The sequence below is a fragment of the Talpa europaea genome, assembly GCF_964194135.1.
Source record: "Talpa europaea genome assembly, chromosome: X".
Classification (NCBI taxonomy): domain Eukaryota; kingdom Metazoa; phylum Chordata; class Mammalia; order Eulipotyphla; family Talpidae; genus Talpa; species Talpa europaea.
Window position 1 is genome coordinate 7,038,208 of NC_140081.1, and position 144,179 is coordinate 7,182,386.

The 144,179-nt window shown below is 44.8% G+C and overlaps 3 protein-coding genes across 3 annotated transcripts; 2 read left to right on the top strand and 1 right to left on the bottom strand.

Moving 5' to 3' along the window:
- Positions 1-50,931: 50,931 nt before the first annotated feature.
- Positions 50,932-77,973, top strand: GRPR (gastrin releasing peptide receptor; the record flags this gene model as incomplete). Its single annotated transcript, XM_084258188.1, has 3 exons — positions 50,932-51,341; positions 75,708-76,059; positions 77,584-77,973. 3 exons carry the CDS (start codon positions 50,932-50,934, stop codon positions 77,971-77,973), a joined length of 1,152 nt encoding a protein of 383 aa, XP_084114314.1.
- A 6,132-nt stretch (positions 77,974-84,105) lies between these two features.
- LOC311187099 (eukaryotic translation initiation factor 1-like) lies at positions 84,106-84,447 on the bottom strand (the record flags this gene model as incomplete). The annotated part of the gene is made up of 1 exon (XM_084258349.1): positions 84,106-84,447. One exon carries the CDS (start codon positions 84,445-84,447, stop codon positions 84,106-84,108), a length of 342 nt encoding a protein of 113 aa, XP_084114475.1.
- A 5,846-nt stretch (positions 84,448-90,293) lies between these two features.
- MAGEB17 (MAGE family member B17) lies at positions 90,294-91,271 on the top strand (the record flags this gene model as incomplete). The annotated part of the gene is made up of 1 exon (XM_084258189.1): positions 90,294-91,271. The coding sequence occupies one exon, from the start codon at positions 90,294-90,296 to the stop codon at positions 91,269-91,271; it is 978 nt and encodes a 325-aa protein (XP_084114315.1).
- Between the last annotated feature and the right edge of the window lie 52,908 nt (positions 91,272-144,179).

Consider the following 144,179-nt stretch of genomic DNA (forward strand, 5'->3'; position numbering starts at 1 on the left):
CACAAGCTTTGGGTGGAAGGCAGAATTCTAAGATGATTCCCATGATTCCTACCCTCTGGAATCCACACTTTGTTGCAATCTTCCCCAGTTGAGTGTGGATCAAATTTGTGACTCTCTTCTAACCAATCAAATATGGCAAAAGTGAAGGGATTTTGCTGATGTAATGAAGGTCTTTAAGCAGTTGTATTTTAGTTAATCCAAAGGGAGACCATCCAGGGCGGGTTTGACCAAAGCGAGGGAGCCCTGTAGAAGGAGATCCAGACCTTCCTTGAAAGAAGGGACTAGAAGCAGCCCTACTGTGAACCACCAATGGAAAAGGGGGAATGGCTCTGGGTATCAAGCACCTCAGTTCTCCAACAGCAAGGATTTGAATTCTGCCAATAACCTAAATGAATTTGCAAGTTCTTGAGTCTTAAATGAGACCACTGTGCTTACCAACACCTTGATTGAGAAAGATCCAGTTAAGGACCCATGGAAACTGGAATATAATAAGTGTATATATTACACTTATTAGCAGCTACACTAAGCTGTTAAGTTTGTGGTCATTTGCATGCATCACAGAAAGCAAATGCATTACCATCCTTTTCTTGGATAAGAAAATAGACCTGCACAGGGATAGAGCCTCATCCATCAGGTCTCCTTCCTCATTCCTCACCTGTGGCTTCCATAGCATCCCTGATGCTTCTTGTCCACCCAGTTTAATGAGGTTTGCTTGGTGAAAACCGGGGACACACCGAAAACCAGTGCTTTCGCATTGTGTGCTGTTGCGGTGCTTGTTAATGACCGCTGACTCATTCTGTGACAAAGCATCTGAATCCGGCATTAGTGGATCATCTCTGTTGTGGGGAGAAAGCCATTCGCCTCAGGATAAAGAATGTGTGTAATATTCTGAGCACGTTTGAGACTCTTGACTAAGAGGCCAACCCTGCCCGCTCATTAGTACTTTGTGGGTGTCGGGACCTTCATTAAAATTCCACCTCCTTTAATACGATCACCTTGGCATGTTTTCTGAATGACCTTAGTGGCTTAGGGAGGATTGGTTTTTCCAAATAATAGGGAAGAATACAGAAAGTAATTGAATTTGGCATACTTTGTAGCATCTCATTGGATTGCTTATAGAAGAACTCTTAAAGAAAGGCTCTTTAAATCAGAAAACGAGGAAGATTTGGCTGGGGGTGCTGACGAGCTTCTATGAGAGTCAGGGACCAAGCTGCATGTCAACACCAGCTTCTGTGTAGACAGATATTATGATATCAATATGTATAGACTCCTTAATGCTGAAGGGGGAGGTGGAGGCAAAGCTACTCCCACCCCTTCCAGAAAGCTAGCCGGAATACAGTGAGAATCCAGGAGGCCGAATGGATTCTCTGGATGATGGGCGAGTGAGCAGAAAACTTCAATTTCTGGGCATTCTGGAACTCAGACGTGCCTTCAGGCAATGGGTGTGGACCATCAGAACTAAAGCAGGCTTTCTGAACCTTGGCACTATTGATAATTAGGCAGAACGATTCTTTGTTGTGTATGGGGAGGAGCAGGGGGTACTGTCCTGTGCATTGTAAGATATTTAGCAGCATCCCTGGCCTCTACCCACTGGCTGCCCAGAAGCACCATCCCAGCCCCCCGAAGTTTTCATCACCCAGTGTCTAAAAATTACTTGGCACGTAACAGGTGCTTTAAAAATATTTGTTTGAAGAATAATGAATGAATATTCTATATGAATTCACTATAAATGAGCCAACAATTTCTACTGCTGCACATTTTCATTGTTTTCACTTTTTCCCTTTGAAGACTATACGTTTACAGAACTCTTTTGATCTGAGATTACTTTGCTTAGTATATGTTTCTAGAAGTTGAATTAATTACTCCATCAAAAGACGTGTACAATTTTGAGGCTTCTCATTTGTATTGCCCTTCCACCCCTCAGAAAAAGTTGAATCACTATTCACTCCAGCAGCATAGAAGAGTACGTGATGTCTACTGACACTGCGTTTTTACAAAGAAATCAGGTATGTGTTTTATAAATTATCACTCTTTATAATCTATTCCATTTTTTCCTGTATCCTTATTTGAATATGGGCTTGTCTAATGACCTGGGAATTCACATTCACTGCTCCACCGAGAGAGTCACATCTCGAATGCAGACGGAAGTAGGCACCTTCGGTTTCCTGTTCTGATTTTTTGCTGTCTCTTTTCTAAAATTCACTTTCTTACTGGACCCGTACCCACAGTTTCCAACCTAATTCCAACCTTCTAGGAGAGATGTGATCAAGAGCGAGGTTACTCAAAGGTGGCTACCACACAAAAAACAGGGGATTGAATTATTATTGAACCAACTCATTTCTGCTAATAATTGGGAAGAGTCTCTGTTATCAACAAATCAGATACTTAGAGAGAAGGCTGTTAAAAATAAAAAGTGGGAAGCAAGGTCTAAAATTTCATCAATTTGCCCATGGATGTTCAGTTAATTATTTGCTATGAAAGGTAATTTTAAATTCTTCAAAGCATGGCCTACGTTCAAAAGGAAGAGGATGAAGTGCCACGTTCTAACTGAGGAAACCAGCCTGGCTAAGCGAGCAAAAGGGAAGGAAGAGGTCAAATCCATTTACAGAACTCGGCTTCCTGCTGTTCAGTCCGTGTTCTCCAAGCTTCCTGATAGTAATGAAATTATCTTCAAGTGAAAGACCAAGACTTGGGAGAGAAATTGAGCACGGAAAATCAATACTAAGTTTTAGTGGTTCCTGATCAGAACACTAAGCTCCTTTTTACAGCACAGAGTCGAATGCAAGTGACTCAGTCCTCCCTCCCTGGTCGGTGGGCAGCATCACAAACAGTAGATTGTGGTGTCCTCACGGGACAGTTGGTAGAGGGGGGGAACATAAGGAGGGGTGAAGTTGGACTCCAAAATTATTTAGCTATGGAAACTAGTGGCAAATCGATAAAACTTGGGAGGGGGGAGAGACAAATTCTCTATAACAATAATCGCTGTAATCTCTGGCTCACAGACCACTGCTGTTAGTAAATAAATTTCATTGGAACATACACACACAAATCATAAAATCTTCCAAGTCTGAGAAGTTGTCTATTTTTTCCAATGGTGTCAATACTGACTTGAAATTTTCCCCTTTGGTTGAGTTGGCATTTTGATTAGATAGTATTAACTTTCTCTGTGAAAATGAAGATGAAAGGAATTATTTGGGCTGTAGTCTTTTGAAAGGAGAACACGTGTCAATAACATCAGAGAAAGCTGGCGGTGGGGAAGGCCAGAAATGAGCCCCTGATCTTTTCTCACGGGCGTGCTTTGAATCTGATGTCAAATATGAAAGAGAAATGAATGTAGTTAGTTTGGAAAATGTTTTATTTCAGTCAATCTTGTGAGAATATAGTCCTTTTTCTTTCTCAAAATTTCTGAAGATTGATTTCATAACATTCATTGATTTATATATTCTTTATATGTATAAACTTGTATATATTTATTTTGTATTTATATGGCTATAGCAGAAGTTGGCAAAACTGTGGCCTGAGGGCCAAATATAGAGTACTGCCTGTTTTAGTAAATAAAGTTTTATTGGAATATAGTCATATATTTATATATCTTTATGTAATGTCTATGGCTGCTTTATACTACAAAAATAGAATTGAGTAGTTTTGACAGAGACTGTGTGGCCCTTTATAGCAAAGCATTTATTGACTCTTATTCTAGAAGCTGATCTTTGTATGACGCACATGCTTGAATCAGAAGAGAAAAAAAATATTCTTATAAAAATAACTATTGATGGGGGCCTCCCTGGTGGCACAAGGGGTTGAGCGTCAGCAATATGAAGCTATCCGCAGCCACTGCAGCATGAGTTCGATCCCTGGCCAGGGAGCTGACCCACATGGCGCAGCAGAGGCACAGCAGACCTCTCCTGTCCCCCCGCTGCTCCCCTCAGCAGTGTATTTCAGTAGATCTGCCTGTTCTGCCCCCACTCTGTCTCTGGTGAATCCTTTTACCCCCACACATCTCTAGCCTACACCCCAGCTATTGTATGCATAAACAAATAAATCTTTAAAAAAAATACTATTGATGGAACATATGCTATGTGAGGAAGGCTCTTGTTGGTGTGGAGGTAAAATATGTAGAACAATGTGTAGAAATTCAAGAGAAACTCAGAATGTTACTAGGGACCTTTAAAGAGATGGAGAGAAAAGCAATGAGTAGTCAACCTGGCATTAGTGAAAACTACCAAAAATATCCATGAAAGCCCTCTTATATCAAAGGATTCAGTGTGATTCAATGAAGGAAACTGAAGGATTATGGTGTGGTCGGTATTGTGGCAAGCCGTGGAGGTGATGGGAGGGCACGCAGGCGCCTTCCATGAAGAACCGAAGGGCTTTTGTTGGGTTCCAGTCTCTACAGCTGCTGCGGCCAGAGCGCTGATCTGTTTATTCCGCCAAGGCAGGAAAATGATCAGAACTGAACTCTTCATCATTCCCTTCAAATCTGTTTCTTTTCATCCTCTTGCTTTTGGCAGAGATGTCACCCCCGATCGTACCAACTTTATTGTCAGCTTATCTGCTTTCTCTCTCAGATGCTCGAATTTGCTTCCCATTGTGCTCAGGGACTCTCTCCTCTCAGGAGATTCCTTTCTATGCCAGCACCAGTCCGGGTCACGTGTCTGCCACGTATGCTCCCGTAGACCCCAGGACACACCTCTCACATCAGGGCCCTTGCCACTGTCTCTAATGGTTCCTTTACTTGCAGGGAGTCCGTTGTCACATTGCTAGGACGTGATGATCTTTGGATGGAACATGGGTCAATGGATGTGGCCGGAGGGAGTGAGCCTGGGTTTTCCAACTGCCCCGGGGTCAGTGCATATTTGAGTATATACACGGCCAGGTATTCAGTCATTAATTCTGCTGATATTTACTAAGCATTCTTCTCATGCTGGACACTACCACTGCCATTTTGGACATAAAAGGAAACTGAGCACTGGTACCTATTTTAAACACTTACTGGAACCACTGACCTTTGATTCATGTTAGAAGACATTGTAAATAAGGAAACTTTCCTAAGCGGTTCCACAATGAATACACATGACAGTAAAGAATATAGCAATGTTCGACATTCATGAGAGGGAAAACACCTGAATATATAAGGTGAAGTGGTGACGAGTGTTATGGGAAAAAAGGAGAGGAAGCGATGGCGCTGAGTAGCCATCAGTGGGTGACCGGTGGCTGGTCTGGCAAGTGACCAGGGACAACATCTCCGAAGGCACAATGCTTGGGACTTGCAGAGACCAGGATAAAGCAGGGGTGGGGTGGGGGGGGGGCGGCCAGAACAGGATGAGAGTCCGTCAGCAAGACATGGGCCCAATTTGGTGAAACTACCCAGCTGTGGGAAGGAGATTGATTCTATTCTGCGTGTGACTTTCAGGGAAAGCCCTTCGAGGTTTATGAACAAGAGAGTGACACAGTTTGATTTGGTGTAACCAAGTTCTCTAAGATTGTACTGTGGAGAGCAGACCAGGGGGCTTCGGCAGAAAAAGTGGAAAACCAGTTGGTTAAGGGCTCTGACAGTTGGGGGACAGTTAATGGACTTGGCCAGTGGATTTGGCAGCGGCCACAGTGGGAAGTGGGCGGGTTGGGATCGGTTTGGAAGGTAGATCGTCCGTGACTGCTTGGAGAACTGATTGTGGGAGGCAGGAAAACTGAGGGTCACTCGTCGCCGACGCCAAGATTTTGGTCCAAACAACTGGGTGTGGGAAGTGGTTATGACACACACACACATATGCACATGTGTGCAAGCACACACACCCACACACGCCCTACGTGCCATTGAGCCCGCTGACTTAAATAAGACTGTCAGAGAATGTAAGTATTACCATACATAAATTCTGCAGGAAAACTATTTCCTCAAGCCACTTGGCTTTAATTTTAGGAAATAAAAGCGTCTAAAGAAAAAGTTGGTCCATAGACCTTTCTTAAGTTTACTTTAAGCTCCTCCAGTCGTAGATGAAGGACAGAGACAAAAAGACTTGGTCTCATCCCAGGTCACAGCATCAATGGTGCCAGAACAGGCAGTAGAATCCTCCTGTTTCTTTTAAAAGTTCAGGCATAAATCACCTTGTCTTTTATAAAAGCACTTTTTTCTTTTTCTTTTTTTTCCTGATAATCTCTGGCTTTTATTTTTTTAATATTTTATTTTATATAATTCTTACATCATTTTTCATCTTTGCACAGTGTATGCATTTTCATTATGGTTATATTCCCCATATAATTGCAAAGCACTTTTTTCTTTCTTTTTTTTTTTTTTTAGAGTTTTTGTTTTGTTTTTTAGATTTATTTATTTATTTATACAAGCACTGGGTACAGTCAGAAGCGCGGGAGGGTGAGAGAATTCACCAGAGCCAGAGCAGGGAACAGAACAGGCAGACTGACGAAATACACTGCTGAGGGGAGCAGCGGGCGGCAGTAGAGGTCTGTGCGCCATGTGGGACCCTCGCCCAGCGGCCAGGGATCGAACCGGTGCTGCGGAGGCTGCGGACAGCTTCGCAACCCAGCGCTCAACAGCTAGCTGTGCCACCAGGGAGGCCCAGCACTTTTTTTCTTTTTATGTCTATTTAAAATGAAGTTTGAAGTTCGGCATGAGAAATTGACTCTTGGAAATGATTTTAGTGACTTAATAGTTTAAAAGTTTTTTCAACCCATATATACTTATTTTCTAAGTTGCCCATAAGCTCCAGGATTGCTGAGGTTACACATTCAATTTCACTCTTTCCCCTTAAAAGAAGTAAAATCTGATCAGTCCTCCTTTATTCAAATTCCATGTTCCTTTCTACTTTTAGTTATTCTATATGGAAATTATCTACCACGTTACTTTAAAATTGCATATATAAACTTTTCCTTCTTAGAAGAACATTAGCCTTAAGTTTATAATCCTCAACACACAGATGGAACAAAATGTACCTGAATCTATTACACTTTCTTTCCTCAGAGATAAAAGGAAGTTTAAACTATGATGGTTTTGTGTGTGTGTGCTAAAGTGAACATAATGTAGTCTTATTAATAATTCTCTTCCTTGTCACTCGGAACATTGTGTGATACTGAACAGTCTTTTATGGAATTTTTCTTCTCATGAATTTCTAATATTAGTGTATTCTTTAATACAGAGTTTATTAATTGTGTTACAGCTTAGAAAAACCTACCTCTTCATAATGTTTCCTATCGTGAATAAAAGTTTTGTGATTCAAATACATTGTAAAATGGGGGCTTTCCTGGTGGCACTAGGGGTTAAGGCTCAGCACTATCACTCTATCAGCAGCCACTGTGGCCTGAGTTCTATCCCCGGCCAGGGAGATACCCCACATGGCTCAGCAGACCTCTCCTGTCTCCCAGCTGCTCCCCTCAGCAGTGTATTTCAATCAATCTGCCTGTTCTGCTCCCCACTCTGTCTCTGGTGAATCCTCTCACCCCTGTACCTCTGGCCTGTACCGCAGTTCTTGTATGCATAAATAAATAAAAATAAATCTTAAAAAAAAATCCGTTGTAAAATGGCAACGGCAGAGATCAGGTTGACTAGAAAAACCTTGAATTCTTTTGCACTTGAAGAAACTATGACTCTGCTCCCTATGTCATTTGGGTTATCCCTCTAGACTGGACTGAGTATATTATTAGACACTAAAATTTAAAGAGTCATGTCCTTACCTAAGGCCCTTTATCTTGACTTGTAGTTTTTAGGGAGAAGCCCCTCAATTCATGAGAAGAAAAAATCACCATAAATATATAGGGTGAGGTTGTGACCAGTGTTATGGGGAAAAAAAGGCAGGAAGAGGCAGACACTGCAGTCGCTAGTTTCTCCCAAATGAATACAGTTTGTGTTACACGGAACTGAAGTATAGTAGTCAATTCTCATTTCTCCAGGATTAAGGGGAGCTCTTGTGGCTAGAGAAGGCCCCAAAGCAGAGAGTCCAAGTACTTGCACCCAGAGGCCATCTGCACAGGATGATGCCCAACAGCACAGTGGGTGGGCAGTGGGTGGGGGGGGGTGTGCTGTGCCGTCAGCTTCAGGAATTCCTGTTTGGGACTCGCTCCTCTCAAACCCTATGCAGCTCCCCCTGACACAGAGGCTGAGTTAAGGCCCCATCCTCTTAAGTGCATTTCACTAAATTTCTGTTCCTTTGTCTGCCCCCTTGTGCTTGACTTACCAGTTCCTTGATAGCAGCGATGGGGTTCAGACACATTACCACAGAGCTCCGTGTCTCGGCCTGTTGTTTATTCTCAGCTGAAGGAATCTGAAGGACCCTCTGACCTCTCCTCCTGTTAGGGGGAACAGGATGTTCAATATTGTGGCTGCTCTATAACACTCCTACTTTGAGGCAGGTCATGAGACCCTCAGGTGAGAGGTGCTCTCTCTATAGCCAAGGAAAGGAGTGTCGTGACCACCGAAGATAAGGGGCACCAAGGGGAATCCCAAGGAACAGACCTTGCTGAATTTCTCCCATCTCCTGCCCTTACCTCATATGCTTTTTCCTCTCATATTTCCATCATGGCTTCCCACTCTTCATTGGACCGAGTCTGAAAACACCAGGTTTAACCATTTCTTCTGGTCTTCATTTCCTTGTGAAGGTCCTCATGGCATGTACAACTTACACTAAATAAAGTAGTAAGCTCTTCTCTCGTTAATCTGTCTTCTGTTGGTCCAGTTGACAGGGTCCTAGCCAGAAAACCTAGGTGGGTAGGGAGGAAGAAGAATTTCCCCTGCGGCGGGTAACACAGACTCACTCGCCCTCTATTCTCTCAATGCTGGATCCAGAGATGACAATGGCCGTGGATGGGATGCAGGCGTGGGGCCTCCTCTCTTTATCCCTTAAAAGACATCACACATAGAGGCAGCTCAAAAAGATATTTATTGAATTGAATTGAAAAGGCCTGATTGATATTAATATAAATTGGACCTTATTAACTTCAAACTAATTCCACAATATCAAAAATAATGCATAAAATATTTTTATATCCCCCTTAAAAAAATAGCTTCATCTAGAACAATTACATCAAACAAATAGACCTAAGATGACTCTTGAGTTTTCAGGAAAACCAATATTTTGCCTTTCGTATTCTGTTCTTGTCACAGAAGAGCACTATTTTCTTAGATTTCCTTTGTACAATGGTGTATGAAAGGAAACTGCTAAGTAAAAGAAACCTTTCCCTGTTAAAGAGTCATAGACCTGGAAATGTCAAGTAAATAATAAGTTTGCTTCCTTAATAAGCATATCTAAACAAGGTCTGGCAGCCTGCTAGGCTGATTGATCTCTCAGGCCATCCTGGAAGATCTGTATCCTTCCCCTTTTCCTGTGTCAAGAATTTGCATGCTAACTAACCACCTTCATCAATGTAAAGTGGCTGTGTATAAAAGAAACCCTTTGTCTCTAGACCAGTGCTCACACCTTATGGGACTACCCAGGTCTGAGACCTCATGCATGAGTAATAAAGCTTTCCTGACCTCACCATTCCTGAAGTACCGCTTGTTCTCCCCTGCCTGGGTAAGAGGCTAGAATTTATTTCTGCAACATGTAGACTTAGTTGTGTGATTTAAATGGGTTACGTTTTTGCCTTACAAAAAAAATCATGAGAATGTTTAAATATAAATAAATAATATTTGGGGGCTTTTGGAGATCTTCTAATTCAAGCTAATTTAAAATCATTTGAACCTCCATTTATTGTGCCTAATTTTTTGTTTCAACATATTTTGGGTCATCTTTGACAGGAATATTTAAAAGTTTAGTTCCCTTATTTTTAATGAGACCCACTTTGATGGTTGAAAGGAACGCCACTTGTGTATTGAATTTGGAAAGGATATGTAATCACTGTCACGCTGAGGGAGTTATGTCAGGAAGCAAATGCAAGATCCGCAGATGTTGTTCATGAATAAAGGTAACATTCTGCAGTTTTCCATTTGAAAAGTGGAAACACGATGTGTTTACATTCAAGGCACCGCTTCCTTCTCCAAAGGAAAAGATGGTGGTCTGGGTGGCAGAAGATCCGTGCTCTGACCTGGGCCTTTTTCTTGCAAGCCCAGGGAGTGTCTGGACTCCCCAGAGCTCTGGTGGCCTCTCCTGTAGTAATATTACAGGGCAGGGAGAGGAGCACCCCAGAACCCCCAAACCTGCCCTCTCTAAATAGTTTCTGCCATCCGCCGCATAAAAATAAAACACATAAGACCTTTAACGGAAAGGAAATTTAATACAATTAGTATGCAATACAGAAAAGAAAAAGAATATAGTTTCCAAATCTAGCACCCAAAGTTACCCACCCATCCCCTCGTGGGTAAATGTCCAAGCCAAACAGGGTTAGCCCAAAGCAAGGCCCGAAAGCCTGCCACAAGTCCAAAGCACCTTCTGGTGGGGACCTGTAGAAAAGGGTCAGAAACAGTCAGGCAAGTCTGGGAGGAAAAGAGCAAAATCAAGATCAAGACAAAAGCTACCACTGTCACCTCCCCACAGGTCTCTCACCCACGTCTATTTCACGCAGTCCAGGACCAAGAAGCAAGAGCAGCTTTGCTGCAGAAATAAATTCTAGCTTTTACCCAGGCAGAGGAAGAACCAGCGGTACTTCAGGTATGGTGAGGTCAGGAAAGCTTTATTACTCAGGCATGAGGTCTCAGACCTGGGTAGTCTCATAAGGTGTGAGCACTGGTCTAGAGACAAAAGGGTTTCTTTTATACACACCCACTTTACATTGATGAAGGTGGTTAGTTAGCATGCAGATTCTTGACACAGGAAAAGGGGAAGGATACAGATCTTCCAGGAGGGCCTGGGAGATCAATCAGCCTAGCAGATATGCTTATTAAGGAAGCAAACTTATTATTTACTTGACATTTCCAGGTCTATGACTCTTTAACAGGGAAAGATTTCTTTTTCTTAGCAGTTCCCTTTCAGCTTCTTTGCATGTCTCTGCTCCACGGGCCTCCTCCAGGTCTCCTTATGGCTGTCCATCCTACTTCCTCCCTTTCTCAGTCCCTCTCCAGCTTTCTCTCTTCCCTGCTCAGCTCCACCCTGCCTTGGGTGGGGCAGGGAGCCTGGAACCTTTCCTGGGGATCCCCCCTTGTTACAAACCTTCTCGACTTTATCGCTGATAACCTCTGCTTTCAGCTTTGAAAAGTTAGAGTTTGGTTGTTTGTAAATAAATGGCATCACTAGATAAATGGTTTCATCACATTGCTGACAATAGTTAAATATGACTTGCCCTCAGGAACAATCACTTTATGTTGAGATGATAATGAGGAGGATGGAAGAGGCATAAGGTAGCTGGAACTCTCTGGCTGGGATCCTCCATTTCCGCTCTGGCTCGGCATTCTCTTCCTCACCCTCTGGCTCAGCATTCTCTTCCGTCCCTTTGAGGAGTTTCTCTGCCACCCCAATTCCCTGCATTCTGGTAGGATTCTTCTTTTTTTTTAAATCACAGTATCTATCTTGATTATGGGATTCTTAATTATGGAGCCTTTTTTCCCCACTGTGGAAACATATTTGAGGGAGCTGTAAAAACAGAATCAAAGATCTCACACACATTCAGCAGAGTAGAAAGATCACAAATTGGTTTTTCAGTCTTCTCTGAGGTTAAAACAAAATAAAACGAACCCCAAAAAACTTATTAGTTACAGAACTATGTGAAAGGGGGTGGCTTGCAAACGTTCTTTTCCTATCCCAAATAAGTTCAAATGCTAATCCTGTAATCCATTTGGTTTTTTTAAAACGCCCTTTTTACTTTCAAAATGGAGAGTGTTGGTCATTTGAGATGGTTGCCTTTCAAATGCCCCCAAGGCTCTTTTCTTCCTTTTTCTAAATGAGCCAGAACAATACCCACCTGGTGGCTGTGAGTAATTAAGTTTCTGGAAACCTGTTAGGCCACCCACATTCCTAAACCTTTCTCAAGTTTAAGGGTATTGCTGAATAGCAACAACAACAAAAAATAAATAAAAATAAAAATTTCTTAAACATTGGCTCCATTCCCAGCCACTAATATATAGAACCCTGAAGGAGTCCCTCAGGATCATCAGTGGCAAATTAAAAAGATTTCAAAATGAAGTTCCAAAAAATCCGTGTTGGCAAATAACATGAATCTTTGAGTGTGGAGAATTCACAGACAAATGGTGGTAATCTGAGGAACAAACTTTATGAGTCTTCTGAAACGTACAGAACACGTCACTCGCAGACTTGTCTTTCCACTCATCATTCCGCGGTATAATGATTTGAGAAAACAGCTAGATGTCCCCCCTGGCTCCAGCAGTTGTTTCAGGGAACAACTTTTGACTTTCCATCTGGATGATATGATGAGGGAAAGAAACTTTACCTCTCCTTGCCACTTCAGAGAGCATTTCTGCTCTGATAACACATTTTTTTTTTATCATTTTATTTTCCAAAAAAGAATTTTGAGGTTTTTTAATTAAAAATAATATATTAAGGTAAATGTTATTGGAAAAAAAAAAAAAAACAACTCCACAAATCGCCATAATACCAAAACAATCAGGTTCACCTTCGTGAATTTTTTTTTGTTTGTTTTGTTTTGTTAAAAGATTTATTTATTTATTTATACATGCACTGGGTACAGTCAGAAGCGCGGGAGGGTGAGAGAATTCACCAGAGCCAGAGCGGGGAGCAGAGCAGGCAGAAGGACCTAAGTACACTGCTGAGGGGAGCAGCGGGTGTGGCAGGAGAGGTCTGCGCGCCATGTAGGAACCTCGCCCGGTGGCCGGGGACCGAACCGGTGCTGCAGAGGCTGCGGGCAGCTTTGCAACCCAGCGCTCAACCGCTGCGCCACCGGGGAGGCCCCCATTTGTGAATTTTGTTTGTCTTTGTTCGTATTTATACACACACATTTTACACAGTCCTTCAACATGCACATGAGATTTGTATATCTGCCCTTTTCACAAAGCTTCTATTGTACATTGTAGAAATAATATATAGTTAGGACCTCCCTGGTGGCGCAGGGATCAAAGTCTCAGCACTATCAAGAGGCCTGAGTTCAATCCCCGGCCAGGGAGGTGACCCTCATATGGCACAGCAGACCTCTCCTATCTCCCTGCTGCTCCCCTTGTAACAGGGTGGTCCCCAGGAAAAGGGGAGGTTCCCTGCCCCACCCAAGGGAGAGGGTGGAGCTGAGCAGGAAGAGGAGAAGCTGAAGAAGAGACTGAGGAAGGAAGCAGGATGGAGCCAGAAGGAGACCTGGAGGAGGCGCATGGAGCCTAGAGACACGTGAAGAAACTGCGCTTGTCTTTTGGTCGTGGACTGGGTGACACAGATGTGGGTGAGACCCGTGGGGAGGTGACAGTGGCAGCTTTTATCTTGATGTTGATTTTGCTCTTTTCCTTCCGGGCTTGTCTGGTTGTTTCTGACCCTTTTCTGTGGGTCCCCACTGGAAGATGCTTTAGACTTGGGGCAGGCTTTGGGGCCTTGCTCTGGGCCAATCCCATATGGATGGACTTTTACCCACGAGGGGACGGGTCACTTTGGGTTCTTGATTTAGAAATTAGACTCTTTGCCTTACCTGTATTGTTTCCTAGTTTTATTAAAGTTCCTTCCCATTAAAGTCTCCTATGTTTTGTGTTGATGCGGCGGATGGAAGAACCCATTTAGAATAGGCAGGTCTGCGGGGTTTGGTCTTCCCCTCTCCCTGTCCTATAACACCCTCAGCAGTGTATTTCAGTCCATCTGCCTGTTCTGCTCCCCACTCTGTCTCTGGCGAATCCTCTCACCCCCTGCATCGCTGGCTACAACTCGGTTGTTGTATGCATAAATAAATTAATCTTAAAAAAATAAAAATAATATATACTTAATATATGCTGATCTATAGCTAATATTTTAAAATCTTTTTTGTTAGACATTTTGGATACCTGTAAAATTTGCTGTTTTGGGTATGTTTATTAGGATACTCTTAAAGATTTGCATCCAGCCCAGATGAAGACAGTATTGGGGTTCAGTATCCTTGGACGTTCTGCTGAACTAACCTTACTCCTCACCTGCGTCTTTGCTCTAAATATTTTAGACGGGCCTCCCTGGTGGCGCAGCGGGTTGAGCACAGAGCTGTGAAGCTGTCTGCAGCCTCTGCAGCGCAGGTTCAATTCCCAGCCAGCCAGGGAGATTCCCACATGGCGTGGCAGACCTCTCCTGTCTTGCCCGCTGCTCCCCTCAGCAGTGCTTTCAGTCCATCTGCCTGTTCTGCTCCCCACTCTGTCTCTGGTGAATCCTCTCACCCTCCCATGCCTCTGGCCTGTAGCCCAGCTCTTGTATAAATAAAAAAATAAATAAATCTTTTTTTTTTTACTAAATATTTTAGACAATGTGTTCTGCCTGTTTTCAGTCATCCACTGCTATGATGGTGGCCGTGGTAACTATAAAATATTCACTGTGTTGTAGTGGTTTTCAAACTAGTCCTAGGAGAACTTCCCAAAGGCTTCCTCGGTGGAGTGTTGGTGTTCTCAATGCCTACCCAATCAGAGCTCCAGTCAGAGTGTTTGTGTTTTACAAATGTTTCAATATACCTGAACTAGATGAATGGGGTGCCCAGTGGTGACCAGTGCACCCCAGTGGGCGTCACTGAAGTGATGGCAGATGCAGAGACTTCAGTGGTGAATTGGGGTGCTCTTCACAGAGACAGACAATTTATAGGACTGTACTTTTCAGTTTTAGTGACACTTGAAAAAAGTCCCCGTCCTACACTAGTTTTTTTGGAAACAGAATTTGAGATGGGAATTCTTGTGCAAGGGATTTCCTGAGACAGTGCTCTGAGGAGAAGGTGAGTGAGGAGAACAGGCGAAAGCTAAATGTGGTCTCTGTCAAGGACCAGCATAGCCTGATCCACTGGGGAGCTGAAACATGAATGACACCCCCAGAGTGGTTCTACCCAGAATTGGCTTTTTTAAAGATAAACTTCCAAAATCGATTTTATTGGGTCAATGTCAAAAAAAAAATTCATTATTAGTGAATAGACATCATTGGCTTTGAGATGAGCTGCCTCCCCTCTGGGTGCACTTACATGCGTGTATGTGTGTGTAAAACCTTCTGGATAAGTCAACTTGCTTTTGGCCAAAACCAATTCTAGAAGGGGGCAGCTGTGACCTATTGGCAGCTGATAATCACAGCAAGTAGGGGCCTGCTGTCCCAGCCATCGTCGAGGACCTGGGCCAGGCAGCCACAGTATCCTTCATGCCCCATTATTACCGTCTTGGTCCTCTGCAACTTGTCCTTTTGTCTGGGTTGTCACTTCAGTACACAGTTGATGGGCAATTTGACTGATCCGTGTTTGCCCCTTCGAGAACTCTGGGCTTCGTGTGGGGTCTATTATCTGCCTGTGCTGTGTCAAAGAATGTATTAGATAAACTCCAGCCTTCAATGAAAATGAATAGCACAGGCCCATTTAGCATCAACACAGATTTCGGACATTAATTCTCCCAAAAAACCAAGAGAGCCATAAAAACAGGGAGTATGACGATGGGAAAGAAAAAAAGATTCTCGTAGACGAACCATTGCAATCCTGACAAGCAGTCTCCAGCTTCCCTCAGCACTGTCCCCCATGACATTATTTCTTCAGTAGCCCGATGCTCACCAGGAATCTTGGGGTTGTGATAAGCCTAGAGGGGTTCTGATGCTGAACTGGCCAGTATTCCCAAGCTCACGAAGAAGCCCTGAGAGAGGACTCCCCTGGGAAAGTTGAAAGAAAAAAATGATTTTTAAGCCTAAGAAGAAAACCAAGGTTAGAATGTGTTCCTTTTCTATGGCTGCATAACAAAAAGACGACAAACACAGTGGCTTACCACAATCCGTGTTTATTATCTGACAGTTTCCGTGGGGCAGAAGCCCAGGCCCTGCCTAGCTGGTGATGCGCTCACAGACACATTAGGCCGCCATCTCACCTGGAGTCTGGGGTCACTGCGGTAGTGGCCTGAAGCCTCAACTTCTCACTTGCCGTGCGCAGAAGCTTGCCTTCAGGTCCCAGAGACCTCCCATGGTTCCCCCGCGTGACGCTTTCCACAGGCAGTTCACAACATGACTGCACCTGCAAGGCCAGCACCAGCACCTTTCTCTGCAATCTGCAACCGAATCCTGTGTGGCATAAGATAGTTAAGCAAGGGACATCCTTGCATGTTTTCCATATTCAGTTGGTTAGAAGCAAGTAACAGTCCCCACCCATAGTCACTGGCGGACAGGGATTACACAGGATGTGGCTCTTTGGAGGTCAGTTTGAATGGAAAGCACTGGAAGTTTCTCCGGTTCATTAAAAAATTTCTTCAGGGCCTCCCTGGTGGCACAGGCAGTTGAGTGCTGCACTGTGAAGTGTCTGCAGTGTCTGCGGCACAGGTTCGATTCCCGGCGGGCCAGGGAGATTCCCACATGGCACGGCAGGCCTCTCCTGCCTCGCCTGCTGCTCCCCTCAGCAGTGTATTTTGTCAGTCTGCCTGTTCTGTCCTTCGCTCTGTCTCTGGTGAATCCTCTCACCCTCCCGCACATCAGACCTGTACCCAGTTCTTGTATAAATAAATAAATATTAAAAAAAAAATTCTTCAAAGATCTATTTTCTTGAAAGTGATTTAATCTTGTTATGGTTTGCTTTTAAAATAAAATATGATTGAATATGTCTTCTCTGTCTCTCTGAAGGCCCATGAGCTAGAGGGAGACTCTACATGCTTTGGCTTCCCTCAGCATGCATGGTTCCAGGCTCACGTAGCATGTGCTCGGGACTATTGACGAAATGAACAAATGCGTGAAAAGGCCTATTTCCCATGCATACAGAAGACACCTGTCTTTGCTTCTTTAATACCAAAGAACAATATCCCAGATGTGTGATCTCAATCCATCTTCCCTCCATCCAACTGATGGAGGACCCAGGAGGACACCATGAGCCTCGCGAGTGCTACAGTGATGATAGCATCAAAAGTTACATCTCAGTTGTAGTTTGTGACATGTACAGTGTGATTCAAGGTCACTCTTCTCCAAAAATTAAACAACATTTGGTTTACAAAAGCATAAGCAATGCGAGTGCCCAGAGTGTTATCCCTCTGAGTCACCACTTCCTAGATGAAGAGCCCTGTGTGGTTTATATTGGGTTGATCGCTGATGGAACATAATGTGCATGTATGAGCACAGCCCTCCTGGGGCCAACCCAATGCATAGATGAGCTTCTTAGGCCAGCGAGCACATTTCCAAGTTATTACTCAAAGCAAAATATATTTGAAGTCAATTAATTTTCAGCTTTTATGGAAAGGATGGCCAGCATGAGTGAAGGAAAAAAAATGTATTTCATCTTAAAGCATTTTCTCACTCCTCCAGTGACAGTCCCCAAGGGTTTTATTATTCCTGGTATCTCACTATGAGTGAAACAAAGTGATGTGTATTCAGTTGTTTTTTCTGATGGGTTGTTCCTGGGTAAGAAATACGTTATGTCCATAATTGGAATGGTTAATCGTATATAGATTCTGGTATGTCATACATGGAGTAGTACTTTTCAAAACCTGGAACTTAATAAGGTACTAAATTCTAAAATAAATAAAATAACATTTATTATTTTTTGAATTTCAGAAGTTGTATGCTCTTCTAATAAGCACGATATACTACAGATGTTAATGGAAAGTTTAGATGAGAACATGTCACATAAAAGTGACTTTGCAGAAAGCAGGGCCTCCCCACAAAGACTCAAATGAAAGCTGCTCATTTTTACCAGCTTCTTTCCTGAAAGATGAAAGTTCTATTGTCAGATTCCAGGAGATACAAGGACACATGGGCTTCTAAAATAAATGATGGGCTGAGTCCATCACCAGTTCAAAATAGTCCAGTATTTTCCAAAGTCTTAAATATTCAAAATGGACTGATTCAAGTCCATTTACTGGGACTCCTTCCTCCATATTCCATGCGGTACAAAAGGAATTTCTAGACAAATTACCCTGTGTGAGCTAAAGGCTTTTAACCAGTTAAGTGAAGTTTATTTGTGATTTCATGAAGAGTTAACATCTTTGAGATAAAAGGCAAAAATTCTGAAGTAGGAAAAAGGGAAATACTTGAACTTTGGAAATGCTACTTGGATGTGCATGTGGTGAGCAGTGAGAATATTATAAATTATGAAGAAAATGGCTATGCCTGAGTATGCTTTGTATGTAACATGGTCAGGAAAAATTAAAATATTCATGGTTACTGCGTGTATTTTATGTATGTGTGTATATATGCATATGTATACATGCATCCATGCACATACAATGTCTATAATCAGGTTAGACTTTTCTCTTCTTTGGGACATAAGTAGGCAGAGGTGGATCGTTGGTGTAACATTTCTGGGGTGACATCACTAGCAGACATTGGCCTACCTGGCTATAGAAATTTCACTTTTAACAACTTTCATTACTGAGTAAAACACTATTGAAGTCCTATTGTTTTGTTTTCTCTTCACTTGTAAGTTACTTACTTACAAAAAAAGTGGATTTATTCATTGTATCTAAATATGCTTTCTTCAAAACTAGAGTGCTTTATCCTTATCCCTATCTCTTATTTTTTTAAAAGATTTATTTATTTATGCATACAAGAACTGGGGTACAGGCCAGAGGCGGGAAGGGGGTGTGAGAGGATTCACCAGAGACAGAGCAGGGAACAGAACAGGCAGATTGATTGAAATACACTGCTGAGGGGAGCAGCGGGGGAGCCAGGAGAGGTCTGCTGCACCATGTGGGTTGCTCCCTGGGCGGGGATCAAACTCGTGCTGCAGTGGCTGCGGACAGCTTCATAGATTGCGTCCCACCCCCCTGCGCCACCAGGGAGGCCCCCCTATCCCTAGCTCTTAAACACATAGTAGCAGTTGTCTGCTTCCCTTTCAATACCTGAAACTGAAAGTGCTGGAAATGGGGCCGCATGACTCGCTGCTGCCCTTAGGAAGGCCTAGGTACCACCAACAGCTTCCCCTCTTCTCAGAGAAAGCCAACCACTGTTGACACTTGCTTTCTGGGTGTGCCAGGCAGTATCAGTAGAGAGCTCTGAAGTATTTGAACCAGCATACTCTTGCCTTGGATATGAAGAGCAGTTTGAATTTAGTACTTTGGAAGTATGTGCTTTTATTTTGACCCCAAATGAGTTACTTATAACTATACAGATAGTATTTGATTATGAATTAGTTTTAAAGTTTCAATACTATCATGGCACTAAAATTATTAAGATTACCTTTATAGGTGATACACCTATCCTTTAAATATACCTTTTTAGGTAATATACTTTCATAGGCGATCTGGTGTCATGAATGATATGACAGAGGTAAGAAATGGGGTTTGGGGATGAGATCACACTTGTATCAAGAAAAGAAAAGCTAAAAAACCTAAACCAAAAAAAAAAATTGATTACCTTTATTTTAATGTTCCCAGAGGAGGACAAAAATAACCTTTAAATACATTTGAACGCCTGTGACTCTGTTGTTTTATTTCCGCCAATTTGGAAGAGGGGTCCATGAACCTAATATAATTTATTTATTTTTTTAAGATTTATTTATTTATATAAGCACTGGGTACCATCAGAAGCGCAGGAGGGTGAGAGAATTCACCAGAGCCAGAGCGGAGAGCAGAACAGGCAGACTGACGAAGTACACTGCTGAGGGGAGCAGCGGGCGGCAGGAGAGGTCTGCGCGCCATGTGGGACCCTTGCCCGGTGGGGAGGCTGCGGGCAGCTTTGCAACACAGCAACCAACCGCTGTGCCACCGGGGAGGCCCGAACCTAATATAATTTAAAAGGCTTTCCTCCTTTTAACTTTCTTCAGGCAAGCTAGACTCAAGAGGCAAAAGAATTTAGTAATATTTCTGTATAGCTATACATAGGAATAAAGGTCATTGACTTTTTTTATTGTCACATATGTCATGTGGCTTAAAGGTGTTATAAATGTAAAATGGAAAGGTAATTTTTCTGACTGACATATAAGAACAGGACTGGCTACTTAATTTGTGAACATTCACATACAGTAACCATTAATATATTTTTTAAAAGGAGTAACAGTGATTTTCAGGCTTCCCTTGAAGTACAGATATGAGTTCCTAATAGTTAATGAGTTTAAATGATATTTGAATTAAGAACATTTATTATATCTTTTTAAATGTTCTGCTTCGTTTCTTCAATTATGTTTGCTATACAAAAATATAAACCATGGATATTTTAATTTTTCTTGATAATGTTACATAAACTCAAAAATGAAGAATTTCAAGGAAGCAACAACAGAACATTAACGAAATATGCAGTCCTTCTAAGCCTGGAATCTGTGTGGCTACACAGCTCTATAAATGATGGAAATGGTAATAATCCAGGAATGATCCTAAAGGGAGGACATTTAATAGACCTTGATAAAGCTCATGGTTACAAGACTGTGAATAAGGTCTTTCATTGGGTAGAAAGACTTGTGACTATTTAACAAGCATGTCAAATACTTATCTTTGGAGAAAGGTCACAAAGCTAGGGTGAAATAGATAACAAAAATAGAAATACTTAAAAAATGGAAAAACAGGCTATATTTTATATCACTTAGAAATTGATTTGTACTCTCATATGCTATTTAATTTTCACAACAGTGAGGTGAAATAGGATTAAAAAAATAAATTGTCCAAGAGCACATAACTAACTGCAGAACCAGGACTTTATAAAGATGTCCTTATTTCTGCAGGGCAAGGGTTGGCAAACTGCAGCCATGGCCAGATCTAGCCTGCTGACAGTTTTTGTAAATAAAGTTTTATTACAACACTGTGTGCCCACTTATTTATATATTGTCTGTGGCTGCTTCACATTGCAATGACAGAGTTGGGTAGTTGTGATGGAGACCATATGCCAGTGAAGCCTAAAATAAGCACTTTCTGTCCATTTATAGAAAAAAGTTTACCCGCTGCTGCCGTTGAGAGCTATAGTATTACTGCAATATAAGAATCTGAGTTGATGAAATGGGTTTTAGATCAGTTGCAAGTTGTGCTTTTGAATCATGCTGGATGTTCTTTTTTTTTATAGGTATGAGGACTTTATAATTAACAGGTGCCTCCTATTGATGGACATTTACGTTTTTACTAGTTTTTTTATTACAAATGATGCCATAATGAGTATTCTTAAAAAGCATTTTTAACACTTGCAAGGTTCTTCATCCCTCCACAGGATTATTCCTGAGGAGGAATATGCAGGGTGAGAGTAGATGCTATATCAATGTTGAATAGTCTTGAATAAGGTGACGAGGTTGTACAATTCGGCAAAATTCTGTTGGATGACTTTAAGGAATAGGTTTCTTCCTTCCTTTCTCTTCTCTTCTCCCTCCTTCCTTCCGTGTTTTAATTGGATAAATTGTTTCATCCAATTTATGTATGATTGTTTTTTCTTTTTTATTATAGCAAGTTTAAAGCATATATACACAAAAGAAGATGATATATGTAATTAACCCTCATGGACCCATTACTCCAGCTTCAACAATGATCAACTCATAGCCAAACTTGTCTTCTATGTCCATTAATTTCCCCTATCTCTTGTCTTATTTTGAAGCAGATTGCAGACATTGTATCATTTCATCCATAAATATTTCCGTTTATCAGAACGTATCTCAAATAAGCCACAACCAAGGGTTGTTTTTCCAGAATGCAATTTTCCTGCTGTTATTCTTCTTCTTAAAAGACTTAATGTCTCTTCCAGTATAAAAACACTTTCACTGGTTTGACATTCCAGGAGCTGTGGCTTTTGTTTTTTCGTCTGAAATGGCCCAGTTTCTCTCTCCAACCTCATCCAACACTCTTCTTGTTCACATTATGTCCACACTATGTGCATCTAAAGAGATGTACCAAACAAACTATTTAGGTGAAACTATAAGAGATCACCATATTTCTAAATCAAAATTACTCAAACATTGGTGATTTTGTATCATTCAACCTAGTAATGGAGCCCCCAAGCTCTTTTGTTCTTCAATCTTGCTTCATTAAGTACACACTTTGGTTTTTGGATTTATCGCATCGTGGTGTAATTCCTTGAAGGCAGGGATGGGGGCTTGCTTTTTGTGTATCTCCAGATTTCTGGCACAAGCTCAATATTAAAAAAATATCGTCAAGCACCTCAGTGACCCTGTGTCCTCTGGCCTCCCACAGGTAGTCTCTGAGGCTGCACAGTTCTGACACTTCTGGTTTTTTTTTTTTAATTAATTAATTTATTTATACAAGCACTGGGTACAGTCAGAAGCGTGGGAGGGTGAGAGAATTCACCAGAGCCAGAGCGGGGAGCAGAGCAGGCAGAAGGACCGAAGTACACTGCTGAGGGGAGCAGCGGGCGGCAGGAGAGGTCTGCGCACCATGTGGGACCCTCCTCTGGTGGCCGGGGAGCAGCCGGGGATCGAACCGGCGCTGCAGAGGCTGCGGGCAGCTTCGCAACCCCGCGCTCAACTGCTGCGCCACCGGGGAGGCCCACAGTTCTGACACTTCTACATGCCCTCGTCTTTCTGTTATTACTAAAAGCGTAAGACATCATGTTATATATATATATATATATATTTTTTTTTTTTTTTCAAAACAAAACCTCCTGATAAGGACTCTAGTGATACTGCTTTTCTTTGCAGTGCTGCTGTCAACCACCCTGCAGCACAGAAGCAACAATATGTCCTGTGCTAAGGGCTAAAATCTAGTGTCTTCATTTGCTAGATTGCACTAGAGAAGGAAAAGTGAAGTCAAATTTGCTTAAAAAGGCAATAATTCTCCTGGTATTCATTTACTTGGCTACAGGGGGGGAAATCTAATTTGTACTTAATTTCCTCTTGCTTTCAAAGTTATTTTACAACTGAACTTTCAATAATGCAAAAATGAGTCATCTCTTAGTTTATCAACCCTAAAACTTAGAGGTTTAAGACAGCTATTTTATTTTCATGATGATTTGATGGGTCAGGAATTCAGAAAGAGCTTTACTAGCCAGCTCCTGAGGTCTTGGGTTGGAGCAGGAAAGCGTGGAGGCTGAGGGTGGGGTTGGATAAGAGTAGGGAAAGTCTTACATGGTCACTGGCTTCCAAGAGAGACAGCCAAAGCTGCCAGGACGCTCAAAAGCTCAAGTCTGGAATGGACACAGCACCGTTTTTGCTGTATTCTGCTCTTCTGTTGGTAAAACAGTTCCAACCCAGTCCAGATGCAGGGGGTGGCAAAATAGACTCTGCTTCTGCACGGGGGCAGTGGATAGAATATGTTTCCATTCGTAACTTGACACATCATGGCGGTTATTGTTAGCACTTAGGAGGCCTGAGCCACTTTTCTGGAGCCGTCATGAGTACTGATGAGACCCTGCTGAGCTCATATCTGCTGGCTGTGTAATGATCTCTGTCTGCCTTAAGATCCTCACTGACTTCACACAAATTTTGAACATTTGGAAAATAATAACTAATGAAAATGATATCATCTATTATTTGGTTGAAAATGACAGTGTTGTTATCTTAGAGAACTATTTTTTCCTTCCCCAGTACACCAAACTATTCACTGGAAGAGGCTAGAAAATAACTATCCAAGTAGAAGTATTAGCTTAAGAATTAGTATGATGAAATCTTGCAAAAGCCAAATTCAGCAGAAACCAGAGTCTTTTGGGGCCATATGTCATCATCATCATCCTCTCTCTCTCTCTCTCTCTCTCTCTCTCTCTCTCTGGGTAGATAGATAGATAGATAGATAGACAGATAAACAGACTTGTGATAGTATCCCATGGTACTCCTGGGTTAGGAAAAAAAAATGCCATATATGGCATATGTTGAGTTGCCTCAATGTATATTGTATGTAAGCTTTATGCATGTTTCCTACCATATACAATAAAGATAAAAGAAATTATTTCATTTTGGCATTTTTATACTTCTGGGTAAAAGCAAAGATCACTTGAAGCTAAGCAACTCTTGTTTATCTCAAATCCTGGGAGGCAGAGGGAGACTCACCATGCCTGCCTATTGTTCTGATATTTAACATTTAATATTAAAAAATCCTTTTCTATGCTTATGTTTTGACAACTGCAATCTCATCACAGGCTTATTTCCTCCCTTTAGTCAACGTGATTCCAACAGCATAGCTCAGTTTATAGCCCACGAGGATAGAACAGGGTTAAAACTTCCAACACCCAATTATGGATCTATCAAGTTTGTTGTTTTTGCTTTGGTTTACTTTTCCAGTCTGCTAAATCTTTAATAAGTCGGTATCTATTTCCATTGCTGACGAAAATAAATATTTTTTCTTTTCATTGTTCCATCCTATTTTTATTTAATTTAATGGATGGACTACCTTCCAAGTGAATGCTTCCAACCAAATTCAGTTGAAATAAAGTTAACTTCATTTGCTAATTTCTTGAAAGTTTTCATGACACACCTTCAGCAGTTGGAGAAACTTTAGAAAATCTAGGACTAAGAATCATTGAGTTATGTTTATTTATGAGATAAAGCAAAGTTCTAGGTCAGAAAGATTTATAGACCGTTTGGCTTTTCTTGAAGACAGCATGTGGATACAGGCTGCTCCACTGATGGCAGCCAGCTAACAGGCACACCCGCATGTCTTTATCACAAATAAGACCAAGCAACTGTTTGACAAGACGAGACAATACATGTATTGATGGTGAGTCATCAGCATAATAGTCTGAACGACAAATCTCATCTTTTTGTAAGGGCTATAGTTAGCTGCCTTGGATATTTGTGGCATAATATTAAGTGGGGACTTAGCAACTAAACAACCTCACATACGGTAATTTTGGTAAAACCTGAGATACAAATAATCCTTTACAAAACTCAAGCAACACCTGGTGTTTATCAGTAGTAAGATATGAAATTATACATAATCACCTGTTGGGCTTCTTTGCTTATTGTCAAATTAAAATGCTCTCTTTATAGAACCTTTGTGGTTTATGTGTTTGAGGGGAAATGAGGGTCGTTGGCAGGAGGGAGGGAAGGTTTTCTATGGAAATCCCCCAATTATACAGGGAAATAGGTGGCAGAGCTAGAGAAACACAGACCCTAGGCAAGAAGTAGATGCATTTCTAATAGATAACCAGTCTGAAAAATGAATCTGACTTCACTTGCCAATGGATGCATTTTATTTCATTTCAGTCACATAAATTACCCATTTGTTGTAGGCTGGCAGCATTTCAAATGCTTTTCATCCCTCCAGTCTCCTCACAGCAGCCTTCTGTGCGACAGCCCAGGAGGGCTGCCGGTCATGTCGACCGTTTTCATGCAGGGACCTCATCCAAGATCTATCTTCTCATTCTCCTCAGTTAGCCACAGAAGGAGCAGGGCACTTGGTGTCTTGGCTAATTTCAGTTTTCTCCACCATTTTCCTGAGGGAGGCACCATAGCTGGTCCCATGTTTACCGACAGTTCTGACCTTCGTGGTGCATTTGACCACGTCGATGCACACGCGGTCCAAACCCAGAGGGAAGGAGCAATGCATTTTGAAATTAAGATATCTGAAGAAGATTTTGGCCCGGAGCTATAAGAATATTATATTGAAAGAAATCGAAAACATTTTTAGCAATAAAATCTGTGCCTTAGGAAAACGAATAGCTTGATAAAATACTGCTCTTATTTCTACAAACTTCAAATTTTGCTATAATAGTTTGCTTGTTTGGCACAACAATTGAATGTCACATTGACTCTAGACCAACTTCGTGGAATTAAAAATTAATTTGTTTGCTGTCATCGTACTTTTCCCAAATTCTACAACGTCAGTCTCCTAGAACCGCCATCGCTGGGTGAGGTGGACACCTTGACTTTTAGCAGTGACCTGAGAGGAAAGGAATCGATGAAGAAAAGCAGTGTAAGCAGCCACTGGCAAGGAAGTGAAAGATCACTGACGGTAGCAGGGCAACCGAGCATCTCTGAGGGATGTGTGAGGCCACGCGCCTTTCCAGCACGCCGCAGAAGGGCTGGCGTGTGCACGCCGCCAGGCGAGTTATTAGGTCATTCACTCTGTTCCTCGATAAAACGAGGCCACCGTGACGCTCATGAAAATACGGGCCCTGGAAGGGGAAGAGCAGGATCTGGCTGGGATAGAAGGCAGAATCACCACAGGGGGAGGATCTGCCGAAGCTGACAGGACTCTGCCCACAAATCTTAGCCCTGTCCACTGACTTGACGAGACACACACCATCCTGCGATGGATGGCTTCCGCTACACAGTTTTGGTGGGATGTTATCCAAATAGGGATGATTGTCATTCCCGGGAAAGAGAATCTTAACGGGGCTGAGTGGCCATTTGCAGTCAGCACAGTGAATGGACGACACACTAGGAAAATTGAATTACTCTGGGGAGATAGTCAGCTCTCTTTATTGAACACTTGTACTCAGAAGCTTTTCGTTATTGAACTTTAAAGACACACACCGCGATACGTGTCAATGCTGCTGTGCTAGAGCCAAAGCGAGTTAATGGTGTCTACCTCCAGCCCGGCCCGCGGCTGCCCTCGGCGTAGCTTGGTTTAGATTTGGGAACAAAGCATTTGAAACCCTATCTGCATTCCTGCAGAGGAGCTGCTAGGCTCGGCTTGCATTTGCTTCTCGATTTTATATTCTGTTTTTCAGTATCTCAGTGTAATTCTCGCCATGAACAAGGACTGTGGTTAGCTCCCCTGCAATTTCCTTGATTCCGTATATTTGTGTATCAGACACACTATGCGCTGGGCGCTGCTCTGCATGCATGACAGGTATTTAAATTACGAGGACCCTCCGGTGGGGCCTGTCGGTTATCCCCACTTGATGGGGAAGCTAAAAGAGAGGGAGTTGAAATAACTTATCTAGGTCACAAACGAGTGAATCATGATTTAACTAGCCAGCGTTTGAACTCAGATAAAGTCTAGTTCCAGAATCTGAGCTTAAGCACTGAGCCTGCTGCCTTTTTCCTGTCTCTTCCTGGCCGTCACCACCACACGACATTGAGACTTCTGCTTTTGTTATTTCAGCGAGAGCAATTTCACCAGTGTGTCAATTCTTGGCTTCTGCTCAGATAGGGTGTGGGCGGAGGTCAGGTGTGGGGGAGCTTGCAGAGAGACATGTAGTCATCACAGCCGATTTTCTTCCGTAGATTTCTCTTCCATATGGAGTCCAAGGCCTGCATTCAGATCCTGGTGACCTCATCTTCTTTGCTTATCTCTTCATTTCACAGACTCTCTTTCTATATAATCGAAATGAATTGTAGGTCTAACTACATAGGGCTGTTGGGGGGGGATTAAAGGGGGCAATACAGATAAACTGCTTAGAATATGCCCAATACGTAATAATTGCTCAGTACCCATGAGATAGGACTGTCATTATTGTCATATTCAACATGATCTGTCATGTAAGACCCAAGCATCAGAGAATAGGATGTATTTCCTTTTCAGCTGAGGTTACTCTCAGGCCAGATTTTCTAGAAAAGGTTAGCATCTGATGGTGGTTTATTGACAAGGGAAATGAAAGGCATATAATCTTAGGAAAAGGAATACTTTGTTTTGTATTTTGTGAAAGGCTGCCAACAATTTGATTTGGGGAATAAGGAATACTATTTGAAAGTGGCATTGTAAAATGAATCTCAAGAGTTATGGCCATGTATGGAGGTGCCTGAAAAAACAGTTGCGACTAGAAATACCATCTGATCTAGGCATCCCCCTTCTGGATATTTATCTGAAGAAAACAAAAGCACTAATTTGGAGAGATATATGCACCGCTGGGCTCATCGCGCCATCACTCACAACAGCCAAGAGTTGGAAACGACCTACATGTCTATCGCAGGATGAGTCGATAAAGAAGATTTGGCATCTGCACACGATGGAGACCGTTCAGCTATAAAAGAAGAGGAAATCCGGCCACTGGCAACAACACGGCTGGACCTAGAGGGTGTGATGCAGAGTGAAATAAGACAGATGGCGACAGACAGATACCGATGATTTCACAAATGTGTGGTAGATTAAAAAAACAAAACCCAACAAATGAACAAACAAAACAAAAACGAACTCAGTCTCTAAGAACAAAATATGTAGTGGTTACCTGAAGGGAAGGGGGAGGATAAATCGGGTAAAGGGGACCAGTTGTAGGGTGAACCGTGGAAATTGGACTTTGGGTGGTGAGCAAAATAGAGTTGGGCTGTCGGAAAAGTCATGACACATTTTTGCAACCAAAACCAGAAAAAAATGCATTGTGACTTTTCTGACAAAGCAATAGGTAGGTGCTGGTTGATAAGGTGCACCTGAAACCTATCTAATGTCCTAAACCGGTGTTAGTTCCGTTTAGCAGATGTGCCTGACACATGGTAGGTACTCGGCAAACGTTACCTTCTTAACATTATGGAACCCACACCTCTTGCTTATCTCTTTTTATTTCTCACCTCCCCAAACCTTGGTTCTAGTTAAGCCACAATCACTGCATTCTTATTCTCACGCCGTGCCTTTGCTTGCTTTATTATTCCTGCGTGGAATGCCCTCAACTCTTCTTTCCATGCTTTGAAATTCTCCACATACTCCAAGGGCAGGTTCAAGTACAGCATCCTCCATGAAGCATTCCTGAGCCACCCAGGCCTGCTGAGGGGCAAAGGCAAACTGAGAAAAGGCTGTGTGAGCAGAAACTGAATGCACCACCTTCGAGAGCCCCTAAGGCCAGTAGTCTTTCCAGAAAGAACATACAACATCAGCAGTGAGCACAGAGGAACTTAAGACAGGGCATGCAAGAGTGGATTGCTGCCTCCCCCTGAAGACACTGGCTGTGTTTTTCACAGCGTCCTTCAGGCTTTTGGAATCAGTGCCCAAAGAAGGGGAGTGAGCTGATAAGAAGACTAGAATCCGGTTAAGAATACTGAACTTGAGGATGGAGTCACTGGGTTGGAGTGAACTTGCCTGATGCCATCTAGAGTAAGTTGACTGCCAGGGATCAGACTAGAATTCCAGAGTCAAGAATCAAAATAGGCAACAATTATTTTCCCAATATTACAGAAAAGGAAAGTGAAGTTCCTAGAGGTTAAATACCTTACCCAAAGACACAACTATTACACAGTAGGGCTGGGATTTTACCCCAGCTTTTGGTAGGTAAGAAAGTTGAGCTGGATGGTAATATGGAAAGTGTGTGTGTGTGTGTGTGTGTGTGTGTGTGTGAGTGTGTGTGTGTTATAGGATGACCATTGTCTTTCAAACATAAAAATAAATTACATTAAGATAAAATTCTTTGGGGGAACTGGATTGGAAAGATAAGCTTAAGGGGGAAAAGAAATGCTATAAAATTTCTCTGTATTTAAAGAAATGAAGAATAGGTATCAAGTGATATTTAGATTCTATTGGATACATTTAAGTCACCAAAGTATCTGTTTTATTTTACAATCCATATTTATGATAAGTCAGGAGGAGAAAGACAAATACCAGATGGTATCACTTATCAGTGGACTAGAAAGAAACTAAACAAAGGAACAGATAAAGCCAAGGTTAAAAACTAACCCTTGAAGACTTATCACAGAACTGAAGAAGCTGGAAGTGGAAGGGCGGGGAAGGGGGAGAACGAAGTGAGGGGGCGCACAGGACTAGGGTGGTGGACTACAGGTGATTTGGTGGTGGGTGCACTGTGGTGATGACACTGGCTGGCGGGGGAGGGCTCGTGTACTCCCAAAATACAAACAGCGACGTCAATCAGTGTTACCGCGATAAAAATAAAAGTGAATGGAGAGGCTTTCGAATTGAAAATAACTCATTAAATGTCCATATTATAATACATTGGGAATCATAAACCTTAGAAATTTTAAATTTATCACGAAAAACTTGCGATGTCAACTTAAAAATGGGCGGGGAAGGTCCTTGGCTTTTCACCTTTCCGTAAGTGACATGGTAGTTCAATTTTGAATTCCATGATTTGTGAAGGGAGCCCAGAGCGCCTAGGCAGAGTGGTAACATGGCTTCTTTGGCCTCATCTTCCCCAGTCTCCCCTGGTTTTGCCTTTTTCCACGCTTGTTTTGTTCCCCATTTCACTTCATGCAACCAATATTCGCATGCTCCTTGACTCCCCTCCATCAAACATGGCCTTCAGGGAAGACCTTGACCTCCTACGTTAGCATGGCGTTAGGGCAACATCTTACCTTTTTCAGGGCAGCTGGTCTAGGAAGTAGCCCTGCTTGCAGAAGGGGATGCAATGTCCTTCTCAACGTTTTAGGACTGAGTTAGGCATCTTCACTGCACTGGACCTCTTTATGAGGAGCTGCACCCATGTCGAGGGGTCTCGGCCACAGTATGTACATACGCACAGACACTAAGCAATCAAACATACACTCCAGCACTAAGCAAACAAGCAACCAAGAGGATGATTGTTAAGGCACCTTCAAGCCCCAATCTTTTGTGATGATTACTGCAAATCTAGGATCTGGGTAAACCTTGCTGAAGTGTTGGGGTGTCCTCTCTTGTTTAGGTACTAAGACACTTAGAAGACCCCACTGACATTTTCTTCATACCTGTCTGTTGCCAAAACAAATATCCATACTCCTCCTTATTGGGATTATGAAAATTAATCTAAGCATGAAAATAACTGCAGAATGAAAAGTTCTAAATGACACTTTTGACTTGAGGTGTGCTATTAAATTTAAACCCTCTCACATTTAAAGTAATCACTAGGTATTTACGATAGGGAGAAATACTTCCTTTTTACAGTTTTGATGGTTGCTTTCTCTTCACCTCCAAATTACAGGAGTTAAATTTTGATAGATAAAGGAAGAGAACCTATGATTACGTCTATGTGGGAAATTAAGGGAAATTCAACGTGAACACTCAACCTACCAAAGAGTTTGTGCGCAGGTCATGCAGCTATTCATCTGGGTTAATGTCATGTGTAATTAATGACTGAATAGTCTAATTGATTCTTGATCTGGTTAACTTTTTAGCTGAGTGATTGGACTTGAACCTCAATTAGAGCAATGAGTGGAAAATAATGTATGTGTAAGTAACCAGTGAATTTGAGGAATAAGGAGGAAACAAAAAAGCTAACGCTTTATTTCTAGAAAAGGTGGCACAGGTAGAAACTGTCTGGCTTACTCCTAATATTCCACCTCTGCCCTTAAGAGGACAGGAAGGGACGAAAGAAGACAATATCTGCCTGGCCTTGAGCTTATATTTCAGGCAGGATATTTTTATATTCCTATGCATTTACTCTTCATATTTTAAAAAGTCTCACCCGTCCACCCAGGACATTTGGCAATGTCTAGACATATTTTTGGTTGTCGAAAAAGTTCGACTTGTTTGAGAGCTTGGAGAAAGGGGCTGAGATAATAAATGCATGGCACAGGGGCTGGTTCTGTATAAGACCCATCGCCTCCTTGCACAGAAGTGCTCGGAAGCCTAGGAGGAGCGATTACTGAGCAGATGGCCAGATTTGGGGACAGCCTCTGGACGCCCTGTGCTCGCCAACAATTAAGAAGGTAAAGAAGATCAGCCTGAACTCTAATCTTTCTTGAACAAAAACTGCAGAATTGACGGAGCTTCTGGGCAATGTTAACAGCCACTGGGACAATGGGAACAGGCCCAGTTGCACCAGATCCCACAAGTCTCTAGGCTGGCGCGTGGGCAAAATCTATATGCCTGTATTTTAAAATTCATTTTTGAAATACAACTAATAAACACAGTAGAATAATGTACTTATTTTCCATAACAACATATTATTCTATGTATTATAAATATAATAACTTTCTCTTTTCCATATGGGAAGCCTTGTGAAGGGTTGGTTAGGGAGGTATAAAATAATTTCTGGAGATTGGGGAAACCGTTACCTCATTTTCCTGTAATTTGGCATCTGCTTGTGCAGCAGAGAGGAGAGGGCAAGGGAGGGGGGGAGGCAAGGGAGACGCCGTCTTCTATGGAAATAGGATCTTTGCATCAGCCATCGTGCTAAGGATCTTGAGTCTCACTCGCTGGACTCATGGTGTCAGCAGGGCTGGGCTCCTGCAGGAGGCTCTAGGGATGGTTTGTTCTTCGTTTCTTCCAGCTTCTGCAGCTGCTGCCTGCCTTGGCTGCTGCCTGCCTTGGCTTATGACATTATGACTTTAATCTCTGCCTCTCTGGTCACATTGCCTTCTTCTCTTTCATCTGGCCCATCACCTTCCCCTCCCTTTTATAGGGATACTATGATTGTATTTCGTGCCAGTGCTGGTAATTCTGGATAATCTCTCTCTAAAAGCCTTACTTTAATCACCTTCATTTCCATTTTAAGGTCATATTTATAGGTTCCGGAGATTAGGACTTGATATATTAGGGAGTGCATTTTTCAGCCTACCATACCCTATATGTTGCTCTACCCCCAATCCTTCTAGAGTTGACACACATACACACACACACACACACACACACACACACACATACACCTCCTTCCCTTTTTCTCCCTATCTCCTCTCTCCTTTTATTTCTCAATATTGCTTGATGACCCAAATCTCCAGCCAACTCTGGAGGGCACAGCTCTATGTTTGTATTCCACCTGTAGTGGCAATGCTGCTGGTAGGCTTTTGTAGATCCTTCTAACAGAGCAAAGAGAAAGAAGAAGAGGAGAAGGAAGAGGAGGAGGTAAAAGAAGGAAGAAGAAGAAAGAAGAAGAAAGAAGAAGAAGAAAGGGGGCAGTTAACTTTCCTTAGTGAAAGAGTTTGTTATTTCGTTATTCTGTCAAGTGAAAAAGTCAGAGGGTCTAGTGAAAATGTTGTTATAAAGACATGAGTACAGAGACCTAGTACCAGAGTTGGCTAATGATTGCTGGACCCCAAAGCAAACCTTGATTGAACACTTTTGGCTGGAATTCTGCAAGCCCAAAGTTGAAATGTTCCCAGGAGTTTAAGAGATACTGACCCTTCTTCCCCTCATACCTCTCAGTACAGAAGACATACCTGTTTTCAGTCAATAAAGAAATAAGGAGCTCTTTCTGAAACTTTCACTTTGAAGGTTAGAAGTTAATGCTACTATTTATCTGAGGCTCCATCTCTGTACATTTCATGTGACTCTTTAGCTTTGATTGAAAGACTTTCTTCTACCCATTGAGTGTCGTTCAATACAGAACAAACATATCTACGGCAGGAGTAGCACTTCCTGAAATTGGTGTACTTTAGAAGCACAAAGAAAATATCCAGCTACATAGAAATGAAGAGCTTATTTAGGGAAAAAAAGGTTAAAGCTACAAGAGATCTGATTCAGTTTGCAAATAAGGAAACTGAGGATCACAAAGATAACAAGATGTATCAATCAGCAAATGCTGCATAACAAACAGCCACAGTATCTCAGTACTTTATAAGAAGCATGTATGTAGCTAATGCATCTCTGGGCATTTGCTGATTTGGAGTTTGGCTGACCTAGGTTTTCATGGGCAGGGCAGTTCTGTTTCACATTTTAGATCCTCAGGTTTGCTCTACATGACTCTCATGTTCTTGAACCAGTAGGTCAGTTGGAGTGGGTTTTACTTAAGATGATGGTGGAGGCACAAGAGAGCAAGTGGATATGCCTTGTATGGCCCAGACTTGACAATGAGAAGTCACATGGCCAAGTCCAAATTCAAGGGGCAAGGACTTTTCTGCTCACACTGAGTCCCTGCCAAGGGTATGAATTGAAAATGGCATGAAGAATCAGGACCAATCATTCAATCAGCCTTGCAAAACTTGCCTGAGTCCTAAAAGGTACTTAGTGGCTCAATTGAGACAGTAGGATTCAGGTCCCCTCATCCCCACACCCACCCACCACCCTTGCCCCTTCTCAAGGCCTTTCCCATTAACCAGAGAGGCACTCAGTGGAGTATATGATAGACATAAATTTAAAATATCTCTCTGGCAAATGTAAATTTTCAAGATGCCATAACACCGCACAACTAGTTACATGTATTTTATCTAGATTTACTATTTCCCAGACACATAATTAAAAGCCACACACAGATTCCTGGAATTATTATCTGCAAAGTCATATGACACATCAGTGCCTAGTCCACTGGGTTCTGCTATCACTCAGTGTCAACCCAAGTTTCTTCTGTGGGTACAGATGTGGTCAGGTTAAAAAAGAAAAGTTCAGATGTCACCGGTTTTGCAAAAGCCCTCTGATGGCTGAAGAGAAATCTTCTCATCTTCTCCCTCTTGAACACCTCAGGAATATTTGCTACTTGGTATTGTTCAGAACCGCAAACTCTCGAGGTGCCAAGGTGACTATGGCCCCTGCAGCCTTTATTCACTGTTCTCAGCAGGGCTAAGTCACGAACTCAATGTTTAGTAAAAAGAAATTTATTAAAGAGGTTATTTACACCTATACTGAGGACCCTGACCTGGAAGACCAGTATCAGATTTCCGGGTGTGACTCACCCCTGCCCTCAGAGTTTGGGGCCTTGATTTGTATAGATAAGTTACATACACAGAAAGAATATGTAATTGTAGTTAATTTCTAACATTTTCAGTGAAATAAAGGAGGTTGGTGTCTAACAAACTTAGGTCATTGATAAAGGAGAACCTCTGTCCATAACTTCAAATCCATCCCTTGATCTTACACAGCTAATTCGTCAGAGCTGTCTTTATTTGGGAAGATGAAAGACTAAATGTTAGTTGACTCTCTTATCCTAAAAGTGCCCCTATAGACAGAGGGTGCGGTCAGGCTGTTATCTCATCCCCCTTACTTCCTGCAACTCGAAAACGTGACAGGGCTTGTCAGACATCTTTGTTTCTTGACTCAGAGTTCTTCATGTTGAACAAGATTCATTGCTCCAATAATTCCTTCCTCTCGAGGTGGCCCTAGCATGGTGGAGGTAGGCATTTTTCAACAAAGCAAAAAATGTAGAATTTTCTTTGCTTGGTCCACAGGTCCAATGTGGTCTGGACCTGCACACTCAGAATTTCTCGCGAAAATGGGTTCCTGAGTTTTTCTTGTTATCCTATTTCTCCAGAATTCAGACCTGAATACATAAGGCCAGCCCAGGGGCCTCTACTCAAAGACCATTTTTGACTCTTCCCTAAGTGATAGAGCAATTTCCTCTTTTTCCAACCAAGGGTGTTTATGCAAATCAATTAATAGATACAAATTCACTAGAGATCTTTAAAATAGAATTTAGGCTTAAACTAAGATTGTCTCCATATATTTTGTTTGAGGGATTAAACTCTCAGATTAACATAAAAAATATTATTGCCCAAAATAGTGTGCTACAAAGGTGTGAGTCAGTCATTTCCATTAGAAAGGGGAAATTCATGAAGAACAGCCAGTTTTAGTGACTTGCTTTGTAGTTCTCTTATTTTTCCCCTTAGAAATTATTACTTGACATTTTGTAATGGTTTCTAAGATGTAATTTATGGGAAACTTCTACATTTCATGTGGCATAGCTAAGTAGAATTGAAATACGGCAAACCCCTTTAATTTTGCTGAGAATGCATTCAGAAACAGATTTTTTGCTAAATGCCTGTGCCTATTCCCAAAGGCCACTCCCACCCCCACCCCCAACCCCCACTGAGATAAACTCTCAGCAGAGCCCTAAAGAAGTAGATGAAATGAGAATTTCAATTTTTCATTTGTGGGAATTGTCCCCTCCTTCTCCCTAGCTAGACAAACCAAATGGAAAGCCCACCTGGCTAATGCTATCCTCCTAGCAACAATTTGCCACAAGGGATCTACCTTAGTGCTTCTCGAACATTTTCAACCAAAAGATGCTTCTGAGACTGATCTCTCCCAGTGCTATACTTTTATGCTGAATGCTCTTGAAAATTGCTACTAGCTTCTCTCTCTATTCACCAACCCAAAAGATAAAAATGAAAAAAAAATCTATTTTCCAAATATAGACTAACATCATATTAAGTATGGTTTTTCAAACTGTGCATGCCTCTTAGATGGTCTGCTTCACCCAGCCAGAAAACACCCCTCTCCACCAAACATTGTTCTAGGTGCTGCCCTACACTCTACCAGGGAAGCAGTTCCTACCTCTGCTTCACCCGTATTGGGTGGGCCTGAGCATTTTAGTGGGCAGGTGTGATTGTTAACTGCCAAAATCTCATCTCGTTTCCTGAGGATTGTCTCTAGCCACTGAAACCCTGCCCGTCCATGCATATGGCAAGCCAAAAATGGAAGAAATTAACACCTCCTCCTGGAGCAGTCTTCAACCAGCTTCAGGTGGGAATTGACATGTAAATACCCCAATTCCTTTGCCTCTCCAGTAGAATAATTGGGGGTCAGGTGTTCTACACTGGCTCCCAGCTTCCCTGTCTGGTTGGGCTCCAGTTGCCCTCTGTGGAAAGTTGCTAGATCATGCCCCTTATGGGTTCCTTCCCTTCCCTGACACTTCCCCACTCACCTGCCAGAACTTCCTGAGTGATCTCACAAATAAATTATTTGCACTAAAATTCATGTCTCAAGGTCTGTTTTGGAGGAAATTAAATCAGTCAGGTAAGATCAAGAAAAAAGTCACTTCCTGATAACAACTTCAGATAGGATATGCTGGCACTGGACTTCCGTTTATCAGTAGAACCGAGTGGGAGAAGGGTGTGCGCAAACACGTACAGCAACGTCACTTGATGTGTAGTAACAGGGTCTGTGGGCAGTTTCGTCACTTTCTAGCAGTGTGGCCTCAGTTTCATTGTCTGAAAAATGGGGATATAATAATAGTAATTACCCCATTGCGAGGATTAAGTGAAAAAATATACATATATGTAAAGTTGTTAGGGTACAAATTTATATCCAATGAGTTATTTAGACTTTACTACTTAGTAAATGGAACTGTTGGGCATTTCATTTGGCCTAGGGGGGTCCATGAAAAAATTACAGAGACAGAGTACTGTGATCTGAGAAGATTTGGAGCCTCTGGTTTGTTATATTTTAGCTATTAAATAGCAAGTTGAAAGTTGGAATTAATTAAAAATATTTGGCATGTGCAATGTTGACTGCATTGGTCTACTACTTCAAAAACCTCAGTGTTTTCACATGCCTACCAAGAAAACACCAAATTCCCCACACCATTATTGCCAAACTTTGATGACCACCCCCCAGCCCCCACATACCTTTTAGGTTTAATCTTCTATGACCATGATCTAGCTAAAGCAAAATTTCACCGTTTCCTAAGTGACAGCTCGCCTTCTTTGGGTAAAATACACTTTCTCCTCTGTTTATGGTACCCTACCAATTCTAGAATCTTCAAAGTAAATTCTGTTTCTTCCATTGAAGAAGTTTGTCTTTTTCTTTAGTCTGATATGAATTCTCAGGCTTCAGAAACCGGTAGACTTACTGTAACTCTCAGGAATCTTTATCTCATATTTCTTATTTTCTCCCCCTCCCCCCCCCCCGCATTAAATGGAAAGTTTCCGTCTAGTAGAAATGGTTTCTTTTCTTTTTTTTTAAATAATAAATTTTATTTTTATATTCCCCATACAATTGCAACCCCCCCATTCTGACCCCAATCCCTCCCCTCCTGCCCCCCACCCCCCAAAAAGTGTCTTTGGTTCATAGTTTTTTGTTGATTTTGATTTTCACTTTCTTATAGTTATTCATTTTCCTGGTCCCTTATTTAAGTTTTCTAGATTCCTGCTATGAGTGAGACCATCCGGTATTTTTCTTTTTCTTTCTGGCTTATTTCGCTGAGCATGATCCCTTCCAGTGCCATCCATGTTGCTGCAAATTGCATGAGTTTATCTTTTTTGATTGCTGAGTAATATTCCATGGTGTATATGTACCACATCTTCTTGCTCCAGTCATCTATTTTTGGGCATTTGGGCTGTTTCCAAAGCTTAGCTATTGTAAACAGTGCTGCTATAAACTTAGGGGTGCAGGTGTTTTTTGGAATTGATGTTTCTGTGTCCTTTGGGTAAATACCTAGGAGTGGAATTGCTGGATCACATGGAAGCTCTATGTTTAGTAGGTCCAGAAATCTCCACACAGCTCTCCACAGTGGTTGGACCAGTTTGCACTCCCACCAACAGTGCAGGAGAGTTCCTTTCTCTCCACACCCTCGCCAACATTTGTTGTTGCTAGTTTTTTTAATATGTGCCATTCTCACTGGTGTAAGATGGTATCTCATGGTAGTTTTGATTTGCATTTCCCTGATTACAAGTGATGTTGAACATTTTTTAGGAATGGTTTCTTATATATGTTTGCATGCACTACCTTGTTACTACAGTGGAATGGATGGGCGAGAGGAAGGTGGGTGCATGCGTAGATGTAGAACTTACTAGTAAATGATGGAGATGATAGACGGGTAGAAAGATAGATTTCCGGATGGAAGATGGGTGGACAACAGATGGCTAGACGGGCAGAGGAAGAAGCACATGGATGAGTGAGTGCATGTGTGAATAAATGTTACAGCAGTTTTAAAACCCATTTCCCCTCATATTTTAGTCATAAATTGCCCAGGGGTTACATTCAATTAACAATTCTTCTCTCATTCCACGCCTTATTAAAGCTCTAACATCCCTTCTCTTCATGTAGTGAACTAGAACACAATTTCTTCTCCTCACCAAAAAGATTTACACATCAGCTTCCTTATCAAGTCATTCAATTTGTCTGTCTAAAGTAGAAATCTATTGATGATGGCCTAATTTTTATTATGTAGAAAATTTTTTATATTATAGTTATATAAAGGCAGTGTGCTTACAGAGAAAAATCAAGCCTTCCCATAAAAGATGGGAATTAGCAAATTTAATACAAACATGGCTCAAAGACTATAATGGGGTTCACTGTGAATATCACCCATAGAATCTGACAATGATCTTGGGAAAAGGAAACTAGTGTTTATGGAGCATCACTGTGTATCATTTAATCCTCACAACTACCTTGGGAGTTAGAGATTATCGTCCCTATTTTATAAATGACAAAATAGAAGCACATAGAAGCTGTGAGCCCTGTCCGAGGCTGCCGATCTCATAGATGGGGCAAACAAGCCTGAAAGCTGCATTATTGTGAGCCACTCCACATGGCTCGGCCCTGTGCTCCCTGCTCCTCAGCACCCTGGGACTCCTGGGACGGGACACGGACCCCAGCAATGGGAACCCAGAAGAAACCACGCCATTCCCACAGCAAAGCTTTTAATGAGAAAAACTGCCCTGGATTTGTCCTCTACTCCTCGATCCTCAGGCCCTAATAACAGCAAGGAATTGAACCCATGCGCCACAATAATCCCGTTTTTCCACTTCTTAGTTCAGGGAATCGAGGACTAGAAAGGAGAGAAGAAAATAAAGGGAGAATACAAGAGGCCCAGGGACATGTGCAGAATGAAGGGTAACATTGGCAGAAGCAGAGTCTGTCCCGCTCCCTCACCCTCCATGCCTCTTAATACTGATCAGAATTAACTGTAAGTCATTCACTTCTTTAGACTAGATGTCCAGGAAAGGAAAGAACCGGGCCTGCAATTGATTTCACAGCATAGTCCTTAAGAGATGGGTTCCACAGTTTGACTCCTAGTCCCATCCTTTCTAGATCCCTGACATTAATCTCCCTGTGCCTTTGACTCCACCTGTGAAATGGGTGGAATAATATTACCTCCCTCACTGTGTGGTGGTAAGGATCAAACCGATAATTCAGATGTAGCTCTGGCATTGAGGGATATTCAGTGGGTAACAACAGTGATCATGAGGGGCGGAGGGCTGTAATGTTATAATATGATATATATAATACATATTAGTATTATAAATGCATGGTTATAGATAATCTATATGACTATATAGCCATAATCTATAATATAATCTATATTATAGATTATATATAATCTCTATATAATTATATAGAGATTGTATAATATAGATTATATATGATCTATAATCTATAGCCATATAAATTATATATAACCATGTATTATAATATATATGGTTATAATGCTATGGAAAAATCACCTGGGGTAACTCCAAGAGGTCTTTAGAGTGGCATTGACAGACCACTATACAGCTTGGCATGAAGCAATGAGACATTTGCTGCCTGGAGGAGAGGGTGAAAGGCATCCGGGCATTCCAAGCAGCACATTTAAAAAATTATAGGGTGGTGAAAGAGCCTATTTAAAGGAGAACAAGTATTTCTGTGTGGCTAAATCCATTACATTCTTAATTGTTTTAGAAAATTGTTAAGGGGGCATGTTACCTTGAGAATCACCTTCATAGAAGAGACTGTTGAAAACACAAAGTTGTAACAGTACTGAGAGACTTCACGTGCAAGAAAGACAGGAGAGGTGCCATGGTGGTGTTCAAAGTATTGTCCTCTGAATTTGGTTTTCTTGTGCTTTCAATGTTAGCAGGCTCAAAGGAGACTTGGTTCCCCTGCTCCAGACCAGTCCTCCTCCTCCTGGGAAAACAGACACTGAAACAGATCTAGGGGAGGCAGAGATCTCTCAGGGTTGTAATGCCTGTGAAAGTTAAAGGGGGAGGAGGCAGGGTTGGCTAGGGAGAGCCTGGGGCCACGATCAGTTCCGGCAAAGTCTCCATCAGTCCAGTGGGGGGCTGAGGAGCAAAGAGCGCCCATTAAAAGAGTCCCCATTGGGCAAAAATGACCAGGTCCTAGAGTTCGCTCTAGTGAGGCTTTGGCTGGGCATTGCTGAGGAAGAGTGTGGCCTCAGCCTGAAAGTGAAGATAGATGCTGAAGGCACTTCCTGGTGGGTGGTTCTCAGCTAACTGAAATGTGTGTAGCTAAGCCACACATTTTTTCTTTAAGGAAGACCTGCAAAGTGCATCTCCAAGGATATCATGGTCCCTCTGATGAAATGTCTCAGAAGAGAGCAGCCTGGATGAGAGACGGAAGAAGAGACACAGGTAAGCTCGCAGGAGGCCTGGGCTCGGATCGCCCTCCCGCTCTACGCTAGCTTACTATGACTGTCCTATAGCCCATCTGGGACTCAGTTTCCTCAGCTACGAAGGTGGCAGAGTTCTATTGAAGTCTAAAAAATATTCAAGTCTGGATAACAAGAACTCTTTTTGTTTTTACTGTATTATTTTTTTGGTAGCCAGAATTCTTATTCAGAAATCCCATGGAACTCTAGTTCCATGGCATTAAGAACATGGGCATGGGGCCAGATTGCCTGCATTGGAAACCTGCCTTTGACATTGACTAACTGTGTAATTTTGGATGAATTATAAGGTCTCTTTGGACCTTGGTTTCCTCATCTTTAAAATGGGACTAATAATACTGCCCACCTAATAGGGTTGAAAATCCAAAGAGAAGACTTAGGATAGTGCCTGGCACGTAATGAAGACTCAGCAAATGCTAGTCTTAACTCCCATCCCCTACCTGTACATGTTCCCACATTCAAATACCCTTGACAGGCCCCAGAGTTCAGGGTGAGAATTTAAGCGCGGAACAGGTCCAGGTTCAGCTGGTGGCAGCTATGTCTAAGGCCACCCTTTAGCCCTGCTTTTTGTATATCCTAGTTTCTGAGAAAGGATGGAACACATTTTTCTTCCAGAATAGTTTGTGTTGCTTCTGGATTGCCTAGTAACAAAAGCCTCTCTTCATCTTTTTCCGATCTGGTTGTTTTCATCTTGGCGACTTTTTTAATTGAAGATTTTAAAATGTTGTTCATTGAGTTCTGGTGCCCTGACCATTGAAGTCACCGAATCTCAGACAAAAGGCTTCAGACGCCCATGAGCAACAGCATCTACTATAACCTGGTCAGCGTTACTCACTTTCTAGTCTTTTGTTGTTTGGATGCTCGACGACCAGGCTTCCTGGCTAGAGACCTAGTGAGACAGCACCCTTAAGTCAGCCTCACAGCAGGAGCGGTGCGAGCCTCTGGCCAATTTCTTCTCAAAGCAGAGTTCCCACATTTCCAGGCTTTTGATTCAGGAAAGATGTGCTTCGGAAATCGATTCCCCTGGTACGAAATGTCAAGAGCAAGACTATTGTCAATCATAATCATCAAGACGAGAGCTTACAATGGAAGGGAGAGGAGCGACGTGTGTGCATGATGACAGGGAAGTCTCTCTGGCCCCAGCAGAACAGCGAGCTGTTGCCCGTGTAAGGTGCTGTCCTCGCTGTTGGCAAAGGGATGCAGAGATGGCATTAGCGCAGGGGGCAGACGTGCAGAGGGAAGCGGAACACAAATACCAAGCCGGGCTCTGATCACCCCAGTAGCCCCTGTGCTCTGAAAAGCCATCAGAAACGGGGGCATGTTCGCCGTTATTGAGTCACCTGAAGCCTAGAGGTGTTGTCAACAAAATGTGCATGATTTGCTTCGGATTTCCATGAAGATGTTTCATCTTGTTTACTGAAAAAGCAAGCACAGTTGCAGTCCTGTCACCTCAGGGAACCAGTGGGTTTCTTCTCTCTAGTCTGTCTTGCACTTGATATTAAAGAAATGTGGCTGTAGACATGAGACAGGAACTGAGCGTCCTGTTTATTTCCCTAGAGGCAACCAAGTAAAATGCAGAAAAACAAAAAACCCAGAACACCGTCGCCGAGGAAGAAATAGAAACCGCAGCTGCTGGACTCTGTTTTCTTACCACTAGTTTTTCAGCTTCCTGATTGTTATTTACCCCTAGTTTCCACCTGCATGCCAGTATGCTGCTTCCCTTCTTTCCCAGTAGTTCATCTCGCTGTAGAGCTCTGCGATAAGGGTGTCGCTCTAGCACTGCCTTGTCCTCCGAGGGGCTGCTGTCCAGGGCTGAGCACCCAAGGGGCAGGCCGTACTTATTAGTCATGTAAATTCAGGCTTCTCCCGAGACCGCGTTTTCTCCTCTGTGAAAGAAATGTAAATAGTCCTTTATCATATGGTGGTTGCAAGGAATCCATCATCTCGAATCAAAGTTGGCTCTTCCCATTATTGACTCCTCTGGTCTCACCCCATTCCTATATCCTGTTCTACTCACTATCCAGCAATTTAAGGGACGAGGAAGAGAAAACTGGCTAAGAGAAGCAGGAAGCTGCATGCCAGTAGCAGCTTTCAGCAGAGGGTACATGAGCAGTCGCTGACGTATAAGAAGGCCCTCTCTAGAACTTTTTTTTTAAAGATTTATTTATTTATTTATACAAGAACTGGGGTACGGGCCAGAGGTGTGGGGGCTGAGAGGATTCACCAGAGACAGAGTGGGGAACAGAACAGGCAGACTGACTGAAATACACTGCTGAGGGGAGCAGCGGGCGAGACAGGAGAGGTCTGCTGTGGCATGGGGGTAGCTCCCTGTCGGGGGATCAAACTGGTGCTGCAGTGGCTGCCCACAGCTTCATGGTGCTGCAACTTAACCCCTTGCACCACCAGGGAGGCCCCCCTCTCTAGAACTTTTGTGTAAGGGTCTAGAACAACCACTCGAGCATATGTACTTCATCTAGGGAAGCAGGAAGGAGGCAGAGGCAGTTCTGCTCCCTCCGACCGACGCCCATGCAGGCACACCGAGTATTAAAGCGGATTTAAAGTTGATCTTACTATTTTGGCTTCTGTGGGACACAAACAGAATTGAAAATACACTAATAGGTCCACGGGGAAGACTAAGAAAGGATGAGAGAAAGATAATGAAAAAAATCAGTCCATTTTCCCACTGCATCTAGGAACCATCTTCCTAGACTGACAGCCCAACAGCCAGGCTGAAGCCCACTCCACCCCAAATCCTGAGCGCCCCATGCAACTTCCTCTTTGGACCTCCAGATTGATGTTGAGCAGAGGAAATGCATATTTGAATGGCCAGAAGACCAGAATGATTTACCCTTCTTGAAAGCTCCAAAATGCACCTTCTAGCCAAAGTTTCATAGCTATGTGCACAGTTACTTGGTTGGCATTATTAATCATGTTAATAATACATTTTTGACACTGTAAAAGCTTTTCCTAGTGGAGGATTTAAAACATATAACGTAGACAGATGCACAGCCTGACCCCTGCCTACCCTCTCCTGTCTTCAACAATTACCCACTCACGGCCAATCCTGTTTCATTTTTACTCTGGTCCACTTCTCCACTTTCCAGATAATTTTGAAGCAAATTCTGGCTATTACATCATCTCACTCTTACGTATTTCAGTAAGTTTCTCTGAGACAGAGATTGGCAAACTCTAACCAGTGGATCAATCTCCTGTTGTACAAATACAGCTTATTGGCACAGTCATGCCCATTCATTTACCTATTGTCTATTGGCTGCTTTCTCGGATGGAGACCCGATGGCCCACAAAGCCTAAACTGTTCACTATTTGGTTCTTGAGGAAGAAGTTGGCTGACCCCTACTTGAAAAGATAAAGATTTTTTTTTAAAGTTAATTTATTGAGGTAACGTTGGCCTACGCTATTTGTGCTTTAGGTGTATAGGCTCACACCTCTTCAAATGCATGTGACCACCCCACGCCTGCCATCAGAGCCCCCATAATCTTCCACCATAATCCACTAGGGCCCCCCCTCCATTTGCGCCCCCCATACACCCTCTCCCTCTGGTAGCCTCCATTCTGCAGTCAGATTTCTAGAGTTTGTTTTGGTTTAGTTTTTTCCTTTCCTTTTTTTCTTTTTATTCCACATATGAGTGACATCATCCAGTATTTGTCTTTCTCCTTTTGACTCGTTTCACTTAGCATACTCTATATGTTTTTGAGAATGAGTAATTTCACCTTTGTTATAGCTGAATAGTATTCCACTGTGTATATATTCCATATCTTATTTTTGTCTTTTGTTTTAATTGTATTGTTTTTTTATTGAGATACTATTGGTTTACAACACCGTGTATGATCGAGAGGTATAGGATCACGCCACTTCAGATACATGTTACAATGCCAAACCCACCACCAAGCCACCCATAACCCTCCATCAGATCCATATTATACCACATCTTCTTTATAAAAGATAAGGACTTTTATGACTATAACTACAATACCATTAACATACCTCAAATATTAGCAATACTTTACTACTCAGTAAGTAACTTGACATTGTTTAGGACTTTGTAGCTTTTTAAATACCTTCATATTTGCTATCTTATTTGAATCTCCCAATGACTGTGAGACAGAGATGGAAAACCTTAATGCTATTTAAATTCCTTTTCTGTATCAAGAAAAATGTAAGCAGAGAGTTTAAAAGCAATTTTATTAGCGACAGGGAGTTAATAAGCAATTTTAATGAGATTCTACCTCTGATATATTGTGGCAGGGCAAGGGAAAGTTGAAATCCATGGTATATGAATGATAAATTCCCTCTCTGTTTCACAGCTGTTCCATCCATTTCAAGAATATTTGACTTGAAGAACCTAGTATGGAATATGTATTTCAGACATGAGTTGGAGTTAATTTAAGGTGAGCCTCCTTCAACCAGTAAAAATAACAGAGTTTTCATATTGAGCAGAGTTCCCATGGAACCACTCTGAGTCTGAAGTGCCATAGTGGCGTCTGGAGAAAAATCTACGGGTAATCCTGTTTCTTAACATCTTCCTTAGAGAAGAACATGTTGTATTATTTTACAGGCCAAAGAAGAAGAGTGTAATGTGAGGTGTGGAGATTCACTTTAGTTCCATGAGCACCCAGAGCTTGGGGGGCATCCCAGCTGTTTCTGTCTCGTAAAGCTGGCTGCAAACAGAATAAAAGCCACACTTTCTCATAAGAAACGCAGTGGCATTTTTATTGGTTTGCCGATGAGGTAATACTCCACCTTTGAGAAGAAAATCCAAGAGAGAATATAAAAGTGGTAGAGTCACAGAAAGTCCGCTCATACTTCAGGAACTACGAGAAAATTAGTTTCCATTTTCACATGACCCTAAACTCTCTATACAACTAAAGGTCTTCACACAACGAAGGGAAGGTTTATTTACGAACTAGTTTTTATATCTTTTTTTATTGAAGTAATGGTGGGTTACAGATGTGTGTTACTATACCATGGTCACCACCAAAGCACCCGTAAACCCTCCACCCCATCTACCAATAGACCATTAGACCCCTGCCATAATTGCTCCCCACACCCACCCTCCCCCTCTGGTAGCCTCAGTTCTGCAGTCAGAAATCTAGGATTTGCTTTGATTTAGCTTTGTCTGTTCCTTTGCTTTCTTCCTTTATATTCCACATGAGTGACCATCATCCAGTGTTTATCTTTCTCTATCTGATTTATTTGCACTCAGCATCATCCCCTCAAGGTTCATCCATGTTCTTGCAAATGGCAATATTTTATCTTCTTTATAACTGAGCATGTATATATATACTACATCTTCTTTAGCCACTCATCTGTCACGGGGCACTTAGGTTGCTTCCATAACTTGGCTGTGGTAAATAGTATAAAGTAGCTTTCTTTAAAGAAGTTGAAAATGTTTTCTAGATAGGCAATTAGCTTCTTGAGGGTAGGGACCATTGCTTGTTGATTTTTGTACTTGCAGGGTCTAGAACTGGGTCTGGCAAGGAGTGGCATTTAATATAAATGGTGTTGAGTGCCTATATAATGTCCACATGGTTCCTTATTTAGATGTGAGCACAATCATGTTTCTGGTAAATAAGAAGAATCTCTCCCCTATGATAATAACTTTACAGAGGAGAATCTTGGCGGACTCCACCCAAACTAGGCGATCAAGGTTAATAGTGCCACTGATCAATCATTCTAGACTTTCTCTGGGCATCTATAGATTTACTTCAGCAGCTTCAGTGGCACAAAATGAAACTTGACTCTTTCAGAAGACTGGCCCCATCTGTCCTTTAAGTTTTCAAGTTCCATGAAAAGGCACAGAATGTTACAACAAGAAGAGGGAACTTGAGGGTCTCCCCGGTGGTGCAGCGGTTGAGTGCTGGGTTGCGAAGCTGCCCGCAGCCTCTGCCGCGCTGGTTCGATCCCCGGCTGCTCCCCGGCCACCAGAGGAGGGTCCCGCATAGCGCGCAGACCTCTCCTGCCTCCCGCTGCTCCCCTCAGCAGTGTACTTCGGTCCTTCTGCCTGCTCTGCTCCCCGCTCTGGCTCTGGTGAATCCTCTCACCCTCCCGTGCTTCTGACTGTACCCAGTGCATGTATAAATAAATAAAAAAAAAAGAAGAAGAAGAAAAAGAAGGAACTTGAAACGATCCCAACATTACAGGCTCTGGATCTAGTCATCTGTCTCATCTGTTCCTGATCTAGCTCTAAAATTTGGCATCTCTGGTTCTTCTCAAGCAAGGGTTTCTGCAATCTCTTCAGCAGCTTCCCCATGGCGCTGTCACAATTAGAATATTGAAATCATGCTCAGTACCCGCTGACTTTTACCCCATGACCTTCTCCTCAAAGCCCAACTTCCCGTGATTCTCGTGAGCCTTCCTCTCCATGTTTCAGCTATTTGGCATTCAGCATCCTCTGTCTCAGCCAGTCCTCTTACTATTTACCTCTCTGCTTGAGCCATCATTCCCATTGACTTCCTTACTCTCCCTCGTTCGTAGAGTGAATTCAGTTTGCCTAGATCCAGAGTTAACACCCCCTCCAGGATGGCCTTCCTCTTGCCCTCTCGTTATTTTCTGATTCATGAGCCAAAAAAACCCACTTTCTGGGGCTTCTCCACTACCTACACGCCCTACATTAGCAATGGGACTCTGGCCCCTGTTGTAGGATCAGCTTACCTGCAATGTAATCTGGGACAATTCCCAGTCATCAACGTGGATATCAAAAGTGCCAACTCAGTAGTTCATCGTTCAGCTCCAAGTGGGTCCGGTTGCTGGTTTCATTCTCTGCTTGAGATTCCACGCTCCTATTTGTCCCCAGCTCTTGGCCAGTTTCTTAACCTCTTCTGCCAAATCTTCCTAATGCCCACAGGAGCACATCTCAGGCTTTCATGGGCACATGTATGCCTGGGGATCTTGTTAAAATGCAGGTCATGACTCAGGAGGTCTGGGGTGGTCCTGGGAGTCTGCATTTCTGACAGTATCTCAAGTGATGCCTGTGTTGCTGCCTCAAGGACCACACTTTGGTCAGCAAGAGCCCATAGCAACAATGTCGTAAATGCTCACCTTCTCCTCCTTGACAAACAGAGTGGAAACGACATCCCAGCCCTGACCTGAGAAAGGATGCTGAGTCACACTCCGATTCTGTTCGGAAACCGGAGACCCCGAGGACAGGGACTTTGTATTGTATTTGTTCCATGTCATTTTTATTAGTCAGAGACCATTCATGTGCACCAATAAATAAAAAGCTAAGCAAGTGTCTGAATATGTTTGGTGAGCTGCTGGAAGGTGACATATGAAAGAGTCATTATAGCCAATCAATTGAATGACATCAAAATTCTCTAATTAGATTTTGAAGACCTCCTTACTCCCAGAGAATATTAAGTCTTGAACCTCAATGTATCTTCCCCCCTTCAAGACCATTAAAACAGATTATCTAGCGCTGTGCAGCACACAATGTTAACACCAGCCATGAGACTGGAGTACGTATCAGTATCAGCTTCACTTATATGGGAAGAAACTGTCACGGCCCAGTTGGATTTAAGAAGTGAAGTTAACTCAACCCACAGGAGCATTCAAAGAAATGGAGGAAATCAACAGCCAGGAGTCTTCTTTATACATGCCCTCTAGACTAAATTTCTGAACAAGAAAACAAGGTGCATCACAATCTTGCCCAAACGTGTCTCTGGCTGCATTGCACACAGTTCTTTTCCCACCACCCACCTTTGAATATGGATGACCTCTCTGGACTTGTGGCTGTCCCCTGCTCAGTACCGTGCTGCTCTTCCTTCCCTGCCTCCTTCCTACGTACATACTATTTTCTCTGTTCAAATGATCCTACCAAACACTTAGCCGTTAAGAACAAATGTCATCTTTTCTGGAGGAAAGATAATTGCTTCATGCTGGGGAGAGAATAGGATCTAAATTGCTGGTCTTTTTTTTTTTTTTTTAAGACAGAGATTATTTCTATTTAAACAATACTCAAGGAACTTTCAGAAGGTTCAGAGGCCCAAAGATAACCGGGTTTATTATATGACAGCCAGGTACTGGCTGATGATACCAGTATGCTCAGGATGACTCTAGACAGTTGGATGCCTTGCTAACTCTTCTAATCTTATAGTTGTGATTTCCTCTACAGCTTGGCATAATTCATGAAAGATTATCTTTCCACTGATGACAACAAAACCAATGCCAAAAGTAATCGTTGTTGAGAGGAAGCCAGGTAAATGATCAGCAAAGAAAGCCACAGCAACTTTGAGAAGCAAAATTATTAATCCAGTATAGAACAAACAGAAATATTTACAGAATCCAAGTGAAAACCCTTCTTGTAAGATGTGGTATATACACACAGTGGAATACTACTCAGCAATCAAAAAAGATGAACTCATGTCATTTGCAGCAATGGATGGAGCTGGATGCAAAATAAGCCAGATGAGGAGCTTAAAACTTAAGATACTTTATAACTTGCCAAGGTAATAAATGAGGGAGCCAAGATTCAAGCACAGAGCCCAAGTAGGGGATTACCAAGTGATACTGCTAGCCACTAATCAACACCACTGGGCTCAATGAGTTATTGGTTCATTATGGTGGTCCTGATCCCCCCTGCGAAGCTCACCCCTCTCCAAGCATGTGACATCAACTCTACTGCTGGTGGAGACGACCACAGTCCTTTGTATTTATGGAAGGAACATGGCAGCCATCTTAGTGTTGTAAGTTGCCTCTGGAAATTTCCATGACAACACATGTGGAGGCTTTCTTGGTAAGCCCTGGCATGGTGATAAGTGTGAGCTGCTATATTCCTTATGAATCCTGACCCACCCACCTTCACAGCAATGCCTATTCGTAACTAGCTTCCTGTGATGTCCCTGGAAGAGCTGGCTCCACATGACAATCTAAGCTCAATTCTAAAAGTACTTCCTCAATAAAACCTTCCCCCACATCCTGTCACCTCTATTATTCCCTTCTACTCCCCAATTCCTCGGCATTCTATCTGTTCCTCTTACAGTTCATTTCCCATCCAGATGTAAGAGGAGATTTGCCATAAAAACAAGGCAAGCAACCATTGTAAATTGCAAATAGCTACACCAAAACACCAGTGCGCGTGATTTTTAGACCCCATGAGAAAAGACCCATTTTCTGACAACTGATCTTTGAAAGTTAAGATAATGGCTGGCTCCTGCTTTACTTTCTCCTTGGTGAAGGGAGCAACATGGCCTGGCGAATCTACAGGAAAGACCATGTGTGTATTCTGCTCCTGGTTTTCCCAGCTGTCAGTTACAGAAGCCTTGAGGCACGTGTGCTGTGCCTGCTTCTCCCCAGTAGCAGTCCTCTCCAAAGGGGCGGCGGGAGGGCTGGGCAGGACAGCTCCCAGAGGGACTCCCTGTACAGCTGAGCATTTCACGCAGAGAGAGCATCCCTCCCATTCATTTGATCGCAGCCTCGACGTGTCATTCTGATGGATCAGACAGGACGAGGAGACGGGATGTCCCATCTGGGTCCATGGGCATAATATGGGAAGATGGGCCGTGCGTTTGCAGGGTGCGGGCATCACTTGTTAAATACCTCCTGGGTGCGACATCTTGAAGCCAAAGTCTGCTAAACTTCACAGACCTTAGGAACCGCAGCCACTGGTCGCTCTCCCGGGAGAGCAGGCAACTGGGCAGTGATCGAAGCGTCCAGCAGGGGGCTGGCATTCTCTGTCTATAAGTAGCCCCGGTTCCTTGTCAGAGCCTCAGCTCAGCGGAGCTGCAGTTTGCTGGTGAAGCTGGTGACGTGCAAAGCATCCTGCCTATAGGATTTGAGGCTTACTCAGTGCTGTTTTTTTCTGCCCACTTTAAACCTTCAGGTTCTAAATATCAGGAAAGACGGGAAATGCCGTGTGAAAATAGCAGGTCAAAAGTTCTCAGTTCTTAGTGCAAAAGCAGCCAGGGGCACTCAGGCCAGCATGGAGGCAGAAAGAATGGACAGAGAGCAAGTTGAATTCTAAGCCTTTGGGGGCTGAGCTGTTAACTTCTGGGTTTGGAGCGGTGCCGGCCGGTGCCTGCAGGCCAGAAGAGCACAGCGTCGAAGCCGTGACGGGCTCACACGCCGCCGCGTCCGTGGGCTCAGGGCATTTTTGTGAAAGAAGATGAAAGCAAGACTGTGAGGAAAGAAGAACCCAGCCTCAGTTTTACCACCTTCGCCCACTTGGAAAGTCCAAACTTAAGCCACAGCATCTAAAGGCACTTTTCCGGGGGGCCGGATCGAGAGCATGGCTCGGAATGCTTCTTTCCCCAACTTGAAGGAGAGCCGCTGGGTGTCCTACAACGACTCCAGTGCCGGCGGGGAGCCCCCCACGAGTGATGACTGGCTCCACCCGGGGGTCCTCTATGTCATCCCTGTGGTTTATGGGCTCATCATTCTCATCGGCCTCGTGGGCAACATCACCCTGATCAAGATCTTCTGCACCGTGAAGTCCATGCGAAACGTGCCCAACCTGTTCATCTCCAGCCTGGCGCTGGGAGACCTGCTCCTCCTGGTGACGTGTGCCCCGGTGGATGCCAGCAGGTACCTGGCCGACAGATGGCTGTTTGGCAGGATCGGGTGCAAACTGATCCCCTTTATCCAGCTTACCTCGGTGGGGGTGTCTGTCTTCACGCTCACGGCTCTCTCGGCAGACAGGTAAGTCCTGCGTAAAAGTTGCCTTCTCTCCGAGGGGGGGAATGCCCAGGTGCCACGCTGGGATGGGCAGAGCGGTTGGCACGAAGGGAAGTCTTACTCAAACTCAGCTTCCCCTTCAGGCATGGTTTTGCTCTGGGGATTACTTTCTGAGATTGACAAGTTGTTTTAAGGGGGGGGGCAGTGAGAGGATGTCCAACACAGAAGGAGGTGGTGAGAGAAAAATCATCTCTGGAAACCTGAGGTTGAGGTGCATCTTCTGGAGGCGATCAAGTTAACATGGCCTTTCTCTAACTTCTCCCTCCCTGTAAAATTAATGGACCGGTGAGGTCAATGAAACAATCACACCTGAGGGTTTAAACCCTGGGCAAAAGCTTCTTAGAAGCAATTCAAAATCTCCAGAGAGCGAAGTCCTGTTGTATTTCTTCTGCAAAATATCCTTCCAGAAATCACAAAGAGGAGAAAATAGGCAGCTTCTCCTTGAAATTCATTTTCCTCGGACAGTTTAACTTTTTTCACAGCTGGTTTTGTATTTGGCTGTCTGTCGCTGAGCAGTTTGTGTGTTGGTTTGTCTAAGTATCTCAAGTGAAATCTAGCATTATTTGCTTTTTTTCCCCTAAGAAAGCTCCATTCAAGGTCGATTTCTAATTTTCATGTTTTTCTGATGTATTTCCACATACATTGCCTTTGGGGGGGGTCTCCTTTAGGGGAAGGGGCAAAGGAGGGAGCCCGATAGCGTGTTTTATTCCGGGAAATGCACACATTTGTGAAATGCATTTCCTGTGTGACAATATCGCGGAGAAATTCACATCTAGTCACTTTTATAAACATTTGTCAAGCATCTGTCAAGTAACAACCACTTGCTTGAATCAGCCAGCCAGGAAATATCTGCAGGTTGCTCACACAAACGGCCGAGCGTATCTTCTGTTCCTCTGAGCTCTAGAAATTGAACACAGTAATGAATAGGGTCTCAGGCACATCAGAGACTATATGATCAAATTAAGAAAAATGGGTACAATAAACCAGAGATGATAAATTCCTATTTTAAACCCAACTGGTTGTTACGCTGTTCATGCTACGTAAGGATCTGAGCGTGGACCCAGCAAGGCACAGAAGCAGCTCTGGAAAGTTAATACTCTGCGGAAAATGGCCCACATTTTAATACACCTGGTGCTGGATTCTCATTGTAGAGGAACAAACAGTCCCTAGGTGATCTGGCTTTGCCGAGTAATGGACAAATAAAGATAGTGCTATCAGGGTTTGTAGACATGTGTTTATACTTAGCTGCCTGAAGTTCACTGCTCAGCACACAGGGCACTTTCAAAAAGTGAAACAGAATAACCCAGAAATGAGGCTCGCGCCTCGCCCTCACTGCGGGGGTCTCTCCATTCCCCACACTCACCTCCAGCGCCCTCACCCTGCACACACGCCCTCCGCGGTCTCGTGTGTGGACTCGGGGCTGGCAAACTTGGGAGCTGGCAGAGGGCTGTGGCTCGTTACCAGTGGCCAAGGGAGCCCAGATTGAGGGTAATTTTCTTGATGGGAAGATGAGACTGTTTTCCGGCTTGGTGCGTGCGGTGGTGCAGATGGTGTTTACTGTCTCCCGGGGGTGGGACGTGGACCAGACAGGAGAGTGAGGGTGCGGAATGGAAGGCTGCAGCTGCGGGAGACTTCTCTGGAGTGTCAGAACGGGCTCTGGGAAGCCGGTTGGACCCCTCTGGCAGCTCCGGGGTGTTCTGTGTAAGTTGGGAGTTACTGCGGGTCTTTCCTGGGTTCAAAAATGAGGGTGAGCGTCCATGTAACTAACTCGTGTTTTGCTAAGGCTTAAACAAAAGCTGATGGATCACCTGAAGCACAGGTAGGGCATCTAAACGATTTCAACAAGAATAAGTATCGAGCTAGTTAAATAAGGTAAGATTATTTATTGATCTCATTTTTTAAAAGCTGTTGGAGTCTCAGAACAACTTCCTGAGGTTGGCAGGGCCAATATATATAAGACACATACACAGTATCTGTACTTCTCCCGGCTCAACGAGCTCTATCTGTACGAGAGGGAACAAGGGCACACACACAGCTCGATATGTTTTCGCCCATGTCAGTAAGAAGAGACCCGCCACGCCGATGGGGACACAGGACAGTTCCAGCACCCAGAAGGGTTTTTATTGCCGGTTTCAGTTAATACCCACCCCGGGGGCAGGCAAACCGGGGTTTAAACTAGTCTGGGTTCAATCGCCATAGATTGTTCTTGCCTGCTTTAATCTGCTGTGAATGGAGCCATACGTCTTCCACTTGGCGTCATGTCCAGGACAGCCATTCTCGCCGGCGCACGTCGCCACGGCCTGTGCTTTTTAGTTTGTTTTATTTGTGTTTTATAGAAGAATTTAATCTCCATGGAAGAATGCTATTCACTTTGTTTGATGTTACACACCAATTACTGGAGCTTTCAAAGTACAAGCCCAGTCTTCTATCAGGGTGTGTTCTTTTTCATGTGTTGGGTAGCATTTCACTGTATGAACCTACCTCAGTTTATCCACCCTAGTAATACTGGTGGACAGTGGTCATTTCCAATTTGGGGTGATCGTAACCTGCTCTGGAGAGGCTTATCCATGCTTTTCTGCAACGCAGTTTCTTTCTCTTGGTGTATACCTGAGAGCAGAAATGCCGGATCATACGGGGCATTTGCCTGGTAAATACTGTCGGAGTTTTCCTGAGTGGTCGTCTACATTGGGTAGGTTGGTAGAAGGGTGAACCAGAAGACCCTCAAACTGGGTGGTCATCGTGATCATTGGGGAACTTTACAAATACCCAGATTCTTAGCCTCCATCCTAAGTCTGCTGGATTAGGGTTTCTGAGGGTGGGCAGCAAAGGTCATGCTTCCCCGGCCCCCTGAAGCTGACCAGCAGAGCCCATACTCGGTCCCTCTTGTCCAAGGGAGACTTCAAGGCAATCCTAGAAACCAGAATTCTGGGTTTCAACAGCTGACAAATTGCAGATTTGCATTCAAGCCCCTTCACAGTGGGTGCCGGGTCCCCTTCCGTGTTTCTTCCCCTTGCGCACACACTGACGTCCTCACGTACACTTCTGGCTCCGCTTCCTTGCTCTGCTGTGTCCTGCCCACTCTCCGGAATGCTTTCTCCCTTCTAGGTGGGAGACTCTCCTCTCCCTCCCAGGGGATGTGTAGGCTGGAGACGGCCATCAACAGCCCTGCACTGTAGACTCTTCTGCCATTACTACCCAGATGAGGAAGCCGGACCAAGTCACTTAACTCTCTGACCTTAGTTAAATCACCTTTAAAATGAGCAGTTGAGCCAGATTATTTCTAAGTTCCCTTCAAGTTTTGAACTCTTGGGATTTTTATCTGTCATCTTGCTTCCCATTCAGAATCTGGCTCAAATTCCCCTAAGTTGGAACATTCTAGCCCAGATTCTCTGCCCCTTTTCTAAACATGAGGCTTGTATTATGTGAGGCATGAATTACCTTGTGACATCTTTAATCTTGCTGTTTTCAATATATATAATATATATATATATTTTAGACTCATGTATTCATTGCTTTAACTTTTTAAGTAGATTATTAAGAATGGTAAAGGAGGAAATTTCTTACATATTCTTATATCTTTTCACAGTGCCTCACATGATTTCCTATACCAAATGGATGAGCAATAAATATTGGTTAATTAAAATTATGGTTAATTAATGTATACTATTCTCATTCTTATTGCCCTTCTTCCTTTTTCTCGCCTGAAAGCTTACTGTTAAAATGTATTATTCAGTCAACTGCTTCTTATCTTTTCCTTTCTATTAGGCTCTCATTACTTGGGTAAATGAGAGAAAAGCTATTTTTTTGTGAATCAGTAAATAGATTCAGGGAATAAATAGATGGGTGGATGGATGGATTGATGGAAGGATGGGTGGATGATAGGGCAGATGGATCATCACAAAGAGGACATAGGATGATGGATACATGTGTGCATGATTGCATGGAGGAGGTATACATGGATGCATGGGTGTGATGATGGAGGGATGGATGCATGGCGGACAGATGAATGGATAGATGAATGAATGGATGGATGGATGGATGGATGGATGGATGGATGGATGGATAGATATATTTTTTGCACACTTGTCCTTCCTACTAGAGGCCCATTTCTGTGCTTGGTGCCTCAGTATTATGTTTATGGAATTTAAGACCTGAATTGGACCCTCGACAGGAAAAGGGTAAGGAGAGTTTGTGTTTTCCTTTCTAGTTTAAAGTTGGATTTAATGTTGACAGCAAGTGTTCCAATTACATTGTTTATGCTTCAGTATTATTATTCAGTGTTATTTCTGCTAAAATGGAGCTGGCAGAATGAATCCTAAGGACAGACATATACAACAATTCACTGTAACACAATCCTTCTTTGATTCCATGAACAAGACTGTTCATAACTTTCCCACTCCCTTGCCATTATGAATGTATGAAAAAACAGGAAAATGTCACATTTATGCAAATTTCTTGGAGTACAGATTCTCTGGATTCATTGCAAGAAATTTACAAGATAATGTCATTTCCAGCCTTTCCTAACACTACAGCTGCTTGGTCCAACATGGTAGGCCACTATCTTGTATAGTTATTTACATTTGTTTAAAAATTAAACTAAAAATTCACTTCCCTCATCACATCAGTCACCTGTCAAGTGCTTTGTAACCACATATGACTCCACTTGGACAGCACAGCTATAGAACATGTCCATTACTGCAGAAAATTCTACTGCTCAGTGCAGGAGAGCGTTTGCTGTGTGCCTTGGGGTCCAAATCTCCTTCCCAACACCCACGTTAGCAGCTCGCTCTCCTTGCAGGTCTCAGGAATTCCTCTGATAGGCAAATATCAAATTCCTCCCAACTACATAAGCTCCTCCTGTCTATACAGTTTCATCTGCTGGAAGGTCCCCAAAAATATAGAGGCAAGAACCAGTGCAGTCACCACTCACAGGCTTGGGGAATCTAAGCACCCATTGAGGTTCTGAGACCTTCTGAAGAATGATGTGGGACTCACTTTCCAGGTATGCATTGTGAACTTCTGTCTGATCCTTCCATCGCCAATCTGTCTCTCTAGCTTCCTGTCCCAGCACTTGGCAGAACGTAGCAGAAAAAACTCTGCTCTCCCTAAACTCTTCTCATTGTCTCCCACATGTGCCACTGGCTTCTCCCCTGTCTGACTTATTCCTCTTCCCACCTGGCCGGGCTCTATCCCAAATAGAGCCATCTGCCAAATCCTACCACTTCTTCAAAGCACAATTTAAGTCCCTTTCTTCTCTTTAAAAAAAAAAATATTTATTTTTTATTTATTTAGACACAGAAGAACTGGGGTGTAGGCCAAAGCTGTGGGGTGGGGGGTGAGAGGATTCACCAGAGACAGAGTGGGGCACAGAACAGGTGGATTGACTGAAATACACTGCTGAGGGGAGCAGCGGGCAAGACAGGAGAGGTCTGCTGTGCCTTGTGGGTCAGCTCCTTGGCTGGGGGTCGAACTCATGCCACAGTGGCTGGTGATAGCTTGATAGTGCTGTGACTTAACCCCTGCGCCACCAGGGAAGCCCCAAGTCCCTTATCTTCTATGAAGCAGTCCATGATCTTTTGTTTTCACTGATTTTTTTCCCTTTCCCAAAATGTTTTTGCCTGTATTGTTAATCAGTAAATTTCAAACCCATTCTAACTTGTATGACAGGTTGTGTGTGTGTGTGTGTGTGTGTGTTTGTGTTTTCTACTTTCTTTATTATATGGAAATCCCTTGGGGTCTGTGCCTCTAGGACACCTTGGTCCTCCTCACATCTAGTAGGAGGAAGATAACTACCGATTGATATTTCAGCAGCAACAAATAGAAGTCACCTTAATAGTCAAGCCCTCGTTTGACACGGCAATTGAAAAAGGTGATGGAATTTGGCTTTCTCATAAGTTCGGAGTCAAGTCAGACTAGGACCCTGCTTGCCTCATTCCAAGTCCAAATTCCTTAAGAGAACTGGGAATGGGCCTCCCTGGTGGCGCAGGGGTTAAGATGAAACCTATGAAGAAATCCGCAGCCACTGCAGCACAAGTTCGATTCCCGGCCGGCCAGGGAGAAACCCACATGGTGGGACAGATCTCTCCTGTCTCGCCCGCTGCTCCCCTAGCAGTGAGCTTCGGTCCGTCTGCCTGTTCTATTCCCCACACTGTCTCTGGTGAATCCTCTCACCCCACCTGTGCATCTCTGACCTGTACCCCAATTCTTGTATAAAAATAAATAAATGTTTAAAAAAAAAAAAGAGAGAACTGGGAATGTTTCTTCAAAAACCATCAAAACAGAGTCTGATTCCATTTTCCTTTTCTGGACAGTGGGAGCTGCTGGCCCCAAACCCACTGTTGGGAGAGCAGATCCCCTGAGAGACTGCAAGGTGGTCTCCTAAGGCCATTACCTCAGTGATTCCAAAGACTTACACTGTTCTAGAAGCCCAGCTTCACTGATTCCAGGGAGACTGGCACTTTCTCCCAAGAGAGGACTTAGCTTCATTTCTTGCAAAGCATCTTTTCCAGAATGTCCCTCTGTTGGAACAGTTTACAAGGCTCACCAGCCCACCATACTTCTCTAGATTCTGATTTTTCCGAAGCCCTTGCTGCCTCTCTGCAAGGAGACTTGACTGGTGTCTCCCCACAGGGAGGCTGTGCCGCAGCTGCTGCAGAGCTGGGAGGCTGGGAGGACAGGTGCGGTGGGAGTGGGCTTTCCCAGCAAGACTCTTTCAACTGGAGTGCCTTGGAGAGAAGGCAGCAAAGGACTTTGACCTTGCCTCTTGCACGTTATCTTTGAAAATGTTAGACTTTTATGTGATTAATTAAGTATCATATCTGGCAACTTAATATGCATGGAGGTACAAAAGAAAAACAAAACACCCCAAACCCAAACTTGATCATGAAACAGAGCAGAGCCTGAAAGGACTCCCTGGTGAGGTTTTTTGAACTGTGCTTGTCAATAACATCCTTTGAAAATAGATTCAATTTGCATTTCTTCACTTGTAGACCCTCCTGGTGTGTGAGGTTTGCATAAATTCTCTCTTAATTAAAACACATGTTTTGTAGACTAAAAGAAAAAAAAATTCTCCATCCCTCTTTTTCTACCTCCCAGCTATAGAACAAGGGTTTTGTTTACTACAGTTGTCTTTGAAACTCTGGTGGTTAGTGCCTGATATTTGCTGATTCTTAAGGGATTGCTGTTCATTTGACACTTTAAGCATCACGTTCGATAGGAGGTCCTCATTGCCACTCATTCTAAAGGAAACAGCCCCATTATTGCATCATAGACTTGTTTTCAGTTTGACTGAAATGTAATTCTCACACAGTAAATTTCTAGGTGCACATTTCTATGAATTCTGGGAAACTGTACCACCACCAGTAGAGAAAGCAGAGAACATTTCCATCACCCCACACATTTTTCTCCTGTTCCTTGGCAGTCTCTCGACTTCTCCCACCCCCAGATCCTGGCAACCACTGATCTTTTCCAGAATTTCCTCAGTGACGTCATACGGTGTGTGGTTGTTTGAGTCTGGCTACGTTCAACTCATGCCATTGCCTGTATCAGCAGTCTGTTCCTTTTTATTGCTGAGTATTATTCCCTGGCAGGGGTAAGCTACGGTGTTTGCATCCATTCTTCAGTTCATGGGCTTTAGTGTTGTTTTCAGTTTGGCGTGATTATGAATAAAGCTCTTAAAAACAGTCACACACAGTTTTTGTATGGGGCACATATCTTCATTTCTCTTGGGTAAGTGTCATCCAGCATTATTTTCTTGAGAATTATTTTGTGCATTTGTCTACTGTCCATCTTCCATCACTGGAATATAAATTCCCCAACAGGGAGACGCTCTCTCATTCATAAGCATATTCTTCGAACACTGGAACAGTCCCTAATATGTAGTACATGCTTCATACGTGTTTGTTGATTGCATGAAGGGACAGAAGCCTGAGGAAGGAACAAAGGAATGATTGGATTCTTGCAGGTCCTACTGAGTGAATGAATTATGGATTCTGAATCAAACTGTTCATTTCACTTGATGATTAGCAGTGACGGCACTAGATCAGTAGTTCCGACCCTAGATAACAAGACCTTAGCAGGGTTTTGGGAGACTGTTTGGGGGGTGCTTTTTAGAAAAAAAATAAAAGCAGGACTACGATGTTAGGAAGAGAAATGAGTGTTTTAAAATACTTAGAAATCATAGATTTAGAAATCACAGTAAGCTACAAATTGAAATAAATTGATAAAAGCCACAAACATGGCAAAATCCAGAAAAATAACATTATATTGATATCTATTAACTGCCTGGCGTGTGTCTCTCCTCTGCTCATTTCACGGTGTTCCATCAACCTCCTACTTCCTTGCCTATATTTTCCATACATTTTCCCCATCGTGCTTCTGTCTGGTCATTTTCAGCTCATTAATCTGCGCCAGCTGTCTTTAGTCTCCTTCTGACGTTCCACTTAATTCTTAATTTCAGTTATTGTTTACTACAATTCTAGAATTTCCATTTGGTGCTATCTTGTCATCTAATTTCTTGAATTAGTCCCAATATATTTAAAAATCCCTCCGTGGTAACTCTAACACGTGGAGCCTTCATAAATCTCTTTCTATTATATATTTGCTTCTCGGTGTGTTGGCCATTTTGTTTTGTCTCTCAGCAACTTTTGTTTGAATACCGGATTTCCTATATGAAGATTTATAGCTATTTTGAGCCTTGGGATGATGTGATCTTCCAGACAAGACTAGCTTTGGCTTCTTGGAGGTAGTTAGGAGGTGGCAGTATCTGTTTCTACTGGGGAGTGTGCACATTGGAGGCTGGTCTTGGTTTTTGTGAGAACTGGTCTATTTCTGGTTCCCCCTACTACTAGGGTTTACCTCATTGGGCATCTCAAGAGAAGGTAGGGGACTGTTTACCTTAGCGCCTCTCCTTGGTTGACCTTGAACTTCATTTATTGTTCCCCTTCATCTGAAAATAGCTAGAAGTTCTGCACAGCTCTGTTTCTCTACTGCCACTTAAAATTTGGTAAATGCCTTAAAGGGGAAAATGATGCTGCATAATAGCTTCCTCTCTGTGCGCTTCCTTTTCCTGCAGGATTTTGGTCCCTCAAATCCTGATTGCCATGGCATTTCTCTGATGTTTTCAAAGAGATTTTCTAGGTTTTCATGTCAGGGGAACTGGTCAGCACAAGCTAGTTGGCCAGGATCAGAAGTGGGAGATCCGCCATCACCTTTCTTGGAAACCTGACCTGCTGCCCTCCAAGCTACCTACATCCATGTACCTCTAAAGAGGAGCACAGGACTACTCAGTCCCACCTGTGGGAACAGCATTTAGAGACTCCAATTATCTCAGCAATTTTGAGTCAGAGATGTGAGCTCTGGCTAACATCAAAGAGAGTAAGTCAGGAACACAACTGATGCCTGCAGTGGTGGGCACTGCCAAGCATGTAGCTACATCGAAGCCTCTGGGATCATTAAACGAGGCCAGGACTCTTAGCCCAGTACACAGGAGCTAGGGCTGACATTTAGTTATGCTGTGATTGAGCACATCCGAACTCTCCTGGAAGGGAGAAGCCAAAATGTTCTTAAGGTACATTCTTTAAATTTTATTACTTTTTTTTTTTTTTCAACTATACTCAGACCAGTTGGCTAGGGGTAATGACTGAAGGTTACATAGGAAAGAAATAGGAGAATATATAAAATGTGGCATATATAGAAATGTATTTCCAATGTGACAAGAATTTTCCATGAAAATAATATGTCCACGTGACTCACTTATTTCTTTATGCCTTTACATATAAGCAGAATAGCTACAGGTCAGTGTGAGATTTTTTTCCCTGTGGCTGGTAGTTTTAAGTGTCTGTCACCCCAAAATATACGTCTGTAACATGGGGATTATTTTAGGTTAGTTTTAAGAAATAGCAGACGTAGGAGAAACTCTGAAAACTAAGTCAATTTCCCCTTTGGTAAGATACTCTTACATTTATGTGGGAAATCTCCATTTGTAAGGTGTCTCCCGTCTGTACCAGCAAAGAGAAGGACTAAAATCATCAATGGAGAAGGCACCGATACAACAGTCTTACTCTGGGTCACTGTGCTTGGCTGATTATCTCCCCTGAGTGCCGACCCTCACCCCTCAACATCTTTTGTCTTAAGCTGAGGTGGTATTTAAGTGGTAGCTGGGGCAATGTGGGGGAGTTACTCAGTGAGGAGTACGGGTTTTTACCCTTGTTTTTCTTCTGTTGATCTGTCTTCTGTCGCAGTGGATCTCAGCCAAGGACCTGGAAGAGAAGAGGGAAAATGATTTTTCCTCCCCTACAGGATCATTCCATCACTCTCTAAGGACTTTGCCTGGGTAGAGCTCATTTACCCAGCTAGATTTTAAATCTTTAGTGGCCAGGGACTTTTATATCCATAGAGCCAAGCAAAGCTTGAGATAGTAAATTAGTACTTAAATGTGCTGAGAAATTGACTAAGCGTTCTGAGCAATGAGTGCTTCATTCTGGAAGACCAATGGCAGAGGTCAGTGGCCTATTGTCTTCATTATCATAAATTTATTTAAAATTGCCTTGCAGGCAATGCCTTGTGAAACGGAAGCAGGGGCTGCTTCAAAGGGAACAACCGCTTTGGTGTGGACAGGCAGAGACCACCAGAATGTTGGTCACATTCACACCTTCAGCACACACAGGCCAGGGGTGATGCAGAGGGCCAGAGGGTATTTTCAGCTTATTGGGCTATAATACCTTTGTGGCGATCGCTCAACTCTGTGACTACAGCGGGAAAGCAACCTCCAGCAGGTAAGTAAATGGGCGTGTGTATGTTCCAATAAAACCTACTGATGGACACTGAAATTTGAATTTCAATTTGTATCATTTCCACATGATACAACATATTATATTGTTACCTGGTTTTGGATATTTCTTTCTATTTTTTCCCAACCATTTAAAATGTAAAACCGTCCTCATGGGCCCTATGAAAACTAGCAGGTTTGGCCTTGGGCCCGAGTTTGCTGTCTCCGCTGTGGGAGCATGTGCGTGCTTGCCGGGCGGTCATTTGGCAGTAAGAGTTTCCTGTGTAAAAGGAATGGCCCCTAGGGGACGCCATGACCCTGGTCCAGTCGCCCAGGACAGACTTCCTAGGGAGATAATGAAGAGTCTTTGTGCATGTGTGATGCTTTAGGGCACAAGGCCCCATCACATCAACTCTTGGGATCATCAAAATTTGAGAGTCAAGTCAGTGTCTTTAAGCCTACTGCCTTTTCCAGAATGACCCAGGTTCTCTGTGATGCTGACAGTAGGTTAAAGGAAGAAAGTGAGAGAGTTCTGAGGGTTTCCTGGATTCCAGCTTCCTGTCGCTCAGTGGGGAAGTAAAGGTGGAGAGACACTGGGCTTCTGTTCCAGTGTGTCACCATCACGGTGCTGCTTCCTCTAAGGTTACCTTCAAATGCCCAAGGGGGGAATTTTGCTCAAGCTGGACCCCTTCCTCAGCACCCTCAGCCTGTCTTCTGGGCTACAAATGGCTAGAGAAATAGGAAGTGTTTGGGCGATCCCTTGGGAAAAGGCTAATATGATGGTGTCCAGAGATTTGGGCTACGTGGGCTTAATGGAAGTGTTTGGTGTGGAGCATGGCAGGGAAGAACGGGTTATCTTGAACGTCTTGAACCCATTGTCTTAAAGTAAGTCTTTACAGCCAGACACACTGAGAACACATTTCAAATTATATAGGGTTGTCGGAAAAGTCATGATGCATTTTTGCTTGAAAAACAGACAAAATATGACATGAGTTTTCCGACAACCCAATATACCTGTTCACTAAATAAAGTAGGGGCCTTCCTCGTGGCGCAGGGGGTTAAGATGCAACCTATGAAACTGTCTGCAGCCACTGCAGCACGAGTTCGATCCCCGGCCAGGGAGCTACCCACATGGTGCAGCAGACCTCTCCTAGCTTGCCCTCTGCTCCCCTCAGCAGTGTATTTCAGTCAGTCTGCCTGTTCTGCTCCCCACTCTGTCTCTGGTGAATCCTCTCACCCTCCCGCGCCTTTGGCCTGTACCCCAGTTCTTGTATGCATAAATAAATAAATAAACCTTTAAAAAATAAATAAATAAATAAAGTAGGCATAAAATGAACAAGTCATAGACCTCACTCTTAAGAAACTCATTGTCCTGATGTTATCATGAGCCAAGCGTCGTGTCCGTGACTGTGAGAAAGGGAACAAGAGACAGTGTGACTGAATGGCCGGGGCTCGTGCTCCTTTTAAGCTCCTCTGTTGCAAGTACAGGGTCATGTGGAAGTAAGGGCTTAAGAAAAGCTTTTTATTGCTAGAGTGCTCGTTTTGGAAGCGTATTAGGCACTTTGCTTCATTCGGGCACCACATGTTACACTGGAGCTAATCCTAGGAAGACTCCGTGAAGGCTAAGACGTTACCCTTTGGACCACGGGGTTCCTTGGAGCTGAATGCACACAGTGCCCAGAGTGGCATCCACAGAGTGCCCCCTGCTGGCTAGCGGGGTCATGGCCATCTGTGGGACAAATACTACATCCATTAAGCAATAACTCTCCTTTCACTTCAATTTTCTCTTTTCTTGTGAATATTTTGGAGGTGACATTTAATAGAGTCATAGCCACAGTGGGGATACATTCAAAAGCATGGGCTTTGGAGAGATGTCTGAGGAGGTTCCCTGGTTCTCTCTCATTGTCAGTCAGTGGCATGACCTTGGGGAAATCACTTTACAGGTCTGTTTTCTGATCTCTCAAATGAGGATAAGATATTCTACTTTTAATATATCATAGGACGGTTGTGCTTTTTTAATGATGAAATAATATGTGTTGACTTCTTCATGAAATGTTATGATTCCTAGATAAAAGAACGAGCATACCATTGGCATGATTGTTACTTATTTTCAAAAGGGAACGGAAAGGTTATCGTCAAAATCTCAACCAGCTAACATTCTAGAGGACAGTCGTTCCTTCTCAGGAAATGCAATAACCTTTTATTTTCAATAGTGCTTGCTAGTTTTCAAAGTGCTTTTGAAACACCTCACTTCGCTCCTCCTCACAGCTAGTAAAGTTGATCTCCTTGGTTCCATTTGGTGAGGGAAGAGGAGGCATTAAATCTCATGGTTGAAAGTCTGAACCCAGGAGCCAATGGCCTCTGTTCAGATCCTAGCTCTGTCACTTGCTAGCTGTGTGACCTTGGGCAAGTTATATAACTTCTCTGTGCCATAGTTTCTTCAACTGTAAGAGGCTGACAACAGCGGTCCCTACACCCTAGCATTGCTATAGGGATTCAAAGGGTTCAGTCTTGAAAGGTGTTGAGGGCTGCACCAGGCAGGTATATAAGTTTTTGTTAAGTTAAATAAATAAACAGAAGTAGCCTGCATACTTCTGCAAAAGTGCTGGAGGGCTCCCCTTTCCACCCTGTCCCTCACTGCCCCCCCTCACCTTTGCCAGGGTCACCTTCCCACCGAGCTAGGGGACCCAACAAGCTACAAAGTTGGGTCTCCATTTCTCAAACCTCACAAAAGTTTTTTTAAATAGAGTGCAGTTACATTTTTATAATGACTCATAATGACTCATATGCCATGGTGCTATTTTTGAACTCTAATGATTCTTATTTTAGAGGAAAAAAACACAAAATGATAGTACATTTATCAATAAGATAAATCGTTTTATTGAGATAATTTAGAAATCCTATTGTTATCCCCAACAATTTGATATATATTGAAAAACGGAAGTTGGCTCTGACGTTTAGTTTCTATATATATGTTTGCTAAACTGAGGACCTGGAGAAGAGTTGACCACATCCCTCGACGCCCGCCCCCCCCCCCCCCAGGTCACTTATTCCCAGGGCCTCCTGGGCTTCTCTGACTGAAGCAATCTCTGACCAAGGAAAGGCAAGGGGCAGGCTGAGCACCCCGGCATTGACGCCGGGGGACAATTCTTAACCCAAGAGGGATGCGTCGTTGTAAACACCCCAGCCTGGCAGTTCTAGAATGTGCTCACCGCAGCCTCGCGGGGGGCCTCTAGCGGGCCAGAGCGCCAGTGTCCCAGAGCAGCCGCCTTCCTGGCTTCCCACTGCCCTCCTACTTCCCCGCGCTTCCTGAAAATGCGCCCAAATAACCCCCTTGCTCAGAATTTCTTGTCTCAGGATCTATTTGGGGGTGAATGACGACTTATGAAGACAACTTTTGACCCAGAGTCTGTCTGCTTTCACCCGAGAGCACGCTCACCGCCTCTGTCCTCGTCGTCCGTCCCCGCTCCTGGTGAACCTTCCGGGCCCCACAGAGGATGGGCAGGCCGTGTCTGGCTACACTTTGCAGACAGGCTCTGTACATGTCCTTCAAACTTTCTGGCTCATGAGTTGCTGAAAAAGCCTGACAAGTTATGTATGTATGTCCTCCCTCCACAGCAGTTTTGAGGGGTGGCCTGGGAACAGCGCCCATCGGGGTGTCTGTCTACCCGCTGCTTTCCTTGGGCATTTTACACACACCCCCTGGCAGCCTTGCTACTTCATCCTGCTTGGACCTGTTTCACCGGCTTCTGGACAGGATCTGTCCTTAGCTTTGAAATTTGATCATCCTGCTGAACCCCATTTTTGCACCAAGGGTCAATAGTTGCCCCACTCCTTTTGCTGAAGCACAGCTGCTGGCACCCCTTCCCGTGGCTTATGCCAATATCTCTGTCCTTCTGATCCTGCAAGTGGCGGCTGCCAGTCTTCTGCCAGCCTGTAGCTTTTATTTTTTCAAGCAACAAAAAATTATTTTTATTTTGCAAAACACTCTTTTTAGGTTCAAATGCAGTGTTGGCAAGCTCGCGGTGAAAGGTGCTCTTTTATGTAACTGACAGCAGAGACATTTGTACCAACAATCTTTTTTCCAAAAAAATGTTTAGACAAAACCTCCTCCCAACCTTTGACCCACCAGTGTATGTTGCTCCAGATTCAGCGTGTCCACATATATGAATCTTACTGGAAAAAATAGAGATGTACACAGATTGATGAATAAGAATTCCTGTTATATCAATATAATTGTAAAACAATGAAACAAACTAAATGTTCACTAACATGCCATTTATATCTTAATTAAACTGGAACAGTATTCTATAAAATCATTTTTTTATTGAGGTGACATTGGTTTACTACATTGTATGTGATTCAGAGGCATGGGGTCATACCTCCTCAGATGTGTGGCCACCCCCCACCCCCGCCACACACACACACACACACACACACACACACACACTACCTACAGCCTATGACAGAATCCTTTGTAGAAGTCCTGGCTTCTAGGTCCCACAAAGAGGACCTCTTTAGGTCCTGAGGCTTCAAGGTCCAGCAGCAGGCCCAGAGTCCCTCCAGCCCTCAGGTCACCAGGAAGCTTGGGGTACCTACATGGGGGAGAGAGGCAGGAGATTCGCACAAGTGATTTAAGGAAGAACAGGGATTTTGTGTCTGCCTAGAAACAGTGCTTTCCTCACAGCTGGAGCAGGTGGGGAACAGACATTCTGCTCATTTTTTTCGTTTTCTTCCTAATTCCAGCACCAGGAAGCCCAGGTGGCCTGGTCAACCGTAGGAAGATCATGAAAGGAAGCAGGGGCCTGGGGGTAGGCTTAGGGGACAGCGCCTGGGCTCAAATCCTGCCAGGCCTTGGTTAAGTCGCTTCACCTCAGGATCCTCATAAGTAAAAAAAGCAAAGATAGGGCCTCCCCGGTGGCACAGCGGGTTGAGCGCAGCCCTGTGAAGCTGTCCGCAGCCTCTGCAGCGCGGGTTCGATTCCCGGTCGGCCAGGGAGAAACCCACATGGCACGGCAGACCTCTCCCGTCTCTCCTGCTCCCCTCAGCAGTGTATTTCGTCAGTTTGCCTGTTCTGTTCCCTGCTCTGTCTCTGGTGAATCCTCTCACCCTCCCATGCCTCTGGCCTGTACCCCAGCTCTTGTATAAATAAATAAAATCTTAAAAAAATAAAAAAGCAAAGATAGTAGCACCTGCCACATAGACTGGTGAGAATAAATAATGATGGTTTACCTCAGTGGTGGTGAGGTGACAGACATCTTTAGCGGTGTGACCCTGTACCTCTGGATCATATTATGTCGTCAAACCCTGTGACCTCAATAAAAAATAGTTGATTTTTTTTAAAAAAGTAAACTAACAAAAATCATTTAAACAAAGCTCAGAGCATAATTACCTGATTCATAGTAAATCTCTAATAAGTTTTCACTGTTACTATTGCTGTTGTCAACAGAATCAACCTCATTTGAAACCCAGGTACAGAATGGTCTTATTCTTCTGCAATCTGTTATAAGGAAGAAATTCCCACAGGTTAGTTGCACAGTAAGCCTTTACAGAAAATAAATATGTACAGGTCTGGCTGCCTTCAGCCCTTGCCTTGCAAATGTCTCCTCCATCTGCTGCAGAAATAAACAAAAAGTCCTTTCCTGGCAAATAGTCTTCCTTCTGTGACTACAGTTGAACTTGACATATGGGAACATGATCGCCTTGACTTTGGTCCGTAGTAAACAGCAAGTGACTGCTACGCATTCCCCTTCCCAGAGCATGCGCGCTCTCAGGGACGCAGTGGGCACCTGCACGTGAGAACACAATGGAGAATTGTGATTTTCAAACAGGGGACTTCAGGACTTGACTTCGGGTGGGGGGGGGTGGTCAGGCCTGTCTTGATCTCTCTGAAGAAATAAAGAACAAGAGAAAGAAAATTATGATTATCCTTCAAGACCTGGATCATGCGCCTCTGCCTTGGCCTGAGTCTAAAACTGACTCCCTCCTGGGGCAGGAAAGTCTCTGCACAGATCCTTAGAGAAAACCCCTGACCCCTTCGCTAAAATTTCTGGAAAGTGTCTTGTCGGAACACAAAGGAAATCATTCTGTATCCCTCTTGGGTTCTTGTAAGCTGGCAAATTATCAAACAAGCGTCAGATAAGAAAAACCAAAAAGAAGTTTAATAATAACTTATATAGCTCCTATGTACATGGGAGAGATCTGCCCTTTAGACACCACCTTAGAATAGCTCAGCTAGGACAGAACTTTGGGAAGGAAAAAGGGATGGTCAGTTAGGGAGGTGACTGCAGAAGGCACAGTAGACAAATGTATGCAGATTAAGTTCTGCCTTCTCCCTTGAAGAGACCAAGAGATTAGGGCTTCCTGAGACATGCATGCCCTGAGAGAGAGCAGTTTACATATAAACATCAAACCCAGCCTTTAGAGCCCCTCTCGGAGACTAAGTTTTTGTCAAAAGACAGATTTTTGCTCCCTTACAGTCTTCTGCAAAGATGGACCGCAATGTGGGCTTCACACCTTTCAGGAGAGGTGCAACCTGATCTAATGGCTAAGGAAGGAAAGTATCAAAATTTTTTACTTATATTGATGTTATTTCAAAGGACTGGATTAGAGATTAGTAATATGAAGCATCCAAATGGAGGCTCCCTCTCTCACTGAGTCCGCATCAGAATGTCACTTATATGTAGCTCGGGCAGCAGGCGTGGGGGGGCCACCGTGGAGAAGGTTCAGCCATGGCAATTTTCTCTTCCCCGCCCTTTCCATTTCTGGCAGGGAGGCACTGAGACGGAGGAGAGCCTGTGTGTGACCTCATTTTAGTTAAACTAACCTCCCCAAATGGGCAGGTGGCTTACAAATATTATTGCCAAAACAAAACAGAGCAAAACAAAGCCCACAGATTGTCATGATGATACTGAAATTGCAAGCCCAAATGAACACTATGACGATGACAGAGAAGACACCGTTCTGATAGGCGCTAATCAGATATGACACATTTGTTACATTATCACTATAATCAAAGGGTTGCCTATGAATAAAAATCAAATAAAATATGTAACACATTATTTTTTTTAAAGGTTTATTTATTTATTTATACAAGCACTAGGTACAGTCAGAAGCGCAGGAGGGTGAGAGAATTCACCAGAGCCAGAGCGGGGAGCAGAGCAGGCAGACTGACGAAGTACACTGCTGAGGGGAGCAGCGGGCGGCAGGAGAGGTCTGCATGCCATGTAGGACCCTCCTCCGATGGCCAGTGGCTGGGGAGCAGCCTGGGATCGAACCGGCGCTGCAGAGGCTGCAGGCAGCTTCGCAACCCAGCGCTCAACTGCTGCGCCACCGGGGAGGCCCTATATAACACATTATTAAAAATAATGTTATTTTACTGTGAGTTCACCTTTTTTTAGAATCTCTATTTTAGTGTATGTTTTCTCCCAAAGCTATTAATGAACTTCTATATAATAACCGCCCACGTTCAACAATTAACAGTTCCTAGATTTCGTTCTCGCTGTCTTTGTAGTTGTTTGCTTTGTTTTGTTTTGCTGAACTCTGGAAAGTAAGGTGCAAACATCCTTAACTCTCACTTCTAAGTATTTCAATGTGTTTCCTAAGAGCAAGAGCACAGTTCTGCATAACCCTTATGCCAGGATCACACCCAATGAGGTTAACAATAATTCCTTAACGCCCGCCGTATAGTCCATAATCAAATTCTCCCTTGTTCCAATATGTCTTTTATAGATTTTGTACAAATCCAGGATCAAATCAAGGTGTATGCATTACATTTGGTTGTTATGTCTCTCTCTCCTTTTCCCGTTTTATTAAAACATAATTGACAGGTAACATTGCATATGTTTAAGGTATACAACATGGTTTGACAGATGAATATGTTGTTACTTGTTCTATCTCTTTCCTTTTAAGGTAGAACAGTAGCTCCCCTACGTTTTTCTAAAACAATGATGTTGACTGTATTGACGAGTCCAATCCAGTTGTCTTGTGAACATGCCGGAATGGCTATGTTATGTTCTTCCCATTGCATCGAATCAGGAGGCAAGTGATCTCAGATTGCCCCGCTATTGGTGACGCTGAGTTTGATCAGGGCCACCGATGAATTTCATGGGCCTTTGACACTTTACCTTCAGGAGATCCTTTCTTCATAAGAAATGTTAAGAATTATGTTTTATGAGTATATTGGTATAATGGCAAATATAATCCCAAGTGGATTATATTCACTTTTTTTCTTCTAACTAACTTTAAAAGAAATTAAACCATTTTCCCCTAAAAGTCTCATGGGCCCTGGACCTTGTGCCTACTCTGCCTGATGGAGAAGTTGGCCCTGGGTTTGGCCACTTGATTGAAGGGGTGACCTCTAGATCGCCCCAAAATAAAGGTATATTATCCCCTTTGCATGTAGACAGTAATCTGTAGGGAGATTGTGAGACTGTATGTATATCCTGTTCTCTTAAAACCTCTCTCTCAATCGTTTTATCATCTTTGCCTGAGTCACTTATTACATAGATCAATGGACTTATCTCCTGTTCAGGGATGAGAATACTGAGGGGCAAAGAGTCTGTGATTTGCCTGAGACCATCAAGCTAGATGATGTTTACCCTTAGGAATTAGATTTCTCTGCTCCCAAGTTCACGTTAGAGCCCCCAGAAAACTGGACTATATTAGGAAGCATGAAAAAGAGCATGGAGTGACTTAGCCTAGAAAGGAGACCAGCAAGGGATGACTGTAATCTCTTTCATGCTTAAAGATAATGTTGGGCAGGCACCAAGGACCGGCAAGTTCTCCATTTGCAGGGTAATAGCTCATAGGGAGATAAGATTCCATAGCTCTGGATTACAGCCATTTTACAAGCCGGCTAATAATTGCCTCACATTTCTTCAGAAAAGTTCTTGGTGTTATTCTCAGGAGAAAATAAAGCCAATGTTTAATAGTCTTGTTGAATCTTATTAGGTTTTAGGATTCTCATTTAAATGCAGACAATGTATCAATTACCCTAGAGACCATCTAGTTCATTTCATTCTCTCTTCGCCTCCGTCCGCGCCATGTAGTGTGCTTTAGGGTTGTAATGGAGGTTTAAAAATATTGTTCGCCAATTCCTATTGACTTCAGTAGGTGAGTAAGGACAAATAAGGGTGGAAATTCTGGGTCTTTAAACATAAACAAACTGCCCATGTTTGAAATAAAGACACAACTTTCTGTGGGCAAAGTTTCCAACCCTGCGTGTGACAGCCAGCTACTTGTATTTGCCAAGAATCTCCTTGACATGTGAATCTTGTTATAGAGAATGTTTTTGAACTTTCCAGTGTTTGCATAAGAAAAATCAAGTGCAGGTGTTTTCAGAAGTGGCACACAATAATCTTGAGCCTGGGGTTTTCAGGACAGTGAATTTGGAAGAATGATTCTTACTAAGTGCATAAAAGCAAATCTGCCCTGTCTTGTTTGCGAGAAGTTGGAAATAAGGGGCATATTAACAAGTCACCTATTCTTAGCCATTTAGCAAGATATTTGCTGAGCCCCTATTTGGAAGTGAGTGGTGTGCAGAACAAGGCACCTGAAGCACCGTTAGTGATACGGAGAGACGAAGAGAGAAGAGGTAAACTGCTAATCTCGGGGGCCTCATGGAAAGCTAGCAAACAGCTCACGAGAGGGCATGGGAAGCTTAGAAGAGAAGAGTTGAAAATTCAGTCATGACAACATCAGGGTCTGGACTGGTCAGCAGAACCTGCATCCGCATGACACGTATGAGCTGAAATTTGAAGGGTACGATTCAGATGCCTGGTGGCTGGCAGCGGGCATGAAGGAAGTTGGGACACATGAAAGAGAAGGAGACCTGAGGAACAGGACAGAGACTCATCTGTCTCTTGAGTACAGTTGACAGCTCTTCCTGGGCTTAGCAAATAAGGGATGTTCTAAATCCCAGAATTAGTCTGATGATAACTTGGAATCCCCACCATCTGTCTAATGGTTCTAGATAAGGATCTTTTGTTGAGAAAGAACACAAGCCGTTGAGCCCCATGGGACTGAAAAAGGGTGGGCGATCTGTGAGATTACGACAGGAGATTGCTCACGCATTCAAAAGTAGCTCGTGGGCCTGGAACCAAGGACCTCTGCAGGCCTTAGCACCAGCCATCTCAGCTTCTCTTATGTTGCCTCGTTCTTTCTCTCAATCTATCTACGCTGCTTCTTCATCTTGCACAGCGTAAAAATATGGCCGTCCTGATCTGCTCCCCAATATCAGAATCTTTTATTTGTAGCATCTGTCAGTGACCAACATATCCTCTCTAGTTTTCAGTTTACATGCTTCAGAGAAAGACTCCTTAGTAAATGGGCAGGTGGTTCATTGGCTGGCTTAGAGGAGTATCACCCTGGTCCCACCAGCCGTCACTCCTGAACAGGAACCACTCAGTGGTGTCTCCCTGCATCGGGAGCTCCAGAAGAGGAGATAGACTGATATGTCCCATGCTTTGTAGCACCACCAGCTGTCCAGGGAACGCTTGCTATGGTCCACATACACATTTGGGAAATGCCTAGTCTGTTTCTCTGCCTCAAGGAAGGGTTTACCCTAAAGTTTTCTTCTGAAAGAGTTCTGTGGAATGAGGATAATAGCACTCACTGGTGGAATTGTCTAGAACATAAATAAGTTGCTATGTGCTGCGTGGCATAAGGCAAGCACTTAGTGTGTGGGATTTCTTCCATCCTTTGATATCTCATGAGTATTACACAACAGAAAATTGTTTGCAGTGCGTGTTCACTGATTTGTTTAATTGCACAAGTGATCTGTTAACATATCTGAGTAATTTAAAGCAAATCCTAGACCTTATTCTATTTCCTAGACATTAAATTAAGTATTTTAAGATACGTCTTTTTTTTTAATATTTTTTAAAAAGATTTTTATTTATTTATTTATTTATTTATTTATTTATTTATGCAAGCACTGGGTACAGTCAGAAGCGCAGGAGGGTGAAAGAATTCACCAGAGCCAGAGCAGGGAACAGAACAGGCAGACTGATGAAGTACACTGCTGAGGGGAGCAGCGGGCGGCAGGAGAGGTCTGCGCGCCATGTGGGACCCTCCTCCGGTGGCCGGGGAGCAGCCTGGGATCGAACCAGCGCTGCTGCTGCGCCACCGGGGAGGCCCAAGATATGTCTTTTTTTAATTTAAATTATTTTAATGCAATTCAGCAAAGTAAATGCAATAAATTAAAAATGTACCTTCAATTAAAGATACAAATTCCTTGCCTGCATTTAAACTAGGACTAAAAATATTTGGCATGACTAGTTTCTAGACAAAGTGCCAGAAGTAGGTAGAACTGCCTTTGAAATGTTTATGGTTTTTGTAATTGTTTAAAGTGAACTAAGACAAAGTGTGAATAAAAAAGCAAGTACACCGAAGTGGGACCGAGGTGTCCTGGCGCGCTAGATAAAGAAATCAGACCGCCAGCAATAAAAATAATTGCTTCTATGTCTGATAAAACTCTTTGGAGAATGTGACTTAGGCCCACAGCAGACCCACCGATCTCCTAGGTTCGATGTGCCATTCCTAGGTAAGTCAGGGACAGCTGGGGGACCGTGGGCGCTCTGAGCCCAGGGCACAGAATTCTTTTCCCTTAGTAACTCACTCTGCCTTCCTTGGAGTGGGGGAGAAAGTGAGCTGAGGGGTTAGGGTGCAGACATGAGTGGCAACTCAATGGCGGTTCCATCGACACGGAAGTTAGTGCTTCCTAGTCTCTGACGGCCCGGACAGGCGAGCGTGTCCGTGGGCAGATCACTGCTTCAGCGCAGCGTGTGTCCAGCAGCAGACACTGTCACACTTCTTTGGTCCCATCTCCTGTCAACTTCACACACAGCTGCTCGTGTTCCACTGAACAAACCTTTACGGCGTGCGTGCGCATCCCGGTGCTGGCAGATGCCAAGATGGAGAAGGATGCGCTCCCGGCCCCCCAGGCTCGTCACCCAGCGGGCTCTCAGACAAGTCCGCCCAGGTGGGTGTGCGGCCCAGTCTGCTAGGCGTTGTGGGGGTGTGTTGTGCGGACGTGGAGAGGCCCTACTCGGGCTTCCTTTGGAAGAGACTCAGTATCCAGTTGTGGGGACTGTGCTGAGCTGAGGCCTCAGCAGTCAGCTCCTTAAGGGTCCACCTCACCTTTCCTCATCTGGTCGTCCTCTCCTGGGGCCGTGCCTGCCCAGGGCCTGGGCCGGGTCATCACTGAGGTCACTCGCTTTAGGTGGTTCCAGCCCACGACCAATCAAAGGGGTGATACAAAGGCCTGGCCTTTCAAGGCGGGACTCCCCCACGAGACGACCTTTGCTCCCAAACTTCCCACAGGGCTGTGTAGGGTGACCAGCTCTCCCAGTTTGTGGAGCCTGAGAGATGTCCCAGGACAGGGAATTTTCGGTGGTAGAACTGGAATTTCCGGGCAAAGCAAGCCAATGGGTATCTAGACCTCTCATGCTGTGCCAAGCCAAGCAAGCTAGTTGCTCACCTGCACTGGTGCGGGCCGTGTGGGGTCTGCAACTAGGCCTGGTGGCTCCTTCCACCAACACTGCTTCCTCTCCTTTTTCCTTTGCCAGGTATCACTTCCACTAAACCTTTGGTCCTCCTGACTTCATCTCAGTGCCTGGTTCCCAGAGTTCTCCACCGAGACAGGGGCACATGTACCACAGAAACCAGAAGGGCGCTAAAAACCACAAGAGGGCATGAGCTGAAACAGATTACGAGGGCAGAGGAAGATTAATTGGACAATTAAGGGGATGCTCCAGTGTGTAACTTTTTCAGCAGGCATTCCTTCTGTAGCCTTCCACACAGAGACGAGGCATGTGTAAATATTCAATGAGTTAAGATCCCCTAACCTGCACTTGAATACTTAAAATGAAGGCTTTGCCCACCCAAAAGCCAATTTTCTTGTCCCCGTGTCCGTCTTTAATCATGCTTTGTTATGAATTTCTACAATTTTTAACAAATATTTTATTTATTTATGCATACAAGAGCTGGGGTGCGGGCCAGAGGTGGGGTGGGGGGGTGAGAGGATTCACCGGAGACAGAGTGGGGAACAGAACAGGCGGATCCACTGAAATACACTGCTGAGGCGAGCAGCGGACGAGACAGGAGAGGTCTGCTGCACTATATGGATGCAGATCTCTGGCCGGGGATCGAACTCAGGGCACAGTGGCTGGCAATAGCTTGATGGCCTTGAGACTTTAACCCCTGCACCACTAGGGAGGCCCTGGATTTCTATGATTTAAGAAGAAAAGTGAAAGGATCTTCAGCTATCCTGAGAAGTCTCCTTAAAATCAAGAGAGCATGTGGGTAGGATGTGACTGTTGGAGAAGGAAAGTCATGCTTCGGGCCAGGACTAGCACAAGCGAGGAGCTGGGGGCAGCCCTTCACGGCTCTCGCTGTCAGGGTTCGGTGAGTTCAGTCAGCACTTTGCACAAACCTGACAGTGAGCATTTCCTTCCTACAGCACGCAGGTGCCTGGCTTGCCTCGGCCTGGCCCGTGGGGTGGACTGGAACCCATAATAATGGCAGGCACCTCACAAAGAATGCCCCTCTTCCTGTCCCAGGTACAAAGCCATCGTCCGGCCCATGGATATCCAGGCCTCCCATGCGCTGATGAAGATTTGCCTCAAAGCCGCCCTGATCTGGATCATCTCCATGCTGCTGGCTGTCCCGGAGGCTGTGTTTTCTGATCTACACCCTTTCCACGAGGAGAGCACCAACAAGACCTTCATTAGCTGTGCCCCGTACCCACACTCCAATGATCTGCACCCCAAAATCCACTCCATGGCTTCCTTCCTGGTCTTCTACATCATCCCACTGTCAATCATCTCGGTCTACTACTACTTCATTGCCAAAAATTTGATCCAGAGCGCTTACAATCTGCCCGTGGAAGGAAATATCCACGTCAAGAAGCAGGTGGGTGCTTGGGGTTGATTCATTTCCTCCTTGGGGAGCTGACCCCTCGCATTTCTTTTCAATGTAGTATGTGAGTGATCGCGCCACCCAATGCTGCAGTTACAGGACATGGGTGATCTGTAGCCAGATGGCAAATGGAAGCTGCCAGCCACAGCCACTCAGGAACTCAGGTGTTCTTTGTAATCTTGTTTTATTAAACACCTAAGCGAGGGCAGGCTTAGGAATCTGAAAGATCTGAAGTATGGATTTCTTTTGCAGAAATCGCTGGAAAAGTATTGTTGGTGTTTAAAAACAAAAACATTGAGGCTCATAGGGGCATGACTTCTTTACCCCCCATCACAGCGCTGGGCATGGGAACAGGGTCGCCACGCGGGGACAGCGCAGAGGTGGCAGGACCATGAGGCCGTGGAAGGAAAAAGAAGTCATTGGCTCATGATGGTTTCAGTTCCAACCCAGGCCTCGTGCCTTGCCCTCTCCGGCCCCCAGTTATCATGGGCAGGATGGGGCAGCAGCCCCCATGCTGGGAGGTTCTTGGAGAACTACAAGAGAGCATATGTGTGGCCTGCAGTGCCAGAATGCAGGGTGCCCTCCACATGTCAGACTCCCCTCCCATCACCGCCTGGGACCGCCATCACCTCATCCTCGAGCAGGAATGATAGGACCCGGGGGCTCTGGCTGTCTCCTTTTTGCCAGTTCTTGCCTTCCGGTCCAGAGGGCAAGCGCGTGGTGTTTATGACAGAGAAGCAGGAAGACTCCCCTTCCATGTGTAATAAATGTGTAGCTGACGCCACTGAAGGCTTCACCTTTAAAGGTCATTTTGGGGGGGCTTCTGACTCAGCTGTGGGGAGAGAATGGCCAGGCTCAATGAAGCCATGTCCCTACTCACAAGAGTGAACATCATTGCACCCCCAACTTCCTTCACGAGAAAGCTGTCGTCCTGAGTGGTGGGGAGCACAAGTTGATGCTCAGTTCCCTCAGGCCGAGACCCTTCTGGTAGAGTCGAGTCCAGAAACAACCTGACAGTAACCAAAAGCAATCAGAGGGAGCTAGCTTGGTTTGGCCAATGAGGAAGAACAAAGCGGGTGGCTTTTCTGAGCATCAGGGAGTCAGAAAGACATGAAGTCCTGCGGCTGGGACGCTGTGCCCATGCTCTCCTGAGCAGAAAGAGGCCGGTGCAGGAGTGTCGTCCGCCGTCCAGTCAGGAATGTAGTGAACGCTGAGGCGCTGCTCCCACTGTTAGGACACAGTGGCGTGTCCTAACTGTGGTCCGCCTTGTGGTCTCCTAGGCTTTTCCATGTCTATGTTTCTGACTGGTTTTTCCTTTTTCTCCTCTTGCTGCTACATCTCTCTCACTTCTCTGCTCCTCTTGTCCTTCTCCTACTGAGCTCTTTTCCTGTAACCTTCTGAACTCACCTATTTCCCCAATTCTTCCCCCCTGTATTTTCTCTGTTTGAATCTCTCTCTCTGCATTCCTCACACCTTTTCTATTGGTTCCTGTCTCTCTCTGGGTGACTCTCTCCTTAGATCGAATCCCGGAAGCGACTTGCCAAGACCGTGCTGGTGTTCGTAGGCCTCTTTGCCGTGTGCTGGCTCCCCAACCACGTCATCTACCTGTACCGCTCCTACCACTACTCTGAGGTGGACACCTCCATGCTCCACTTCATCACCAGCATCTGCGCCCGCCTCCTGGCCTTCACCAACTCCTGTGTGAACCCATTTGCCCTCTACCTACTGAGCAAGAGTTTCAGGAAACAGTTCAACACGCAGCTCCTCTGTTGCCGGCCTGGCCTGCTGAGCCGGTCTCACGGCACCGGCAGAAGCACTACCTGCATGACGTCCTTCAAGACGACCAACCCCTCTGTCGCCACCTTCAGCCTCATCAACGGCAACATCTGTCACGAGGGGTTTGTCTAGACCGACCCTTGAGCCTGCCCCACCAGGGACCCCTGGCTTCGCTTTATGGCTGGTAAGGAACCCTCACATATGTCATCTCTGTGCCCTCCCAAGACCCTTCAGCAGGCTCGTGAGTGGTGTGGGCAGGATGAAGAGGCCCACGTGGGTCGCTATTATGTCAAAAGTCCCAGCAAGCTTTGCTTTTTCCATTTCCACTTGTGAATAGAGCAACCGTTCCCTTTATACAAAAAGGACCAAATAGAAAATCATGGCTTTAAGCAGCAAACCCTGATGTACAGGTGTGGCCAATTAAGTCATAGAAATGCTGTCTCACAGAGAAATTACACACTCAAGGTCCACTCGGTGAAAGACTTCACCTGGTCATTTCTTAAAGCAGAAGCTAGTGCTTTCAGAATGTAATTTGAGTGATTGTTCGGGAATATTTCTAGTCATAAACCAAGGAACAATTTTTATTCACACTTGTAACCTGAAAAGTCAACCCTCTGAAAGCACCCCAGGTGGGAGAGACAGCCCCAAACTGACAACACTGGAACCCAGTTTAAAACAAATTCCTAACAGTCGATTTTTTAAAGATTTTCCTGAGGCCTCAGGAGAAACAGGCAATTCTAAGTCAAAAACACGACCAAATACATAAGCAAGCACATAAGAGCCAGGTGTGGCTGTGAGGTGAGGCCTTCTACTCTGAATTCTAACTCGATGAAAAATACTGGACTAAAATCTTTTTCTTTTGCTGAGTAAAAAAATTGGACTATCTTGCTTTAGCAGACCTGACTCAAGCACAGGCCAGTCCTGACAGATGGCGAATGTGTTACCCACTTTCAGATAAATGCAAATTCTGCAAATGTGCCTCATGTGTATCCCATGCGCCCCAAGACAATGGCAGCTGTGGCTCTCTCCACCCAGAGGTGGCCGAAAGCTCAGCTCTCTTTTGCACACATCGTGTTATATGACTTTTACCTCTTGATGGGAGCATGTGCTCGTGGTCCGCAGAGCTCTAGAAGCCAGGAGCAGACGGGGGACAGATCTGTGTTTCCAGCCGAGCTGGCTGGAGGGCAACCTCGTCACTTCTGGCCGATGCACGCACTTCAGTCCATGCACAAGCTTGCCTGCTAGTCCCCAAGTTCCTTGGACAGTGTGAAGAGCAAGGTGGGTGGCGTGGCTGACAGAAGCAAGGTTTTTAGATTGACATCCCAACTCTGTCTCCAGCTATGTGACCTTGGCTCTCAATTTCACTTCCTTAGCCTCGTTTCCTCATCTCTAAATTGAGAGGACGAGGTGAAGGGTCTTTCTGTGGCTAACATCCTCTGAGTCTCTGCATGGTCCTGTCTCTCCGGCATTTGCGCGCCCTGCCCTCATGATGCCTCTGGGGCGTTATGAACCCACCTGCCCACAGCTGCCCCACAGCTGCTACCTCTGCAATACTCTCTTCAGACACGCCGGCCCCCACGCTCATGTCACCTTAGTGGTCTGGAAGGAGATGGGCCATTCTGTCACTTCCAGGGGCTCCTCGGAATCATTTGTATGACTGACACCCCGTGGTTGTGCTTTGGAATCAAAGCTAGAACACACCTAAGAAAACATCCCCCGCCCCCACCTCATGATGCCCTTCCTCAACCTTCATGTGCCTGTGACCTTGAACGACTTACTGCTCTATCATGTCACCCTTGGATTTCTTCACAACTCCACACCTAGTTAGTAGCTACGGAGTATGGTGTTCTTGGTACCTAGCATGACCCGTTCAAGTACCTCTGACTACCTGCTTCCAGAGACATTTGGGGGCAGGACTCATCTTAATGTCAGCTCTCCTTCCTAGCTTCTGGACAAACCGTGAGGAGACTGACGTCTAGGCCTAGCTGTGTGTCCTTAGGTAAATCTTATCACCTCTTTGACACTCTTGAGTGAACAGGCAGGAGGAGGTCTTTGCCAGCCAGTGACCTGGAACTGGTAAATCCACTGACGATCGACTAAACCTCATTGGGATGGGCTGAACTGAGCCCTTCTCTAGGGAAGTTAAATTTTTATTCCACCTCAAGAACTTAAAATCACTTGGGTGAGAGAGACCCAAGTCCCCGTGTGATGTCACCTCTCCGCTAGACCCAACTGTGGCAGGGGGCTGGAGCACAGACATTTCACGCCTGGCTTCCAAAGGTAATCATGTTTAGTGCTTATGTCTTTGGCGAGGAAAAAAAATCAATTTTTGCTGTGGAAAACCATCTGTGTTTATTCAATTGACAGACACTACCTTTCAATCTATCTTAAATTGAGCCTCCCCGAGGCAGGCAGCTCAACAGTGATAGATTAAGCAATAAACAAAGCACTCTTTCCACCGATGGCTGCCACTGGCAGGGAGCGATGCTCCACAGCAACATGATCCTCCCAGCTGGGTGCCAACAAGGCCGCTCCCTGTGGTTGATTTCATGATTCCCCGTAAATATGGATGGCTCAACCCTGTTCTTCTGGCCGCCCTCACTCCCCACTGAACCCGACCTTTTGCCTCATTACCAAGCCCTGGGTTTCTCGCTTTACCCCAAAGCAATTTGGTTTCATCTTGAAAGATGGAGAACCTTGGGTAAATAAAGTTTAGAATCTGCTTCAGTCAGCTCAGCTTGTGCTGAAAATACACACTGAACAGAAATGAATAAGCTTGTGCACAGGACATGCACACACTTGCGTGATGACGTCTTCACGTATGCCCAGAGCAGCAGTCGGTAATCTGTCTCGGAATCTATTCATGCACCAAGTGGCTTTCAGTAAGAGACATTATTGTTGTTTGGGGACTACGAGTTCAATGACATCTTCATTCTGCCGACTCAAAGATGGCTAAGTCACTTTTCCCAGAAGCCAGATTAGAAATGCGCGCCCTGGGAACCTGACTATGTGTTGAATGACGAGAACCAAGATGAGCTGGGAGGGAGGCAAACTTCCTTGCCACTAGTGCACTTCACACTCACAGCAGGGAGCAGCCATTGTCAGAGGACAACTACGACTCACTCTGGATTGCTGGGAGGAACCAGAACATTTTGTACCTTTGTCTAATTCTTCACTGAATTTTCATCAAATGGATTTACAGCTGAAATCAAAGGAATTCTTGACACTTCTGGGACCAGGCTTTGTGTTATCTCTTCAGTGAAGCCAAGCCTTAGCAAGCTCTACTCTATTCTCTATCTGGAGGGTCATTCCACTCAGCCCCCACCTCGGCCCCCCACCCCCCCACTCAACACAAACAGGACTTTAATGTCAAGCAATCTCTTACCATAACCTTGGCCTTGACAGATGTCCTTGTTTCTGTGGGGACTGAGCGTGAACTCCAGCTGGATATATCCAGAGCAGTCAACAAGTACCATGCTGAGGACACTTTCTCTCTTGAGATTTCACTTTAGAAATGCATTAAGTGGAATTTATCTTGTTTTTTTTTTTTAAGGTTAACATTGTTGCATATATAAATTTAAGAGCCCGTGGGTTAAAATATTACATGTTCGTGATTAATTTAAGAACATGCTTTGCACGAACTGAGTGTTCATGGTCTATAAAGCACTTTTAGATTCATCTGATCCAAGCCTTCCCTTCTGGCCTGAGAGCTGCTTTACTGTGGACGTTTGTAAATGCCAAATTCGCTTACTAGTGACCAGCTCCCGTTCAATTCAAGGATCCAGGGAACTATGAACCTGAAACATGAAACTGCCCACATTGGACCAGACTTGACCTATAAAGGGGATTCTGAGTGGTTCAACTTAATGTGACGTCATTGATACTCCTGGCCCATTCTGATACTGAAGGGTAGAGCTGATCGCTGGTTCCCAGTTTGCAGCTTAGTCCGTCACCCCCAATGTCAGTCTGTTTAACCTGGCATAAGGGCGTGAACGGCGTCCTTGTTGGTTGCCTTGGGAGAGGCCTGTCAGCGGGAACACAGTGTAAGGCAAGGCCAAGATGAGAAAGGCCGGCTCTTTGGGAGCAAACCCACCAGCCTCCAAGCACAGCGTACTTGTCTGAAACATGGAAGGAGACAGTAGCTCTAGAAGTGTTGGCGAGGAAGTGGTTCGCTTCGCGAAGCACCAGTGATGGCCAAAGGCGGTACTAAGCACGTCTCTGGACATCTGTACAAGCATGTGGAAAACTCTTCAGAGGATGTAGCTGAGGCCCAGGAAGATTATTCCCCCGTCCCAAGGTCACAGGCACAGTCGAGTGGCAGAGTATGGGCCTGGACCTCTAAGTCCACGTTCATTCCAGCACTCAGCCTGGCTTCCCAAAGACAGCCCATGTGAGAAATTAAGTTCAAGGTACCAATAGACATTGTACTCCCTATGCGAGATTTTCTCCAAAGACCGGAACTAGTGATAGGGTCAAAGGGCATACACAGAGGGTGTGAGTTAAGGACCCCATGCAGGCAGAGGCCGAATCACAGCACAAAGTGGGCTGGCAGGGAAAACCTTAGTTCAGTTGCCCCCAGAGACACAAATCAGTTGCAGCTCAATGCCCTGGTCAGAATTCTGACAGAGGATGGTTTCCCAGTGCCAGGAGAATGAAGACATGAATACACGTGTAGCCTCGAATAGAGAAGTGTCTCCCCAACTATGGGGCCAGGTAATGAGCTTGGAAATGGACTGACACCACCAGCTCGCTGCCCTTACGCTTCTAGAAGATAGGATTATTTTCCCTTCCCCCCACCCCAAATTTCAATTTTAAGATTCATTCCCAGAGTCATATAATGACACGGAAGGACTTGCCTAATTTTATGATCTTTTCAAAGGATCACTTAATGGACAGTAAAACCTCACACATTCAACACCTCATTAATTCCCGGACAAGCTTGAAATTTTTGGTATAACTCAGGACTTCAGTATTCAAGAAACATTATGTAATTTGGGCCTGTTGTGAATCTGACATTTTTCATCACTTTGCTTCAATTTTAGCTATTGAAATGGATTTAATGAGATTGAGAATGTACAACATTAAGAAAGTAAAACTGATTTTCTTAAAACATCTCTCTAATCTGGGCATAACTGATTCAAACAGGACCTTTGTTATATCCAAGTCGGCAGGGACTTGGGTAATAAAATTTGTTGAAAGAGTGAGTTCACTGAGATGTAAAAATACATGGCACAAACTCCTTTAATGTCATTTTCTGTTTTGTTTTAAATAGTAGACTCATATTTTGTAAATTATAATTGTACTTGTTGCTATTAACTGTAAATATTTATTGCATTAAAAATGTGCTCTGTGTTAAATAACTCAGAACAAGTTCCAGGTGTGGTACTTAGTATAAATAATGTCATGACTTGGCTTTGCCTAGACTCCTTAGACTGATGAATTATTTATAAGAAATTCACAATATTAATGTGAGTGATTCAGATCCTTTCAAATGTGCAAACTTAACTGTGTGACCGTGTAAAATTCTATCTATGAGAGGTGTTCATTGATTGTATTCTTTTCAAGAAATGTCCCCAGGGCTTCAATCACAATGTGCATGGCCTATATGACTTTATGTCAAATCCAGTGTACAAAGCTGAATGTGAAGAATGTGTCTTATTTCTTAATATAATAAAGTATAATTTATGAAGTGGACAGATGCCTCTATTTTATGTTCAATAAAAATACAGCTGTTGGTTTCACTTTTATGTGGAATATAGCAAAAGGGTCAAAGACAAACCTTGAAAGCTGAGCATAGATAGGAGGCATGTGGGGGGAGCGGAGGGGGAAGTGTGAAAACTGGGGTTTGGGGGTAAGAGCACCGTGGACTATGGTGGAGGGTTATAGGTGCTTTGGTGGTGAGAGAACCATGGTGACCACACCTGAGGGGAGAAATCCAATAGTGCCCAAAAATTAACAGCCATGTAGGAAAAAAGGACTCCATTTAAAAATTAAAAACAGTAGAAAATCAAAGAAACTATTGTTCGGAGATTCAGGAATGATGCAGATATTTTGTTTTTTTTTTTGTTTTGTTTTGTTTTGTTTTTTTGCATGGCTCTTTTCAGTTTATTGCATGAAGGAGTTACACTAGTCCAAGTTAAAAGCAGACCCCAAATAGTTACATTATACAAGCTGTGAGGTTTTTAAACTTGTGACAAGGGACAGAAGGGAAATTCTACTCATTGCAAGGAAATCCTCACTCAAGCTTCAGTGAGCCAAAAGCACTTAAAACCCATGAACCTTCAGCTGGTCGTCCTTAGCCAGTCCAATCTCTACGAGGAACTGGCATATGTTCTTGCGCTGGTCACCCTGTAGCTGAATTACTTCTCCATATTCTGGATGCTCAATGACAGTACCATTGCAGGCAAATTTCTTCTTAAACGCCTTCACTAGTTTCTTTTTATCGTAATCATCAGCGATCCCTTGGACAGTAGTAAGGGTCTTCCTGCCGTTTCTCTGTTGAATTCTTATATGGATATAATCCTCAGTGCCAGCAGGAAGCAGATCATTACCCTTACTTGCATCAGCAAAGGGGTCGAAAGAGTGGAGGTTCTGGATAGCGGACATACGATACGATTCCTTTTCCTCGGTGGAAACGGCCTGCGGAAGGCAGCGGCGGGAGAAGGTGGGCGGCAGGGGACGGCGCGTCGGGAAGCGAGGGGGCTCGAGGGGGACGCTGCTGAGACCTCGGTGGCGGCTCAGTGACTGGGGCTGATGCAGATATTTTGAATGACGACAGCCTGCATGTTATAATTCTTTGAAACATCTAATATTCAGTTGGTGGTAGCCTCTAAATCACCATTGAATGGTTAGAAAATACAAACTGAAGAAATTTTATAAAAAAACACAGCTGTTGGGGGAATACAGTGTGTGGCCATCTGCCCCAAGTTCCGTGGTTCCTGGGACCCTCTACACAAACATTGGCCAGGCTACTTGTTACAAAATGCAGATTCTGGGGCCTCCCTAGTGGCGTAAGGGGTTAAGCACAGCACTGTGAAGTTATCCGCAGCCTCTGCATCACGAGTTTGATCCCCAGCCGGCCAGGGAGTAACCCACATTGCGCGGCAGACCTCTCCTGACTCGCCCGCTGCTCCCCTCAGCAGTGTGTTTCAGGAGATATGCCTGTTCTGCTCCCCGCTCTGTCTCTGGTGAACCTGATCACCCCCTGCACCTCTGGCCTGTACCCTAGTTCTTGTATGCATAAATAAATCTTTAAAAAAAACAAAATGCAGATTCCTGTTGCCTGTTCGACTGGAATCTAGGGGTATGGCCTAAACATCTGCATTTTACAGCAAACACCCCAGGTGAGTCCTCAAAACACTATAAAGCTTTGTTCTATTAAACTTTTAAAATATGTATTCAACTTTTGAATAAGAAAGCCATTCTCCTGGTTCAAAACCAAAAACATAGAAATAGAAAGGTAGCCAGTGAAAAATCACCAGGCTAGCCCTGACCCCTGTCCTCAGAGTTCTCAACATCCATCACCACCCGCTCCAGTGAGTGACCATTGCTATAAGTTTCTTCTGCATGGAACTGCTGGACATTTTCACGCATGTGCAGATAAGTACGAATGTATGTTCTCCCTCACCTCACCACCCTTGGATAGAACTGGTAGCATGCCTTGTTCTGCTTTGCTTGCACACTGCACATCCTGTCTTGGAGATCTTCCCTATCATTACGTAAAGTCCTTCCTCATTCTTTCTTGCACCTCCAAATTTATCTATTCAGTGCCCCATTGATGCACATTTAGGTTGTTTGCAGTATTTTGTTATTATGAACCATGTTGCAATAAATAACACATAATTTCAATCATGAGGAAGTGTTGCTCTTGAAAAAAATTCTTAAATATGGAATTGCAGAAATAAAGACCATATGCTTTTTTTTAATAGAGGCATGTTTTATTTATTTATTTATTTGTTTGTTTGTTTGTTTGTTTTTTGTTTATACATGCACTGGGTACAGTCAGAAGCGCGGGAGGGTGAGAGAATTCACGAGAGCCAGATCGGGGAGCAGAGCAGGCAGAAGGACCGAGGTACACTGCTGAGGGGAGCAGCAGGCGGCAGGAGAGGTCTGCGAGCCATGTGGGACCCTCCTCCGGTGGCCGGGGAGCACCTGGGGATCGAACCGGCGCCACAGAGGCCGCGGGCAGCATCGCAACCCAGCGCTCAACCGCTGCGCCACGGAGGAGGCCCAAGACCATATGCTTTTATAATTTTGACAGTTATTCCAAATTGTTCTCTTTAGGGCTTGAACACCAATTTTGAAAGGCTCTGCATTCTGGAATAATCTTAGCCATCATCAGGATAGCAGCAAAGAAATGACACAATTGGTTGCAAGCGGGGGCTGGCCACGCTCCCTGTATCTTAGGAGAGAGAGGTCACCAGGCATTCTTACAGACACTGTCAGAAAACTCCTTGATGATTACTAGGTATTTACCCAAAGGACACAGAAACTAATTCGAAAGAGCACCTGCACCCCTATGTTTATAGCAGCACTGTTTACAATAGCTAAGCTTTGGAAACAACCCAAATGCCCAAAAATAGATGACTGGATCAAGAAGAGCTGGTACATATACACCATGGAATATTACTCAGCATTCAAAAAGATAAACTCATGCAGTTTGCAGCAACATGGATGGAGCTGGAAGGGATCATGCTCAGCGAAATAAGCCAGAAGGAAAAAGAAAAATACCGGATGGTCTCACTCATAGCAGGAATCTAGAAAGCCTAATAAGGGACCAGGGAAAAGACTAATTATAACAAAGTAAAAATCAAAATCAACAAGCAACTATAAACCAAAGACACACTACAGGGGGGCGGCGGGGAGAGAGGAGGAGGGATTAGGGTCAAAACAAGGAGGGGTGGGAATTGTATGGGGACTATAACCAAGATGAAATGCATATATGGTGCAAAAATGAAAAATGATGTAAAAAATATATAAAATAAAAATAAACTAAAAAATAGCACAAAAGAAAAAAAACTCCTTGAGTCACACACCGACAACCATGCCAACTGGGGGTCCTGTGTGTGGGGGTCATCTTGGGAGTGAGCTCTCTCCTTCCCAGATGTCTCCTACATCCCCTTCCACGCACCCCACCCCCTTAGCTACGGCGCGCCCATGGTTGAATTGTGAATGCTCGCTGCAAATACATGGCACAAAAATGTCGGTGCTTTAAAGAACTGAAAGGCACCCTTCCTAGTGCAGCCTGAAGCACACCCTGTAGCTCTAGTTTTCCTGGACCAGGTCTGGGAAGACGGGTACACTGAACTCTGCAACACCGAGGCCATGAAAAGCCCAACGGCCTCTGTCTCGCGAGCACGACCCGGTAGAGCAGCGCCCGCCGCTCTTAAACTCCAAGGCGAGGACCCTGAATAAGGACAGAAGGAAGAACTCATAAAGGTGGGACCCCAGCCCCCCTTCGCCCCTGCCCCTCTGGCACGGTCGGGCTGCATTTGGCCCACCCTGACGTCTAGGTCTGCAGCCCCGGGGGGTGCAGGTCTCCTGAGGGGTGCAGCCTCAGGTCCTCTGAGAGTGGAGTGAGGTGTCTAGGTGATGAGTTTGAGGGAGGAACGAGGGCGCTACCCACACTGAGCACAGGCGGCACCGCCGCGTCCCCCCTCCTGGCACCTGGGGGGCGGGGGCGGGGGGTGGGGGGGGGCAGAGTTGTCAGGCTGAGAAACCCTCTCGCTTCTGCCTTCAGGGTCTCCGGGAGAGGAGGACGTTGGTGGTGGGGGCGGCCTCCGATTCTTCAGAGGCAGAGACCCAGGAGCAACAGGAACGGAGGCGCGGCCCTAGTGACAGGACGGAGCCCACCAGCCCGGAGGGTCACACATCTGCACAGTCCTCAGTCCTCGTTTCTGCCCGGAGGGTGCCGGGGGAGGTTTGGGTGTAAAGGGAGCACCCGTTATTCAGAAGGGGGGGAGTTTCAGCCCTAAGTGGACTTCAGGTGAGGACCCCGAATTCTCTCCAGAGGAGGGGGTCACCCAGAGCCTGGGAGCATGAGGCGGGGGTAGGCAGATGCGCGCCCTAACTTTCCCTTTCCGGGCACGCAGGGCAGGTGCGGGGCTGGCGAACGCACATCCGTAAAAGGAGGCGGCCCCGGCTCGGATTGGCATCGCTGGGACGCCGTAGGCCCACCCCTGCTGGCGCCCTCGGAAGCCCCGCGCAGCCGTGGCCGGTGGTGGCGCCCTCAGGCTTCCATCTAGAAGTTTCGGGAAGGTGAAGAACTTGGCCCGAGAGGCGCAACCTCAGGTCAGTGGAGGGTGGGCTCCTAGGACTGCTTAGGTTTGAAGGTGAGGACCCTGGAACCTCATCCCCAAGGAGCCCCCAAATTCCTATCTGGGTTTACCTCTGCGCGGAGTTTCGGGCTAAGCAGGCGGCCCCGCTGCTCTGGGGCCCGCTGGTCTGGGGCCCCCTGGTCTGGGGCCTGCTGCTCTCGCACCCGCTGCTCTGGGGTGCCCTGGTCTGGGGCCCGTTGGTCTGGGGCCCCCTGGTCTGAGGCCCGTTGGTCTGGGGCCCGCTGCTCTGGGGCCCCCTGGTCTGAGGCCTGCTGCTCTCGCACCCGCTGCTCTGGGGCCCCCTGGTCTGGGGCCTGCTGCTCTGGGGCCCCCTGGTCTGAGGCCTGCTGCTCTCGCACCCGCTGCTCTGGGGCCCCCTGGTCTGGGGCCTGCTGCTCTGGGGCCCCCTGGTCTGAGGCCTGCTGCTCTCGCACCCGCTGCTCTGGGGTGCCCTGGTCTGGGGCCCGTTGGTCTGGGGCCCGCTGCTCTGGGGCCCGCTGGCCTGAGGCCTGCTGCTCTGGCGCCCACTGCTCTGGGGCCCCCTGGTTTGGGGCCCGCTGCTCTGGTCCGGGCGGCCCGGCGGCTCTGGCGAGCAAACCTGCGCGGGGCGTAACGGCCGTCCTGGTGCGACGCGGGCGCGGCCAGCGGAACTTTGTTCCTGCCATGGGGCTGGGGCGCCCGGCAGGGAGGGCCGGGGCTGCCCCCCCCCCCCGCCTCTCTGGCAACTAAGGGAAGGGAAGGCGTGGGGGTGAGGTGGACGGAGCCCGATCATATCAAAAGCGGGTCCCGAACAGCCCCGGCCCCACGGTGGCCCTCGGAGCCCCCTGACGCCCGTGGCCGGATGCGACTCGCCGTGACCCCCGGCCTGGGGAAGCCGGGGGTGAGGACCCGGGTCTGAGGGCTCCGCGCTAGTCGGGGGAGGGAGGCGCTCGGAGCTGGTCAGGTGTGACAGTGCGGGCCCCGGGGGCGGACCCAGAACCAAGAGTGCCTCCCAGTGACACCCCCCACCCCCAGTTCTGGGAGGTCCTGGCTGAGGCGTGGGGCTTGGAGGGTTCCAGAGAGGCAATGGCCTTCTGGTCTGAAGTGGCCCCAATTCTGTGGGGGTGGGTGAGGAGACATGGACCCCAGAGATGACTCTGAATGGAAATGAGGGTACCTCTCCCCCAAAGAGGGGCTGGCCACAGCGCTACCCCTGCTTGCAGCTCTGCAAGACTTGGGCCCATGTAGCCAGATGTGGTGTACCCCAACTTCCCTTCTAGTGATTCGGGGAGGTGAGGACCTCGATCTCGGCCTTGTTGACTTGGCTCAACGGTGAGGAGTCGGAATCCGAGCCAGATCAAGGTCAGAACTTCGGGCAGGGGCAGTGCTGATGACCGCATGGGGAACTGGGGGACCCCGTGGAGTGCCACCCCTGTTCTCGGTCCTCATAGGGCTGCAACCGGCCTGGGCAGGACGTGGCTGACCCTGAACTTTCAGCTCTGAGATCCCGTGAAGCAAGGGCTGGGCGTGGAGGGCGGGGTCTCCGCTCCACCGGGGACCGGTCAGGTGTCACGGGGAGGGTCCTGAGTGAGGAAGCGGGGACCGAGCCACCCCCAAAGGAGAGGGTCGCACCAGGCCTCACCCCGGGGCAGCCCAGGTGCCCCGCTCATAGGGTGTCGGCAGGTGAGGACTTGCTTTGAGGACTGGCTGCCGCATGGAGCAGAGAGGCGGCCCCGGCCCCACTGGGGGTGAGGGAGACAAGCATGCCAGACAGGGGGGGCTGCGGGAAGTCTCCCCCCTGCTGCCAGCCCCGAAAGCCCTGGGAGGATGAGGTGACACCTCGGTTTCGGGGCACGGGAGGGCATGGTCAGCAGAGGACGAGGGCCTCTTTCAGGGGAGAGAGCCCCAGGCCCGCCGCCGGGCTGCAGTCAGGCACCGTCCCCGCTCCTCGGCGGGCTGCTCGGGGCGGGCTGCGCGAGCCAGAGCCCGGCTGCTCCATGACCAGTGCCCCCGGGACACCTGCGGAGGGTCGGCGGGCTCCATGGATGGCCTCTCCCTGCTGGACGGACTCACGTGTCCTCCTCCTCCTGCGCCTCCCCTCTCCCCCCCCCCCTTGTCCTGCAGGTGCCCCGTCCAGCTGCTGCTCCTGCCCACACCATGCCCCGCGGCCAGAAGAGTAAGCAGCGCGCCCGTGAGAAGCGCCGCCAGGCCAGGAGCGAACACCAACGTGGCCAGGAGGCCCAGGCCGTGGCCGCCGCAGAAGAGTCCCCCGTGGCTGGGGATCCGGGCCCCAGCCCCCCTGCCGCGGGCGCTCCCCAGGGATCGCAGGGAGCCGCCGCCGCCTCGAGTTCCTGCTCGAGTTCCGATGAGGACGACGGGAGCCTGGGGGCCTCGGCCTCGGCGCCCAGCGCCATCAGAGACCCCCTGACCTGGAAGGCGGGCGTGCTGGTGCAGTTCCTGCTGCAGAAGTACAAGGCGCAGGAACCCGTCAGCCGCGCGCAGATGCTCAGGGTGGTGAAGAGGAAGCACAAGGCGCACCTGCCCGAGATCCTGCGCAGGGCCCGCGACCGCCTGGAGCTGGTCTTTGGCATCGACCTGAAGGAGGGCGACCCCGGCAGCCAGTCCTACGTGCTCGTCAGCAAGATGGCGCTTCCCAGCGGGGACGATCTGGACGACGCCAGCCTGGGCCTTCCCAAGAACGGGCTCCTGCTGCCTCTCCTGGGCATGATCTTCATAAGCGGCGACCGCATCACGGAGGAGGAGATGTGGAAGTTCCTCAACGTCCTGGGCATCTATGACGGGAGGAGTCACTTCATCTTCGGGGAGCCTCGGAAGCTCATCACCCAGGACTTGGTGCGGGAGCAGTACCTGGAGTACCGCCCGGTGCCCGACAGCCATCCCCCGCGCTACGAGTTCCTGTGGGGGCCGAGAGCCCATGCGGAGACCAGCAAAATGAAAGTCCTGGAGTTTTTGGCTAAAGTTAGTAATTCAGTTCCCACTTCCTTCCCGTCCCACTACGAGGCAGCTTTGAGAGATGAGGCAGCGCGAACCCAAGCCAGCGCGGCAGCCGGGGGAGCCTCCGGGGACGCCCCCGGGGCCCTGGGCAGCCCCAGCGACTCCTCACAGCCCAAGTGAAGCCCGAGGCGGAGGCTTTGACGTGGAGAGGGACCCTCAGCCTTCTGGGGGGGGCAGGAGAGCACGCAGTACAGAGCTCCTTTGCGGCGCGGGTGGTGATGCGTAGCTTAGAGAGTTCGTGTCTGCCCGTATTTTCAGTGTGTCCCTTTTCAAGAGGTTTGTTTAGATGCTTCGTTGTTTAAGTATCGCGTGGCTCGTGTTTGTTGCTGTGTGTTAAGTTTGAGCATAATTGTTTTGCATTTTGTCAAACAAATGGAAAATTCTCGCATCTTTTAGTGTGTTCCAGTGCAAGAAAACATGGCATTGAGCTAGAGATACTGTTTTAAACGTGGAAAAACTCCACATGAAATAGTTGAGATGGGGGAGTGAAAGGGGTTAATGGTTGACCGACTTTATTCTTTTGTGTTTTCGCAATAAAAATAAAAGAGAGAGAGAACCTGGATTTGCTTGTCTTATTCAAGAATGTGAAAGAAATTAAATCATCATAAACAGAACTCTCCTTCGCTCTTTTGTCCTGCAAACATGAGTTGAGCATCTGCTCTTGGGAGGGCTTCGTGGGGATGTGGAGACAGAGATCCAGTCACGCCAGCACCATGTTAGCGTCCCAGGGAAGCTGTCGTGTGAGAAACCGGTGAGATACGCTCCAGTACCTCCAGGATGCTAAGAGGGAGGCATGGGGGGGCGAGGAGGTTCCAGAGCTCTGTGCACCCCAGTGATCTGCAGTGGTGAGGCAGGTTGGCCGCTTGGGAAACTGCCAGTCCGTCTGCTGGAGGGAATTTTAAGTGGACTGTCCTGAGGCTGGAGGGGGCTGCCTGCGCCGTGGACGGGGACCAGCCCCTCAGAGGACGGGTCTCAGGGTGCAGAGACTGCCTGGGGCAGAACGCTCCCTTAGGACCCCTTCATTCTCACCTGGAGAGTCGCAGGGAGGGACACGGGCCTCGAGATAGGGGCGCTCTGGTTTTGTGTTGAGTTATTACCCTAATTGGTGTCCACGTGAGGACCCTGAATCCTAATGAGGCCTTCCCAGAGCTCCACGCTCTCCTTTCAGGGTTGGGAGGCCTGAGGTGGGGTAGCGGATGGGACAGGTGGGTCATCCCAGGTATTCTGGGAACTGAGGACCTTGAGGGAAGCCAGAGGCTCTGACGCAGATGATTGGGGTCCCAAACAGCCCTGCCCTTGGGGCCAGCCCATACAGCCTTGGCTGGCTGTGGCACACCCCGCCTTTAACCTTGGGGCACCTGGAAGGTGAGGACTTGGTCTGAGGGGCACAGACTGACCCCGGGGAGCAGAGGGTGGAGTTGCAGGGTTGGTCAGGTACCCAGGCGGTCAGGTACCCTAGATGTGGCCTTAGAGATCAGTCTACTGTTAGCCAAGGGAACCGCTCAGGCCGAGAGGGCGGGCAGAGCAGCGGCGACTTGAGCCCGGTCCTCTCAGGGAGGGGAGGACGTGGGTGAAGGGGTGGAGACCCGGGTCCTAATTGGTGTCCAGGTGAGGAACCCAGGTGCTCACCAGGGACCTCTCTCCAAAAGATGGGGCGGTCATCCAGGCTCCCACTCCTGTTGTCAATACTGGGAGCCCCAGACGGGGTACCCAGCTGGGGTGCACCCCAAACCCCCCTGATGGGAGGCAAGAAAGGGAGGAACTCCCAAGGAACACCCACACAGAGAAGGCCCCCCTGAGGTCCATAGCTGTGCCCTGGCACCCTCTTCTGGCACCCACTTCTGCTCCAGCACCCCATCACGGCGCTCCTGCCGCCCTCCTGACTGCTGTCCCTAATCACAGCCCTCAGCTCTCGCGGTCAGAAGAGGAAGCTCCACGCCTGTGAGAAGGCCACCACGCCAAGGTGAGGACAGGAGCTTGTGGGTGATCAGGCCACCCCAGGAAGAAGAGCCCCCCTCCTCCTCACCTTTTGGGCATATTCCCCAGAGCAGGGATGATGTCAAGCCACAGAGTGCGCCCTGTATGTTTACGTGGCTTTATAGCAAGCCCTGCTATGGGTGGGTGGGGATAACTCCCTCTCTCTCTCTCTCCAAGAGTTTCTTTTCTCTTCTCACCTCTTTATATTCTTCCACATAAAATCTAGGATCGGCTTATCAATTTCCAAAGTTGGTGGAGTTTCGATTGCTACAAAATAAACTGCAGATAACTTTGAGAAGACTTTATACTTTAAAAATACTGAGTCTTCCAATCTGTGAAATGTGGCATAACTCTAACTAATTAAATCTAATCATTTTCACTAAACTTTTATCATTTACTCCACATTGTTTGTTAGGTTTAACTTGAGGTGCATATATTTTTTTTTTAATTTTTTTTTTAAAGAGGCATGCATTTTTATTTATTTATGATTTATTTATTTGTTTGTTTTGTTTATACAAGCACTGGGTACAGTCAGAAGCACGGGAGGGTGAGAGAATTCACCAGAGCCAGAGCGGGGAGCAGAGCAGGCAGAAGGACCGAAGGACACTGCTGAGGGGAGCAGCGGGCGGCAGGAGAGGTCTGCGCGCCATGTGGGACCCTCCTCTGGTGGCCGGGGAGCAGCCGGGGATCGAACCGGCGCTGCAGAGGCTGTGGGCAGCTTCGCAACCCAGCGCTCAACCGCTGCGCCACCGGGGAGGCCCGAGGTGCATATATTTTTGAGGTTATTTTACATGAGCATCTCATTCCCTTCCATTTTTTAATTGATAAAAAGGAATTTGTATATAATATAGAGATAAATCAAGTAATCTTATTACACTCTCATATTGATTTTCATTAATATGCACATGGTTTAGGCTGTTCTATAAACATAATCACATCCTCTGTGACTGATACTGTTTCTTCCTTTCCAGTTCTTTCTATTTCGTTTCCTTGCCCTACCGCAGCACCAACCAGGACATCAGCACAATGTCCAACAGCCCTAGCCTTGAAACTGAACTTAGAGGGAGGATGCCTCCATTGATTGTGTTTGCTGGAGCTTTTTGTATGAGGTTGAAAGAAAAGTTGATGACATATGGCCATTTTTACTTACAAAAACAGCAATTTCAAATTTATTTTAACTTAATGACTGCTCTTAACAAGTTAACTTAGTTCCCTCTTACTCTGTTTTTTAAAGGTTTGAGAGTACTTTTTTTTTTTTAAAAAAAAGAACCCTATTAAATTTTTTAAAAAAGATTTATTTATTTATTTATACAAGCACTGGGTACAGTCAGAAGCGCAGGAGGGTGAGAGAATTCACCAGAGCCAGAGTGGGGAACAGAACAGGCAGAGTGATGAAATACACTGCTGAGGGGAGCAGCGGGCACGGCAGGAGAGGTCTGCGCGCCATGTGGGATCCTCCCCAGTGGCCAGGATCGAACCGGCGCTGCAGAAGCTGCGGGCAGCTTTGCAGCCCAGCGCTCCACCGCTGCACCACCGGGGAGGCCCTAATGACTGATTCCTAAACACCAAAACAGCCTGGTGTTGCTGGATTAAACTCAACATTTCTCGTTTAATATTTTGTGTTTATGTTCTGGAGTGAACATGTCCCATGAACATGAATTACGAATTCATGTTGAATAAATATGAATTATATCCTGTCATAGAATGTTCTTATACTGTGTACTCAAATATTACCTCTGCCTGTTTGCTCTCTTTGCCATCTATAATTCTGACTAGGTGTATGTTAGTCTTCTATGCTGTTCTCATGTCTCTTAACCTCTTTCATATCTTCCTTGTTTTTCTTTCTGGTTATTTTCTTCAGGTAAATCTTCCAGTTTGTGAGTCTTTTCTCCAACTGGGTCTAATTTCTTTTGAATTCTTTTGAGTCATATTATATTCTGAAAGATCAACTCCAAATATGCTTGACAATTTTTCAATATCTTGTCTCTGCACAAATTTTTAAGTTATTTATTATTTCTGTAAATGTAGTAATCATTAGCTATTTTATTTTCTCTTACTAATATGTGGAATCTTCACAAATCTACCTTTTCTTGATCTCACATTTTCTGCTAATTCTCACTCATGGTGTTGGGTTGTTTTTTTTTTTTTTAATTTCCCTTGCATTTGTTCATGATTTTTTTCCTATTGCTTGTATTCTTTACAATTTTATCTGCTGTAATTCTTGGAATTTTTTAATGAAGCTCCTAGTATAGAGAGCATTGGCACCTACCACACTCACTGATCTTATCTAAAACCACTAGATTACTGGTTTCAGATTTTGTTGAGCAGCCAGGAAATAGGAAATTGTGCCTGCCCAAGGTCTAAAAAGGCAGCTCTTGATTGCCTCTTCCTGAGGGCATCTCTTTCCTCTCTTCTCAGTGCAGAGTCATACAGCATCATTCATTGCCAGCCTCTGACCATAGCCTTTTGAGCTCCCAATATTATGTCTGGGGCCTTTGGTTAGACTCTTCCTCTTAGGCAGGCCCTTGATTTCTTCTGAATCCATGCCACATAACAGTGTGACACTAAAGTTCAAGTTCATCATCAAAGTTTGGCCAGCATTTTCAATGCCTAGGCCTGCCCTCCTTACCTCTCTGGGGTTCCATCTTTATTGACACTATTATCTACATCTTCCTTTCTTTCTTGTCAGGTATCAGCTCTTTTCATAATTTTGTAATCAAGTATTTTAAATTTTTTTCAGCAAAAAGATCAATCTTGTTTGCCCTAGTACTAGAAACCCAAGTTCAAAGGCATTATTTTTGAATAATTATTTTCTAACTGGTTATTTTCTATGGAGGCACCTACCAGCCGATGAAAATAATTAGCAACCCTTAGGCTCAAATTTACTCGTTTTGCTGAGACAGAAAAACAAAAGTCATATGTATTCTAGAACCTAAGAAAAATGGCATCCCATTCCAGCCTGGCCCATCTCACATGGCAGAATGAAGATTACAGCGTCGGGAAAAAAAAAAAAAAAAAGATTACAGCGTCAATTTGGTACAGGGACCCTGTGTAGCCCCTACTGCCTCTTTATTGTCCTTCCCAAACAATATTAAGTAGTATTCAGATTGTGCCACGGTAACTGTAGGCCTCCGCTTGTGAGATTTCTTCTCCCCCCAACCCATATTCAAGTGTGTCTGAATCAAAATGTCAATGGTTCTCCACCGTGGGGTGATTTTGCTCCCCAGGGCAAAACCGGCAGTGGCCTCCACAACAAAGAATTACCCAGGCCCAAATGTCTGTAGTGGCCAGGCTGAGACGCACTGGGAACAGGTAAACACAGAGTGTTTTGTCCTTAGAGGATGATTTCCTCTCAGAGTATAGATGGCAGAAAATATGGGCACATGATCAGCCAAATGCAATCCTATTACCTCATGAGAGGAAAACTTAATTGCCAAGTCCCTCTCTAATGTAAAAGCATCACCAGGGCCTCCCCGGTGGCGCAGCGGGTTGAGCACAGCACTGCGAAGCTGTCCACAGCCTCTGCAGCGCAGGTTCGATTCCCAGCCTGCCAGGGAGAGTCCCACATGGCGCAGCAGACCTCTCCTGGCTCCCCCGCTGCTCCCCTCAGCAGTGTATTTCGGTCCGTCTGCCTGTTCTGTTCCCCGCTCTGTCTCTGGTGAATCCTCCCACCTTCCCGCGCCTCTGGCCTGTACCCCAGCTCTTGTATAAATAAAAAATAAATCTTTAGGGCCTGCCCGGTGGCGCAGCGGTTGAGCGCTGGGTTGCGAAGCTGCCCGCTGCCTCTGCAGTGCGGTTCGATCCCCGGCTGCTCCCCGGCCACTGGAGGAGGGTCCCACATGGCGCGCAGACCTCTCCTGCCGCCCGCTGCTCCCCTCAGCAGTGTACTTCGCTTCTGCCTGCTCTGCTCCCCGCTCTGGCTCTGGTGTATTCTCTCACCCTCCCGCGCTTCTGACTGTACCCAGTGCTGTATAAATAAATAAATCAATCTTTTTAAAAATATAAAAATAAAAATAACCACAGCCAGCTGGTGCCTTCTCTGGGCTCAGAGAAACCTTTTGCGAGGCCATCTGAGCGGCCCATGTGTCTTTCACTGCAGTGCATGGAAGCTGTCTTTGGGGACATGTACGCAGCGTGCAAGTGCAAGCCCAAGTACAAGTGAAACAACTTCCGATTCCAGTTCCATCTGTCTCCCACAAGAGTGGAAAAATCACTAATTGTATATTGAGTGTTAAGACAAATAGGGCCATTCAGGACAATTTAAACTCCCACAAGAGGGAATTTGACCAAGATTTTCCCAGGACAGCCATGTAGTAATTTAACTAAAATCTGATTATTAAAGCTGCTGAATCAATACCCCTCACCAACAATTTCAGGGGCTTCCATTCAGGAGACCACTTCCCATCAGCAAAAAATGATCCAGTAGCCCTGGAGAAACAGATTCTCCTCAAGGTGACTGGATCACATTTTCATATTGATGTTTAACTTATGGCACAAAGAATATGAAATTTCAGCTTCAGTGATTCTATACCAAAGAATATTGTACCCATGGATTTCCTGAAATCATTAATGAGAACAAGTGAACTCATTTCTAGGGGAAAATCTGAGTCAATCAGGGTTCAGCAGGGAAGCAGAGCACAATGCGTCATGGAGGGGGGTGGGTTTTTTTTCAGGGTTCATGGCGGTGGAGCAGTTTTCTCTGCATGGAGTGCTGAGCCAGGGGTTACTGTCGGCCAGCCAGACCAGCCTTCGGGTGTGAGCGGTGCATAGAGAAAGCGAAGACAAGCTGGAATCTGCATCTGTCTCTTACCATCTCCAGCCTCCACGCCATGGGAATCTTCCGGAGAAGCTGACTTTGCTGGCACTGCACATGTTAAGCCAAGGACAGAACTGTTGGGAACTGGAGGATCTGCGTGTCCAGACAGTGCCCTGCGCTGTCGAGGTGAGCCAGCAGATGCGTGACAGCTTGCCCAGGACGCCACGGCAGGCAGACTGAACACAGAGCCGCTCTTAACTTGTGCTTTTTTATCTCGTGCAGTTTTTTCCTTGTGGCCAACCCCAACCTGGATCCACATGGGGAAAGGGATTATGGGAAAAGCCACCTACAGTTATGTTCCATGAGCTCACATTTCCTGATTTCAAAATGTACTACAAGCCCGTAGCAATCAAGACGGTGTGATATGGAGAAACATATAAATCGATGGAACAGAATTAAGAATCCAGAAATTAATGAATTAATGGTCAATTCATTTTCAACAGAGACACCAAGAATGTTTACGGGAGAAAGAACAGTCTCCAACTAACTGCCCTGGGTCAGGGATATCCGTGTGCAAAACACGGACTTGGTACCCTGACTTAGCCACACGTGAAAATTAACTCCAAGGGGACCCTGGACATAAACATGAGACAACACTACAACCTGCATAAGAAAACATGCGAAGAAAACTTTATGACCTTGAGTGAGACAACAGTTTCTTAGACATGATGCCAAAAACAGAAGCAGCGAGAGCAAAAATAGATAAGTTAGACTTGTCAAAATTAAAAGCGTTTATGTTACAAAGACAACATCAAGAAAATGAAAAGACAACTGACAGAATGAAAAAAAATATTTGCAATCATACTTCCAACAAGGGACTTGTATCCAGAATGATAATGACTACAGGGTGGTGGTTGTTTTTTTTTGGGGTGGGGGGTGTGTGATGAAGATGTTCTAAAATTAGATCCTGGTAAAGATTGCGTAACTGTGAATATATAAAAACCACTTGCACACCTATAACTGTGACCTTGATGATACGTCCATTTTATCTCCCTAAAGCTGTTATTTAAAAAAATAGTAATTGAGTGTGCATTCTTCCCTGTCTTTCCAGTGACCTAAGAGCTAGCTTATCCGCAGACCTGGGATCACCCCAGAGACTCCAAGGTGAAGGTACAGGTATCTTTATTTTAAAATTCCTGCTCAGGTGCCCTTTCATTTCCCCTTGGCTGGTTGTTGGAATCAGCAACCTGGATTGAGGAGACGGCCAGATAGCTCAAAGCTATGAAACTTTTGCATCAAAAACTATAGGGTTGGGCCTCCCTGGTGGCACAGGGGGTTAAGCCTCAGCACTACGAAGCTCTGAGCAGCCGCTGCAGCGTGAGCTCGATCCCCAGCCAGGGAGCTGCCCACATGGCACAGCAGACCTCTCCTGACTCGCCTGCTGCTCCCCTCAGCAGTGTATTTCAGTCAATCTGTCTGGTCTTCTCCCCACTCTGTCTCCTGTGAATCCTCTCACCCCCTGCACCTCTGGCCTGTACCCCAGCTCTTCTATGCATAAATAAATCAATCTTAAAAAAAATCAAACAACTGCGGCTTCACTGACCCCCACCTTGGGTGCGTGAGGTCCGCCCGGGGCGCAATAAACTTTCCCTCCATTTGAGAAATGTAAAAAAAAAAAAAAAAAAAAAAATCAAACAACTATACGATTGCTATTGTTTGTTCTCCCCTTTCCTTCCAAGGCAATGCCCAGAGCAGGCATGGGCAGCAAGTGCTGGCTGTGCACCTGTGTCCCCGAGGTGGGAGGCAGATAAGGACTGCCCCATGACAGCTCCCTTTCAAGTTGTCTCACAGCATCTGATCTCTGGCTCCTAAGCAGCAGCCCAGGGAAAAAACAGGCTGTGTGAGGTCACTGGAACCCAAGGCAGAAGACGCCCTGATTTAAAAATAATAACTTGTAATTAGATTAATTGCCGATCTAGACGTCTTTGCAGTTGGCGACTTTGTAAATCATGACATCTCCTCTTTCCTGCCAGAGCAATCACTCAGAGAACTCTGGGCTTCCTGGTGCCTCAGCCTCACTCTGTGTTTATGGAGTGATTTAAGTATTGGTCCAAAAATGAATCACCATGCAAACAAAATAATATCCACACTCTGCAAGCCTGGAGGGCTAGATAGTAGGTCAGTCCACTTCGGTAAAGATTTGTTTTGATAAATATAAATGCCCAAAGGGCACGGACGTTAGCTTCAGTGGCTCGATGGTTAATAACTCAAACTTTTGGAAAGAAAGCTTTCTCAGTGACTGCGTTTTCAATCTTGCAAGACCTGCAACAGCGACTTCCTCAAGATTCTTACTCCCCACATTCTGTAGAAAAGTAATCACATGCTTAATATAACAGGGTTGACAAGTGTGAGGGGTTTGATTATGCAGACCTGGGTTTGAATCGTTGATCTTCCATTTACCAGTAACCAGAGGCTACTTCACGTGTCAGTGTCACCTTCTCTGCATCTGAGACATCATGGTAACAATCCCTAACTTACAAGGTAGTTGGAAGAATTGAAAATGACACAAAGAAATGCATGACTTAAGTGGTAATCTAAATATGCAGAGACAAGACCACAAGGAGATACATCCTCACAAACGCTTGACATCTTTTGTTTTTAAAGATTTATTTATTTGTGCATACAAGAGCTGGGATACAGGCCAGAGATGCAGGGCATGAGAGGATTCACCAGAGACAGAGTGGGGAACAGAACAGGCAGACTAACCGAAATTACACTGCTGAGGGGAGCAGCGGGCGAGTCAAGAGAGGTCTGCCTTGCCATGTGGCTTGCTCCTTGACCAGCTGGGGATCGAACTTGTGCTGCAGAGGCTGTGGATTGCTTCACAGTGCGGAGTTTAACCCACCAGGGAAGCCCACACTTGACATCTTTTCACTTTTTGTTTTTTGGTAAGAAAATGAGAATAAAGTGTACTGCTTGCTGTTTTACTTTGCATTTTTCTGATTACCAGGGACGTTCTCTCTTCTTGTTAGCCCATTTAGAATTCTGTTTCTGTGACTTGCCTTTTCAGATAATTTCACTCTTTCTACTTTCCTTTTTTTCTTGTTCATCTGCGTCATTTTCTTGTTTATTGTGGATATTAATCCTCTGACACTAGTTTTTGATGTTGCAAAAATCTCCCATTAATCCAGTCACCTGTATGGGTGATGCTTCAATCCAGAAGCATCTCAGTGTTGATGTAAACAAGTAATGTCTTTGTCAAGTGGTTGTTAATTTTTTCAATAACTGGAAAAATCTATTTAGTAGGAGAAAATCATATGAAAAGTATGTGATATTGGGTCTTACAAAGTGAAGAAATTCAGTTCATTATTCCTTCAGGTTTTTGTAAAAAATCAAATGCCTCCCTAGACTCAGACAGCACCGTAAGCACAGTGAGCCACAGAACCACAGATCCAGGTCGTGAGCTCGACAAAGAGCAGTATTCTCTTTAAGAATGATGCTAAGCTTTGTTTTGAAAAATCTGTTCTAGCACTGACCCTCGAAAGCAGACTGTAGACCTTAGACTCGCAGGAGGGGAGGGGGAAGAGGAGAGGAGAGAACAGGGGTGAGGGGAGCATGCTGAAGGGTGGGGGCGGACAGGGGGCACTTTGGTGGTGGGAAAACTGTGGTGACCACACCTGAGGGAGAAATCCTGTATTGTGAAAAAATAAACAAGGGTATTTTTTCAAAATCTGTTCTTGTATTTGTATATATGCTTAATCTGTATTATGTTCTATATAAAATATTTAGAATTTATATTACACAATAATACAAATTAATAGGTGTGAATTTTTTTTTTTTCATGGAAGAGCTGGGGTGTAGGCCAGAGTTGGGAGGGTGGAAGCATTCACCAGAGACAGAGTGGGGAGCAGAACAGGCAGACTGAGATACACTGCTGAGGGGAGCAGCAGGCGAGTCAGGAGAGGTCTGCTGCACCATGTGGGTTTCTCCCTGGCAGGGGATCGAACTCATGCTGCAGAGGCTGCAGAGAGCTTCATAGTGCTGAGACTTAACCCATTGCACCACCAGGGAGGCCCCACATCTTTATCTTACACCTTTATGTATGGTCTTGTTGCAGGAATTTCTCTGATAAATTAAAGGTGGCAGATTTGGTATTTGTTTTTAATTCAGTCTGTTAGTCTTTTACTAGATGAATTAAATTCATTTAAATTAATGTTTATTATTTTATATTTGGACTTATGTTTTTCTATATCAGAGTTGGGTTACTCATCCACTTTCAAAAACATACTTAGATATAAAATTTTCTAAACCCAAGTTACTCAGTTTTATTTCTCTTCCTTCCTGAGGCAAAGATGCTAGCATGTTCCGATGAGGCATTGAACAGCACCATCATTTTATTGCTGCTTTGAGATTCAATTTCACTTTTGTTTATAAAAATGGTTGCTTTTGTCATTAATTAAACTTACTGACATATGGTATCAATTTATCCGTGCATTGCTCCTACACACATCTTAAGTATTCCTTTTGCTTTCACTTCTCTCCTCACCAAAGTATTTACTTCAATATTTTTTTTCAGCAACAGCATGTAAGTCATAAATTCAGCCTTTGTAAAATCTGAAAATATTTTTATTTTCCCTTCACTCCTGAATAGGAATTTATAGGCACATAAATTTCTAGCTTGAATATGTTGCTCCATTCTGTTCTTGCAACTATTTTTATTTTTATTTTTTTTAAGATTTATTTATTTATTTATACATGCACTGGGTACAGTCAGAAGCGTGGGAGGGTGAGAGAATTCACCAGAGCCAGAGCGGGGAGCAGAGCAGGCAGAAGGACCGAAGGACACTGCTGAGGGGAGCAGCGGGCGGCAGGAGAGGTCTGCGCGCCATGTGGGACCCTCCTCCGGTGGCCGGGGAGCAGCCGGGGATCGAACCGGCGCTGCAGAGGCTGTGGGCAGCTTCGCAACCCGGCGCTCAACCGCTGCGCCACCGGGGAGGCCCCTTGCAACTATTTTTAATCAGAACTCTACTCTTTCTAATTGTTTCATTATATCTGTCCTTTGTGTTGGGTAGCTGTTAAGATATGTGCTGTGAATCCTTGCTGTTCTTCATTTCCACTACATGTAGTGGAAGGCGGGCCTAGTGTTATTTATCCTGCTCAGTCTCAAAAGGAACTTTGTTCCGAAGACCCAAAACTCCTCACTGATGGAAAAATTTCCTCCACGTTTCCTTAACTATTGCTTCTTCATCGTCTCCCTCCTTTTTTCATCACGGGACTTGCATTACGCCTGTGTATTTCTTAAGCTTCCTCCATTCTACCTGTTCTTTCACATTTGCTATCAGTCTCTATGTGCTAAATTCTTGATGAATTATTTTTAATGAATTTATTTAATATTTTTAATTGAGGTGATATTAGGATCCCTTCATCAGGTATTGCCACCTTAGTGGGCCCCCCCCAACTCACCCGTGGCCCACCACCATAGTCCATTGTGCTTCCTTCCCTCTTCGTTCGTTCACACGCCCCCCCCCCATGCTGAGATGAATTATTCCGAACTGTTTCCCCATTGACAAATTCTCTATTCAAACGTGTCTAGATTTCAGTGTCTCTTGTCTCCTGAGTCTTTAATTCCAGTAAGTATACTTTTCATTCAAAGCTGGTTCCTTTCATGTCGACCTATTCTTGTTCTCTCGAGTCTGCTTTGTTTTATCATTTCTTGTTCTTTTCTTGAAATTTTCTTTTTTTAACCTCTTGTCTTAGGCATACTAATGGGCAAGTCTTTTTTAAAGCTGTTGTTTATTTTAATTTCATCTTGAATGAATTTGTGCTTTGATTGGTGATTTTGCCAACTGTCTTTCTTAGCATATCATTTATTCAGTTTCTTTGCAATTTCCATTTGCAAGACCATTTCCACTCTCCTCTGGCTGCTTCCCAGCAGATTTTGGGTGCCCTTGGGTTGATGATCCAGAACCAGGAGTTAAGTGAGGGTTCCAGGTCTCAGCTTTGAGATGTCATCAAGGCTGCCTCAGATCCAGGCAGGTTTGGCCTGTGGCTTCTCGGCTGCATTTCGGCGTGAGAAGTGCCCAGGCCCTCTGCCCTCCCGGCCCACCTCCCAACTGCTGCTGATAAGCCACAGACCCAGGGGGCAGCGAACAGCACATCTTGTCTTCCAGCTAACTTTTGCCCTTTGCCACATTTCCTCCTGCCTCTCTCAGCAAATAGAAGTGACAACACTTGGCACCTATTTCTAGAAGGCAGCTAAACTTTGTGCTATCCACGGCCTGGGTAACGTTTAGCATACAGCGGGGCTTCCATGGAGACAGAGCAGCAAACAGTCTATCTGGATGGGAGACTTGAGTAGTCAGACTTTAAAGCCCAAGAGGGAATTTTACTTGAAAATGAATCTAACAGATTTTATGTTGGGTTATTGGCCACAAATGACATAGAAAGAATTTAACCAGAGCTGCTCTTCCTTGGGGGATATATCAAGGACTCAATCAATGAACCATCTGAAACACTGTCAGAGTGAAGGGTACTGTGAGGACCAAAAATGAGAAGCAGAACAGAGAAAGAGAGAATTGGAGGGGGAGAGAGAGCAAGCAGAACAATGAGGGAGGGAGAGCAGGGCCAGGAAGAGAGGGGAGAGAAGAAGACAGAAGCCAACACAGGCAGGGATGGAGACACGAGGCACAGCTGGAGGGAGAAATTGCTGAAGAGAGGCGGAAGACAGGAAGACAGCGCTAAGGGCCAAAGGCAACAACAAAAGGAAAATGAGGAGAAATTATTGCGACTACCTTGAAGGGATTCGATTTCCTTGCTCTGAAAAGGAAAACAGGGCCCCAACCAACAAGTAGCTGTATCCTATTTGCGGGGTGTGTGGACGGATCACCCAGAGGAGAGGAAGTGGTAAAAATGACTAATCTTCCTGTCAGTCCAAGGGCCCCTTCCAAGCCTGAGAGAGGCCGCTCCCCACTAGCTGTTGCCTGGCACAGGCAGGGGCACTCCCACCGCCTCGGGTCACCTCTTACAGCGGGATGATTTGATAGTCCCCTCAATAACCCATTCATCCACGGCCTCATATTAGTTTTCATCCTGAGTAGCACTAATTGCCCTTCGGCAGAGAGCATGTGTGAGGCATTGATTGATGACGCTGCACTATTTTCCACTTCAGCAGCAGCTGCCGCCGTCTGGGCTGACGCACACGTCCCTCCCCAGGGCAGGACCAGTGACTGCAGGGCAAGGGAGTCCTCATCAGCAAACTCGGAGTTGGGTTAATAGAATGAGCCACCAGAGATTAACCCCCTCCTAATGACTGCTCTTCCTCCCTTTGAAGCAGCTTGGTCAGCTAGCAGCATGAGGCCAAATATTTGCTTTTCTCCAAGAGTGCTTCCATATAGCCAGCCCTGCCTTTGGTTGGGTTTCCTCAGAAGCAGAATCTTAGAGAAGGCCACAAGAGCATTTGTGTGTTTGGGAGAAGCTGATAATACTGGGAGGAGAGTGAGGAAAAATGGAGAGAGAAGTTAAGCCAATAAAGGATGCGGTATCAAGCCAGCTGTGGGCAACTAGAGCTCAATCCTACAGGGCCACGGGTAATGGTATAAAACACTGCCTCAGATTTAGTAACTGAAGGAACCAGGGAGTCTGGGCATTTACACACTAAATCTTGTCAGTTATTGGCCGCTCCTGGAAGATATGCTTTTCTGGAAATTCCCGCCTGTCCCATACGTGAGCAGAGTGGCCTTCCACTTCAGCCGACGTGCACACCACGGGCAGCTGGCAGTCAGCTGGAGTAAACTAAGTGTGAGGCCCGAGGGATGTTTGGGCGCCTCCAACTCCTACTGGAAAGCCTTGGTGGAGACATTGAGGCTGGCTTCACCTGAGCAAAGCTGTCCAGTTCTAAAGTCTTATAACGCGGGCCCAAATTACTAAGATAGATGATACCCAGTGGCCGCAAGGCTGTGGAGCAGTTGGACTTTTCTATACTCTGTTAGTGGACATGTAGCTTGGTAAAGCCACGTTGAAACGCTTCTTCAGCTACCCATCATCTCTGGCAAGACCCAGCAAGTCAACTCTTAGATATAGCCCCCAAATGAGTGCATCTGTGTTCTGTATGTGCTAACTTGTCCATAGTAGTTTTATTCATAACAGTCCGAACTCGAAACAATCCAAATGCCTACCAAGAGGAGAAAGATCCACGAATCTCGGTGTATTCTCCAAGGGGTTACTCCCAACCGTGAACAGGGAATGACATGGATGCCTCACACAGCGTGACGAGTGACAGAAGCCGGACCCAAATGAGCACATGCAGTATCATTTCCTTGCTATGAATTTCACACACAAGCAAAGCTCATTACAACTGCTAGTTGTCAGAATAGTGGTTCACTGGGGAGGGACCCCAGGCAGTGGTGGAATCGCTAGATCTTGGCCTGGGTCATAAAAATTCATCAAGTTGTAAGGTTAGCATTGGTGCACTTTATTGAATGTATATTTCAGGATTTTAGAAAAACCAGCAAAGTGGGTTTGAGTACAAAAAAAACCAGCAAAGATTATAGTAGACATATTTGAGAACTAAAAAATGAGTTAGCGCCATCAAATACATGAAAACATTTTTAACCCCTCAGAAAGCTTGAGTGTTATCATTCCCAAAACGACAATCACTTGTTTGTCTCCTAAGCTGAAATGGAAAATCCACCCAGTGGAAGCTGCCTGGTTTGTACACCAGTGCCCAGAGACCTGCCTCCTGGGATCTTTTCAAGATGCTCTATTAGCTCTGATATGACCTCATTTGGAAGGATTAGAGGTTCTTAAATGCCATTAACATTCCGATATTGGATTATAGCCCCCAAATTAACTCATATTTTTCTGGTCACTTGGTTTCACCAATATAAATTTGGAGAAAATTATATTATAAACCACGCTTATGAGCTCTAACCACAATGTTGAGATGCCAAATCTGCGAGAAAATGGTGACCTACTCAAGCATCCCGGCCAGAAACTGTGCTTTGCAATAGCATGATTTGATGATCACCAGGGTTTATGTGTGTGCGTGCATATGTGTGCATGTGCATCGTATGTGTGTGTATGTGCGTGTGTGTGTGTTTTAGTAGTCTGGGTTGGGGCAGTATGCTTTCCTTCTCTAGTCAGTGTGTCACAATTTAGAAAGTGGTTTCTGTTGTCTTAGGTCCAAATGAGAACAAAAGCAATCTTGAAAACTTCACTCAATTTCTTAGATATCATTGCCTCTACTTCCCCTCAATCACCTGAGTACTAATGCAAAAGAAACACATTGTTTGGGTTGGAGAACAACCCGGGGAAGAGGTAGGAACAAAATCGTAGTGGAGTAGCAAGAAGCCCTTTGGAAGGGACTAAAATGCTGACAAGGGGTTTATGGTTTATAAATTACAATAATGCTCAAATTTAGACTCTCAACTGTAGTATCAACTTGAGTAAGTTTCATTTTTCCATAGAGGAAAAGCTAAAGGCAAAAATAAATTCCATATGTTAATGAAATTTCAAAACAGCTATTTAAAAATGTAAATTTCCCTTCTCTTGCCACTGAGGTAACTAATCCGAATGGTATTAGAGTGATCCTTCAAGGTTACCTCGCAAGTCCTTCCTCTGGAGGAAAGATGACACTAAGCAAAGCCGTTGTCCATGCATAATCGATATGCTTAGGTATTTGTGGAAAACAGTGTCAGGTCTAGTGATGAATGGTTCATTAGCCAGGACAAATCCTCCTCCATTTGAGAACTATGTTCTCGTTTCCCTCCTAACATGACTTCTAACTCTTTTTATCCTTGGGACACCTAACTGAACAACACAGCTTTGGTATGATGGGCTGCAGAGCAAACATCAAAAAGTGAATTATCTGCCATGGGAATCATATTTACACCCTAGAATTTTCCAGTGGGGTAGTCAGCTGTGCACAGGAGTCAGTCCTGAGGACTCTCCTGTGGACATGCTCAGTCAGCCATCTTAGCCTGACGCGATGACAGAAGCAATACCATCGCTCAGCAAGAGAGAAAATGTACCTTGCCAACTGTGGATTTCACAGAGCTGGTTTACAAATTTGTTTGTAAAAAAATGTCTAAAGGTAGAGGATTTGGGAGGGTAGAAAGTCCGTAGCACAGGACCCCCTGGAACATCCCTCAAAGCTACAAAAGGGCCAGGTCAGCTAACTGAGGGAGGGCTCCGCCTGGGCTGGCCAGCACCACTTCCTGTGAAATTAGGAAGTGTGATTTTCTAACATGTTTTGTTTTCAGTCGATTTTCAAGTTCTTGTCATTCATTGCCTTGGTTGTTTTGGTGATTTCAAGTGACGTTTGAAGGAAGGTTCATTTGAGGACTTTGTGGGATGCTGGAGAACAGTGACACTTTTCACAGAGTGTCAATGAGTGACATTTTTAAGCTTTTGATAAAATCTGTTTCTTCTACACACTGTTAAGCTTACAACAATGTTATATATTAACCATTTGGGCTGCCCAAATGAAACATTTTGTCTGGTGGGAATGTGACACGAAAATATTAAAGTGGAAAATGTCAGGCCGACCTGTTGATGAACTGAAGTTGGGACACAGCCTGTAGACTGAAAGTTTTAGGGAACAACTGATAAGCACCCTCAAGGCCACATACACCCTGATTCATGCTCTCCCAGCTAACTGTACCCCTTGCTTGAGTCAGTAAATACTCTGTAACCTAGTCACTCGGGGTTCAGACTTTAGAAAATATCTCCTCTGGGCCCACTGGTGTAAAAGCCCGCCCGCACAAAGAAAGATCTTCCCTCCTTCTCTCTGAGTGACGCCTGCTTCCCTGACGGAATCCTGCCATAACAGTATGAGGTAGATTCATACTTTGGTCCATGGTCTCGAAAGTACACAAATTATTGATATTACTTCTTTTTTATTTTTTTTGTACTTTAATGTAATTTTGGATTCCAAATCCCCATTCCAGCAGGCTAAGACTCTTTGCTAAAAACTGCTTGCTTCAAGAAGGTGTGGTCCATATACACCATGGAATATTACTCAGCGTTCAAAAAAGATAAACACATGCAGTTTGCAGCAACATGGATGGCGCTGGAAGGGATCATGCTCAGCGAAATAAGCCAGAAAGAAAAAGAAAAATACCGGATGGTCTCACTCATAGCAGGAATCTAGAAAACTTAAATAAGGGACCAGGAAAAAGAATAACTATAAGAAAGTGAAAATCAAAATCAACAAAAAATTATGAACCAGAGACACTCTATGGGGGGCGGGGGGCGGGAGGGGAGGGATTGGGGTCAAAATAAGGGGGTTGCAATTGTATGGGGAATATAAAAATAAAATTTATTATTAAAAATAAATAAAAATTAAAATTAAAAATTAAAAAAATTTTAAAAAACTGCTTGCTTCCCCCCCGCCCCACCCCAAACTGTATAAGGGTCCTTATGGGACAAAATATTGAGTGGAGGCAGGGTGAGGAGGATTTATAATGAAGTCGTGAAGGCTCCTGCTGAGTCCTCTACAATCTCCACAGCTGACTGAGGGCCAGGGCTATAGTCTCCTAACTTTTACCTGAAAGGTGCACCATTGAGCCAGTCAGCTTTGGGGTCTTGCGCACAGAACAGCCAGGAAGTGGTCTGTAGATCCAAGCTGTTCCAAGATCTCTGGTTTCTCTCTCTCCTCCAATTCCCCAACTCCCAGGAGATTAATTTGCAGTCCAGAAGGGAGAGCCTCTCTGGTATGTGACTATCTTGGATTTCCTCAGGATATCCTAGAGCCCCTCAAAACTTAGGCTGTTGGAGAATTAAAGTCAGAAAACTGTGTGGATTACTTCTGATTTCTAACCTGTTCCAGATCTATCCATCAAAGAAAGAAAATCAGACATACAACCGCCCACTGGACTGAGTGGGCAGGAGGAAATGGGAATTAAAGAAGAAAGTGTTTATCAGTTAATCAGTGGAAATATTATTCATCCAAAATTTCATGATTTTTTTTTTTTCTGGTGCAGTTGCAAGCAGGTTGGACTCAAGAGGGTGGGAATTAGAGGTCAAGTCTTCCTAGTCTTTATCCAGTTAGATCGGTACCTCCACATGAGGGGGCAATGAGTGAGAGGATGACAAAATGAATAAAAATGAATGAACCAAGAAATAGAGAAAGTTTCATAGCCCAGCTCCCTGGCCTGCCTGTTCCACAGGGCAGGTTCCCTCTGCAATCTCTGCTCTTCTGCTACCTTGATCTAAGTCTTATAGGCGTCTTCTAATTATTAGCAAATTCACCCTTTTGTGCCAGGAGTTGCAAGGGGTACAAAAGAAACTATGACCATCATTGCTGCCCCCAAGGAGCCCCTCGTCTAGTTAGAGACCAGGCTTAATTCCACAGCGCCTTAGAGAGCAGCACGGGTGAAGACGACAGGAATCCTCTGCCAACAGGAAGCACCCAGTGAAAGGAGATGGGGGGCAGGTTACGGTAGGGGCAGGCGCTGCAAGGAAAAGAGGGATCCTGAAGCCCCTGATGTCCCTGGCAGGCTGGGAGGAGAGGAGATGAGCAGCAGGAGGTGCAAAGCGCTAGCTGACGCCACGCTGGGGCGCGAGGGACCTGGACGGTCTTGCAAAGCTGCTTGGAAGCAAGGCGCGGCCGTGGACTGGCCTCAGGCCCAGCACGCTCTGCTGACTGTCCCGAAGCGCCAGGGTAGAACTTCGGGGATTCGATCAGGGGACACCCACGTGGGACATCTCCCACAGTGGAAGATGTTACTGTGAAAGCTAAGCCCCACAGTTTTGCAGGCTAAAAGGAGAACTTTTGGTTTAAAAAGTCATTTCTCATTTTTCTTGCTATATCTCAGCTCCACAATAGGTGCCAGCGCAAAATTTCAAAGGTGCTCAGTGATCGCCAGGTAACTGAGTGATGAAGGTGATTCATACATAAATGACTTCAAATCTGGAATGAAGACCCCCCCCCCAGACATGCTCGTAATGAACAGAATAAGGCAACCATGACACCTGTCACCTCTGTGATTAGGACCTTGGAGGCGGTAACTCCCGGGGGGGTGTGTGTGTGTGTCCGTGTGTGTATATGTGTGTGTCATTCCCTCCCTCCCTTTCTCTCTCTCTCTCTCTCTGGCTCTTCCCCGTGCTCCCTTGGCTGAAGCCAGCTGCCATGCTGTAAGCTGCCTATGGAGAGGCCACACGGCAAGAGATTCAAAGTCGATTCTGGTCAAGAGTCAAGGAGGGACTGAGTCCCCTTAGTCACAGCCCACGAAAAACCAAGTCTCGCCGGCAACCACATGTGTGATTTGGAAGCCATCAGCCTGACGACAGCAGTCTCCACCGCACTGTTTTCACCGCTGAGGGATTTTGAAGCAGGACTCCCAACTAAGCCATGCCCGTGTTTCCGACTCACAGAAGCTAGAAGGAAACAAATATTTGTTTTATTAAGCTGCTTAGTTTCAGGGCAATTCGTCAGGCTGCTAAAGACAGTTAACGCACTCCCAGCGGCCAGAGCGGTGCTTTCTGCTCTATGGCAGATGCCTGCAGAGTCAACAGGGGCCGGCCTGCCTCCACCCAGTGAGAGCTATGTCTGCGATTAAGCCCCGAGCCCGGCACCGAGTGCTTTTTCACTGCTGACTTTGGCAAGGAAACAATATTACAATGACTTTGGAGCAAGTAAAGCTCAGGTGTGAGATTAAAACAAACAGAAATGAAATAGAGCTACTCTCTCAAAACTGACTGCAGTTTTCTGTGATCTGGAAGCACAGACTCAAATTATCTACAGCTGCCCTTTAAACATTTCATCAGTAAATGCACAGCAACAATCTTGTTCCTGGTGATGTTGACGGTGAAAACAAACACTCTTGATTGATTTTTCCCCTCCGATAGAATGAATTATCCATGTTCTTTGTCAGTGTGGGCAAACATGCGTGCGTGTGTATGGGGAAAGTGTCTCTCTTTCTCACTTGTGCAGAATAGAGTTACGAAAACCTGAGATTTGGAGTCCACCTGCAAAGACATGGAGGGCTACGACACCGAGGTATAAATTAAGGAAGTAAAAACTGCTCAGGGACAACAGTGGGCATCATTCTTGTTACCAATGATTTTTATATTAAAATCACACTGCATTAAAACATAAGTTGCAGGGGTGCTTCCTTAAATGGATCATTCTTTAAGTCATCTATTTACTCATTCATTTATTCACTCACTTAGGTAGCAAATGCTTGTGTCTCTGCTATCCATCAGGCCCTGGCCGGCCAGGGACAAATAAGGTACATTCTGACATCAAGGAGTTTAGAGGGGAATGTGGATACGAAACAGGTCTTCCTACTACAGACCTGTACAACAGGGCCACAGTGCGGAGAGCAGTAGCTTTCCTGACACCTGTCGTGTTTCACTGAGTATCACTTCTTGTCTCTCTGAATGAAGTTCTGGATCTTGCTGTGTAAGGTGAGTCCAGGCATGTGTTGCTGCCAATTGCAAGGGTGGGTAGTGCCACCCACATGAATCCTAGCAGCTGCCTGACCGGATCTACCCCTCACTTTGCAAATGAGAAAACTGAAGGCCACAGAGCAAAGTAAAGTAGCCAGGGTCACACTGCTGGTTGGTGTCACTCTGAGTCTCCTATGACCGCAGCTTCTAAAATAAATGGCTGCAGCAAGCCGCGCCTTCTTCTGCCCCTGGCCTTGCGCAGCTCCTTCTCCCGGGGGACCTCCTGACTGGGGGTTGGACCTCCTGACCAACTCGCTAAGGACAGCCTGGCTTTTCCGGCAGCACGGCTTTTCCATCTGAAAAGGGCCGACTAGTCAATAAAAACCTCACTGGACTTCAGATTAACGCCCGGTTGTCTTCCGGGCCGCCCTGCTTCTAAGGGGACAGTACAGTCTCTCGTTTCCACCAGACCTTCCAGCTTCCGCCTCTCCATTTGGGGACTTGTCGCCTCCGACCCTGCAGTGTTTGAATCCCGGGAATGAAAGCTGCTTAGTGCTGCCTGCGTGGCCCACAGCGGCGCCCGGACTGGGAAGCCGCCAGCAGGGGCGCTGTGGCACGTGCCGCGCCTCCGAGGCCCCACACCCGCCCAGCTCCCGCATCGGTCCCTCGGCCCCACTGTCTGTGCCTGGTTTCTTGTCCTTTCAGAGGAGACATAAGCACCTGGGGAGCCATTTCCACCTGCAACTCAGTCTTACTTCAAATTCAGGATGCGGAGATTAGCTGGCCACACGAAGCAAGGTTGTTTCGGAGCTTCCTGCCCGGCATTCTGCGTTTGTCTCTGTTGAATTATAATGTGCAAATATAGATTGAACTGAAGGAGGTGGAGGATAGTTTAGAATCAGCCTGACGCGGCAGGTATAATTGTTAGGGTTGATGACAAAGAACTGATGTCATGGCCTGGTGTCAGGGAGCCCACCCCTTGGGAGGGGTGCTCTCTGGTCTCTGGTCAGTGCCTGTGCCCTGGAACTCTGGTTCGTGTCGTCTCAGACGTAACCCACTGTGGGTTGACTCTTCCCTCATTCAGTATCTTTGAGCACCTGTTATGTATGCCAGGCACTGTCTGAGGCTCTGGGGATATAGCAATGAACTCTTAGATGGGGCCTCTGACCTTAGGTGCTTATGTTTTAATGGCTTCTTATTCCAAGGGTCTCTCACTTTTGGAAATTTCAGTTATGCTCTTGTGAGCTCCTGTGCCTGTGCACCCTCACATAGCAGAGGGTGAGGGGACAGAGCAGAAACACAGTAAAGGTCAGTGATTTGAACTTGAATCCACAGTCAAAGTACCTTGTACTAATTCCGATCTGGGGTGATTTAGTTGGAATGTCTGTGCCCCGGGTTCTTCCTCTACAAAATGGTAATAATTACACTCACTTCATAGATATGTTCTGAGGATTAAACATGGCAATATATGATAAGTCCTCACTTAATGTCATTCGTAGTTTCTTGGAAACTACAACTTTAAGCGGAACAACGCATAATGAAAGCATGGCCAAGATAACTATGGCTGGGATCTTTTTTCTCATCAACATGGTAACAAAACATTGAATAAAATGATGTTATTTGAGGACCTGCTGTATATAAAACCCAATACATATTCAAATACTTGACTAACCTAGTTATTAATGAAAACTCTGCCAGATCCTCACAGCATTATCCGGCAAGGGATTTCTCAGTCTTGTCATTATTGACATTTGAGCTAGAAAAGTCTTTGTCATGGGGGGCTGCCTTTGCTTTCAGGGGCTGTTAGTGGGCACCCCTGATCTGCACCCCCTAGAGGCCAGCAGCATCCCTCCCCTCACCCTCATAGTTGAGCCAACCAAAAGTGTCTTCACACATGGCCAAGCGCCCCCCTGAGGAAGGGGGAATCACTGCCCCCCCCCCCAGTTAATCACTGAACTACACTTGTTGGGGCCAATTAAAATTGGGCATTAATAAAACTCAGCAAGAAAGATAGCTCTTGGCACAGCAGACCTCTCCTGTCGCACCCGCTGCTCCCCTCAGCAGTGTATTTCAGTTTGTCTGCCTGTTCTGCTCCCCACTCTGTCTCTGGTGAATCCTCACCCTCCCGTGCCTCTGGCCTATACCCCAGCTATTGTATAAATAAATAAATCTAAAAAAAAAAAAAAAAAAAAAGAAAGAAAGATAGCTCTTAACTCTTAGGCTCTCTTATTTGAAATATATATATTTAATGTAAAAATTCTAAAACTTTATCCCAAAGTTGCACACCTGTCCTGGCCTACTTAAAATTTGCCATGTCAACCTCTCCTTGCTTGGTTTATTAGACTAGAAAAAAATTTTTTTTTTTACCTTTGTATGATGTTTAATTTTATACTCTCAAAGAAAATTTAGCAAATATCTTGGTCTTCGAACAGTAGGCATAAAAATAGATGACTAAGTGCACAAACATTCACTGACATCCTCTCATGTTTCAAAAGTAAATACTTGTTGAACTGTTTTTTTGTTTGTTTGTTTGTTTAAAAATTTATTTTTTTAATTTTCTTTTTCATCATTGTTCATTTTTAAACAATATTTGCTTCCCCCCACCCCAGGTGTCGTCCCCATAGAGTTTCCTTCCCCAAGGCACCCGTGCACCGTCACCTCAGTGCCCTGCGCTCCTCCCTTACACTAGAAAATCTTAATGGTCTGTAAATGTTCTCGTCCTATCTGTCTCCTTTTGCGCTAGGAAGAATGATTTATTTTTTGGTGGCAAACTTCCAAATATTTTTAGACTTTATGTGATATTCAGTTGCCATATATGAAAGTTTATCTTCAGAGGTATGCTGACAAGTCTTTACTATTAACTTTCTTCTATTTTGACTTGAACCTATGCTAATGATAACTCTTCTTTTCTGTAAATGCCTCTATCCTGGGGGTTCTCAATCGTGACTTTAGAGGAGCCCCATTATATCTATTAGTCAGAAGGAACTTGGAACAGGAGAAAGCCAAGGTAATTTAATTTCCCTTAAATTGCTTATATGAACATTTAAGGGGGAGCATTAACGTTAAAGGGGGAGAATCTAAAATCCAGATGTCAAATGCAGAGCTTTCTTCTTGAGAAAACAGAAAAATGAGGAGCTACTACACTTAACAAGTATAATTTAAAACTTAAGGAAAACTTGAGTTTTAACAAAATCTGTGATTAATTTTCTAGTGTGGACTATGTAAAAGACCCGGAGAAAGACGGTGGGAAGACAGGCGAGAAGCTATCCCACGAGCTAGGTATACACTGTGGGCTGCGAATGCTAAGCAGCCTGTTTGGCCACCATTTTGTTACCTGCAGTTCTGCATTCCTATGCAAGGTCAGAACTGCTGGGTCTGTCCGGTCTGTCCGTCAGAGCCAAACCTTACAGAAGGCTGTGCATCACGAGGTAGGACTGGGAACGCGCGGCGGGGGTGTGGAGGAGGTGTGCTGAGGACCGATGTATGACAAGGGACCCCAGAAGCTGATCAATGGAAAACCTTGTTGATAACATTGAAACCAAGGCTGGGGATCTAGAGCTTGATCTCAATGACAATACCAAGTCATCAAGCAGATGAGAAGTGCCAGGAGGGCAGATTCATGACCCCTGATACTATGGATGACGGATCACATTTTCTAGTTTTATCCCTCCCTCTTCTCTTTGTCCTCCTTCCTCTCACAACTGATGCTGTATGATTATTCTAGCAATACAAAGGCCAGGATCTTGCTCTTCAGCAGCATCCTGCATTATGTAGCTTGCTCCATGACTCCCGTTTCCTTATCAGTGTGGTACTGGCCACTGCAACAGTACACGTGTCAAAAGGAAAAACACGTGGCCTTGAAGAACAGACCAATGAACTTGACACACCCTCCCTCCACACTTGAGCTTTTGTCATTAGAAATCTGAGCTTCCAGACAAGACCAAGCCTGTGTGCCTGGTCTGCCACGATAGTTTTGATATAATCTCAAGGAACTTCAAAACTTAGAAGAAACTAGAAACATTGTCCTGGGATGACATGCTCATTACCATGGTTACTTCTTCCCCACATCCAGGAAGCTTCAGTAGATCTCTCCCCTTATGACTTCATTCCTTCTGCCAAGTGAAAAGCCACTAGATTTTCTTAAAAACTTAGTTCTATTAATTTTAATAATAATTATATCTTTAATCCCAATCCAATATATATTAATTGGATAATGAAAACAACTTTACCTAAGTGACAATAACAATGTACAAATAAAAAATGCAACTTGTATATAAAATATTACAAAATTAAGCTGTTCTCAGTGACATTTCATCTCATTTCTTTAAAGCTGTTCTCAGTGGCATTTTGTCATAACTGTCATGTCGAAATTAGTGAGTGCATTTTTGTCTGAAATTGTAATGCTGAGGGCCTCCCCGGTGGCGCAGCGGTTGAGCACTGGGTTGCGAAGCTGCCCGCAGCCTCTGCGGCGCCAGTTCGATCCCCAGCTGCTCCCCAGCCACCGGAGGAGGGTCCCACATGGCGCGCAGACCTCTCCTGCCGCCCGCTGCTCCCCTCAGCAGTGTGCTTCGGTCCCTCTGCCTGCTCTGCTTCCCCCTCTGGCTCTGGTGAATTCTCTCACCCTCCTGCACTTCTGACTGTACCCAGTGCTTGTATAAATAAATAATTAATTAATTAAATCTTTAAAAAAAATGTAATGCTGAAATTTTCCTTCTCATGGCAATTTTACTTATTGCTATTTTGGTTTTTTAAAAAGTCATTTTTCTGGGGGAAAAAAGACATTGTCTTGCGTGGTAATATAACTGGAGAAAGGCAATTGTGGTGAAAAGTCTTAACTGAATAGTCATTTTTGCTCAGTAAGTCTGCACGTTATCTTCCCCATTCGTGATTACAAGGTGCTCCATCAGCACCGCCAGAATGTAATGAAAGAAGACCCAACTTTTCAGTCCATGGGTAGCCATTCCTGATGATGGGGCCCCATCTGTACTGCAATGCCGGAAAAGGTGAATTTGACTTTGCCCTCCACACTTGATCTGATTACCTGCTGCTTAATAACAGCCAAACTAATTAAAAGGTTAACTCCATAACTATATTTGGCCTCCTGTAGAGTCTTCACAGGTATGATTAAAAATCATCATAGGTAATTATCTCATCCTGAAAATCAAGATAATTCAAGCTCATGCCTCTGATAATTTTTCAGCAGAAATTTAGACACCAGTTAAAAAGTGATCAATTTCGAGTTGTAAATGTCAAAGCAACTTGAAAATCAACGCATAGCTTCCTCCTCTATTACCTAAGAATTCAGCCTAGACTAATTTTGTAACCAGTATTGTTTCTCCTTTCTTCTTCATCGACTCGCTGAGTGCATTCTATTTATGGACATAATGCAAGGTACTTGACAGAGGACCTGGATTTTTCCAGGCCTTGCCACTGAGTCTATGTCATTGATTATAAGATTTGCCATTATTTATGTAACACAAAGGAAGAAAAAAATGGTTCAAATTAAATTATGACAATGCTTCCTAATTCGTAGAAATTCCATTGTATAATTTTTGAAGAAAGTTTCTAGACTTCGATTTTAAACATGGGTTTTAATCATGCTTCACTGTTATACATGCATGAAAAGGGAAATATGAATGAAATAAACTGATTTCTTTCCTAGAGAACTTTCAACTTCATTGTCCAGCACTTTTGGGTCAATTTTCAGCTCTGAATTTCCAGGTCCATGTTTTATTTTGATATCTGTGTTGTACCATAGGATGCGTATGGTCCTGTTCTCTGGGTCATGAAAACCTGCTAATACAGAGTTTCTGAAGATGGTGCTCCAGTGTTGTCCCGAGATTTGCTTCCCAGCTGCTGACACCTACCCGGTAAATGCTCATATCAGTTAGGTCTCCCTCGTTGAGAGAGAGGCAAAGCTTTTTGCATTAACATGAATAACAAAATGTGACACATTTTAACCTTCCTGTGAATATCTTTCGTTCCTAGATCCCGGGTAGTACTTAGTCACTACGTTGAAAGGAAATGTGAAATTGTCATCATTCCTTCACGACAGCTCTCTGTTTCAGTCACAGCAAATTCCCACCCTGATGTGCTCTCTGTCAATCTGCATTCACAACAGCTTCATGTTTCAATTCCAAATCATGGGAGATACTTTACACGCCACTTAAACTGAACACGTGTAGCAACAACCGTGTGTAGAAGTCAATTGAAATGATAGCAACATAAAAATAATGATCATGCAGTGACACCGCCAACCATTGCTAAGAAGCCACCGACCATTAGGAACATCTTGATTTCAGAAAGGCTAAGACGAGGAAGATGATCGGTCTGAGAATTGATGAAATAGGAAGACTGCAAATAAAATCAGGGAACTGTTGAGATGGTTTCATTTACACCTCAGCTCCAGAGTTTCCCCTTCCCTCTAGGTGGGACCATTAACAGTCGCAAAATGAGACGGAGGAGGAAGCCACACTCGGCATCATTTGGTGAAATTGTGCAGGAAGTGGTGTATCCTAAGGACCGCCGTCTCTGTAAAGCGGCGAGATTTTAAATGCCAAGTCGGTCCCAAGTGTGATTTAGGGAGCTTGATTTGAGGCGAGACATCTCATTTCAGAACTCTTTCTCCTGTTCCCGTCCTTCACTAGAGGAGCACAGCAGGGAGCCCTTCTCTCAAGGAAAGCCCTGGAAGCATTAGCTAATAACATTTGAAATGACTCAAAACGGTTCTTTAGGATTATGTGCGTTTTAATGGGGAGTTCTGAAAAGCAGAATGAAGCCTTCAGTACCCCGAAGAATTCATCCCCCAAAAAGGATACACGCGGTGCGGTGCTTTTGTTGGGAGAGATTTCGAAGCACACCTCCTCCTCCTCCTCCCGCCAGCTCAGGAGCTTGGCTCAGCTGCCTGACAAACAGGAGGGTGCAGGCTACAGACGCCCTCGCTGCGTGGTCTCGCCAAGGTCAGTTCCTTGGGCTGGAGGTGTGCAGACATACTTCTTATTTTGAGATGAAAACGAGCACACAGGCCTTTCTGGAATGTTTACTAGACAGCCAAGAGGACCACGGCCATGCCAGATGGGCAAAGTTCCCCGGCATTGGTTTCCTGTCTTTAAAATATTCTGGTTACACAGAGCGATTGCTAATCCCCCTGCCCGCTCTCCCGTTCCTAAAGGAGTTTTTATTGAAGTAATACTGGTTGACAAGAGCATGTATGGGGGCCTCCCCGGTGGCGCAGCGGTTGAGCGCTGGGTTGCGAAGCTGCCTGCAGCCTCTGCAGCACCGGTTCGATCCCCGGCTGCTCCCCGGCCACCGGAGGAGGGTCCCACATGGCACGCAGACCTCTCCTGCCGCCCGCTGCTCCCCTCAGCAGTGTACTTCGGTCCTTCTGCCTGCTCTGCTCCCCGCTCTGGCTCTGGTGAATTCTCTCACCCTCCCGCGCTTCTGACTGTACCCAGTGCATGTATAAGTAAGTTAATAAATCTAAAAAAGAAAAAAAAAGAGCATGTGTGGGCTTCAGGCACACAGCGTCATGGTTCAGCGTCTGTCTGTGCTACAGGGTGATGCCCAGCGAAAGTCGCGTTTCCACCCACCACCAAACAGTTTGCCCCACCCTCCGCCCCCCTTTTCCTCTGGTAACCACCGTTCGGTTGTCAGAGGGGCTTCGTTTTGTTTGCTGATTTTGTCTTTCCCTTATGAGTGAAAGCATACCATGTTTGCCTGTCTTTGTCGGACTTATTTCGTTTAGCGTAATCCCCTCAAGCTCCACCCATGTTGTCACAAATGGCAAGATTTCATTTTTTTTAAATTGCGCGGTTCTCGGTCGTGTGCGGAGAGCGCCGCTAGTATCTGCTCATCTCTTCATCTGTCGGTGGGCACTTGGGTTGTTTTCATATCTTGTCTCCTGTGAATAGCGCTGCAGTGGCCATGGAGCCAGTGTATCTTTTCAAATTAGTGTTTTGAGTTGGGTACACACCCGGAGGTGAGCTTGCCAGAGCCTGTGGTAGTTCCACTCTTGATTTCTTTTTTTTTTTTTAATATTCATTTTATTTATTCACACAAGCACTGGGCACAGTCAGAAGCGCGGGAGGGTGAGAGAATTCACCAGAGCCAGAGCGGGGAGCAGAGCAGGCAGAAGGACCGAAGGACACTGCTGAGGGGAGCAGCGGGCGCAGCAGGGAAACCAATTTTTGATGCTTTACATGAGTACTAGAATAAAGGGGCAACTTTAGAAGTCTAAAAGACAGAGAAGTGAAATAACCTGATTTTACTGGGAAAGCAATTAATAAACATCCTTGGAAGGAAAGCAAATGACCATACCACCGACGGAGGAGGGTTAATAGTGGGTTTAATAATAATAATAATAATAATAATAATAAAGCCCATTATGAAAAACTAACTCAAAACCCATGTGGACGTGGTGATGTGTCAGCAGAAAGAGCAGCAGCAACAGCACATCCAAGGTGTGCGTAGACCCAGAGCAGCCCCGAGGTGCTAACGACATCCTGGAACGCAGCTCCTGGGGAGCAGCAGGCCTAGCTCTTCAGTGCCTGGCGGTGATGGCCGCCACTTGCGAAACCTGCTGCCGGGCATCTTTGAAAGGGTTGAAAATATAAAGGGTTGAAATTGAAAAATATAATATTTTTATATTAATGGTGTTTGTAAAGTCTTTATAAAATGATAAATAGAAAGTGATATAAAATACTCTCGTAAAATACTACTTCTAAAATAATTTCAATTGACTGAAGACTTTGTGACTGCTGATGGCTCCTTGTGGTGCAATACAAGTAATAGCAACATCATAATTCACGCAAGAAAAGTCAGAATTCTTTACCAGCAGTTGGTTATATATGAGGGTGGGATATGTGCTGTGACCCCAAGAAGAGGGAAAAAAGTGGGAACATAAAATTAACTTACAAGCGCTGCAGCCCCCCACCCCCAGAATAGGCTATGTTCCGTTGATCTGTTTTCTCAAGTCCCCATAAATTCACCCTTTGAGTTACAACCAGCTCACATACAAAGCAATCTTCTTCTGATTAGTTTTCACCTGTTCCCCCAAAGCCACATCCAAAAGGAACCAATTTAGATGATGAAGCCGGGCCTAGCTGCATCAGAGAAAGGCCCCGCGCTGGATGAGCCACATGGATTCAAAAAGCTGAAAAAGCAATTCCTGGCTTTAGGTTTTCCATTAGGAGGTTTTTCTTTTAAAGACCAGATTTGAAACCCAGCACGGTTCTTCACGTTGTCCTATCCCGCTGTGGACCTGAGATGGTCACTCAATTTGTAGCCCACCGGACCGCAGCAGGGCAAACTTGCAGCACCACCGGAAAATGGCCCCAAAGTTTGAATGGCAACTTGTTTGACAAAGCATATCCCGCTCCTCTTATAATGCACACACTGGCAAAAGGGAGGTGGAGGAAAGCAGAATGTTTTCATTTTTTTTCCGTATAACAAATAGCTTCCAAAGTCTCAACAGCTTGCCACAATGACAATTTATTTACTACCCCTGGGTCTATAAGTTGCTGTCAGATCTCAGCGGGGGTAGGTCACGCTCCACCTAGGGCTTGTGTCTGCTCCACATTCTAGGACGCGGCCTGAAGAAGCCATGCCTCTCCCCTCAAGCCTTCTCACGGAGGGAAGCAGTTCTGAAGAGCTGGGGTAGAAATTTGCAGCGCCAGCCAGTTACCAGCTTCATGCTCCTCAGCTCCAAATTCACCCTTCAGTAGGCGTGCGACAGCAGGCTGGACTCTTTCATCATTCGGCCTTTGCACAAATTGACCCTTTACAGCAAGCTCTGTCAGCACTGTCAGCAGCGGCACCCTGCAGGCGCTCCCTGGTCCCAGCATGCTGAGTTTGCCTTTTTCTTGCTTCTGTTGTTGGGGGTGGGGGTGGGGGGTGGGGAGTGTGTGTGTGTGTGTGTGTGTGTCTGTGTGTGTGTGTGTAAACTTCTAGTGAACATTGCAGCTGTGCGTGGAGAGTGCGCCCTTACTCGTGACGTCACAGCCTGGCGCAGGCCCTATAATCATGAGCCTTGGCTCATTTGTACCCCAGAGACCATTTCTTACTCCTCCTCAACACAGAAGCCACATCACAGGCTATGTAGCCTCTTGCCAGTTGGTGGACTCCAGACACCCAGACCCCCTCTGCACTCTTGCCCATCAACTTCAGCTCGCTGCACCCAGAGGGGTGACTCCTGATACCTGGTAATTGTGGCTCAACTCTGGCCAGGGCAACCCAACACCATCAAGGGCATGACTAGATCATTCTATTACAGGGAGTTTCTTAAGAATTGGAGGCAACATTGGGGCCTCCCTGGTGGCGCAGCAGTTGAGCGCTGGGTTGCGAAGCTGCCCACAGCCTCTGCAGCACCCGTTCCATCCCTGGCTGCTCCCCGGCCACCAGAGGAGGGTCCCACATAGCGCGACAGACCTCTCCTGCCACCCGCTGCTCCCCTCAGCAGTGTACTTCGGTCCTTCTGCCTGCTCTGCTCCCCGCTCTGGCTCTGGTGAATTCTCTCACCCTCCCGTGCTTCTGACTGTACCCAGTGCTTGCATAAATAAATAAATCTTTAAAAAAAAAAAAATTGGAGGCAACAATCCAATCTACCACTTGAACCTACCTTATGGAGCATATTAGGGAAGATATTAAGGAATTCCTGGAAAAAATAAGAGTTATGAAAAGACAATCAGAGTATTCAGGGAGACTATGATCTATAGCATCAGAGGCATTGTAGGCCCACCTCCTGGTATGAGGCCTCCCACGGGCCCCCCAATAGGGAGACCCCTGGATGAGGTACTCCCATGGGCATGCCCCCTCTGGGGATGTGGCCCCTCCCACAGGTGTGAGAGGCCTTCTTTGAGCCTTGGCCACAGAGTTATGGAAGTAGTTCCACAGAAGCATGAACCTGACTCCCCGGAGCAATGTTTGTTTGTTATGACATTGTTTCTGGACTCTCACCTGGTCCTCTGGTTTCCCTTACAGGGCCCCTGCCCCAGGGCCGACGAAGGCCCTGGACTCTTCTTGGCTCCCCTTAGTTCCCTGCCCACTTCTGTAAGGCTGTACATAGTCCTTTTAGCTCCTTGTGGCCAGTGAAACCAACTTATAATAAACTCTGTGGGGCTTTTTTTAGGATTTATTTTATTTATGCATACAAGAACTGGGGTCTAGGCCAGTGAGAGGATTCACCAGAGACAGAGCAGGGAACAGAACAGGCAGACTGACTGAAAAACACTGCTGAGGGGAGCAGCGGGCAAGATAGGAGAGGTCTGCCGCACCATGTGGGTAGCTCCCTGGCCGGGGATGGAACTCAGGCCACAGTGGCTGCAGATACTTTGATAGTGCTGAGACTTTAACCCCTGTGACACTAGAGAAGCCCTAATAAACTCTTAAGAGTGTTTTAAAGCCAAAGAAAGGGACATTTTTGATCTCTGTTGAGATTTCCTATCTTTTAATTCACTATGACTGTAATTTTCTTCCCTTGTGAAGCACAACTTAAAAGTTCTTGCCTGATCCTCCCAGCATCTTGGTCATCACAGGATTGGCATCTGTTGATTGCCTTTGAAGAGTGGGTCACATTTTCCTGGTATGTGGAATGTTGAGTGATTTTAGATTGTCATGAAAATTTATGCTGTAGAGACTCTGGATTCTTGTAGGGTAAGGAAAAATGTCAGGCTTTTCTGCCCTCCCGCCATCAGGATAGATGATGGATCCTTGCGGTCCTGAACGCATGGCTGATGGCAGCACCTGGAGTGGGGTGTGGGCATAGGTAGATGGGATTCACCTGGGCTGAGACTGTGCTTTTTAAGAGCGGCGTCATGGGGAACGCCAGCAGACGCTGAAAGAGAAGCTGAAAGAGAAGCAAAGAAGCAGAAGCAGAAGCAGAGATCACTGGAGAGCCTAGATAGAGTGAGGATTTGCTGGGGGCTGGGAGGCCTGCCAGCCTCCCGGCCCCCCAGCACCCCTGCCTGCTATATGCCTGGTGAACCCCAATAAAAGACCTGCAAAAAGCCACTAAGGACTCTGACTCCTCCTTTACCCGGTCTGCATGGGATCAGAAAACCTGCACTGTGTCCATTCCTGACCTTATGATTCTCTTACAGTCCTCCAAGGAATATGAATGACTTTTTGAGCAGGCATTTAACTGAAATTTACGTTTTGCCTGTGGTCAGTATTAACTTATACCTAAGTTCAGTTTCTTTAGCCTCAGCTATAAGCTTCTCTGAGTCTTCATCAGGAGAACCTGCAGTTTACCTGCTCTGGTTCTCTCCTTTATGAACCCCCATGTACTTTCCAGAAGCTGTGGCCACCCTGAGTTCGGTCCTCGGGTAGTCCAGGCGAGAAAGACAGCAGGCAAAGACAGCACTGTGTGGCAATCATCGCCTGCAGTTCTGACAGAGCGGCATGTTCTTGCCATGAATCCAAACTTGGACTATTTCTGCTCAATGTAGAGCCAGAATTTCAAACTATCTTTATGTGAGAAAAAGAATGTATATATTAACCTGAAATGGAAATTGATAAGAATAATATTCTATCCATTCGTATTGCTCCAAACGTAAATAAGATGTGACATTGGCTCCCAAGGTATTATAAGCAGCATCATATCATCCTTGTTTCTCACAGAGCAATGTTATTGTTTTAAAATCCTGCCCGAACTCCCCAGAGGACAATATTTCCTTCACTATGCATTTTTATTTCTCTCTCTGGAAGAATGTTAGAATAACACTGGCTTATGGTCGTGCTTACACACAAAACATATACACACACGCACGCGCACACGCACAAATACACTCTCCTCATTCCACAACAATTGAACCTTTATTTTAAGTGTCAATTCAGTATCTGCTCCTCTGCTCCATTCGGTTCTTTCCTGGGATCTCCCATTTCTCACACCCCGCAGCGGCTCCCACACCAGGTTGTGAACCTCGATGAGTTGGGAGACTCCTTTAAAATAATTGTTTTTCTGGGGCCTCCCAGGTGGCGCAGCGGTTGAGCACTGGGTTGCGAAGCTGCCTGCGGCCTCTGCGGTGCCGGTTCAATCCCCGGCTGCTCCCCGGCCACCTGAGGAGGGTCCCACATGGCGCGCAGACCTCTCCTGCCGCCCGCTGCTCCCCTCAGCAGTGTACTTCGGTCCTTCTGCCTGCTCTGCTCCCTGCTCTCGCTCTGGTGAATTCTCTCACCCTCCCGCGCTTCTGACTGTACCCAGTGCATGTATAAACAAACAAAGAAACAAACAAATAAATAAAACATGCCTCTATAAAAAAAAAATTATTAAAAAAAAAATAATTGTTTTTCTGGGCTTCACTTGAAATTCATAATCTCTGGGGTTCAGTCTAAATCTTGAAGTTCTGCAGGTGACTTCATAGGTCCTGGTACCCATCGACTGGGAACCACTAGTTAGTAAGCATCATGTAACCAACAGTTGTTGTCTGACTCGTTAATGTATCCTGGCCTGTGTTCCATGTCAGGACTTCTCAACCTTTAAAGTGTATGAGTCACTGTAGGGTCAGGAAGGAGCACTGAGCAGGTTTTCTGATCCCATGCAGACCGGGTGAAGGAGGAGTCACAGTCCTCAGTGGTTTTTGCAGGTCTTTTATTGGGATTTACCCAGTACACAGCAGGAAAATGTGCTGGGGAGCTGGGAGGCTGGCAGGCCTCCCAGCCCCCAGCAAATCCTCACTCTATCTAGGCTCTCTGGTGATCTCTGCTTCTGCTTCTTTGCCTCTCTCTCGGCTTCTGCTCTTCTCGGCTTCTGCTGGCGTCCCTGTGACGCCACCCTTAAAAAAAGCACAGTCTCAGCCCAGGTGAATCCCATCTACCTATGCCCACACCCTACTCCAGGTGCCCACCATCAGGCATGCATTCAGGACGGCAAGGATCCATCATCTATGCCTGATGGCGGGAGGGCAGAAAAGCCTGACATTTTTCCTTACCCTACAGGCACTTAAACATCGTGATAAGATGCAGGTATCAGCTCAGCAGATCTTGGGGCAAAGCCTCAGAGTCTGCATTGTTAGCAAGCTCCCAGGTGATGCTGATGATCCTCCACCCACACTGAGCGGGAGTTGAACACTTAGGGGTCAGGGTCTTTGATTCAGATTTCTTTCTTATTTCAAATGATTCAATCAGTAGGGGCCAGTCACTAAAATTACGTGTATTTTACCCAGTGCCTTTACAGAGTAGTTCACTTATTTCCTTTTTCTAAGATTTTCTACCCTTTCTCTCAGGATCTCAATGAAGATTCTACTACCACCCGAGGAAGCTGGGCCTTTTACCTTATCTCTGCAAAGAGAATTTAAGGTTGAAGGTAAATAGAGATGTTCATACTTGAAGACAAACTTTAGATCATGTAGTAGGGTCCACCTCGATGCATAACCTTCAAATCTGTTGCATCAGAATCACCTGGGGCGCCTGTTAAAAAAGGGAGCTAAAGGTACTCTATTCAGACTTCCTAAGATGAGGCTACTTGGGGAGGGATTTAGGAATAACTTTCAAGCAAGACTTCCCACCATTAAGCACACTCAAGTTTGAGTATCATTGATGTAGGGGGCTCCTTCTTTTGACAGTTAAGGAAACCGAGGCCCAAGAAAATAATGATAATAACAGTAATAATGGTAATCATTATAGCAAGCAGCAACAGTAGAACTTGCTGGTTCATTACAAAGGATGTAACTCAGGAACAGCCAGATGGAGGAGACGCATCACGCAAGGTGTGGCCAAAGGTCATGAGGGTCCCGTGCCCTCTACAGGCGTGCCATTTGCCCTGAATCTCCTGGTGTTCGCCCACCTGGAAGCTCTCCCAAGGCCCTCCTTTTGGGTTTTTTAGTGGCCTCAGGCTATGCCTCTAATCACATGGTTGGTTCCCCTGGCAACCAGCCCCAGACTTGGGGCATCCCAAAGGACACCTTCTTAACATAGCAAGAGAACCTCACTCTCAACATTTAGGAAATTCTAAGACTTTTGGCAAGTTGTGAGTCTGGAGCTGTAGGTGAATTTCCTGTAGGTATCTGAGCAATCTATTTTGGTCATCTGAATAACCAAAGTTCGTATTTCCTACAAATCACACCACTGCACTGGGTTTCCCAGCACCTTTTCTGTTGTATTTTCCTTCTGGTTCCCTTTTCCTACCACGAGCTATTTCACTAAAGGGTTCTTTCAGCCCTTCATGTAATCCTTGCCCCATCCTATTCTTAGAAACAATCCAAAGAGAACGCAGAGCTAGCAGCACTGAGAATCACCCCAGCCCACCCCTTGTTCCGTTCCTCTAGGCACAGTTGGCCAATTAGATCCAAAGTTGTCAAGTGATGCCATCAGAAGCCACAGCCAGGAGTCTTTTTCCAAAGTCTCAGTAATTTGAATTACTTGCAATTGCCCCTTGTCACCAGGCTCTGAGATGCTCCTTTTACACCTAAAAGGAGAAAGCATGCGTTGCACAAAAAGGAGGAATGATGTAAAAAAAAAAAATATATATATATATATATAAATAAAGAAAATTTAAGAATGGTTAAAATGAAAAGAAAAGAAAACACACACTACGTTAAGCTAATTCCAGAGCCTTCAGGTGAGAATTAAAGTAAAACACAAACTATCTGGAAATGAACTTTATTAAGAATTTTCATATGTGAAAGTTCTAATGAGAGAGAGTTCATAATAAGGACAGTGCAACTGACAAGGAAATTAGATTGCTTCTGAGCCATGAAAAGCGAGGATAATAAAGTCATTCTAAAGATGTACACAAAATGTCTCTAGGCACGATGATGATACCTATTTCCCACAAAGCTAATGAACGAATATAACATTTGATGTATGAAATGGATGAACGCAATGAAAGGCTCAATATAATTCTTCAAGAGTGAAACAGCTTGAGATAAACAATTCTGAAACATATTCTGTATAATACACCAAGAATATTCTCAGCATATACCAAGAATGTACTGGGGATCTCAAGTGAAAGAGAGTCAATCAATCTGGAGTAGATTCTTGATATTTGTATTTACATAAAATTCCATGGGTGCATCTGATGTGCATCCCCAATGAAATCCCACTGACCTAGACGGTACTAGATTCAAATTAAAGAAGCAAAGCTGTGACCTAGTTAACAATTGAAATTATGGCTGCTATTACTGTACTGTTGTAGCCTAATATCAAGCAAAGCACCTTCAGGACTGTGAGAAGTAGGAATAGACCATGAGCAGTAAGGGCATTCAGGAACCTGAACGAAATTCCCATGAAGCATACAGTTTCTACAACACTTACACTAACGACATTTACTTCTTCAAATTTACCCTAGGGAAAGCTGAGTGACTCTTCTCACTTGACTGCTCTTCCCATGTGACTCATCAATAGTAACTGATAAATAAGCCCTCTATTTCCAGCATCTCTCTTTCTGGAAGGTGAAAGAGCAAACCGTTGTGATTTTCCAAAAGCCCTGTAAGAAATCACAAGGACAGTTATTTAGGTGTGAAGTATAATAAGAAAAATTTACCTTCCTTCTTCTGATTTAGCCATGTCAAAATAAAAATTATTTCATTAGAGGAAACAAACTTCTTGTGCAAAAAAATAGCAAAAGCAAAACTTTCTATGCAATGGAAATTAGGATTCAAAATAGCTATCTGTCTGTCTGTCTGTCTGTCTATCTATCTAGCCATCTCTTAGGATACTCTGAGACTAGTGATTTTCTGTCCAGATTAAAGAAGCAGCTGGAAATTGTGTGGTTGCCATTATGGTTTGTTCATTCGCCTCTCCGTGGAGAATATATCTAACCCACCCAGCATTCATTAAACATGTATTTATTGAGTGTCTTCTTTTCTGGAGCTATGAATATGGCAGTTAAGAGGCAAAGTACTTTCACACTTGGAGTTTATAGTCTCAAATATCACACATAAAACAAATAACTGTATAATGAAATATCAACTATTTTTAAGTTTGAAAACAAATAAGCAAGGTAGAGAAATAAAAACGTACCCTGGAAGAGGTTGGGAGTGGAGAGAGGGTAGACAGGGTGACCAGAAGGGTCAGGTGACATTGGAGCCCTATTACATGCTACCCGTTATAAAAAGTATCACTTCAAACTTACCTGCCTAGGTTGTCACTAGTGATTTTCATATTTGTAAAATGGGAACTGACATGACTTTCCCTAAGTTAAATATTTATTAAATATGTTATAAAACACAGAAAAGAATCTAAACTAGAACGATCTCTCCCTTAAAAAAATAAACTATTGTCTTATATAAGTGCTTAAATACCAGCTTGTTTTTCTAGCCAGTTGGCTCAATACTATCCAAAAAAGGTTGGGACAGAGAAAAAGAAGAATATGCTTCTGCCTCAGGTAAATTTCAGCAGCAATTTACTCGTTGATTATGGTAATAATGCCTTGTTATGAAAATGCCCTAATAAAGCCCATTATGTAAGGTACTTAAGTAACTAGGCAGATTCTTTTCTCACAATGCCTTAAATCTTCAGGAAGAAATGTGGAGATCTTGATGAGGAATGTAATCAACAGGAATTTTTATCCATTCTCAATTATCTACCTGGTCATCCAACCTTGCGTGCTTCCTGAGTGTCTCTCATCTTTGTTCCTCATCTCTCCTGCTGACCATTTTCACTTCCTCATTTCCCATTCATGTCTCAACCCACAGCAATCTGGCTTCAGTCCCTACCAAACTGCATTATATGAAGCTGCCAAATGTCCTAATTGTCAAATCCATTGGACACTTTTCATCCTTTATCTTCCTAGAACACTCAGCTTCTTCTATTTTTCAGTGGATTAGAAGGCAAAACCATCAGCTGAGAGTGATAAAAAAAAGATAGTGGCTTCTGAAAGAAGCAGGTTTCTCAATCCATTTTCCAAGAGTGCATCATAGCCAGTAGTGCTTCCACTAAGTTAGAAATGTAATGCAAGTCACATACCAGACATTAAATTGACGAAAATGATACCATCAATTTAATGTTAGATCCTTTCATTGATCTAAGTATCAAAACTACCAATTAGCTACCTACTTGTGATGATAAACAAGAATTAAATGATGGAAAGAATGTTATTTAAAAGTTCTTGTGTTTTCAATATCATAGAAGTCACAAAAATTCCTCCACAATTTTTTATTTCAGTAATGGAAGCCTTTTTCAGAAGTCCAGAACAGGAAATTGTTAATCATTGATGAACAAACACAGGCAGTCTTGATCTTTGTTGCCAACTTCACAGAATTCACTAAATACCTAACAGACCTGGAACAGAAATTTCTACAGCTGTAAGAAAAATCACATGAAATTGGAAATGACAACCTCTAGAACTATGTGGAAGCACCAATTAGCAAGATGTCCAAGGATCTGTCCAAGTTGTATAAAAAGTGAAAGTAAATGGTTATATCCACTTGGGCCAAAGTTAGCAACAGAAATGCAATTATGGGAGAATGTAATAAAAGAAAACGCTATTTGAGAAAAGTAAAAAAATAAGTGTCAGTCTCAGATGAGCAGTTCAGGTGTCCGGAGGGAGGAAACTGTTGATTTCCAAGTGCTTCCCAAGCATGGTATTCAGTACAGAAAACTACAGAACTGGGGCCTCCCTGGTGGCGAAAGGGGTTAAACACTGCACTATGAAGCAATCCTCAGCCTCTGCAGCACGAGTTTGATCCCTGTCTGGCCAGGGAGCTACCCACATGGCATGGTAGACCTCTCCTGTCTCGCCCGCTGCTCCCCTCAGCAGTGTATTTCAGTCAGCCTGCCTGTTCTGTTCCCCACTCTGTCTCCGGTCAATCCTCTCACCCCCCTGCATCTCTGGCCTGTACCCCAGCTCCTGTATGCAAAAATGAAAAGAAAGAAAGAAAGAAAGAAAGAAAGAAAGAAAGAAAGAAAGAAAGAAAGAAAGAAAGAAAGAAAGAAAGAAAGAAAGAAAGAAAGAAAGAAAGAAAGAAAGAAAGAAAGAAAGAAAGAAAGAAAGAAAGAAAGAAAGAAAGAAAGAAAGAAAGAAAGAAAGAGTCAGGCTAGAGAAGCTCATTTCCAACACCTTGGTAACACTGAAGAACCTTTGGTCCTAGAACACTGAAGAACCTTTGGTCCTAGAAAAGGTGTGCTTTGGAGGAAACCTCTGAATTAACTGGGATTAGGTTTCTGTCACTCCCACAGACGGGGAAGTGAGGGGGAAAACAGACTCCTAGAGACAATGAACAGGGATTCTGGGTGACATTAAGATAATAGCGCCAATGAGGATACCCTTGAATGGGAACTAGTAATAACAGGCATCTGAATATACTCCCTTCACGTCAGCTTCCTTACCCAGAGAAATCAATGCAGAAGAAATTAGACAGGAATATATCACTGCACACTGCGTAAGACTGATTAAATTGCGGCTTGAAATCCATAGAAAAAACAGTTGAAAACAGGTGGATGGGTGTTTAAGGATCTCTGGAGAGGAATGGTGTCTTTCTACTGCTCAGAGAAGGACGGTGTTGTTCCCCACTGCTTGCATCCGGGAGATTTTATTCACTTACCTTGGCAATCGTCAGAAATGAGTGATTTTCTATCAGATAAGCATTCTCAAGCAGGGACAGCACTGACACTTGAATGAAAGAAAAAAGGTTACCTTTACCCACGGGAACCCCAGACACTTTCAATGAAGGTCGAAATGTTTTCTCTCACAACTTTAAAACATGCAGGAGACGCCTTGCTCTCTGTGAACACCCTCTCTCCTGCGGGCCAGTGTGACGTGGAGGGCCAAGCGAGCAGACATGCTGGGGAGGACTTGGGGAAGAGGCAGCTCTCACATGGCTGCCACTTCTGCACACATTTCAGGGTGTATATGCTAGAAAGGAGGGTTACTTTTCTGGGTTCTACTCAGGCTGGTTGAGTAATCAAATTAACATCAAACAGATTAGTAGGGAAAAAAATTTCATAGCTAACAAACAGGGACTCTACATAGATGGGTGCATTCCAAACCCATAGGCGAAATGAGGGTATCGATCTTTTTTTAAAAAGATTTATTTATTTATGCATACAAGAAATGCAGTACAGGCCAGAGGTGCGGGGTGAGAGGATTGACCAGAGACAGAGTGGGGAGCAGAACAGGCAGACTGACTGAAATACACTGCTGAGGGGAGCAGTGGGGAGACAGGAGAGGTCTGCTGCACCGTGTGGGTAGCTCCCTAGCTGGCCAGGGACCAACTCATGCTGTAGTGGTTGGCAGCAGCTTGATAACGCTGTCTTCCCCTGTGCCACCAGAGAGGCCCAAAAACCTTTTTTAAAAAAGATAGAACATTATAGAACAGAGGTTATACTTCTGCATGCCAATCTTGCCCATGCTTTCAAAGTGTTCTAACCTGTTATCTTCATTGAGTTTGTGTGGTGTCAAATCAAACACATTCCTTTCAATACAAAAGATCTCTTTCAAAGCACCTCTAAGATTAAGCAGTTTTCTGCTTTTTAAACAAATTTACTATTCACCAAATGTTAATCCTACTTGTAAAATGCATTTACAAACTATAGGTATGCAAGATATTGACAAGTGAGAAACGTCAAGTTTGCTTTTGGGTTATAATTTGTTGCTTTCAAGATCATTGGTATCACAGCAACCCAAATAAAATCTCTCTGAGAAAACACTGTCGTTGAATAAATAGCTTGTGTTGAATTTTTTCTTTGGCTGGTCTTATATTTTAGCCTCTTTTCACATACACATTTGCTTAAACCTTTAAAGACTCCCTCATCCTTATTGATCAGTAACAGTAAATCATAGGTTAACACAGTAACAATGAGTAAACCGGCCATTGTAACTTACCCGCGGATTCCAGTCTCGCTCTATCCTTATCAGTGGCTGACACAGCGCAGCAGCCCTGCTCAGCACAGCTTCTGATAACAACAGTCACTTTGCATAAATGACGATTGGACCTTTTGAAATCTAGAGCTCTGTTTTCAAAATGATTCGCAAGTCAATAGTTTGCATTTTTAATGTAGAGAGCTTTACTTGGAAAGATGTTGGTGAAACCCCCAAAATCAATGGACTTATCTGTACTCAACACTGTCTTAAAATGTGACCTACAGGCCCCTTTCATCACAATCACCTGGAATGTTCCCTCACTTTCCACGCTCCTGAGAGGACCCTCAGAGGATGTGGATCAGAAAACCTGCACCTCTGGCCTGCACCTCAGCTCTTGTGTGCATAAATAAATTAATTAAATCCTTAAAAATAGAAAGACACCTTAATCTATAAGCAGTAATCCTCATGCAATCTTCTGGAATTCCAACTTTCATTATCTTCCACGACCCAAAAACATCTACAAGTGCTGTTTTGTCTGCAAGAACAAAGCCATTGTTTAAAGTTCTTGAGGATTTTATGAGAAAGTTATGAGGATTTTAGGAGAAAAATAGAGCTTTTTTTAAGAACCAAATTCTAGGGTGTATTACAAAGGCTTGTTCACTTCAGACAACCCCCAGTTCCTGGCAGTAGATTCTGAAAGGCATACTAAAATTAATGCTCTGTGAACAAGTAAAGGCCTTTAAATTTTCACTTAGCTCTAAGTTATTAAAAGAAGACAGAAACTAATACTTCTAAAGTAGAATGTGAACTCCCATACGAATTTGTGGAGCCTTTTCTTTTAACCTTTGGCTCTGTCTTGATGTAGGATGAAACAAGATAGGACAAGAATTCTGGCTCATTGGTTCTAGTTAAATAAGATTTTACTGCAGTTTGAAAACTGAATGAGTCATTTTGCTCAGCTAGTACAACGCTGCAGCCGTCTAGCCCATGGAACACTACGAAGGAACACTTTATCCTGAGTATTCCTTTTTCTCGGTCTATGGTGCTTCATTCGTGGCCAATGGAGAGATGGACGAGTTTTGCAGCGTGATCGCTCTCCAGCCATTGGCCGCCTCTTATTTTTCAATATGGAGCCTGCTCTTCCTTTGACAAACATACTTCCCCCACAGATGAGTTCTAGAAATAAAACAGCAAAACAAGGATGCTTCTTTTTTTTTTCTTGAAATTCCTGAAACAGGTCAGGTAGGACTATCAGAAACCGTAAGGAAAGATCTTTAACATATATATAAAGTAATTATTGGTGCTTGGCTTCCTATTTTCATAACAAAGTAGGAAATGTTCTAATGTTAGAATTTATTATCACATTTTAAAAACACAAAGAAAGCACACTGATTTGATTAGCGCGATTGTGAGGGAAAATACAGCTCTACTTTTTCTTAAATGAACTACAAAAGATAATTAGCTAACCTTCACTTAATATGAATACTTAATTAAACAGAACTTATTCCCTGAACACATAGATAAAATTAAGATGGAAACATCGTGCTTGCAAAATAAATAGACAAAGAAGAATAAAACTAGTAGGAAAAATTGTATTGGGGTGAAATAAATACACGTGCAAAAAATATTCAGTATGGGGCCTCCCTGGTGGCGCAAGGGGTTAAGTTGCAGCACCATGAAGCTATGGTCAGCCACTGCAGCACCAGTTCGATCCCCCGCCAGGGAGCTACCCACATGCCACAGCAGACCTCTCCTGTCTCGCCTGCTGCTCCCCTCAGCAGTGTATTTCAGTAGATCCGCCTGTTCTGCTCCCCACTCTGTCTCTGGTGAATCCTCTTACATGAACACAACCCTCCCCCACACCTCTGGCCTGTACCTCAGTTCTTGTATGCATAAATAAATAAACCTTTTTTTAAAAAAATTCAGTATTTTTGACTTGAAGCCTGTAGCGCTAACATCCATGGCCTCCCTAGCAATGCTCTTTGCTTCCTAAGGCCCCATTTTATAGGACTGCAAACAGGACTTAAGGCAGTTTATACCACAGTGCTGACATGGGACCGACATCTGCCTACAACAGTCTCCAGTGAACAGGAACTCGAATGTGGGTAAAAGGAGACGATAATTTGCAACCTGTTTTGTAACCCTCTGGAGCCACCTTGAATCTGAGAGCTGAAAGGATCTGGAAGAGTAGGAGGCTCAGCAGCATGTCTGCCATTTTGCTCAAGCCCAACACTAGCCAATAGGTGATAGAAACCCACCTGCAGCGTCTGTAGGTACTTTGAGTAGGAAGCCATTTCAAGTTATTGACACCTGATTTTCTCTTGGTATTAATGACACAGATTCTCAACAAGTTGGAGGAATTAAGATTTCTGTCCTCCTTGGGGAGAAAGTCAACCTTTTACACTATCACAAGACCACCTAGTCTTTGTCTCCTCCCTCTGAAACTTGAAAGAACCTCGAGGGTCCCTCTATCAGAGGACCTTCTAGAACGTGCCCTTTAAGAAGGCCGGGGAGTGCCCTTTAGCGAGTGCATCTTTTGTGAGAAAGTAGAAAGAATATTATCACACAGTATCAGTTTCTATCTCCTTTTGAACATTTCCAAGTAATTCAACAAAGCTGTTCCTTTTTACAAAACAAAGTATCACTTGTGAAATTTATTCTCTACTTTTATTAAGATTTTTAAACAGAAAATCTATTCAGTGCCTCTTTAATTAAATAGGATAATAAGGTCTGCAAAGGTTCATTTGTCACAAAGTCTTATATTCAAGATCTGAAAATATTGCATAATTATAACCACCTACCACAGAAATAGATGAGTTTGTTGATAACATTCTCAGACAAATTTCATTGTTATTATTTGCTTTGAATAATTCAAAAGGTTACCTGCATCTCAAAACCAAAATGAGGAATGGCAATACAACTTGAATTGGCATATTCAATAAGGGAAGAAATTCACAATTAACCTGGTAATTTTAAGCAAAATAAATATATTTTATATCTCACATAAATATAGTGGGTGTTGAATGGTCTTCCTTACTACCATGTATGTACCTGCTGTATATAGGGTGTAAGTACTATTATTTCCATCTTAGAAAATGCTTTTTTTAAGGCATTTCCAGTGAGGCAATTAGCTGATTCAACACCCAGTGTGTATATAATGAGAAGCCAATAGATACATGTAAATGACTTTGACCCAGCAAATACCTACTGAGCACACCTTACGTGCAAGGCAACATGCTAGGTGCTGGCAAATATAATGGTAACTAAGAGAAGGGACAATAAAACTCAGTGGCTGGGGCCTCCCCTGGTGGCACAGGCGGTTGAGCGCTGCACTGTGAAGCTGTCTGCAGCCTCTGCAGCACTGGTTCAATCCCAGCCTGCCGGCGAGGGTCCCACATGGCGTGGCAGACCTCTCCTGTCTCGCCCACTGCTCCCCTCTGCAATGAATTTCATCAGTCTGCATGTTCTGTTTCCCGCTCTGTTTCTGGTGAATTCTCTCACCTTCCTGCGCATCTGGCCTGTACCCCGGTTCTTGTATAAATAAATAAATAAATCTTTAAAAAAAAAAAAAACTCAGTGGCTGAATAATTGGACTTTGGAAATAGGGCACTGGGTTCAAATCCGAGCTCTATCATTTGGTAACTGAATAATTCGGCAAGTTATTTAACCTCTCTAAACTCATTTATTTCCTCTATAAAACTAAAAATAATACTTGCCTCACAGAGGGATTTTCAGGAATAAATGACGTCACGCATGATGAACACCATGACTGACACGTCGTCAATGCTCAAACGTGCTTCTTGTTGCCATTATAGAGATTAGCACGTCATGGTCTCTGTCTTCAAGATCCTAGGATTAATGGAAGAAGTGGCCAGGCAGCCACTCAGAGTTGAGTAAGGAGGTGCCTTCCCTCTGTACGTGTCCATAAATGTCCACCAGAAGCTCCAAAAGTTCCACGTTTACAAATCACTCTTAATTACAAAATGGCATTTTGCCACCCAGTAAAATGTCAGTACCGTCTACACACAGAATTCAGTTTCTTGTCTTAGATTCTTTTGACCAAGTTGATTTTCTGAGTACCGAATTTAATCTTCTCGATGCGTTTTTTTTTTAAAGATTTATTTATTTATGCATGCAAGAACTGGGGTACAGGCCAGAGGTGAGGGGGTGTGAAAGGATTCACCAGAGACAGAGTGGGAAGCAGAACAGGCAGATTCACTGAAATCCACTGTTGAGGGGAGCAGTGGGCGAGACAAAAGAGGTCTGCTGTGTCATGTGGGTAGCTCTCTGGCTGGCCAGGGATTGAACTTGGCACTGCAGAGGTTGTGAATAGTTCACAGTGGTGTGCTTAACCCCTTGCACCACCAGGGAGGCCTGCAATGAGTTTTAAAACAATTACTCTTCCATTCCCTAAAAAGAAAAAGGAAATGCTCCTTTGCTGGCAAGCATCTATATGCTCGCAGAAAATTCTAACCAAATTATGAAAGCATATCAAGCAATACTTAAATTATGAATATTATTATTATTAAAGTCCAATTTCCAATTTTATCCTCAACATCCACGAGGGCATTACTAACCTTCAGTTCTTAAAGAACATGAAAGGAATGATATTGTTCAAGTAAAAGAAGATAGACTGAAACTTTTCAAAGAAGCGTTTTGGGTGTATGTCACACCTCCCCAAGTCCTGGCAATCAGCAAATCCTTTTTCTCAAGATTTGTCTTGAGCTAGGTCTTTCTGGCCAATGGTGAAATTACCCAAATAATTCAGTGAAGCAAAAATCCATGAAACTTTTCTTATGTGTTGGGCACCACTTATGATCGGAGCTGAATAAACACAGCTCTTTCCTTCAAGGAGTTCTCATGCCAGTGGTGTGGACAAATGGGTAAACTATCTACTTCATTTATTCTAAAATGCAAATTATTCCCTCACATTTATCATCTCTAAAATTGAGACAGATCTTTCAATCAATGGCAATTTATAACTGCTATCAGGCTGGCGACATTCATGATGTGGCTGCCATGACATATTCATGATGTATTGCCTACATTAGTTATCTGTTGCTGCATAACAAATCCCCAAGCGCAGTGACAACGTGTATTAGATGATAGATTTTGTAGCTCAGGAGATCAGACATGGCTTGGGTGGGTCCTCGCACTCCAGAACTCTCACAGTCTGCAATCAAAGTGTTGTCTGGGGCTGGAATGATCTTAAGGCCCGGCGGGGTGTGGGTCTGCTTTCAAGGTCATTCAAGTGCTCATTGATGGGATTCAGTTTCTCACAAGCTATTGGACTGAGGCCTTGATCCTCAACACGCTGTAGACCAGTGTTCCTTCCTAGTGTTATCCCTAAAGGGTAGCTCATGACATGACAGGTAACTTCTTTCGAGTGAGAAAGAAAGAGATGGGTAGAGGGCCTCCCTGGTGGTGCAAGGGGTTAAGACGCAGCCTGTGAAGCTATCAGCAGCCTCTGCAGCACAGGTTCAATACCAGGCCAGCCAGAGAGCTACCGACATGGCACAGCAGACCTCTCCTGTCTCACCTGCTGCTCCCCTCAGCAGCGTATTTCAGTCGATCTGCCTGTTCTGTTCCCCACTCTGTCTCTGGTGAATCCACCCCATCTATGCAAAAATAAAAATAAAAAAAGATACTGTCTATGACCAAAATTCTTGGACCCACCATCCTCAGACTTCCTGAGTTCAAAAGTGATTCATTCTCTACATTCCCATACCCTTAGAAAAATCATTCATCTCCATGTTCCTGGATAAAGACCTATTTCTTGCCATTGCCCTTCCTATTTAAAGTTTCATACCCATAGATAAAACTTGTCATGATTTTAGAAAGAACCATTTTTATTCCAACACGTTGAAAGGAAATTCATTTTGTTTCTGAGAATAATGAATTGAATTCCAAAAAGAATTTTTCCTCTCAATTTCTTAAAGTCAGATTTTTTCTTTTAACTAATGGCAAGCCATCATTCATTTTTTAATAGCGTTACCCTAAGAATGTTGACTTAATTTTTTTTTCAATTTAAATGGTTGAGTCACAGTACAATAATGATTTTATTAATCAATTAAGGACTCAGAATACCAAAAATTACCCACGATGGTACAAGTGTTAGTGTTCTGTCACAGACAAAACGGTTCATTTGCTTACCCCCAGAGATGAAATGAATCATAATTCAACTATAAAATGGAACGAGAAAATAAGCATACTCTTTTAACATGTTTTCTGTTCATAAGAGACCTCAAGTGCTCTTGGTATGAAATCTATGAGTAATAAAACATTCAAATACATGTTCATATTGGTCCACAAATAACTTGAGTACAGTTCCCATTTATTTGTAGGCTCCAGATCATGACAACAATCCAATTTGACTCTACTTTGCTTTGAATAAAGCAGACTTTGGAGGACCATGTCCAAATGGATTAAGGCAAGCTGAAGGACATGTCCTCCACCTCTGTTTATTTCATACATTTTTCAGCTGTTCACTTGAAAAGGAAAAAGGAAGCAAGGGGTTCTCTCTTCGGAAGTTTTATTTTCAATTCAATTAGGAGTTTGTCATTAGGTATTGCAAACAGGTGCAACAGCTGGCTGATCCATTGTTTCAATCTCCAATGGACAAATATTTATTGAATGCCTTATATGCTCCCACAGGAAGCCAGGGCTGGGCAGACAGCAGTCAGTGAATGGTAATTACTGCTCCTGCCTTCGAGAAGCTTGAAATCTACTGGGGAATCAAAAAGGAAATAAGACATGACAAACTAGTGTCAAAGGCATTACAAACAGGAGTCATCCAGGAGACTTGGAAGTCAGGAGTTTCTTAACCCAGTGATAACAAAGCAAGCAGCACTTCTCAGGGAAAGTTCTCCCAGCTACTGGTGAGGTTGGTTTGTGGGATGGGGTGGGATGAAAGGCCCCCAGACGCAGAGAATGGGTGAGCCTGGGGAACTGAAAGGAAAGGTTGCAGCCATTGCTATTAGTTAAAGTAGGAAATAAATGCCCATAAGCTTGGCTTTTTTGATCCCCTTTATATTAGAAAATTGTAGACTAATCAGTGTGATATTTTACAAACTCCAGAGATTTTAAAATGATAACTTCTGATGATACAGGTGTGAACGGTGTGGCAAACTTTGAATACACGAGTCCTGGTGATGAACAACGCGCCCGCTGTGCTGGATTAACTGCTTCAGAGACTGACACGCCCCTCAGGAGCTAATGGAAAATCTCCTTCATTGGAATGCTGAGACGCCTCTGTGGATATTTTTCTTACATTTTTCTGAGATAAATTTTTGTGTGTGTATATACTTAAGTTAGTTATAAGATATGATCCAGATTACAAGTATTTTTTTTTAACACAACAAATTTTAATAAGTGCTTTAGGGCCTACGACGAGATTAGACTGTGGTTAGGGAACTCAATCCAGGGTTAGAATCTCCATCAATGAGGCTTTCATTCAAGATAACATGTCACTCTGTCAAAGCTATCTGGTTGATTGACATTCTTGTGCAGATTCCAAATTTCTTCCTTTCCCACTCCCCAGTTGCCATCTCCATCATCGTGCAGGCTTTAAATTGAACACTGACAAGGAAATATGACACCTATCAACAGTCTCCTGGCATGTTATTTCAATTTCTACTTGTCAATTCCAGCTCAAATGTAGACCAAGCAAACATCTCATTGCCAAGCTCCAGACACAACTGAGGACTGGGGGCTTAGTGAGAGAAAACCAAGCTGTGGACAGTCAACAGATCATATAGTTATCCACAAAGATGGTCCCAGCAGAACCACATGCCCTGTGCTTCAAAGTAGTAACAGCAAGAATAATTCTTCAACATCCAAAACATAAAAAAGCTAGAGCTATGCTACTGCCACTTGGTGCATTTGTTAGGATGATAGTAACATTTTAACTAAGAGGTCACAAAGTCCAATCAGGATATAGAGTCCTAGAAGTCAATCCTAGGATCCATTTGCATAAACTATGATGTACACTGTACCCACAGGAGTTTTATAGTGCGGCTGTCCTAATAGCAAGAATATTTAGATAATTAATGCCCATCTGGCAAAGAATTACTCTCCATGACTTAATATGCTTTGGGGATATTTATGGTCAACATTTTATTATTATCTTGTTGAGTGCTAATTTATGATAGTGGCCCCCGGAAGCAGAGGGAAAAGTCAGTGGAGAGAGAGACCTATCCCATGCTATCCTAACCAAGCACACACCTGGCCAAAGGAGCTACTTTCCAGTCCCACTGAAGTGGGGAATTGGGCACAAAAGTCAAAAGAGTTGCATGGGTGGAAGAGTTTAGAAGATTGGGTTGTTCAAGCTATGTTCCGCGGAGAGGGATGGAGAAGACATTCACCGCACTTCTGCACTGGGACCTAGCAACAGCAGACAGTGGAGACTGTGCAGAGGTCCTTGTGCCCAGTTGAGAAGCTGCAGAGGCAGGTAAGGGCCAGAGTGGCTGCACAGATAGACATGATGGGTCCAGAGCCAATCAGAGTGAGCTGTGCAAACCACGTGTAAAACACCACCTCAGGAGCTCCTCCCCGATGGCTGGGAGAGTCTTGGAAAAAGAGGTAAGTTCCAGCAGGAGCAAAACACTTTTGGATAACACTACTAATGTGACAATACACTTCCTCACAGGTTGGGGCCCGGGGAGATTTAGGTTTCAAAAAGGTGACTTTGATCTGAAAAGTAAACATATAAACTTAGAATCCTGGTGCTTTCAAATATACCATGAAAATAAACAAGACTAAAAAAGCTAGAGCTATGCTACTGCCACTTGGCGCATTTGTTAGGATGAATGAAAGGCAAGAGCAAAGAACGTGCAATGTCTTTTAATAATTATTGCAGCTGATCTTTAAAACTCATCGCATCCTTGGGCCTCCCCTGGTGGCACAGTGGTTGAGCGCTGGGCTGTGAAGCTGCCCGCAGCCTCTGCAGCTCTGGTTCGGTCCCAGCCACTGGTGAGGGTCCCACATGGTGTGACAGACCTCTCCTGCCACGCCCGCTGCTCCCCTCAGCAGTGTATTTCGTCAGTCTGCCTGTTCTGTTCCCAGCTCTGGTTCTGGTGAATTCTCTCACCCTCCCGTGCTTCTGACTGTACCCAGTGCTTGTATAAATAAATAAATAAATCTTAAAAAAAAAAAAAAACTCATCGCATCCTTGTAACACCTGAAAAACACATAGTCAAAAACAGAAGTAAAACACTCCGCCATATTGGCTTCCGGGATGTCTTTGGAGAATCAACTCCAACAGCAAGGGAAAGAAATGAACAAACGGAACTACATCAAATTAAAAAACTTCTGCAAAGAAACTTTCCTCAAAACAAAAAGACACCCTACACAATGGGAGATTATATTTGCACATCCTACATCTGACAAGGAGCTAATATTCAAAATCTGCCAAGAACTCATACAACTCAGCAACAAGAAAACAAGTAACCCAATCAAAAAATGGGCAGAATCGCTAAATAGACACTTCTCCAAAGAAGGCATACAGCTGGCCAACAGGAACAGGAAAAAAATGTTCATCATCACTAATCCTCATCAGGGAAATGCAAATCAAAATCGCAATGAGATACCACCTCACCCCACGAGAAGGGCCCATATCAAAAAGACCAGAAACAACAAAAGTTGTTCAGTCCAACCTCTATGGAAAGTAGTTTGGAGATTTCTTAAAATATTAAAAATACATCTGCCATGTGATCCAGCAACCCCACACCTAGTGACTATCCAAAGAATACGAAAACACTAATTTGAAGGTATAGAAGCAATTCTGTGTTCGCCGCAGAGAGTTCCATAACTCTCTACAATACCGAGTTATGGAAACAACCTAAACCCCCCAAGGACCGATGGGTGGATTAAGATGTGGTATATAGAGATAATTGCATAGTTATTAAAAAAAAATGAACTTTTGCCATTTGCAGCAACATGAAGAGAAGCGGAGGGGATGATGCTAAGCAAAACATCCAAAGGAGAAAGACAAATAGTTCAACTCATATACGGAAGATAAAGAACAAAGCAAAAGAGCAGCTAAAATTAAACCAAAACAAACCCTTGAAATCTAACTGCAGAACAGAGGCGGCAAGGGAACGGTTGGGGGGGGGGGCGGGGGAGGGGCTCTGGCGAAGGTTTATTGGTGCTTTGGTGGTGGACGTGCTATGATAATATATATCCAAAGAGGTGCGGGCTCGTACCCCTAAATCGTGTACAGTGTTGTAAACCAATGTTACCTCACTAGAACTCGTTACTGTGACAAATGAAAAATCAGCAGAAGCGGGGTGCTGGAGACGGGGGGGGGGGGGGGGGGGCGGGAGGGGGTGGAAACAAGAAATGGAGACACCCTGGAGGGATGAGCAAAATGATGCAGAGTGGTCCAGACCTTGCCTCCTCCTGGCTGCCCGCCCTCCAGGGCCCCTTCATAAACGCTGTCACCATCCGTCTCCACTTGTCTCAGAGACGAGCCACGCAGCACTGGCCTATGGAGCTGTACCGATTGATCTTTCTCTCTCTAGGTATCCGCTCGGATCAGCAGCAGCTTTTCTCAGCCTCCAGCTCGGCTCAGGCGCTCAAGGGCAACCAACCCATGTGTGAGATGATGGTGCAATGTGTGCAGTAGCTCAGCCAGCCCAGCAGAACCCTTAGTTAGCAAAGTATTTATTCAGCTTCTCTTGCTGGATGGAACTGAGCCTAGGGGTTAGAATTGAGAGTTTCCTCTTTGCGTAAAAGCTGTAACCAACACCCGGCTAGGATGTGATTAAAACTTCTGCCACTAAGCAAAACAGTAAACAAGCGGGAGCAAGCAGGAGATGCTGTGGAATGGCTTAGGAGGGGGGCCTCGCTTGTGGGCATGCTTCCAGCGGCCAGGCCCTCTGTGCTTGCTCCCACCCATTCTCTGTCTAGATTATGGGGATTTTTGCAGCTTCAGTGCTACTGATATTCTGGGGGGATAGCTCTGTCGTGGTGGACACTCAGCAGCAGCTCTGGTGTTTACACACTGGATGCTGGTAGCAATTCTGCCCCCTAGTCGTGGCAATTCAAAATAACGCCAGAGGCAGCCAATGTGCCTTGGGGGCACAATCCAACTGTTGAGAAGCAATGATCTAAAATTAAATTTGTCTCCATAACTGACGGCTAATGCTACAGCAACAACAGCACAGAT